The sequence below is a fragment of the Mastigoproctus giganteus genome, chromosome 2 (assembly GCF_048544385.1).
Source record: "Mastigoproctus giganteus isolate SK-2022 chromosome 2, ASM4854438v1, whole genome shotgun sequence".
Taxonomy (NCBI): Eukaryota; Metazoa; Arthropoda; class Arachnida; order Uropygi; family Thelyphonidae; genus Mastigoproctus; species Mastigoproctus giganteus.
The window spans coordinates 139,543,196-139,687,374 of record NC_143576.1 but is presented as its reverse complement, the minus strand read 5'-3'; the positions used below and the strand labels follow the sequence as shown (position 1 = coordinate 139,687,374).

Below are 144,179 nucleotides of genomic sequence, written 5' to 3'. Positions count from 1 at the left end.
CCATACAACCGAAGTTTTTACCACCATTATAAGTAATGATACAGTTTGTCAGCTGCATTACTCATGCCGGTAAAATCAACAGACTGGTCAAGGTGACTCACTTGACTTCCACCTCCACACTAACGCTACAGAAGAGGACTAGTGCCACCTATGGAAGAGAAGATGTTGAACCACCTGTGCTTTTTCTATTTGCTATATTGTATATATAATGAGGACAAAAACGAAACTTATCAATATTTGTTATTGCGCACGAAAAACTGAATATCTCCACAGTACGTCAATGTAATCAAAATATCATGTAAATTGATAAAGATTTCGCATATCCGTTTATAATATTCCTTAAGAAGGATGGTTATTATTTTTTTTTTTATCCTCCAGTGCGAAAATATTTTTTCTGTGAAGAATATTCATTGATATTCTCTCTGAAACTGTACAAGCAGAGGCCGAGGGTGCAAGGGGTGCACTGCACCCGGGCGCCAACGTTCAAGGGGCGCCTGAAAACCTGAAACTTACATACACATATTAAGAAAATTTTAAAGGGGGGGGCGCCAAATTTCAATTAGCACCCGAGCGCAAAATTGTAATTGGCACCCGGGCGCCACATTACCCTAGGAACGCCCCTGTGTACAAGGCATGCATTTAAAATCGGCAATACAGTACCTTTGCAATGACTATGTTTACTACCATTCGTTTACATTTAATAAATTGTGTATTTATATTTTTAATCACTTGTGCTATCTTTAAGTCATTGTAAACGTTTACAGACGTAAATAAATTCGGTTGTTATTGCTTAATATTCACTGAAATGTGAATTATTTTTTTTCAAAACTGCTCAACCATTAGGTAAATCGCTCTAAAATCCAGAAAATTTTAAAATCTGGTACTTCTCAGTCCCCGAACGTTTCAGACTCTAAAGGATTTACAATATTATAAATCGTCTGGACGAGTCGATGACATTATCTCTAAATCGATGAATCTGACCTTATTTCTGCTGTGGATCATTTAATAAGAGGACTACTCTTATGGGCCTCACGAAATTCTTCATATTCTCGGAAAAGGGCAATTCGAGGTCTCACTTTTTATATTCTCTACTTATTTAATCATTCATTAGATAATGAAATTTACTCCTCTACTACGATCAACTTTGGTTTTATCCTGCCGTTCATAAAAAACGGCTAGAGATTCTAAAAATAATTATCGCTTTACCACCATATTAAACTCATTTGAAACTCTGCGATCACATAAATCGAAGATTTCAGACTCCTGAACACGGGTTTCGTGTGGATCAAAGATTTCAAAGATCACAGATCAAATATTATAGATCACGGAACAAGGATCATAGATCACAAATCAGAGATCATAGACCATAGATCATTTTTCAAAGATTATAGATCAAAGATTTCAGACTCCTCAACACGGGTTTCAGTGGCTTACTGACATCTGATGATTTAATGATTTAGCAATCTGCTTTCTTGGAGCTTGACTCTACCTGTAGATTTGTTGTCATATACACAGACTTAATCTGAGTTTTTGATGCAGTGGCTCACAAAATGGAGGAAGATGTTTTGCCATGGGTTTAGAGATCATGTAGTCAATTGGACACATATTTTTCTTGATCGTCGGCAGTACAGAATTCTAATCAATAGCTCAGTCCCTGGTGGTCACTCTGAAAACTGCGTTGCCCAGGGTTTCTCTCCGGATCCATTACTCTTCGACCTCTACGTCAATGACTTAGCCCACGTTTTCAAGACTTATTTTTTAGATAATGCTGACAATTTAAAATCTTATAGAGTAGTCAGTAACTTTACTCATCATTAGTCTTCTCAAGTTTATTTAAATCTTTTTCCCACCTGAGCTCTTTAACAATACCTTTCAGCTATCATTATTTCAAAATTCTGTGTGATGTCTTCCTCAGATCCCCACACTTCACAGCATATATTTATTCTCTCAATGGCATAATTTTAGCTAAAGTGTATTCTTACAAATACCTTGGAGTTCTCTTCATATCTAGTGATATTTTCTCATTAAAAATGTAATTCATAGAGGATATCAGACGTTAGGAATGTTTGAAGGGACACATTCATTTTTTTCTTTTCTCTCTCTCTCTCTCTCTCTCTCTCTCTCTCTCTCTCTCTCTCTCTCTCTCTCTCTCTCTCTCTCGCTTTACAGGAACTTTGTTTATAGCGTTAGTGATAAGGACACCCGTCTTCGATTTCGTTCATTATTTGGTCTCTTCAGTCTAAACCTGTTACTATTTCTTTTAAAAAATCATGATTTTTTTAAAGAAAAAAACAAATTCTTAAAAAAAAAAAATTGCTGAAACAAATGCTTAGACAAGATGTTGAGATTCGCTTTTATAAAAATTGCTACGAAAAATATTTGAAGAGATGCCCCTTAAACCTCCCATCCCGAAAAAGTGCCATTGCTGGACTTCACTTTTTACATAACATTATTATTATTATTGGATGTCTAACGGATGTTAGAGTCGGGAAGCTATCCTACAAATTTGCTTTCTTTTAAGATAATTCCTATATATAAAAAGGGATCACCAGATGAATTTTGTAATTATAGACCAATACCAATACAGTCAGTTATTAATAAGATAATAGAAAATTATATATTTTCTCATATAAGCAAAAACTGACATCAATATGGGCTGTTAAACAACTCTCTATTTTCATATCAGAAAGGCAAGAGCACACAGACATTATTAGAGATCTTAGTAGACTCTTTTAACTTACATTTAAACAACAATAACTTCATAATGATTTTATTTATAGATTTGACCAAAGTATATGACTTAATTGATATCCCAATATTGCAACAGAAATTACAGAAATCAATCAACTCTTAGCAAGTTATTTAACCAATAGAAAAATAACAGTTGAAGTAGAAAATACAAAGGGAAAAATCATACAATGTAAAGAGAGGAGTACCGTAGGGCACTCATGCTGGGCCAATCATGTTCAACATCTATATAAATGACATATTCGAAGAAATAAAGAACTCCTTTTTAAAAATTTATGCGATGATATAATCTTATATACAATTGGAAAGAACCTAACAAAAATGGCTAAAGATTTACAGAAGGATGTAGTACATTTACAAACTTGGTTCCATGATAATACATTAGCTCAGCTTTGAAAAAACAAAATTTTTGTAATTAGACCTCCTCATCAAACCTTGGACATGCATCCCTCTATTAAATTACATAAACATGAATGCCTACGTGATCAGAATTTCCAGAATTGCAAATGTCTAACTGTGGAAGAAGTTTCAAATCATTGTTACCTTGGGTTAAGGATTGACTACAGTCTAAGTTGGGCAATGCATATAACAAATTTGCACAAAAAAATGAGATTTTGTGTATTTTTTTTACTACATTAAGAATAAGTTAAATCTTAGAACAAAAGTTACCTTATGTTATGCATTAGTGAACTCCCAACTCAATTATTTAGTAAATGTATGGGCACGAGCAAATATAACAGAAATAAGGGTAATAAACAACTTAATTAACAGGATTTTGAAACTTTTAATGGGGGCAAACTCTTGTAATGACCTGAATAAGAGAAGGCAATTTTTGTTAAAATACAAAATACTGTATCCAGTTCAAAAACTGAAGTTAAATTTAATCTTGAAAAATCTTAACACTATTTATGAAGAATCAAATCTGCAATCAAATGGCACACATAATTTAAGGAACCCAAAAGCAATTACTTTGCCTCACCCTAGGGTACTAAATAGATTTGGAGATAGGCACACAATGAATATAATAAACAACTTGCTGGCTAGTGTTGATTTCAGGCTCAGGAGGAGTTATCTCATCTCCAAATTAAAATTTCTAATAAGAAAATTCTTGATACTCAATGATACAGTGGATTAAAATTGCTATACAGATAAATTACTATCTCTGTTTACAGTGTGGAATGTACTATAAGTAGTGAATTCATTATCTTTACTGGTAGTAAAAGAATTTGTATACAAAACTGTTGTAAATGAAGAATTTCAACTTGTTATCAAGAAATTCACTTTTCTTAACAAGTTCATTTATTGTAAACATATTCTCTTGATAAATAAATTGTATTGTATTGTATTGTATTATTATTATTATTATTATTATTATTAATAGCCATATAGTGCAAGGAAGCCTGAGGCTTATGCTGCACCAGCCAAAAAAAAAAGAAAAAATTTCTCAATTACCCTGGAGACAGAGAGGGAGAGAGAGAGAGAGAGAGAGAGAGAGAGAGAGAGAGAGAGAGAGAGAGAGAGAGAGAGAGAGAGAGAGAGAGAATGAAAGTTAGAAGGGAAGGGAATCCCCAAGAAAGAGAAGAATGGTGATATCCAGCTCAGGACCCTGGGTGTGCCAAGCCCATAATCACCAGATGAGAGCCCCTAAAATTGTGTGATCTGTTCTGCACTCACTCATTTGTTGTTGTTGTTGTTGTTGTTATAGAGTTTTAGGAGCATCAGCAACTAAGGCCATACTGCTCCGCGCATATTGTCTGTAAATTGCATGTGTTCTGTGGTCGATTTTCTGTTTGCTGGACAAAAAAACTCGAGTTTCCGGGAGAAAAAACCGTGCTACCTCGCCTGAGACCGACTAACTCAGCCACGTTGTGAAAAAGGCCCATAAAATTTCCTCGCGTCATCGACGGGACTCGCACTGAGGTCTTTTCCATCCGACGGCGATCCTATCAACTGTGCTACCCACGAGGGCCCACTCACTCATAAATTTCAGTTCGCCTGCAGAACAACCGAACAAAACCGTTCATTTTATTTTCGTGTAGATAATTGCCATTGTATCAATTTTTTTTTTAATTATTAAATTTAAATTAATATTCTACACTGAGATCCCTTTATTGATTGTAATTCTTTCACTGAATCATGCTTATCATCATAGTTCTGTATTTTACTTCAACGTCTTAAATCTTAATTTTATAAAATTTGTAATTTCGTTTTATTTGGTGACTTCTTTCTTTTTATTTTTATCATTCTCTCTTTTTTTTTTAATTATTCATTTTTTAAAACACTCTTTGCGTTTATCTTAAATCATTGTATACTCTTTGTTTATCCAAGCGTTTAAACTGGAAATTAATTGTGTTTACTTAATTATTCGCTTTATTACTGCTCTTGTTCTTCAACTTGATTGCATAATAACTATTGATGTACTAAATCCAGCAATGCTTTTTACTGCTTATTTAATTTTAAAATGGAATGAATTTTTTATTATAACTTTACTTTTAAATCGAGTGTGTCCATTTTAATTTATTTTATATTTTATTAAATTTGTTTGAATTTTAGACATACATTATTAATTATATTAATCAGTTCGTAATTATTTTAATTTGTTTAATTATATTATTTAGTTCTTTGCGCATTGCAATGGATATCTTTGAACCTGTAATGTGTTATTTAAAAATAAAATAAAATAAAAGCTTGTTTTCTGAATGACTGATGAAAAATCTAATCATGAGTCAATCGGCATTTTGTTTTCTCTGTCTGATGTAAATCCTCAATCGGCATTTTGTTTTCGCTGTCTGCTGTAAATTCCCTAGCTGATTAGGCTGCAGTAATTAACTGTTTATTCTATTTTACCATACAATAAAGATTTATTTATTTATTTATTCAAACGTCACAAACCTTTGTCTCCACGTTTCCTATCTTTGTCAATGTGCTGCCATCTATCGAAAAAAGGAGGATTTATAAAATATTTTTAACTCTCTGCTGTTGTTTTCGATTTTGTGCCAAGGCCACTAAGGGCATGAGATATCAGCATATTATGTCTGCAAATTACATTCTACGGTAGGTGTGCCTGTTTGCCGAATGAACACCTCTATTTTCCTGGAGGTTGGTTGGTTTATTGTTGTAAGGTGCTTTGACTAATGCGCCATAAAATCCTTAAACAACCAACCAACCATCTAAGATGCATCAGAAACTAGGCAATATTGCGGCCTATATAAAATGTCTGTAAGTTGTGCGTGTTTTGTGGGAAATATGCTGTGTACTGAAAGAACAACCCGAATTTAAGGGAGAAAAAACCATGGTAACCTCGCCGACTAACTGAGCCACGCTCACGTTAAGTTAACAAAAGTGGAATTGTTATGCAATAACAGAACTGTTCGTGGATTTATGGGTGCTATGAACACTCATTCAGGAGTGCAACTAGTAACTCATGTAAGATTCTTGGAGTAGGTTGAAGATCAAAATTTTGACCCTTAAAGTGAGTATCATTTAGTTTTGAAACCTCGAAGACCGCTCTATTTCAGAAATATACTCATCTTGATGATTTTACCACCATCTGCTCTCACCTGGATTATTGTACTTTGGAATCCAGACCAACTTGATCTGTTTCCTCTTTCAAAGTTCATTTTAATGATTTCTAAAAATCCTTAGATGACTGACGTACGAATTTTGGTCTACAAAGAGAAAGGGGAGAAGTATGAAGTATCTTTTGTAGGGTGACTCCTGAACAAAAGCTCATTTCCGTTGTGTTCCTCTCTCTGTGTGGTTAATAGAACACTGTTAAAGGCCAGGGTGTGCGTAACGTGCATATTTGTGTACATTTGTGTGGATTTTATTGGTTTGTTGCATCTCGTCACTTAGCTTCCAGAAAGCAGTGATAACCGCAAAGCTGCTTCCCAGTACCCGTATCTGCCACGAGGAGGCGGGCTACGACCGGCGCGTACTGCCCAGTCCGAAGACAGACTGACAAAAGTAAATAAATAAATAAAAATAAAATAAAATTACATAAAAATAGAAAAAATAACGAAAAAAATTAATAATATAAAGGAAAAATAAAGCTCGCCAATCTTCGCTTTCTTTAGAGGTGGTCGAATTAATCCTAGATACTCTTCTCTTTCTAGCAGTGTACCTGCCTGCGCGGGCATTCTGCTCTTACCATATCTTTAAGAGATCTTTTATAGAACAAACTATTCATATTTTAACTTTTAAAAGGAAAATCTGAAGAATACAAAGATTTATTTTTTAATTACCTGTACCCTCATTTACAAAGAAAAGGTCACACAAACAATAAGTGGCGTTGGCGTGAAGTAAGGCTTCTCCTGTTTTTCGTATTGTATTTTTCTTAAAACCCCTTTAAATCTTACGAAAATTCTTATTTAATACACATATAAAACTTCAATCTGTATAATTTGTGCAATCTGCGTGGCGTCAGCTATATACAGTGCACAATCTATTTGTTCAAAAAACTAACCTATTCGCTGTTGCATTCAGATAGCTGCCAGTTTAAAGGTAGTAAAAAGTCTCCTAAAAAGTCTGACATATAATTCAAAAATTTCATAACTGCACCTCAACAATCTCAGCAGTCATAGCAACCACACTATCAAACCTACTATTACCACACTATTATACTTTTTAGTGGTTCTTTCCCCTTAAAAATATGGCTTGGTTTCAGTTCTCTCTCTCTCCAGACATACTCGTTTACTTTTTTTTTGTTTTGTTTTAGGTGCCGTCTCTAAACCTGAATACAATACACCGATGAGCCAAAACATTATGACCACCTACCTAATATGATGTTCGTCCTCCACATGCAGCCAAAACAGCTCGTACCCGGCGAAGCATGGAAGCTACGAGATTTCTAAATAGAATAGAATAGAATCTTTAATTGCAGCAATGATAGACATACAATTAGTTCCCGTCACGGCATGGTGGTACCAGGGGTTTACAGAACATATTTACAAAGGATACATAAGTTACATCAGATTATTAACAAAGCACAGTTTTACATTTTCAGTTCGACGAGGATACCCTTCCTGTATTTTTTATTGTTGACCACTTCTTGGAGGTCCCCGTCGATGGCTTGCAGTGAGGGCAGCATTTGCTTTGGCAGGAATCTGTCGGTTAGTACTAGTCGGTTACGGTTTGCTAGCAGCTGTGCTGAAGACCGGAGATAAGGGGGAGGAATGCGCCAAGAGCAGTGATCCCAGAAGTTCGGCTCTGTAATTTTACCGGTGGCCATCTTGATGGTGAACAGCAGCCTTCTTTCTCCGATGTAGGACCGGAGCCTGCGTAGTTGAAGAGCTTCTGCTAACTGCGTTTATCTGAGAGCTGGGGGAAGGTGGAGTTTGTTGTTGGCCCATTTTAGAAGCCAGAATTCGGCAGAGAATATTCTTTTAATGTTGGATTCGGCGGCCGAGGCCCATATCTCTGAAGCATACAGTATTGTCGGGTAAAGGATTGATACGATGTATCTTTTTACCAGTTCTGGGTCGGTGGTGTGGAGCAGCTGTTGTTTGGCGACCCAGCGTAGTGAATTCAGCCTCGACTGTATGAGGTTTATGTGATCATTAAAAGATAGTTTGGAGTCGAAAACGACCCCCAGATCTTTGTGTGTTTCAACACTTGGAACTGAGGAGCCGTTAAGCACAGGCTCCAACGTTGTTGGGCTGCCCTTTAGAGAATAAGTTATTTGTGCTGATTTTAGGGGGTTGATTTGGAGGTTGAAGGTATTGAGGTAGTCAGCCATGTCCTGCAGTTTGCTAGTGATTTGCTGAGTGATTTCGGCTGCCGAGTTGGATGGCGATATTCTAGTAAGGAGCTTGACATCGTCAGCATATGTGATCCAATTGCACTTATTGGTCACAAATGGCACCATGATTGCTGAGAAGAGAATGCCAGACAGGACCTCCCCTTGAGGTACACCGGCAGTTATGTGACGCGTGAAGGTCTTTGTTCCGATCTTTAGAACAAGGGTCCTCTTCGATAGGAGAGATTCTAGGAACCAGAGAACATCGCCGCGAAAATTGAAGTAGTTTTCTAAGAGACGTAGGAGATTAGTATTATCTTGTGGTTTCTGGTACCAACACGTAACCAGCAGATCCTTTAACTCCTGCAAGGTCCGTGGTTAAGCCTCCGCAGATCGGAGTTGCTGTTCCAACACAAACCACAGATGCTCGATGGAATTAATGTCTGAGGAATTTGGAGGCCAGGGCAATACCTGGAAGTCTTCCTCATGTTCCGCGAACCAGTCTTGAACAATCCGAGCGGTGTGGCATGGCGCATTATCCTGCTGAAAGACGCCACCGCCAGAGGTGAAGACCGTTGCCATGAAAGAGTGTACCTGGTCAGCAATGATGTTTAGTCAAAAGTGTAAAGTGTGTTCAGGGTATAACAGCACCAGGGGTTCCCCCCATCTCCGCGTAGTCTACATTGTCGTGTGTTACAGTACGCTATAAAGGCCAGAGATTTAAAAGTGTATGGATATTGTTGGGTGTAGTGTCGTGTACTGTTGTTCATCTGGTCATTTAGCCGCTGTACCCCTACTGAGGCCCAACGATGCCCATACTAAGCCCGTGGAGGCTGGCCAGGTATACCATTATGTTTAAATAAGTACTCTGGCAGGTCCTGCCACCTAATTTCCTGAGATTTCAGTGGCTATGACCTTTAAAAAATAGGGGGGAAGTAGCGCTAGAAGTGATTGAGTCAGTCCAAAGGAGTTTTAAGTTATACAGTGTGGAATTAAGAATTTTGGGTGTAGGGCTAGGATAATTTTAACATGGGACGAACGCTAGTTGGAAAGCTAGAGGGGGAGGGGAAACACAAGTATAGGTTCAATAGAGTAAATGACCCCAAAATCAGTGAGGCAAGCTCGTGCCCCACCAGAAGGAAAGAAGGGACGACGGAGGGGGGGAAGATAAGGGGACTGTCACCTCCCCCCGACAGTGGAAAAGGGGAGAAACAAGGCCGTGCAAAGGAGCATGGGTTCAGGATCGCCACATGTCTGCGTGGGTAGCACAGTGGTATTGTCACCGTCCTCTCCACACCGGGTGGAAAAGGCCCGGATTCGAATCCCGTCGATGACGCAAGGAACTTTAATGGGCTTTTTTCACTCCGCGGCTGAGTTAGTCGGTCTCAGGCGTAGATAGCAAGGTTTTCCTAGAGAAACTGGGGTTTTGCGTCCAGCAAAACAGACAAATTGACCATAGAACACGCAATTAACAGACATAAGACACACAGCAAGGCAGATGAATTTAATTATTCAGGTGGACTAAAAATAATAGTTTAGTTTTTTTTTAGGATCGCCACATGGCGTTGGCAGCAATGCTGCGTGAAGTCATAGTTGTTAGAGTCCAGTCAGAGTAGGTCAAATTCGAGTAGTGTCAATCCTGGGACAGACAGGTCCCATCCAGGTGGTGGTGTCATTTCGGTAGTAATCTGCATGAAGTTATATTTGGTAGCATCAATCCAAGAGGGTCAAATTCGAGTAGTGTCAATCCTGGGACAGACAGGTCCCATCCAGGTGGTGGTGTCATTTCGGTAGTAATCTGCATGAAGTTATATTTGGTAGCATCAATCCAAGAGGGTCAAATGAGGGTAGTGTCAATCCTGGGACAGACAAGTCCATTCCAGGTATTGGAGTCATTTCAGTGATAAGTCAACTTAGTGGAAGGCGAAGCCGGAGCGGCAGCCATGGTAAATGGAGGTGATGTTGAGACTGCATTGTAAAGGCACGATTATTGTGCAGATTGAAAGTCTTCACGGGGATTGCAGTACGCTGAAACAAGTAGTGGTCTTGACACATGGCTGGTTAGACCGTATCATTGTCTGTTTGAGTGATTCTGAGGTTGTGGCAGGATTTTCTGCCTCATGAAGAGGCCCTGAGCAAAGTTAGAAAAGGCTGTAATGGTGTGGTGGTCTTGCAGATGTTACTCCTGGTCTCTAGGGATGAAATGGATTTGTCTGATGAGAGTAGATCTAAAGTCATCATATAGTAGGCAGTCATGCATCAATTGGTCCCAGGTCTCCTGGGTGCCACAGGTGCAAAGGGAGCTGTCGGAGAGTCCAAGACGGTTCAGTTTGCTGCGAAAGGCACCATGCCCTGTTAGGAGGTACGTGATTAGAAGGCTTGGGGAGAACCAGGATGGTGATTTAGGATATACTTTGCATATGTCCGGTATAAATTTGCGGGTGATGGCCGCTTTGGTGGACTCAGACCATCTAGCTTGCCAGGTCTGTTGTAAGTAGGTTAGGAGTCGGCTGTTTTCCCTGGAATAGGTGTTAGCAGGATCCGTAGTAAAATCAATGAAGATTGTAGACTTTTCTCTGCTGAGCTGACACAGCATCCCCACATGGGCCACCTCAAGGTCCAGGGGCAGTACACCAGCGACGACCTGTAGAGCGTGCGTGCTGGAGGTGCAGCATGCTCTGGTTATGGTGAGGAGAATTGGCGGCTGAATGATGTTCAGCTTTCTTCGTCCTACCACAGTGAACGCTTTGGTGAACCATATTCCGGAAGCGTAGGTGATGGCCGGTATGAATACTGCTTTATAGAGCAATGTTAGGGTGCGCTTTTTGAGCCCCCTCGGCGGGTCACCCTGGCGACCAGTGCAGTGCAGTTTCTTATTTTCCTCTGTAGATAGTTAAGGTGTGGGAGAAGTGTTAGTTTGCTGTTGATGATAATGCGAAGGAGTTTCAGATGGCTAGCAAGCTTGATGGTTGTACCATGTATCTTGATCTGAGGTGGCCTCCGCGGATCAAGACAGCCCTTCAGGAGAATGGATTAGGTTTTTGTGGAGAAGATGCTGAGATGATTTTTCCGGACCCACTCTTGCAGGGTAGTAAGAGCTCTGTTGGCAGATACTTCAAGTTGAGCCCTGATGCAAAGTGTATTTAGGGTCAAATGGCACCAGGGGTTCCTCCCATCTTCGTATAGTTTACTTTGTGTGGTGATACAGTTCGCTGTAAAGGTACAATGTTTAGGTCGGTGGTAGACGTCAGAGTGCCCAGCACATGGATGACTGGACCCAGGCAGAATATCGCCCAAAGCATGACATCGCCACCACCAGCTTGTTTTCGTCCCACGGTGCATCCACGCGCTATCATTTCCCCAGGTAAACGATGTACACGTACCCGGCCGTCCACATGGTGCAACAGAAAACGTGATTCATTAGACCAGACGACCTTCTTCCAATCATACAAGCTTCAGTTTCGATGCTCGCGTGCCCACTGTAGGCGCTGCGCTGTCGCCGATGAACCGTGATTAGCATAAGCACTCGGAGCAGCCTGCGGCTATGCAGCCCCATTTTCAGCAGGGTTCGATGTACTGTGTTTTGTGACACATTACTCCCGTCACCAGCATTCCAGTTACCGGCGAGTTGCGCCACGGTCGCCCTTCTGTTGCCACGTACGAACTGGGATAGCCTTCGCTCACATCGAGCATCGATCAGCCGTGGTCTTCCAACACCTCGCCGGCGGTTCATGAGTTTTCCTTCCTCGGACCACTTTCAGTAGATACTGACCACTGCTGACCATGAGCATCCCACCAGCCGTGCCGTTTCGGATGTGCTCTGACCAGTCTGTGCAGTAGCACAGTGATATTGTCACCATCCTCTCCACACCGGATGGAAAAGGCCTGGGTTCGAATCCCGTCGATGACGCGAGGAATTTTAATGGGCTTTTTTCACTCCGTGGCTGAGTTAATCGGCCTCAGGCATAGATAGCATTTTTTTGCCCCAAGAAACTGGGATTTTTCGTCCAGAAAAACAGACAAATCGACCATAGAACACGCAATTAACAGACATAAGACACACACACACAGATGAATTTAATTATTCGGGTGGCCTAAAAATAATAGTTTGGTTTTTGGATATGCTCTGACCTAGTCGTCTGGCCATTACAATTTGGCCTTTGTCAAACTCACTTAAGTCCGCTGCCTTTCCTATCTGAAGAATAAGAGTAACACTGATTAACGGAGCTCAGTATCAGGTGTTTTTTGTACCATGTCGCGACCCGCGCATTCGCCATAGTTCATCTGCAGTTGCTTCGATTTGCATAACGACTCGCTGGTCATAATGTTTTGCTCATCGGTGTATTCCAAATGCGGTCTGACCATCGTCTTGTAAAGAGGGTGTAAGATCTGAAAATCTTACAAAAATAAAATATTTTTTTTGACTTCTGAAGTTAGTTTTCCTTTTTGGATTCTTGCCGTTGGGAGAAATGTTAATAGCGTCAATTTCAATAAACAAGAATTATCCAGTAAGGATTGTAAAACTTAAAAGGTAGGAAGAACGAAAAACAGGAAAATTAGCTTTGCATCCGTCAAAACAGAAAACTGACGGAGAATACTATGACAAACCCAGCAGGGGGTCCGGCGCTGCAAAAACAACTTAAGTTTTATGAGGGGTCACGCACCGGAAACGCATACGGCAAAACGCACACTAGTTTCTAAAAATAGATGCTATAGTAGCTAGTGTCACAATTTGTGGTTTTTCTGAAGTGCTATAGAGACAAGCTGTGATGACACAGGAGGAGGTGTTTTGATGCATTCGGCCTACATGAAAGAGCTCAACGGATGTTAACAGGTAGGAAATAAAAAAGGAGAGGGGTATTGTGAATCACGTGCTACTGGGCCGGCGGAATAAGGGGTTTTTTCAACAAATGAAATGAGATGAAAGCGAAAGTAAATGTTAGATTGGTGAAGTCACTAGGAAATGGGCGTGACGAAATCGGCACTAAGATGTAGGAAAAAGGCAGTGAAAGTGTGGCAAGAGACAAAAAGTTGAGATTTTTTTTGTGGGGTGAGAAAACATGGTTTAAGACACTAAGTTGAGTTTTGGCGGTGTGAACTAAAATGGTCTAAGAAAAAGTAAAAATTTTGTCGGTGTGAGGAAGAAGGGGAGAAATGTTTTAGTCGGTCAGAGTTGAGCAAGTGCTGACCAGTTGAAGATGAGATAGTGAGTCAGTGTGAGTAAGTTGAGGAGTTGTAGTAAAGATTAGTGTTGCGAAAAAGGGGAAGGACGAGGAGAGACCTGTGTGGAGCTATGTGGTTGTGTGGGTTGTTTTTGTGATGTTTTTTTTAGAAATGGAAATAGTCAGCGGACACAGCAGTTAAGATTTTGGTCAGGGTAAATAAAAGAAGTGAGCAACAGTTAAAAATTGAGGGTTACGTCGTCTTGGAAATTATGTGTAGCAGCACCTGAGTTTCTGAGTGTTAGGAAGAGTAAGGAGATAAAGCCATTCCGAAACAGGAGAGGAGCATCAAGCGGGCCGAATAAAATGGAGCTGGAACCACCTCGCAGCACAATTACCAGTGCCTAATTCTTCAAGAAAAGTAAGACGTCGCCCCTGATGGAAAAAGATAAGCAGAACCTGACGGGAAAGACGGAAAGACATAGGGCAACGTCACGCCGAGTTCAATAAGTAAGTGGCTAGATTATATTAGTACCCTCATACATATATAAAGGACTGTAAGGACACTGATAATGAATTAAAAGAAATTTAAGAAAGATAATGTGAGAAATATACAAAGTACATAATGTAAGGATAGGTTAGTGAAGAATTAGTGTTGGAAGACGTTAAACAAAAGGGAATAGATAGATATACAAATTTTGTATGATAATCGTATTGTTTTAGATGATGTATAATTAAAGAAATTTTGGAAGGGAAGAATAGGAGAGACATTAGGAATAATTATATTACTGTATGTAGGCCCTGTTGTAATGTAAGGGTCCAGTAAGAGTTTAATGACCTAACGTTGTTGTTGTCATGACCAAATGGACAAACGCTAGTTTGAAAGATAATTTCAATTGTATAAGTTAACTTTGATTAGAGAAAGTCTGTCAATTATATCTCTAGGCAAGAAGAAAGTATTATATAAATCAGAGGATACGAGTATAGACACTCAAATTGATCTTCAGAGTAAGAATGATTGGTATTGAAGGTGTAACATTAACAAAATTTCCTAAAAGAGTTATTAGTATATGAAAGGAGTGAATGGAATGGAATTGATATTTCTTGTTTAATTGATGCAGTATCAAATATAGGTAAGAAGGAATGGAATAGAATTGATATTTCTTGTTTAATTGATGCAGTATTAAATATATGTAGGATGAAAGGCAAATGGAATTGATAACCCTTGTTAATAGTGTTTAAAGAATGCAGTATTAAGTATATGTAGGAAGGAATGGAAAGGATTATGATATTTCTTGTTTAATTGAGGCAGCATTAAGTATTTCTAGAATGGAATGGGATTGATATTAGCTTGTAAATGATTTTTACTAATGTATGAACATGATATATATATATACACATGTAGGTGAGACCTAATCATGTTGTCATGTGTATAAATTCAATTAATATTTGGTTTTCATTATGCTCATGTAAATATGTTTAATAAACTGATTTGTATATACAACATTTGTGTGGTTTCTTTGTTGTTCTGAGTAAAAGTCTATCCAAAGGGAATTAAACACATTAAGGAGCTTTCCCCTTGAACTTGGAATTTTTTGTAAAATAATAGTCAGATGCGCAAGTGGGGAGGGGTTTATTACAAAAGATATAATAATATAAATAAGATAAAAAAATATAAGTATAAACATTTATTTCCCCCCCCCCACAATTGGCGAAAGCAAGCCAGGATATAATTCCCAAACGGAAGGCAGTGTACCAGAATAGCAAGGAAATAAGTTAAGCCCAGTTGCTGAAACTGAGAAAAAAAAATTCAGCTGGCGAGCCAGAATACATATCATATCGATTTAGAATTATTGTTTAATATAAAATTGATTATTGGTTGAAAAATATTAAGGTAAATAATGGTGGAGATAAAAAGTTAAGTATTGAGTTTGATTATTTATGTATTATTGGATTGATCATCAGATAAATTTGCTAAGATAAGAAATTTATAGATTTAAAGTGTTAAACTTTGAAACACGTTTAATTATGTATTAGTGAATTGATCACAGATTGAACTTGGATTGAGTAGATAAAGGTGAATATAAAGAAAGGAATATTGAAGCATTAGGAGTAATTAAGTGTATAGGAATTCATTATTAGGCTAAGAGATAAGCATTTAGGACAGATTAAACTTAAAAAGGGCAATTATATTACTGTTAATTAATTTGTCAATTAAATTAAAGATGGCTACAAGAAGGGCACATAGCAGTAGGGACAGGGAAAGAACAGAAAATAATGGAAGGGAAGAATCAGTGGAAACAAGTTCTAGCATAGTGAGTAACAATAATGGATCCCTTAGATTAAGTAAGTTCTTAAAAGTTTTTAGGGGCGAACCATCGGAAAGTGTAGACTATTTCCTGCGTAAACTGATAATGATAAAAGAAAAGGAAGGGCTAACAGAATTAGAGGTAGTCACTATGGCCGAGTTTAAATTAGAAGGCGCAGCACAGAGAAAATATTTAGAAACTACGCAGTCCACAGAAGTTGAAACTCTCGAACAATTCGAGAAAATATTAAGAAAGCTATTCTCTGAGAAAATTACCTTCCTGGAAGGAATCAATAGGCTAAGCAACATAACACAAACCAGTCGCGAAACCGTGGAAGAATATTATAAGAAGTTTAGAACAATTAAACTAAACACCGAAGTTTCCGAAAATGAAAATGGAGCCTTCGATAAAATTCTAATGGACCAGTTTTTATCGGGAATTAGAGAAAGATATAGGCGAGAGATACTAAGAAGAAAGCCAAAATCCTTAGCAGAAGCGGCAGAACTAGCCGTCGAAGAGGAGAAACTAGATTTTCACGGTAGGGGGGGGAACACTAGAAAGGACATTAACATATTAGTATCCGAAGGGGAAACAAAACCCGAAAACAGTAGGGATAAGAAATTAGACGGTTTAGAGAAACAGATCGCAGGGGTGGAAGCCAAATTAAACAAGTTATTAGAAGGATTTAATACCAAGAAACAAATAAAGGAAGGGAACAAGGAACAGTTAGGCGAGAATACGAGGACCTGGGGAAGGCACAATTACTTAGAGGAAAACGGAGATGGAAGAGAAGGATGGAAAACTGGAGAGGGTGGCAAGGGTAGAATTCGTAGGTGGTGCTATAGATGCCAGAATACAGATCACTGGACCCGTGACTGCAAGGGAGGCGAACTAGCAGAAGGATTCGAGAGGAGGAGAGAAAAACGGGGTTATAAAAATAACTGGGGAGATTATTGGGATCGAAATAGAGACTATCGATCAAGTAGGCCAAAAAACTCAGAACAGGTAAGGGAGGAAGCGCGCACTAATTATAGAAAGGGGAGCCATTGGCAGGAATACGGTAGGGAGTGCTGGTACAGAGATAGGCATCACGAGAGCAGAAATGAATACTGTCACAACAGGGGCACAAATCAAAGGCAGCATATAGGCATGAATGCTCTGCATCTTAAATGCTGGAAAAATAATTCATGTGAAAAAAGGAGCAATAAATCAGGCAGCACAAGGAGGAAGCCACACACACATAGAAGTGAGTTTATAAATAGAGAACCAATAGTTGTGGCCACCCTAGGACATAAATGGAATCATCCAAGTCAAGTCAAGTGTTATAGGTGTAACAGATATGGGCATATAGCTAGATTTTGCCCAGCAAGAAGAGTACATCACAGAGATGAATATAAAGCTGATGACCCAAGAAATGAATGGAAACTGAAGAGGGGTCGGTTCTATCCATGGCGACCAACAAACCTGAAATCCGGGCCAAGCGAAAACGAAAGTAGATCCCATAGGAGCGAAGTTGGTTATCAGATGAGAGAAAATGATGTTAAATGTAAGACACCGACTGCAGTGGTGGAAGCGAAAAGAAACATAAGGAAAGGCAATGAGAGGCAAGTGCAAAGAACGAGTCAAAAATTACCGCAAAAAAAAAAAGTTGTTGATAAAGTTCTGATTGCGCAGGAAGAATTAAGAAGATTAAGGAGAAAGAGAAGAATTATAGAAAATGACGGAACAAGGCAACAAGCAGAAAACAAAATAGTGAATGTGGAATTAGTAGAATCAACAGAGAAGGTTAGGCAAAATTCAGGGCAAATAATATCTCAAAGGGAAGAGAAACTAGAAAATAAAAATAGCAAACCTCGAACGGAAGTAGCAAACCGCGGTAGAATCAAAGAACAGTGGAAAGAAGGACTTGCGAATCAAAGTGGAGAAAGGGCAATTAAACTGAAAGAATCAAACAGACTCCAGCAATTATATTTAGTGGGAGGATTAATTGATGAGTACATGGGATGGGAATAGTTTTAGTGAAGCCCAAAATATATATTTAATTAATGTACATAATTGTAAATATTTGGCATCAGAAGGTAGTATAAAATAAGTGGTTGTATATTAGAGAGATGTAAATAGATGTAAGGTGTTGAATTCCAGGGAAAGTGATGGAGTATGGAAAAAAAAAAATTTTACACAGGTAATTTTTTTTGGGAGAGGAGCGGCAATTGTAAGATCTGAAAATCTTACAAAAATAAAATATTTTTTTTGACTTCTGAAGTTAGTTTTCCTTTTTGGATTCTTGCCGTTGGGAGAAATGTTAATAGCGTCAGTTTCAATAAACAAGAATTATCCAGTAAGGATTGTAAAACTTAAAAGGTAGGAAGAACGAAAAACAGGAAAATTAGCTTTGCATCCGTCAAAACAGAAAACTGACGGAGAATACTATGACAAACCCAGCAGGGGGTCCGGCGCTGCAAAAACAACTTAAGTTTTATGAGGGGTCACGCACCGGAAACGCATACGGCAAAACGCACACTAGTTTCTAAAAATAGATGCTATAGTAGCTAGTGTCACAATTTGTGGTTTTTCTGAAGTGCTATAGAGACAAGCTGTGATGACACAGGAGGAGGTGTTTTGATGCATTCGGCCTACATGAAAGAGCTCAACGGATGTTAACAGGTAGGAAATAAAAAAGGAGAGGGGTATTGTGAATCACGTGCCACTAGGCTGGCTGACCCGCCAACAAATGAAAGGATAAAAATGAATATAGGAAAGAGGTGATTGGAAGAAACCCACTGTGGGGAGGCGTGGAAAATTCAGGAGTAAGAGATTGTTTTTGGTCGGGTGAGTGGGAGAAGAAGTGCGGAGGGCAGGAAGAAGAGAGTGGGTCAGTGTCAGTGAGTTGGGCAGCAAGATGAGAGTGGGTGAGTGTCAGTGAGTTGGACAGTAAGAGGAGAGTGGGTCAGTGTCAGTGAGTTGGGCAGGAAGATGAGAGTGGGTCAGTGTCAGTGAGTTGGGCAGGAAGATGAGAGTGGGTCAGTGTCAGTGAGTTTGGCAGTAAGATGAGAGTGGGTCAGTGTCAGTGAGTGGGGCAGTAAGATGAGAGTTGGAGAAGAAAAGAAAGGAATGAGTTTTTTTAGATAGAGTAGCCGGTGGAGAAAAGTGGCTAAGTTTAATGTGTAGTCAGTATGAGGGGTAGATAAGCTTTAGGTGAACAGTTAAGTCGTTGATCTAATAAGTTAGTGAGAGAGGCAGTCGAGTAAGTGGAAAGATGAAGATGAGGTGCAGAAGTCGGTCAGACAGTCAGTCAAAAGTAGATTGAGTTTCGAAGTGAGAGATGAACACGTGCCATAGAAAAGAGGGAAAAGTTTTCAAGATCCTTAAAGTAGATGAGAAGGAGTCAACTCCATTATGAAGGAACGATATTGCCTGATATTCTGAGAGCAAGTACGCTGGAGCTGATGAAATCCGAAGCCGGACAAAAAGAGTACAGCCATTCTGATCAGATGAAATTAATGCGTCCATAAAGAAATACAAAGGTACCCAGGAAGGAATCCAGCATCTTATGTCGAACGCCCCCAGTGATTGTGAGATGCGACCCAGATAGAAAGGATCCCCTACTCGCTTAGAGAAGGATGTACCGTGAAGTCTGCCAAGTTATGTCAGTAAGTGATTAGTTTGTTTAAGTACTCTCACCATCACATCGATTATAGACACTTGATAACCAATTTATCAGAACTTTTGATTGAACACATATGTATAAGTAGTACTATATTATAATGAATAAGTTAGTGAATGTTATGAACTGAAGGACATTACCCAGGGCAAGTCAATATATATAGATAAATTTTGGAAGGGAATAGATATAAAATTTTTGAAGTGATTGATACTTGTTAATATTTGGTTAAATAAGTGAATGACTAAGTATGAATTTTGAAAGGGGATAGACGGATGTCAGTAACCCCCGAATGTGCAAGTAGTTAATTGTAGAAATTTGATAGTAATAATTACCTAGATTAGAGAAGGTTGTAGGCTATAATCTGTTAGAAAACAGAGTAATGATTTATACTGAAATTAAGAGTATCGGAGCTTATCAATTTGGAGTAGGAATTGTTTTGTAATGAAAGGAGGAGATAGTTGTTTATGATTTATGTAAAGGAAATAGCCCTCCTTGAGTTTGCTCAATAGGCAAATTACTTTGCTCATTTACATTCTGTTATAAGAAGATGAAATTAAATCTATTTGGTCATGAGTTTAATAAATTTCTTTTGTTTGATGTATCTATGTAAAAGTGTCCAATAAACTGTATTTTTATTATACAACATTTGTGTGTCTCTTTGTTATTCTGAGAAAAAGCCTATCCAAAGGGAATTAAACTCATCAAGGAGATTTTCCCCTAGAACTTGGAAATTTTCTGTGAAGTAAAATAGTCAGATTGCGCAAGTGGGGAGTTATTATAAAGGGGAGTTGTTAAAAGGGGAAATAAGAATAATATATAAAATAACATTATCATAAATACCCCCCCCCCCACAAGGGATAGTTTTTCTGTGTTCCGAATTTTTTTCAGAAATTACAGAAACTAACTTTTCAAAACACATTTCAAAAATGTATATATAGCCTAAGAAAACAAATTTAAAAATGCGCTTAAAACAGAAAGCATGCTTCCTTAAAAGTAGCACCAGAAAGTAGTGCGCCAGCACAAGTCAAAACTCATTACTGCACGTAGCACTGTGACAGCTTGCACGTCACCAGTTAAACAGCAACTTCGTTCACCAAACAATGGATAGCAATCACATGTTTAGAAATACAGTCTGACAGAAAAGTCCTACATTTTTCTCTAACCAATAGCCTACAATTAGGCGCTGTATGATCTGCTTCTACACAAAAGCAGTTCACTTCACAGGAGACTTCATAACATGTCTTTCTGTAAGTCACACACAACAGACAACTCTCATTTATCTCTTCTCTTCGCTTCCAGTAAGGCATGTAACGAATGATTGATGACTTCGAGCATAACGCGGACAATTCGATAGTAATAATGACCGGCGCATTCACCGCTCTGATGTCACTAACAATGACGAAGAGGTAAAGAATATAATAAATGTCACAAATAAATCTATAATTTGACTATAAAAATATATATATATATATTGGACAAAAACATATTCGAAGTGAGTTGAATCAAATAATATATAGTACTGTTCCCATTTTCGTAAACTTCTGAATTTCTGCATAAAACAAAAATTAATATATAAAAAATAGAAAGCAGAAGATGATAAATATTGCGAAATAAAGAAACTAATAAAATAAAGAAGCGACCCACAAGAGTGGGCTTGCGATTTTCCCTAGAAGTCACTAATCACAGTTTTCAGGACGCCTCAGCTCTAGAACAATAGAATTCAGTAGCCTTCTTGAATACCTTTCTGTGACAGTATAACGATTTTGCCATTTGAATTATAAGCCCAGAAATTCTTAAAGGCTTCTTTAATCAACCAACCTTAGACCAGGGAAATTGGGTTCCTCCCATAACTTATTATGGGTTTTTCATCAAGCGAAGCATCCAAATCAGCACATATGCTCCTCATACAGTAAACACACGCACACATACACACTACTACTATGATACAGAAAATAGTGAACTCTGCCATTGCAGTTGATACGCCAAAATGAGTCTAACCAATCAAAAAAGTCTTCTTGAGTGCATGCATTTACATTTTTGTTTTGTTTTTTATCTTCAGCTTCTCTCAAGACTCTGCTTCATTAATGTTCTCAAATAAAACTTTGTAAATTTATCCCCTTTCCAGATATAATTACTCCAGCATCCCCACTTTTCTTCAGCCTAGAATCATGAAATCTGAAACCTTTTGACACTTCGACTAATCTGCCTCCGTCCGTGTCTGCCGATGCCTCTTTTTCCATTAACAGATTAGCAAAGCACACAACCCAAGGAACTTAGTTAACCATAGTTATAGGAGCAGCTGTTTCTAATTCCTTTCTTTATAAAATAACCGTTGTTGTGCATAGTTCAAAGGGACGCTTACCTTCTCTGAGATTAATTAAATGGGTGAAAAATGTAAGGTTGTTATTAACATTAGCATTAGCATTAGTAGAGGCATTTGATGCAAGAAAGCAAGCTTATGCAGCATCAGCCAAAAAAAAAAAAAAACAAAAAAAAACCACTTCCACTTCACCCCTCTGTTCGTTCAAAATACCTGTCCAACTGAGCCTTAAACTTATTTAGGTTATCAACTTCCACGACAAGGGATGGAAGTCTGTTCCACCAACCAACCACCCGCTGGCTAAAGGCAAATTTCCGCACGTCTGTCCTACATCTGTCTTTCCTCAATTTGAATTTATGCCCTCTCAGGTGATTATTCTGAGCGAGAGGAAGAATCCCATCAGCATTGAGCATGCTCAAACCATTCAAGGCCTTATACACCTCTATCAGATCACCTCGCTGGTGCCTAGTCTCCAGACACTGTAATTTGCAAAACTTAAGCCTTTCTTCATAAGATCACCCCTTTGTTCCATTCACTAATCTTGTTGCCCTTCTCTGTACTCGTTCCAGCAGCTCTACATCCTTCTTGAAATGAGGCCTCCAGACCTGTATACAGTACTCTAGATGTGGCCTGACCATTGCCTTATACAAGGGAATAATCGCCTCCTTATCCCTGCTAGAAAAATTCCTATATATCATTGACAATACACCATGAGCTACTCTTGCAGCCCGTCTGCACTGCTCAGAGAACTTCATATCTGCCTGCACAACCACCCCCAGGTCCCTTTCATTCTCTACCACTGTCAGTGTAGTACCACAGAGTTGATACGTTGCTCTGGGGTTGCTGTTTCCCATATGTAGTACTTTACATTTGTCAATGTTCAACTTCATTTGCCACCTCTCAGCCCATCTGCTCAACCTTTCTAGATCCTGTTGCAGCAGCATAGTGTCAGTAGTGTCCTTGACAACCCTGCCTACCTTTGTATCGTCTGCAAACTTCGACATTAAGCTTGATATACCCTCATCAATATCATTTATGAATACAGAAAACAATAATGGACCCAACACTGAGCCCTGAGGGACTTCACTAATAACATTAGTCCACGACGAGCAGTGTCCATTGATTACCACTCTCAGTCTTCTCCCCCTCAACCACCCCTTTATCCACAGCAGCAATTTGCCTCCAATGCCACACTGCTCCAATTTGTGCAGCAGACTTCCATGTGCAACAGTATCAAAAGCCTTTCTAAGATCCAAGTATATAATATCAAAGTTATTCCCTTCATCCAGTTCCTTTGTGACTGCATCATAGTATCCAATCAAATTGGTTAGGCATGACTTCCCCTTAACAAAACCATGCTGTGTCCGAGCTATAGCTGAAGTCTTGTCTAAATGATCCTGCAGTGCTTCTTTAACTAGTGCCTCCATTAATTTTCCTGGAACAGAAGTTAAACTCACAGGTCTGTAATTACTTGTGTCAGCCTTTGATCGTCCATGGGAGAATCAGGGGAGATCCTCCAGGGTTATCCAGGGGAAAAAGTATGTAGGCACTGTTACGTAGGTTGAGTCATACGATACTATAACTAGTTTTCGGACACAGTGCCTTACATTTCAGGAGCATTAGGAAATAGTAGTATTTCGTGACTAATAACAAAAAAAAGAAACTACTTTTATGCGACCGTTTCGACTGAAAACATTTCGTTTCTCTGCATATGCTTTATTTCCCATTCATTCCTCCAATCAGCGCACACAATCAGCGCGCAGCCACTTTACACACACACACACACACACACATATATATATATATATATATATATATATATATATAATATTTTTAATAAATACTAGGGAGCTTCACCCCCTGCTCGCTTTGCTCGCCCACGCCGGTGCACCCTTTTCTATGTAAAATGTAGAGGTATACGGAGTAAGTCAAATCTTTTCTACGTAAAAGACACACCTGTCGAAACGCACTGGTCAATATCCAATCAGAAAATGACCTATGTAATTTTTTACCTGTAGTGCGCGGCATTCTCAAGGTTGAATAAATATCACGGTAAACGGTGTACACCCTCCAACATGGCGGCAAGCAAAACAGTGGGAAAGCAGTGATTGACAAGTTGTGACTCCCATGTTTCGACAAACGGACAGGAACAAAGCAGTGATTGGCAGATGCCATTGCTTTCCCTGCCCACTGTCCTCCTAGGTTGATATGCCTAGGGTGTTTCTAAATCGGGAATTCGTTTTCTCATTTAAAAACAGCAGGATGGAAGGATAAACACCCTACCTAAGCTAAGCCCCCCTCCCTCCTCGACAACACAAAACAATCAGAAAAGGGATGTGCCTTCACCTGTTTATTATCACCGTCTTCCTCGCTTTCATCTAAGTACCTGCCGGTATATACTATACTGGACTTCAGCCAATATCACTATGTAATTATTTACCTGCGTTTACATAGGTCACTTAGGAAAAGGCTTCCAAAATAAAAAAGGGTTCCATAATACATGAGGAATATTGTTGCATCCGAAAGAGCAGGACTAAAATATTTAACTGAAATATTTACAAACTATACAAATGTTTAAAATATTTATAAACTATACAAATTTAAAATATTTACAAACTATACAAATATTTAAAATATTTACAAAATACTAAACTAAAATATTTACAAATATACAATATCCATTAATATACAAAAAACGTTACAAAGGGACATCAAATATTAGACAGTGAATCGCGTGCACGAGGTTGGTGAACATTATGGAGGCAGTGTCAATAGTTAATTGCATTTGTGACGTAATTTCCTCGCCCTCTTCTCCCATTGGCTCGAATAAATATCACTAGGAGGAAAACTTTTTTAATGTAAAGATAAATATAATGATGGAAGTGTAAGTTACACAGAATGCCCAAAGCTAAAAGGAAAGGAATAGAAATAAGTAATTAAAAATTGACCTGTAATATAAAATAAAAAGTGACATGTAATAAAATTAGCGTTAGATAGCATCAGATAAGGGTGGGTAAATGTGGCTATAGATCAAAAGGGGGAACAAAGCAAATATGCAAATAAATCTGATATCAGCAAAATAAATGATATGTATCAAGGTATTTCATCAGGGGACTACACCTGAATATGCATCAAAGGACTGCGTTTCTATACTTGTCCATAAGTATGGAATATATATATATATGCTAATGCGCCCAAAAAAATTCACAGCCCATCGTTAACAGCATTAAATAATATTAAACTTCGAAAGACTTTGATATTTATAAAATCATATAGTTAGGGAAGAACTTTGGCAGTTCTTCCCTAACTATATTAAAATCATAATTTTTCAGTTCTGTAAATAGCAGCAAAGTTTCAGTATGTTAATAGTTGAGAATTATAAATCATGAGAGAAATTTGTCTTAAAATCTCAGCTCTAATCTATAAACATTACATTAATAATGGACTTATATTAATAGTTGGAAAGCGTTAAACAGTATGCAAACTAGGACTCTTGGTGTTAAATTAGATAAGCACAACGCACCACATAATGAAGTACATTGCACACAACGCAATAAACGGGAATTCCTAATGACGCGAAATTTAATGAAGCTCGCCCATTTTCTTTATTGAAAGTAATGCTTAAGACGGAATATCTCTCAGGTATTTATTCCGTACCTCGCAAGGAATGAGGTCAGTACGTGAAGATCCCGTGAAAAATCTTCAAAGATTCTTAAATTTAAATGAATTTGCGTATTTAGGAAATGCATCCAAGCGCATTATTACAAGGCCTACATCGAGTAGCGATTGCAGTCTCAAAATATTCTAGGTATTTCTGATTCCATTAATGTTCCATTCCATAGTGAACGGTAGCCTCAGCTAAGAATGCTTTAAGTTCTTCACATTATCACTATTGTTCAAAATTCTTGATTTTCGTGCAATTTAAAGTTGCTAAAAAAATCCTATTAAAAATGCAATGGAAAATTTAGTTGAAAACATAAATTTTCCATTTTATTTTCTGAAATAAACTAAACGAATGTGGAAAGTTTCGAACTGCGGAGAGCAGTTCATGGCTTTAAATTTTTCACAAGTGATCCCAAAATGGCCATATTTTCCAAAATTTATTGAGCATACAAGGTGAAATGATAAGCCATATCAATCAGTGGCATAGATACCATGTAGGTAGGCAAGGCAATTGCCTCCTGGCCCGGGCCCTTTAGGGGCCCTGCGTCTTTGGTTGTGTCCTCTTTTTGCAATTTTGATTAATTAAGTATGGGCCCGAACATGTTCTTTGCCTACGGGCCCGAAAAAGGATAGTTACGCTACTGATATCAATCATTCATTAGTGTAATACACTTATAGTAACAAGTTTCTTTGGAACTACGTGAAAAATAAATAAAAAAGTGATAACTGACATTTTAAACTACGATAACAGATTTATTGAAAAAAATTAGACCTTATAAGTAGCTTTGTTGTAAAAAAAAAAAAAAACTTCTGTACCATTCTTTAAAAAGTTTTTTTTTAATTAATGAGAAGTAAATAGTAAACAGCATATATAACTTTAGGGAATGTGTCAGTAGTATAGTAAACAATAAAAGAGTACTGTATACTTAATATGAACTATGCTTATAGTTCATATTAAGTATATCAGGAGTTGTCAACGATATATTTTTCGATGTTTTCCAATGTAAATTAGTATTAGCATTAGTAGAGGCATATGATATAAGAAAGCAAGCTTATACGGGGTCAGCCAAAAAAAAATTTCCATTTCACCTATCCATTCGCTCCAAGACGAGTTCTTCATTAAATTTATTTAAGCTATCAACTTCCATAACGACCGATAGATGTTTTTTTCCAGCGTAAGATGTAGATCTTACAAATATAACAGAAATATCTGCTTTGCTAAAATAAATCCAGGAAGGGCGATGGAAAGGGAGCATTAAGTTAAAGATAGTAAGTATTAAGATTGAATATTTAGTTTTAAGGTAAATAGGGTTAAAGTTTGAAGAAACACTGGATTTAGGGATGGGAAAGTTATAGATGTATATGTTGATTAGCGGCTGAATGGAAACAAGTAATTGCGAGTAATATAGAGAGAGCAAACAGGGACAGGACTAGGGTGCCATTTGAGAACAGGCGTGAAAGTGTCGCTGAGGGCAAGAACAATAGGATGGTGGAATGGGATTATGAAGCATCTCTTTTGATCTAAGCCACCATTATGAAGTAAAAGGGAAATGAGTGGACGTCCAGTGTTCGCATAAAAAGAAAACGTCATCAGAGTGACTAAATTTTGGGTGAAGTTCGATATATTTAGCAGAGAAAGGGTGAACACAAAAATGAGTGTTTTGGAGGTGACTGGCAACATGAAAAGGCCATACTGCCATGTGAAAAAAATAAGAAATTTCTAGAGAAGGGTTGGTTTGTGCGCTAGGGAGACAGCGGTGGTGAGTTGTTTCAGCAAATAGCAAGGAATGAAAAATTAAGTTGAGTATGTGGATTATTTACGAGTCCTTGGTGGGAAGCGTTTCGAACTTGAGGGAAAAACAAAGTTCGGAGGGAGTAATTGAGATTGTGTCGATTCTACATCTGACTTCTCTGGGGTCAAGGGGAGAAAGTCGTAAGTTTGTGCGTAGTAGTAGTAGAAGTAAAATTTTTTGGTGGTCGGAGTTCACATCTCATGGTAGCAAGATGAAGAAAGAAAAGAAAAAAAAACGTGAGAAAAAGAAAGCCTTGTCCGGCATCGGAGGGCAGTGCTAGGCAGTGGTTAAGTTTAAGGTAATTGAAACATAAAAAGAAAGCCTGGTCCGACATCGGAAGGCAGTGATAATGGCAAGTTTTCCAGATATGTGAGCCAAGAAATGAATGGAAGCCTGAACACAAGGAAATTGGAAGTAGCAGCCATTCCAGAATGCAAGTCTGTTCCTGTTTCAGGTCACCTTCAGGATTTAAACCGCTTCTCTATCAGAACCACGAACTGGACCGAATTTAAGCAGGTCTTGCAACAAGAATTTTCAGGTGATAAAATTGCACAATTGAACAGTTTATCTGCAATAGAATACGCATACATTGTGCAAAACACTCTTCACAGAGCTTTGACTGAATACACTAAAAGAAAACTTAGCAGACCTGGCTGCACCCCATGGTGGAATCCCCAGTTATCTGTTTTGAGAAGACAGGTTATAGATGCAAGGAAGAATTTCCAGAGGCACAGATACTTAACAGAACCAGACGTTAGACAACTAAAAGAAGTTTATTGTCAATTACGTAAGGAATATTTCAAAGCTATGGCAGAAGCCAAAAGATCCTCATGGCAGAAAGTAGTGTCCCATACAGGTAATTCTGATCCATGGGGATTAATATATAAATTTGTCGTGACAAACTTGTAACTCCTGAGATATACAGGATGTCTCAAAAATATTGGTACAAACGTTTAGGGGAGGAGGTAGGTAACGTCTAAAGGAATGTGAATCGCATAGGAATCCATAACCGGAAACGTCACCGTAAGTCAGTACACGGCGCTGTTCATCAGTTCGCGAGAGGGAAAATTTCTGGTTTACTCATTCAAGCAGTAGTCGCCGCACGAAGAGCATGCATCGATATACGAACTGTGAGCTGGCAGACATGCACCTAGTGTATGGATTAGCAGAGGGCAATGGACGAGCCGCGCAACGAATTTATGTAGAACGCTTCCCAGACAGACAGACATGTACCGAACCATCGTTTGTTTGCGCGTGTGCATCAAAATTTGTGCGATTATGGGTCATTTAGAGGTAACAGGAGTAGTGCGGGCAGACCACGTTCGACGCGAACTCCTACCATGGAAGAAAGTGTGTTGAGTGCCGTCCAGAATAATCCTACTACCAGCACACGTGCCATTGCCTCTGCCTTAGGAGTGTCTTGCTGCAGTGTACAGCATGTCTGACACGACAATTCCTCACACCCCTTTCAACTCCAAAGGGTTCAGTTATTGCTCCCCCAAGATCACCCTGCACGTGTGGCTTTTGCGCAGTGGTTTCTCCAAGAAAGTGTTCAAGACTTGAATTTTTCAGCCTATGTTTTGTTCACGGATGAGGCTTATTTCACTCGGGAAGGCTTATTCAATCAGCACAATGCTCATGTGTGGGCTCACAACAACCCACAAGGTTGTCGTGAGCCCACACATGAGCATTGTGGGGCACAACGTTATTGCGCCCCCATGTGGCAGAACATCACAACACCACACATGAGTATGGGGGCGCAACGTTGTTGCGCCCCCATGCGGCACAACATCGCTTCGCAATAAATGTGTGGGTAGGTATGGTTGGTGACTGCTTAGTCGGCCCATACCTGTTACCATCCCGCATGAACTCCGCTAAATATCAGATCTTTCTTGAACAAGTTCTACCAGGGTTACTTGACGATGTTCCAGCAAATGTGAGTCACAACATTTGGTTTCAACATGACGGGGCGCCTGCCCATTATGGAAGATGTGTTCGTGACCATTTGAACAGGCCGTGGAGAACCCGTTGCCTGGCCCTCACGCTCAACTGATTTATCGACCCTTGATTTCTTTCTGTGGGGGGGCCCTAAAATCTATCGTGTTCTATCGTGTATGAATCGCCTGTGGAGACGGAAATGGATCTCGTGGCGAGATCCGTCTGCGCTGCTGCTACTGTCAAAGAAACTCCAGGTGTGTTCGACCGTGTCCGCCAATCCATGCTGCGTCGGTGTCACGCATGCATCTGTTGTAACATGATGAAATGCATCCATCTCGTACTCCATTGTTAATATTATGTCATTATGTCAAATAAATGTTTGCCACTAATTACCGTCTTGTGTGATTTCTGCTTCTTGTGCCTCTGCTACTACTTTCCCGTGACGTTTCCAGTTATGGGTTCCTATGCTATTCACATTCCTTTAAATGTTACCTACCTCCCCTAAACGTTTGTACCAATATTTTTGAGAAACGCTGTATAGTTCTGTTTTCTCTAACGGAAGTCTGACTACTGATTGGCTCTCCACGGTTGAAGCTTTTATAGAGAAACTGTTCCCTGATAATCACCCAGCCCAACACACAACCAAACAAGCTCAGATAAGGTTCGTTAGCGGATCTTACAAGGGATCAAATGACACGGAACTATTTAGTCTAGATGAACTTGCACTTGCAATTTCTAAAATCAATCTGTCAAAATGTCCTGGAATGGACTTAGTTGAAAATGCGACAATCAAAAGATTCCACCAACATTTTCCACATATATTGTTGAATGTTTTCAAGAAATGTCTATTAGAGGGGACTTTTCCAAATTTTTGGAAGATTGCGTTAGTAAAGATGCTCAGGAAGCCTGGAAAATTGGCAACGGATCCCAAGGCATATCGCCCTATATCCCTTCTAGGAAATCTTGGAACGCTTTATGAGAGATTATTAGCGCCTAGGATGCATACGGGTTTGGCTGCAAGTAATATGATTTCTAATTCACAATTCGGCTTTCAGAAAGGCTCCTCTACTGAAGATGCCATCAGAAATTTGGTGAATCTATGTAAAACTACAGACAATAAATACATGATGGTTGTTTTTATCGACTTTGAGGGCGCTTTCGATACACTCTGGTGGGAGAGCATCCTCAGGTCATTTCAAGAGGCAGAATTTGATGATTTACTATATCAGGTTATTAGATCTATTTTTCAAATAGGCAGATAAAAGTCATCTCACAACATTTAGTATTTTCAAAATACATTTCCAGAGGACGCCCACAAGGCTCGGTCCTTGGGCTTCTCCTCTGGAATTCTGTTTTAGACCAATAGTTACTGAAAGAAAGTCAAATTTGCAATAAAATAGCATATGCCGACGATTTAGTGCTATGCATACCAGGCAAGTCAAGACTTTTGCTAGAAACACATGGGAAAGAAATCCTGGATGATTTGCTGGAATGGTCTAGAATAATCAAATTAAAAATTTCTGAGGCGAAACTAAAATGATGATCTGCAACAATTAACTGCATTATAACAGACCTCCTAAACTTCATAACAACAATGCCCAAATTCCTTATGTTTCTCAAAATAAATATCTTAGTCTCTTAATTGATGATAAATTTTCTTGTATCCCCCATGTAAAGAACTTACCTGAAAAGATTAAGACGTTTACTGCCAATGTGATTAGGCTCTCAAGAGTTGAATGAGGTATAAAGCACAACTTTGGCATTATGTTATAAGGCTATATTTTTGCCAATTGTAGTATATGCGGCTGCCATATGGTTTTCGAGGGTCACTCACGTCACAGTGAAGGCCAAACTTTTATCATTGCATAGAAAGATGATATTGGCAACACACAGATGCTCCAGAACGACATCAACCAATGCATTATAAGTGATCTCAGGTTGTATTCCGCTTTACCTTTGTGTGGCATACCAAGGCATGATTTCTAACTTAAAGAAAGGTTTGACAACTGAAATCCTCGACATTGCAAGTAATCTGGCCACGGACAGGAGAAAATTAATCTTTGGACAAAATTCACTGAGAAGTGAAAATACAGATGGCAATCCAGTGAAACAGGATTCACTACCAGGGAGTTCATTGAAGATGCAACGTTTTCTGTAAATAAGAAAGTTATGGGATGGTTTTATCCTTCAATGACAGCGTCGTATTTAATTACTGGACATGGTTCACTGCGGGATAAATTGTGTAAATTTGGACTTGAACCTGACCCTTTCTATTTTTGTGGGGAAGTAGAAGTTTGGAGGCATGTTCTGCTTTATTGCCTGGCTTATGACGCCTTCAGACAACAACTATTTAACAGCACTTAACCTATTAGGACTGATAACCTCGATATTTTGATTCAAGATGCCAAAAACTTTGCAGCATTCCAATCTTTTTCTGACAAGGTCTTTAAAAGAAGACGCTCCTTGTTTACTAATTCTAGAAGTGGACAGTAGACTGATGTATTCATGAACTTATATTTCCACCTTACTAGGTCAAACAGCTGTTAACTTAGAAACTGAATGTTATGTTCTTAAATTTTTAATAATATAGAATGTATATAATGAAATTAACTATACGTAGAATTTTTTTTTCATAAAATTTTTTATTATTATTTTTTTATTATTTTTTCTATTTATTTATTTATTTTCTTTTACTTATTTATTTTCGTTGGGCAGCCTGAGGCCTCCTGTTCTTTGGTATTGCACTCCATCCACTGGACAACAAATTGGTGCAGCAGCACTAGATAATAGAACTAGCCACAACTCCTCATGCTTAGAAATGGGCAGTGATTGACCGGGTGTTGATTGCTGTAGAGTGTAGAGACAGTTACTCTCTCTCAACACAGATTTTCCAAGGTGGAATTCGATTAAACGTCTAGGTGCCACCCAAAACAAGTACATAGCCATACATGCATATATAATAAATAGGCATACATGCATACACAGTACATAGGTATAGAATGATAAGGCACCCGGAGACAATCCCGAAGTTTCTCACCGAAGGAATCACATATCTGAAGCTTAAACAGGAAGATACAAAAAACCGGGCGAAATACAGGCCAATCACCTGCCTCTCAACGATGTACAAGAGCCTGACCAGCTGCATAACCAAGAAGATATCAGACCACTTAGAGAGTCAAAACATAATTGCCGAACAGCAGAAAGGATGCAAGCGGAGGAGCAAAGGATGCATAGATGTCGCAGTTTATGGAGTTAATTAACCGTAGATGCCGCAGTTATGGAGCAAGCCTACAAGAAGCACCGCAACCTATGCACGGCCTACATCGATTACCTCAAGGCCTTCGACTCTGTACCTCATAGCTGGCTAATTGGGACTCTGAAGATCTACAAGGTCAATCCGATAGTGACAAAATTGTTGGCAGCAACAATGGTGAAATGGAGTACCGCCATTAAGGTCGAGAACAGCACAACCAGGCCAATCACCACAATTAGAAGAGGAATCTTTCAGGGAGATGCTCTGAGCTCACTGTGGTTCTGTCTAGCACTCAACCCGCTATCCACCATGCTTAACGGCAGCAAGTATGGATATAACCTCAAAGAAGGAAGGAAGAAAGAACCTGTACACCCTCACCCACCTGATGTACATGGATGACATCAAGCTCTGCGCGGCAACCGAGAAGCAACTCCAGCAACTACTCCGGATCACCGAAAAATTCAGCAAGGACATCAGGATAGAATTTGGTCTAGACAAATGCAAGATCCACACACTGCACCAGGAAAATTAGTTGGTCGAAACTACCAGCTACTGACTGGTAAAGAAATCGAAGCTATGACAGAAGGAGAGACCTACAAATACCTAGGGATGATGCAGGCTCAGCAGTTAGAGCACGAGGAAATCAAGAATTGCTAGACCGAAAAATATTATCAGAGACTCAGAAGCCTGCTGAAAGCAAAATTGAACGGAGGAAACACAGTTAAAGCCATAAACACCTATGCAGCTCCAGTACTAACATACACCCTCATGGTCATATATTGGACTAACAACGAGCTAGTAGATATCATGAGAAAAACAAGGACAATGATAACCACCCGAAGTCAGCAGTGGAGAGACTAACAATAGCTCGGAAAGAGGGAGGAAGGGGCCTGATAGACCTCATAGAGCAACAGAAAAACAGCGATAGTTAACCTGAAGGATTACTTCGAGAACAACAAACACCACTCCACCAGGCCATAAGGAAGATAGATAAGTGGTATACCCCACTCAACCTTAGCGAGGAACCCCCCCCTCCTGCCCAGACAGTACAAGAAACGAAGTTAGAAAGATGGGCAAAGAAGACACTCCAGGGCAGACACTACAATGACCTCCATCAAGATCACATCGGTAACACTGCTTCCAATTCATGGCTCACAAGCGGGATGCTCTTCCCCGATACTGAAGGATTCATGCTGGCCATCCAAGACCAGGTAATCAACACCAGAAACTGTAGAAAATACATCGCAAAGGAGCCCGGAATGTCAGATGACACAGGTCGACGATGCCACCTGGCCTCAGAAACGATATACAACACATCACAGCCGTATGCAGGATGGTCACTCAGACTTAGTACGCTCATAGAGACGACTACGCTGCCAGAATAATACATCAGAAGCTAGCGAGGAAATACCAGTTGACCAAAGAAAGTGTACTATACTACTACAAGTATGAACAGCAGGCAGTATTGGGACCCCAACCCACAAACTGTACTGGGACCGCCACATAATAACGCATAAGACCATCCGGCACAACAGACCGCATATAACCCTTGTGGACAAGATGGAGAAAAGGTTACCTACCTGATTGGCATAGCGGTGCCAACACTAGCAATGTCCAGAAAACCCATCAGGAAAAAATTAGGAAGTACAGAACCAGAGACATGAGGTCAAGGAGATGTGGCATATGCAACAAGTAACGACCATCCCGATCATCGTGTCAACCACCAGTATGGTGCTAAAAACCCTACATAGCAGCCTAACAACAAGAGGTATCCCAGAGAACAACTACAAGGAACTCCAGAAAGTCGCAATCCTGAACATTGTAGGATAGTCAGAAAGTTCCTCGACTTACAGTAACACCAGAAATTACAACCACCCTGCGTACTTGGTAGCAGTACCTGTCACGAAGTGGAAACCCCCAATCAGGGAGAAATAATATAAGAGCAACAATAATAATAATTTTTTTATTATGAATATTATTATTATTTCTTCGTCTATGGGGTTTAAAAGTTAAAGCTCGAGAGACAACCAGAGGGAGTAATACTCTTGATCTGATTATCAGCAGCGATTATACATGCATTAAGAATTTGCAGATAAAGGAACCATGGGGGAAACAGTGATCACAATGTGTTAAAGATGTAACTACCATCAAATCTAAAGGGAAGGGCTATTGCTTTCGTAAAGGTGGCTCAGACAGTTTTTAAATTCTGTACAGTGGGATCAACTGATGATGTTACCAATGTTGAATTCGAAATCGGAAGCCTTCAGCGACTTAACATTGGGGAACACTAGGCTGTTCATTGCAACTAGAAAATACTGTTCAAAGTTTAGGCCAAAATGGACGTCAGATGAATTAATCAGACTCCTGGCAGGGAAGAAAAATGTATGGAATGCATAGAAATTATCAGTTGATATAGAAGTATATGGCAGAAATAAGCTTGTCTGTAATCTAGTCACAAAGGAGGTTAAGCAGGCGAAGGCAGATTACGAGAAATCTTTGGCAAAGGATGCAAAGAGTTCTTTACTTCTGTAAACACTGGAAGGAAAGGGATGAATCAGATTGGACCACTTAACATAGATTGATGATCTTGCTCAGGTAGCTGATAAACTGAATGACCATTTTGCATCTGCGTTCACACATGAGCAGTTATTAAAGGAGAGAATGCCAGACAAACTCTATCAGAGAGGTAAGTGATTTTGTAATAACTGAGAGCAAAGTGAAGGAGAAATTGCTGAAGTTAAACAAAAGGAAGGCACCTGGGGTGGACGGGATCTTTCCCGTTATATTAAAGGAGGCAGCAAAGGAAGTAAATAAACCCTTAGCCATAATTACGAGAGTTTTTCTTGGATTCAGTGGAGGTCCTCATGGACTGGAAGTTTCCAGAAGTATCACCAATTCACAAAGAGGGGTTCAAAAGCTGACACAAGTAACTACAGACTTGTTATTATAACTTGTGTTCCGGGGAAAATAATGGAGTCACTGGTTAAACATTCATTGCTGGATCATCTAGACAGGACTGCAGTAATAGTTAAGACACTGCATGGGTTTGTTAAAGGGAAGTCTTGTCTCACCAATTTGATTGGATACTACAATGTGGTCACAAAGGAACTGGATGCCAAAAATAGTTTTGATATTATATATTTGGATTTCAGGAAAGCTTTTAATACCGTTGCACATGGAAGACTGCCATTCAAATTGGAGAGGTATGGCATTAAGGGTAATTTGCTACAATGAATAAAGGGATGGTTGAGTTGGAGACGACAGAGAGTGGTAATCAATAGACACTGCTCTTCGTGGATATATGTTATTAGTAGAATTCGCCAGCGTTCGATCCTGGACCCATCGTTGTTTTGTGTATTCCTCAGTGAAATTAATGAAGGTATATCAGGATTAATGTCTAAGTTTTCAGATGATTCAAAAATTTGCAGTGTTGTTAACGACAGTAAAGACAGTATGCTACTCCAACTGGATATAGATAAGGTGGGCAAATGGGCTGAGAAGTGGCAACCGAAGTTTAACATTGACAAATGCAAATTACTGCGTATGGGTAGCAATAACCCAAGAAAACGTACCAACTGTGTGGCATGACACTCAGCAGTGGAAAGTGAGAAAGATCTAGGAGTAATTGTGTAGTCAAATACGAAGTTCACTGAGCAGTGCAGACACCTGCCAAGCCAGGTCATGGTGTCTTGTCAATGAGATATGTAATTTTTTTAGCAGGGACAGGGAGGTGATTATCCCGTTGTTCAAGGCAATGGTCAGGCCACACCTAGAGTACTGGGTACACGTCAGGACACCTCATTTTAGGAAGTGTAGTGTTTCTAGAACGAGTAAAAAGTAGGATAAACAAGATTGGTGAGGGGAACAAAGGGGTGCTCTTACAAGAAAGGCTTAAGTTCTGAAAATTGCAGTGCCTGGAGAGTAGGCGCCTGCGAGATGATCTGATTGAGGTCTATAAGGCCTTGAATTGGTTGATCAATCTGAATACTGATGGGTTTCTTCCTCCTGCTCAGATTAAGAACCTGAGGCGGCGTAGATTCTAATTGTGGAAAGACAGTTGTAGAATAGATGTGCGAAATTTGCCTTTAGTCAGCGGGTTGTCGATTGGTGCAACAGACTTCCATATTTTGTTGTGGAAGTTAATAGCCTAGGAGGGGTGAAAAGGGAGGTTTTCCTTTTTTTTTTTTTTTGTTGGCTGATCTGCATAAGCTTGCTTTCTTGCATTGTCATCACATATGTGAGTATGGGCTTAGCACACCGTGGGTCCTGAGCTGAATATCATCATTCTTCTCTTTCTTGTTAATTTCCTTCTACTTTTCTCTCTCTCAGGGTAACTAGGGAATTTTTTTTATATGGTGCAGCATAAGCCTGGCTTCCTTGCACCACAGAGCTAATACTAATAATGATAATGATAAAAGAATCATTATTTTGCAGTACGCCCTCTGACGAAAAGTTTGTGTGGTACATGTGCTCATGTGTATGAGAACTGGATTATTAAATAGGTACAGTATTAAGTTTTGTTATTGAACTTAATTTGCATTGTTTTTGTGTTCTAAATTTAAAACTTATCAATAGGTATCTGTAACTTTGAATATTGGCGATAGTAATGCGATATCAGAATGCTAAAATTTGTCAAGAGAATGTTCAAATTTTTGTCAAAGTTATGTAACATGTTAACAGTACCAAACAATTCTCATGGATTTTCATATTCAGAGATCATGAGAATCAGTGGCGTAGCTACCATGTAGGCAGGCAAGGCAATTGCCTTCCTCCCCGGGCCCTGGCGGCTTTGGCTGTCTCCTGTTTTTTGCAATTTTCATTAAATTTAGTAGGAGCCCGAACATGTTCTTATCCTCCGGTCCCGAAAAAGGGTAACTACGCTAGTGATGAGAATAGCACTTTTTGTAAGTGGGTGTGTAAGAATCGAAATGGTTTAAATTTACTTTTAAAAAAAATTTAAATAGGAAGGACGTTCCGGTAAGAATCGAGTAATCGGTTCTGATAGGCAATATTATAATTATTGGCCTTATTGATCTCTAAGCATGAAAAGGTAATAATAAACAAGCGTATTTAATGAAAAGTTAAACGAAGATTAACTCATCTTAATACTCTTTTTGTGTATTGTGACGGAATAAATCAGTGTATTATTTTTAGTGGTAGTAGTAGTACTGGCAAATGATCCAGGAAAGCAAGCTTATACACATCGACAAAAAAAAAAAAAAAAAAAAAAAAACCATACTACCCATTCCAGTACCCTCTAATAATATTTGTATCACATTTTGCCTCCACATTTTTGGCGACAAATAACATTCTTTAGTGATCGTTACCTGAATCCATTGCATATTTATGTGTGTTGAGGGATACATGAAACAAATTGTTTACACCACTGATATATAAACTAACACTTAGGGGCTGCCTTGCATAAGATAACACAACACACAACACCACCACAGAGATAAACAACTGAGATGACTTGTTGAATCGCATCCACGAAGCTGTTATTAAAAATGGTACAGTGCTACTTGCACGTATGCGGGATTCCTTCATCACAATGTGTTGAAGTCTGCCTATTGTCACGGGGCACTTATTTCATTTCGAACATCTTTTGTGCTATTTCTTTTGATCTGGCTTCAGCTTGATTGCATTACTAATAAAATTCTTTTACTGCTGGTGTGCATTAAAAGAATTGAGTTTCCTTGTCCATTCATAACTAAATTTTAATCAACAAACGTTTATTGTTTTGGATTTATTGATAACCGTGTACACTACAAGTAGCGTTATTCAGATAGTTAGTAATAATTAAAACATTTCTAATTAAAGTAAGCTTTTTCATAATGATTGCTTTTCATAAATTTACTCTTTATCCACAAAATGCTAGAAGCAGAAATGATTTCACTAATTTGTTTAATGCTCCAACTCAAAACCATTGCTATTTTCAAACTGAATGTAGACCCTTCTTGTATTTTAATAAATCATTCCCTCAATAAATAATGACTTCAATTTCAAGAGCACCCTGTATAATGGGATAATCATCTTGTGCCTTTGCTGGTAGAGTTCCTGTATATCATTTACCCCATGAGCTGTTCTAGCAGGCTATCCGCACTGCTCAGAGAATGTCATGTTGTACTGTATGATTACCTTTAGGTCTCTTTCATTCTCAACCACTCAGTATGGTGGAGAATGAACAAGACCTAGAGGTAATTGTATTGCTATGTTATTCTGGGATTCCTGCTGCCCATATGCAGTACCTTGCATTTACGAGTGTTAAACCTCAATTTGCCACTTCTCAGTCCAACTGTCTAATATATATGGGTCTTAATGAACTAGTGTGCCTTGATTCCTACCATTAACCATCCTGCCAATCTTTTTATCATCTGCAAACTTAGACAATTAGTGTGTTATTCCTTTATCAGTTTGACTTGGCGTATTATAGCCTTAGACACTAATGTGCCATAAAATCCGAAAACAACCAACGAACCTTTATCAGTATTGTTAATGATCATTGTAGATAGTAACGAGCCCAGAACTGAACCTTCATGGGCTCCACTAATAACATTAGTCCAAGAAAAGCAGTGCCAATTTATAACTGCCCTCACCTTCTGCTTCTCAGCTGTCCTTTTATCCATAGCAGTGACTTGCAAAATATTTATTTAGTTTGTCAGCAACCTGAACAGGATCATCAATAGATCACCAGTGTTATCTAGTGGGTCAGTTTTGTTCATCCCTTTCCTTCTAGTGTTAACATAAGCAAGGAATTCTTTGCATTCTTAGCCAAGGACCCCTCATGATCTCCCTTAACTTGCCTAAATTCTCCCTTAGTGACATCACTGCAGACTAGTTTGTGCTTTATGTAGGATTCCGTGTGGCCTTCTAATTTATAATCATTCTCTGCATTTTTCTTCTCTACCATTAGTTTCATCAATTCATCTGACATCTAGGTCCAAATCTTGACTAGTATCTCTTTTTTGGTATAAAAGGCTTAGTAACTTCTGCAAGTACTTCCCTGAATTCCCTCCATTTAGGATTTGAAGTTGGAAACATTATCAATTGGTCCCATTGGGAGGAATTTATAAACTAAGACTACAGTTTGTTAAAATGGTTGACAGTGCAACTGTTACTATTAAAAAGTTGTACGAGAATATAAGTGTATTATAAAGGAATTCGTTGTTATTGATCTTGTATGTGTGTGTGTTACTAAAAGCTGAAAATAATGTGAATCCTAGCCATTATCAAAGTAAATTCATTACAATGCATAGAAGTCTGAAATATCAAATAATTTTTCACATCAATTTTTCATTCACGTTTCCTGTTTTGCATTTTTTTTGTATATATTTGTATTTATTTATACAAATTTATATCATATTTATATAGTGTACATATATATATCACAAGAGTACAGGGGGTATACATCTTCTGTCCCTGCAATGTTGTCTGGGTGACATATTTGGAATGTAGTGAATAAGAAACAGTTAACTGTCAGGGATAAGGCATATATCCCCCATTTCATTGAAAACAACTTGTAAACAACACAACACAAAATTTTGTTTTTTCTCCAAAATTTTAATGAAAAATTTTGAAAAAAAATTTTTTATTAAAATATAAAGCATTGCATATTAATGTGATAAAATAATAATGTGATAAAAAAAAATCAGAAATTTGTTTCAGAAATAAAAAAGAAATTTAGGCACATATCAGGTGCCGCATGACCTTGCTTATTAGTTTTTTGGGGGGGACATAACCACTGATGCCTTAAAAAGTAAAAATGTAATAAATATTTGTGGAATATCTGTGATGACTTGAAAGTAATATCATTTCTTTTTTGGGATAATGTATAAGCTGTATGAAATATTTCCCTTTTTTTGTGTGAATGAGCAGCTAGAAATCAATACATTACATAGTTGATGAATGGCCATTATTGAACTACAGCAACTTGTCGCCGACCGGGCTAGCCGGGTGGTAAAGTGCCTGCCTGGCAACCCAAAGGTCGCGGGTTCGATTCCCGCCTCGGGCTTGGATCAAAGTACTGCAAAAACCTTGGGAGGTGCAATATGGCCACAGAAGCCGATGCGCCAACAACTACCAAATCAAAAAAAAAAAAAAAAAAAAGCAACTTGTAGGTCTTATTGCATTAGTGTATTATGTCTCTTACACACAATTTGTGTGAGCTGAACAACCTGGAATAACTCATGGGAGGGGTGACTACTCTCTCTACTCAAGACCAGCTGACTACAGCCATGATTTAAGAATCCTTTAAAAATTCTTCCATTCTCCTGTAGGGAGACCCAGATCTCCCTCTCCAAACAAGAGAAGTGACAAAGTCATTGTACTGTTACAGAGGACAAGTTAAGCTTATACAAAACTTTGTAAAAGCTTTGAATAAGTAAGCTGAGCATTGGTACCCGCTCCTTATTAAAAAAAATTGGGATGATCCACATAGCATTCTGCTATGTGGATCATCCTTTTACTTATAATGTTCCTATTGGCTTAGTCTGGTCTCTGTGTTGATAATCTTATACACAAACCAGACCAACCCATAGCATATGTAATTGTGGGCCTGGATATTATAGTAAGTGAGCTGTGGTCCATAGAAATCAAGAAAAGAATTCTGTTCTTGATTTATACTCAGCAGACTATTGCCAATTATAAAGTCCAATCACTAGTTTACAAAAATAATATTATGTGATATTGAAGTTTTAGAAGTTATATAGGTTGTCAAATAAAACTATTAAATATTATTTACACACATTACACTGTGCACACATCCATTATTTAAAATTATAATAATGGCATTTAATTACTGTAGCAGCTGTAATTCTGTAAATGGCTGTAGTACTGTATAGTGAGAACATGTGGATTTTTTTTTCTTCCCTTCAATACATTTGCTAGTTAATGTTGCTCTCCATTCTCCTTCAACCATAACTGTTTTTGTGTGTTAGCATTATTATTCAAATAGAGAGATCCTCTTTCTTCTTTCACTCAAAAACACATGATTTCTGATCTTTAGATATTGAAAAGAAAACCAGTACATTTTGTTGAACATTGAATCTATAAAGTTTGAAAAATGAATAGTGAAGCTGATATACAATCCGAAGAGAAGAAACACGGATTAAAAAGAGAGATTGAGAATGAAACAGTACCTGAAAAGAAATTAAAAATTTCAGATGAGGTAATCTTTAAATATAGATATATATATATTTATTTATAAGGCTAGAGGTATTATAGAATTGATTATTATGTACACCCAGTGATCACTGAATTGTGACCAACCCATTCATAATGGACTATGCTACTTAGCTTGCAGTATAAAAAACCAAATAGCTTCATACTCTAGAGCAGTGGTAATTTGCATCCAATTGTGTAAGTCAGAGTGATAATGTAGTAGTTATGGGACATAGTAGACATATCACAGTTTCAAAAGGCATGGTGTGTCAGGTGCTTCCATGTCGGAAATGGTACATCTTGTCAGTTACTCATGACCCACTGTGGTTAAGGTGTGCAAAGAATGGCGTTGAATGGGTCAAACCCATTCAAACCCATTCATGTGGATGTTCACCACGAACATCCACATTGCACAATGTGGATGTTCGTGGTGAGTGAAGGGTGCAGCACATTGTACGTTGCATGGTTAATGTGAAAATGTCAATGCTGCAATGCCAACTGTTGCACAGTTGACATCGCAATACAGTTTGGGGAATACAAGCATATCCCAAATTAAAATCTGTCTCGGTGTGTGGCAAATTATCATTTGGGATATTGTATGGGGTTTCACAGTGGACCTTCTCACTGTTGATCATCAATCAATGATGGCCAATGCTATGGTGCCAACAATATGCTGGTTGGACACTGGAGAACTGGAAACCGAGTGTGCTGATCAGATGAGTCCAAATACCTGGTGCAACTTGCTGACAGATGACTTTGTGTGGTGCAAGCAAAACTAGTCTGTGGACCCATCGTGCAAGGTGTCTGCTATCCAGGCAGGTGGCAGTGGTTGCTTAATATGAGGCATGTTTTGCTGTCAAGAACTAGGACCTCTGGTGCGTATTGACCAAGTTTTCGCTAGTGAGGTCTACCGGCTGAAATGAGATCTTCCAAGATGATAATGCTTCTTGTCATCAGGTACACATGTGGTCGAGGAACACAGTGAAGATATCACCTATTTTTGTTGACCTCCAAACTTGCCCGACTTATATCCAGTTGAACACCTGTGGGATGTTTTGGAATGGGGAAGTGTGGTATATGGACATGCAATCATTGTCTGTCCCAACACTAGAAAGTCTTGCAGGCAGCATGGCTTCAGATCTCTACATACATCTTCAAACAACTAGTTGAGTCAATGCATAGGCAAATAGTAGCTGTTATCTGTGAACATTGGCCTAACACGTATTAGGCAGGTGGTCATAATTCAGTGATCATTGAGAGTATATTGATTATTATAATAACATATATGCACAAACAGAGAGGTAGCAAAAAAGTTACAGGTCGGTTGTAAAGTAACTCAACGTAAAAATATGTAAATATTTGACATAAACATATTATTCTGCATACCAGAACATACAAAACAGTTTTATTATCAGGCTTCAAAGATAAAGGAAAATATGCAGTAAGGAACACGTCAGTGTTTACCTTTAGGTGTGCAAGTTGATCTCACCCAGTATACTGGGTTTACACAGTTTACAAGTCTCACCCATTATACTAGGTGATACTTGTAAAGTTGTGCAAGGCAATACTTTACATCTCACCCAAGTAAGATTTAAAGTGTATTGCTTTGCACATAAAAAGATTTTTTTTAAAAAAGAATGCAAACTGATGAATTTTATCCAACACTTTGGAAAGATTTAAAGTAACTGGAATGTCATGCTAATTGAAAGAGGGATTTGTCACTAGCTATGAGCAAATTTCCATGCCAAAAAAACAATGGAATAAGAGAGTGAAAAGGTTAAGCAAGAGATAACTCTAGAGCACAGGCTTTAAGGACAAGTATAAAAATGCCATAAGTACTTAGAGACTTTTGTACTAAAGACTTTTTTTTTTTTCATGTCAAAAACGACAGAAGAATTTTGTCGTAAACATCTCAGATTACTATTTAATACACTCAAGTGTCATTCATAATTTTATTATTATTATTGTGGTTATTATTTTAAATAACTAGAAAACCCAGCTTATTATGCTGGCAGTTTACTTATATCTAATTTAATTGATCCCCAGGTATGTTAGCAGACTGCTTTTCTGTTGACAGCTCAGTGACCACTTTGTTATGATTTGCCAGTAAATTAATGGATTGATGCATGATTTTATTTGTTCAGGCTATCCCTAGGACTGCATGGGAATATCTTAATCTAATTTGATATCATAAATAAGAAATTTACCTATTTCACCAACAAAAAATACATTGAAGTAATGTTATTCGTTTTCCATCTTATGCTTAGTATAGACTGAATAGTGTACATGCATACTGTCTCTATATGTATAAAATATACAGGCACTCCCTGACTTACACAAGGGAATTCTGCGTAAGTTGAATTTTACGTAAGTCGGAATTTCCCTAAATGCTTATGCAGCGCTCACAACTATGCTTGCTGAATTTTGTTGAAGCAAAAAAGAAATGTTCGACGAATATGTAAATAGAATTATTTATTCAATTTTTTTTATCTCATGCGTAAGAAAAATTACAAAAGTGTGCAATTACAAAAATTTCAAAATTATAAAATTACAAAAAAAACGGGAGGGGACAGCGTAACGTCACCAAGTTTTACTTTTCGAGAATCATTGCCAGAATCAACGTCTCCAGCTGATAAGTACACCGCTGCAGAGGTTGAGGGCTGTGAAAATTTATAAGGGGTTTTTTCGAACACATCACAAAATTTCTCTGCTGCTGCAGAATCGTCAATGGCGACTTCACTGCATACTTTAACATTGTGGAAACCAGCATGATGCTTGAACCTATTTGACCACCAGTTGTTTGCCATACTTATCCTGAATATCTCCATAAATGCTTGTTGCTTTTGCTTGAATGGCCATTAGACTCAGGGGCACTCGCTTCTGAATCTGGTTTTCCATCCATATTATTAATAGCTTTTCCTTCTTCGATATAGCACCTGAACGTTGCTTTGTGATCACTGTTAATCTTAAATACGTTGACCCTTTAACGTGTTCTTTTATATGCACACTGTCCTTTGAAAGAGCATTCACTGTTGAATCAGCAAGACCTAATTCCCATGCAGTAGATGACAAACTTTGTCCTGCTTCTTACTTCTTAATCATTAGCATTAGCAGAGGCATATGATGCAAGAAAACAAGCTTATGCAGCATCAGCCAAAAAAAACCCCTCCCATTTCACCCCCTCTATTTGTTCCAAATGCCTGTCCAGCTCAACCTTAAATTTATTTAGGCTATAAACTTCCACAAAAAAAGATGGAAGTCTTTTTTTGTGGAAGACTTTAGCTAGCGGATAGTTGATTGGTGGAACACCAATGAACTATCCGCTAGCTAAAGTCAAATCTCTGCACATCTATTCTACAATTGTCTTTCCTCAATTTGAATCTGTGCCCCCTCAGGTTCTTAATCTGAGCAAGAATCCCATCAGCATTCAGCTTGCTCAGTCCATTTAAGGTCTTATACACCTCAATCAGATCACCTCGCAGGTGCCTACTCTCCAGGCGCAACAATTTGCAGAACTTAAGCCTTTCTTCGTAAGAGCACCCCTTTGTTCCCCTCACCAATCCTGTTGCCTTTCTTCGTAAGAGCACCACTTTGTTCTCCTCACCAATCTTGTTGCCCTTTTTTGTACTCGTTCTAGCAACTCTACATCCTTCCAAAAATGAGGCCTCCAGACCTGTACACAGTATTCTAGGTGTGGCCTGACCATTGCCTTGTATAACAAGATAATCACATCCCTGTCCCTGCTTGCAAAATTCATATATATCATTGACAAGCCTACATGACCTGCCCTGGCAGCCCGTCTGCACTGCTCAGCAAACTTCATATTTCACTGCACAATTACCCCCAGGTTTTTTTTGCTTTCCATTTCCCTGAGTGTAATACCACACAGTTGGTAGGTTTTTTTTCGGTTATGGTAGGTTTCTCTTTGGTTATTGCTACCCATATGCAGTACTTTGCATTTGTCGATGTTAAACTTCAGTTGCCACTTCTCAGCCCATTTGCCCAAATTATCTAGATCCAGTTGGAGTAGCATACTGTCTTTACTATCATCAACAACCCTGCCAACCTTTGTATCATCTGAAAACTTAGACATTAAACTGATATACCTTCATCAATATCATTGATAAATATACAAAACAGCAATGGACCCAACACCGAACCCTGCGGAACTCCACGAAGAGCAGTGTCCATTGATTACCACTCTCTGTTGTCTTCCACTCAACCATCCCTTTATCCATTGTAGCAACTTACCCTTAATGCCATACTGCTCCAATTTGTACAGCAGTCTTCCATGTGCAACAGTATCAAAAGCATTCCTGAAATCCAAGTAGATAATATCAAAATTATTTTTGGCATTCAGTTCCTTTGTAACCACATCATAGTATCCAATCAAATTGGTCAGGCAAGACCTCCCTTTAACAAACCCATGCTGTGTCTTAACTATTACTGAAGTCTTGTCTAGATGATGCTGCAATGCTTCTTTAACAAGTGATTCCATTATTTTCTCCGGAACACAAGTTAAACTAACAGGTCTATAGTTAGTTGTGTCACCTTTTGAATGCCCTTTGTGAATTGGTGATACATTTGAACACCTCCAGTCCATGGGGACCTCCCCTGAGTCCAAGGAAGCTCTCATAATTATGTCTAAGGGTTTGCTTACTTCCTTTGTTGCCTTCCTGTAATATAACTGGATAGATCCCATCCACCCCAGGTGCCTTCCTTATTTTTAACTTCAAAAATTTCTCTTCCACTTTGCTCTCAGTTATTACAAAATCACTTAGCTCCGTGTTAGAGTTTGATAAAGTTCTGGCACTCCCCTCATTGAATAACTCCTCGTGTGTGAATGTAGATGCAAAATACTCATTCAGTTTATCATCTACCTGAGCATGATCAACTATAGTCAACCCGTCTATATTAAGTGGTCCAATCTGATTCATCCCTTTCCTTCTAGAGTTTACATAAAGTAAAGAACTCTTTATCGTTTTTCTTTGCATCCTTTGCCAAGGATTTCTCATAATCTGCCTTTGCCTGCCTAATCTCCTTTGTGACTTGATTACAGACTAGTTTATATCTGCCATAGGCTTCTGTGTCACCTGATACTTTATATGCATCCCATACATTTTCCTTCTCTGCCACAAGCCTCATTAGTTCATCTGACATCCATTTAGGCCTAAACCTTGAACAGTATTTCTTAGTTGGAATGAAAAGCCTAGTAGCCTCCAAAATTAAGTCCCTGAAGGCTTCCCATTTAGAATTCAACGTTGGTAACATCATCAGTTGATCCCACTGTACAGAATTTAAAAACTGTCTGAGACCACTGTAATTACCTTTACGAAAGCAATAGCCTTCCCTTTAGCCGGGCGCCTCTGTAGCCAGGTGAGAAGGAGCAGCAGTGCATAGCACACGCTTCTTGATTAGACCGGGGTTTGAGCCCGTCACCACCAAATACGGAGGAAGCGGAAAGGTCAGGGAATGACCACCGCATTTCCCGGAGCAATATGGCCTTAATTGCTAATGCTCCTAAAAACCAAATAACAAACAAACAAACCCTTTAGCCTTGATGGTAGTTACATCTTTAAGTAATTCCCACATCGATACATTGTGGTCACTGTCACCCAGTGGTTCTTTTATCTGCAAATTCTTAATGCATGAATAATCACTGCTGATAATCAGATCAAGAGTACTACTCCCTCTGGTTGCCTCTTGAACATGTTGCTGTAGAAAACAGTCATCCAATAAATCCACAAAAGTCTTGCTAGTGTGCGAATGACTAACCCACAATTTCCAGTCAATATCTGGAAAGTTAAAATCCTCCATTATAAGACATTCTGATTTACTGGCCTTCACAATTGCTCATTATACTCATCAGATTCATTACATCTATAACACACACCTACTCTCATTTATCTTTTCTCAGTGCTTATGTCACACCAAACAGACTCAACATTGCATTGTCCAACAACATCATTGTATGCACTTCCTTAGATTATGTGTTTCTTAACTAACAGCATAACCCCTCCTCTCTTCCTGTCCTGTTTGTCATTTCTGTACACATTGTCCTCCCCAAATTCCAATTCTGCACTGCTTATGTTTGTGTGACACCATGTCTCTGATATCCCAACAATATCTGCCTTTGATGTCTTGACTAGCACTTCAAGCTCATCAAATTTATTAACTATACTCATAGCATTGGTGTACATGCAAGTATATATGCTCCTGTTTCTACTCTTAGTTACTCTAACAGAGCCCATGTATTTATTTGTTCAACTATGACTCCCAGCAGTCCTTGGAAATCTCCATTGCCTTGCTTTCCAGGCTGCTGCTCAATCTAATAGAAGCAGTGAGTGCAAGAATCACTTTTGCCTCTGCCTGCAGCCACTGTTAACCTTTTAGTCTGTGTATCCCCCCGAAGCTAGCAGATTTCTGACCCCCCAACACTGCCTCAATAGCATCAGCAAATATTCTTTGCACCCTTTCTATTTAAGTGTACCCTATCCCTGTAGAAGCAGTCTCTCCTGTCAACAAGCACAGACCAGGCTGAAAAAAATTCTGCTCCTTGAGCTTTGCACAATCTCTCCAGGGCCGAATTGATCAAAAAGGCTCTCATCATATACTCCCTCCTATCGTGTCTGGGCACAATTGCAGACACTTTCCCATTCAACCCTAATTCGCGACTTTTTTCAACGTTGACCTGTACTTGTTGAGTAAATCTGCAGATCTCTTACTCTTAATGTCATTAGTTCTAATGTATACAACGGTATCACCTTTTGTGTCCTTAAAAGATGATATTTGCTCTACAACGTCATGAACTTTTGCCCCTGGCAGACATACCCTGGTCCTGTTCCACCTATCCTTCTTGCATAGTATATTCCCCCGTCTCCCTGACAATAGAGTCACCAACAATAACTAGTTTCTTTCAGACCAGCTCATTCTACTTTGGAGATTACCTTTGTGTTTCCTAATGCACTGGAGTGAGCTCAGCAGTTGAGCTGGGCAGCTGAGAGCCTGATGGGCCCCTCATATTAATTTCTTCGAGGGAAATTATTTTCATCTTCATTTATAAATCAAAGTTTGTTTTGTTTCCTAGCTCTGCCACCACTTGCACTTTCCTTTGGTCGCTTTCCCTTCATCACTGTAATAAGTAATTAGAAATGAAGAGAAGATTCTAAAAATTTATTAATGTTTCTTATATGATTGAAGATTTCAGCGAAGGGGAACACACGTCACCATAATAACGTAAAAACCCACACAATTCCGGTTATCGGGATTATCGCAAATGCAGTAAGATCAAGTTTACTACCCTTTTATAATAGATTGCACTAACAGAAAAACCCAATAAATTATAAAGTGCAAATTGTTTTTATTATTTTATGGTCGTCACCTCCAGAAATGTTCTGTAGAAAAATATCAACAAACCTATTCAAAATTGATTCTTATAAACCCCAGGGGCTCACATTTGGTGAGTATAGGCTTGGCAAACCCAGGGTCCTGAGGTGGATATCGTCATTCTTCTCTTTCTTGATGATTCCTTCCTTCCCCTCTCTCTCTCTCTCTCTCAGGATTGGCCCTCCATGGGCAGGAGCAGCAGTGCATAGCATATGCTTGATTAGACCGGGGTTCGAGCCTGTGACCACCAAATATGGAGGATGCGGAAAGGTCAGGGAATGACCACCGCATATTCCTGGAGCAGTATGGCCTTAGTTGTAAATGCTCCTAGAAACCAAATAACAAATATCTCTCAGGGTAACTTAAGAATTTTTTTTCTTTTGGCTTGAGCAGCATGAGCCTCAGGCTTCCTTGCATCATAAGGCCAATAATAATAATAATGGAACATATGATAACGATGCAAGGGTAGTCCTCCATTATAAAAATGATCTTTTAGAGAGATAAATAGTTATATAACAAAAATTTCAACTTCTGAGGTCTTGGAATGAATTACCAAAAAAACAATGTGTTATTGGGTTCCACATCGTGATGTTTTCACAATACCACCATTTATTCCTACGGGATGCAAAATGTGTTTCCATGATTTTTTTAAGTATGCACTGGCCAGCAAAAACTTGTGTAAAGACAAATTTATGGAAGTCAAGTATTGCGTAAGTCAGGGAGTGCCTCTATATAGAAACAGTATGCCTAGATGTATATAAAATCAGATGGATTTTATATATATATATATAGAGAGAGAGATGGTTTAATGTAAAAAAATTGTCATAGTGCTATTCATTAACCTTTTATTATTATTATTATTAATGTATAGTGACTCCAAACACAAGGAATTATAACTTTAGCACTGTGTCTGGTTTGAAGGTTGATGCTTGATGACAATGGACTTGAATGGAAACAGGCCTGTGTTCTCAGGATTCATATTAAATATATAATAATGTAGTATCGCTGAGAAAATGGATAATAATATAAAACAAGTTTGGAGTAAAAATTTTCTTTAATAAACTTGGGGACAACTTAAAATAAGATAAAAGTAACACATCACAATAGCTTTCAGACAGAGGATGCCCTTCTTCAGTTGTAAACATTACAAAAAGTACAGAATGTCATGCACTCAGCTATGGTGGTCATATGAGGTAAAAAATGCTTGATACAAGTTTATTGAAGTGTTATCACATCAATTTATGCTTAATACAGTTGACTGTATTTCAAGGTTCTGCTGAACCCCTCCTCAGGCCTATAAATAGAGCTGGACTACTGGTACAGGAACAGACTAAGCTGCAATGAAAGACTTGATATACAACAAAAATGCACCCATCTTTTTAATAAAACAGCCTTGGCAATGCGCTGTCTTCATACCCTCTATGACAACCTTCATTCACAGCTGTTGAGTAAGAGGCTGCAAGACTGACTTATCTGAATCCCTCCTAAAGTGTTACCAATATGTTCAGTTTGGTAGATTATATAGTGTCTTACCTGCAAAATTCATTTTAAAGCTGTACTCTCAAAACATAAGCACTGTTGAATCTCACAATGATGCCCACACATCTTCAGCAGACATGACCCATTCTTCATGATAGAAGAGATAGAGATAGGGGAGGTGCTAGAGCTTTGTTCTGGAGACCAAACATGTTTTTCACTACTGCAAGTCTCCAGTAAGCTCATTGGGTGGCTTAGGGGGCTGACCATTTGATGCCACACACACACCTTGACCTCTGCCTGTTGATACACATATGGGTTGTTGTTATTTGGTTTTTAGGAGCATTAGCAACTAAGGCCATATTGCTCCAGGGATATGTGGTGGTCATTCCCTGACCTTTCCTCATCCTCCGTATTTGGTGGTCACGGGTTCAAACCCTGGTCTAACCAAGAAGTGTGTGCTACGCACTGCTGCTCCTGTCCACCTGGCTGCGGAAGTACCCCACATATGGGTATTAACCTTGGTATATTAGGCACAGTTTTTAGACTTTGCACATGGAGATATAACAAGTTATACAAATAGGGATATCGAGATATCCAGATTATATCCATAGTGATATAACTGTAATCTTTAAAGGATGTTATGTCTTATCAACCCTGTTAATAAGATACCTTTTTCCAAGATAAATAAAATCCCTGTTAGACCCTGTTAGTGGTATCTGGGTCTTGAACAACAAAATTGTTCAACATCCAGTCACCACTCTCAGAAGTTGTCACCAATTAAAAATAGATCCTCTGGAACAGCCATGATGTAGTAAATTTAAGTACTGTGATGAGGTGTAATACCGCTTTACTGCACTTGTGAGCATTGAATTTATGTAATGCCAACTTCCTAACGCCACCAACATCAGAGGCGCCTCCGTAGCCAGGTGGGAAGGAGCAGCAGTGCGTAACATACGCTTCTTGATTAGACCGGGGTTCTAGCCCGTCACCACCAAATATGGAGGATGCGGAAAGGTCATTCAGGGAATGACCACTGCATATCCCGGAGCAATATGGCCTTAGTTGCTAATGCTCCTAAAAACCAAATAACAACAACAAATAACAACAACAACCAACATCAGTGAGACTCAAACTGGTATTGAATGGTCCATTCATTATTAAACCTGTGAAGATTAAAAATTACTCAAATTTATTTACTGATTAACTTTTATCTTTGTGTTATAATTTAACACAAAGATAAAAGTTAATCAGTAAATAAATTTGAGTAATTTTTAATCTTCACAGGTTTAATAAAAATTAATTACAAAATGATATATTAACTGTTAACGGCATATCAAATCAACATCAATCAAAATCACAAGAGATGATAATTGACCAGATCACTCCTTGAGTTACAAACACTCAACTTATGTCCATCATTCATGATAACAAAGCTCCATTAAGATGAACAGTATAAATTTTTTTCATGATGAATAATCTTTGAATGTTTATTATTTTTTATTGATGTTGAAAAAAAAAATTAATAAATGCTCTCCAATTTTGCATTATCGTAATGAAAACTGGGTATGATTGTTTGGGCCATTATTCTCCATCATGTTGCTTAAGCTAATAAGATTTATTCCTTAAAATAATTCTCTTGATAGTTTAGCATTCATACTAAGAATACATTGTACTGTATCTCTGTCAAAAATTGGGCCAGTCTTTCTGAGATACAGACCAGCAATCATAAAACAAAGGACCACAGCTCAACCTCTCAGCCACTAGACTCACTCAGGAAACATTAGTAACCAGACCACCATTGTGACTATTTGTCAAACCCTGTGTTAGACTTTTATTATTTGTTAAGTCCAAGGACAAACTTGTGTGCGAAAGTTTGTCCTTGTCTTACTGTGAAATTTCTGTGTGATTTCTGTCTTACTATGTGAAATTTTTCTAATAGTTTATATGAATTTTTATCATATCACTTGACAAAAAAGATAGTTTAGTAACTCATATAACATAGATATTTCTAGAATGATCCATGGAGCCTCCCACTTTATTTTACTTTGAAATTTTCCAGGTGTATAAAAAATAAATTTTAGGTTTTTCCAGAAATAATGTTGTAGCATATATGTATTAAACTGAAAATTTTGAAATAAATTTTAAAAATTTTCACTATATTTTATAATAACCATTTATATCTTTGTATAATCTTTAGTCTAAACCAGTATAAAAGTGTTTTTAAAAAAAAGTGTTCTTGTTTATACTCTGGCACAACCACTAAGTCAGAGTAGTTTACAATAAATCGTGAATAGAATCATTAATGGTAGATGACTTTCATCAACCGGTGAAATACCACCACTTTGCTTATTGGAGGCTTCAAGTGGTGAAACCCATGTTCAGTCTCTAGAGCAAAGTTTCCAGCATCCCCCCCCATACTTCTCCTTCAACCCATGCACGGTACTAAGTACTATAGGTTTTGATACCTTTCGTGTTTGGGGTTTTCATAAAAAAAAAAAAAAATTAATCATATTGTATTTAGCAGTCACAGACTTTGTGGTTCACTCAAAGAATTGGTGCTATTGCACTTTTTTCCTGACCTCTCATATTTGTATTTCTTGCATTTCTGTCAATAGTAACATTTTATGATACAATTGATTATTGATTGGTGATATTATTATACTTTTATAATTGTACATTTCACTTTTACTATAATATGTAAGAATATTATATTTTATATCATCTAGGGTGAATGTGAATCTGATAGAATAATTTGTGTTGTACATTCAAAAAGAAAGAAATTAAAAAAGATGGCTATGTTGCTCTGTTATTCAGGAAAAGGATATTTAGGGATGCAGAGGTAAATACTGCAATTTAATTACTACTACCACTCTGAATATATATAAATTTATTTTATATAAGGCAGTATTTCTCAACCTGTGTGCCACGAGTATGCTTTAAGTGTGTTGTGGAAAATGCAAATAAAAAAAAAATTACAAATCCAATTTTTATAACAAAAATTAATTCAAACAAAAAATTCATTTATTTACGCTAGGCTGATCTGAGCACCTCCCAGTGGTCAGTGTGGTGTCGATTTTTGATTCATAATACTAGATCTGTCACCTGTACTACACAAATAATAAGTGTATCATTAAATATACCCAACAGAAATAACTTCCTCTTTGTGAATATATGAGTATAAGTGAGTGTAGTGTGCTGCAAAACTTTAGCATCTTTAAAAGTGTGCCAAAGCAACAAAAAGGTTGAGAAACACTGATATAAAGTAGTAATGATTGATAATAAACTTCATTTAATTTCACTGCCTGAAATTAAATGAAATTAAGATTAACATAAAAATAAAAATAATAATAAAAATGGTACCTAATTCTGTAGTTCCTAGGACTTTAACTATGCCTTCTGGGATCAGCAGCCAAAACCGTAGGAGCCACAGCAATAAGCACGGTCTCTGTTTCTGTTATGATGTACATGTACGAAGCATATACATCATAGCCGACCCGACAGAGACCAAAAAGAAAACTAACTCAAAAATAAATAAATAAGGATAAAATGCATAATTATGCTAAAATAATAATAACAATTTTGTTTAAGAAAATTGAATAAAAGTTTGAGTGAAGGCAAGGCGTCCCATTTGAGAATTAAACAAAGTAAAGAATGTGTAATCTTAAGTTGCAAGAATAATGTCAGGTTTTGACGACTTACTGTTGGACTAGACAGGGCTGTATTGGAGACCAAAGAAGTGGCCTATAGTTCTCTGTATATTTATTGAAGTAACCCTGAATGGAGGGGGGGGTAAGATGTGAATTGGTCAAGGTGAACCGTGCTCATGTGACGGAGAAGTAAGCAATTAAACAAATACCTTCCCCCCACTCAGGATTACTTCAATAAATATACAGAGAACTATCAGCCACTTTGTCTACTTTTGTACCATTTTTATTATTATTTTTATTTTTATCTTAACTTCGTTTAATTTCAGATAGTCTGCTTTTACCTTACAGGCATTCTCAATTTATTCCATTGTAATTACACTTGACAGGTCAGCCCCACTACCCAATATACAATTGTCTATATTTCATTATGATTTCTGGGTATTTCTGCTCTAACTAGTAGTGCCCTGGATCCATAATCCAGTTTAATAAATTAATACCTTTTCTTTCTTCCTTAGACGTTCAGTTATATCATTATATCCTATTATTTTTATCAATAATATATATGAAATGTAATATATTGTCATGAGTTTAAACATGTAGTATCAGTTGATAGATAAAAATAAAATATAAATGAGTTGGATATGATATGACAGATGCACCAAAACGTGCAAAGCAGCAGTAAAAGATGCAAAAGTTTGATAGAGGTGCATAAAATATAAATGAGTTGGATATGATATGACAGATGCACCAAAGCATGCAAAGCAGCAGTAAAAGATGCAAAAGTTTGATAGAGGTGCATAGATGGATGGATGTGAAAAATACACAAAGTGCCAAAGACTAAAAGGGTGAGGATAGCAGAAAAATGAAGTATTGTAGGTTTGTAAAAAGAGAGAAAGAATGTGAATATCCTATATGTTATGATGAATTAAGATTCCTCATAACATATAACATAACATATTCTCAATTCATTATAACATATAGGATATTCATATAAGATTCCTCATAACATGAGATTATGTTATGAGGAATCTCATAACTCGTGTTATGAGATTCCTCATAACATATAACATAACATATTCTTAATTCATTATAACATATAGGATATTCACATTCTTTCTCTCTTTTTACAAACCTACAATACTTCATTTTTCTGCTATCCTCACCCTTTTAGTCTTTGGCACTTTGTGTATTTTTCACTTCCATCTATGCACCTCTATCAAACTTTATCAGATCTATCATTGCTACATACATACATATATATACATACACAGGGAGAGAATCGGATCTAACAGGCAGAAAATTGAGTTGGGATGCCACAAAATAAAATAAATTACTTAGGGGTGCCATTGTTAAAAGAGGGTCAAAAACCACTGGTTTAACATAAGGACCAAACACACAAAATGTAAATTTTGATGTCAACCAATGGTAAATTGACTAAACTGAAACAAATAAATAAATAAATGCAAATATGCAAAATAAAATTACTAAAGAAAATAATCAAACATATTAAATCAAAATAAACTATAAAACAATATTAATTAACATATTGTTAACTAATTTTAAAAAAAACTAACTGAAAAGAACGTAACATAACAAAAAGAAATGAAAGGGAGGGCCTAACTGCATTATGCAACAAGATTATATAAATAAAAAGAAGAAAAGAGGGAGAAGGAAATAAGAAGGTACAAATTGACTGTGATTATCTTTACTGATTAAATGATATCAAAATAGAAAAAGAATGAAAAGAGAACATGGTTATAAATTTGAAGTATTCAAATTAATCACTCTTCTAATGTGAAATTAATAATGCTGAAACTACATGTTTTTTTTTCTATGGTACTTACTACTACTACTACCACCACCACCATATGAAAAAATAAAATTAATAATTACATATAATTATTAGCCATATTGTGCAAGGAAGCCTGAAGCTTATGCTGCACCAGCCAAAAAAAATCCCCGAGTTACCCTGAGAGAGAGAGAGAGAGAGAGAGAGAGAGAGAGAGAGAGAGAGAGAGAGAGAGAGAGAGAGAGAGAGAAAAGTAAGTAAAGTAAGTAAAGAGGAATCATCAAAAAAGAGAAGAATGATGATATTGAATACAAAAGCCTACTTCATTGTGTAGTATTCCACTAATAACTTCATTGTTATTAGTGGAATACCACAAGTTTCAGTGCTGGCCCATTGTTGTCTTCTATATTTATTAATGATATCGATGAAGCATGTTAGACTTAATGTTTGAGTTTGATCATGCGAAGGTTGGCAGGGTGGTAAATCACAGTAATCAGGCAGATGGACTGAGAATTGGCAATTTAATATTGATAAATGCAATAATACTTCACATAGGTAGCATAATCCTGGGTTAACATACCAACTGTAGGGTACCACACTCAGGATAGTGGAGAATGAAAAAGACCTGGGGATAATTGTGCAGTCAGATATGAAGTTCTCTGAGCAGTGCAGACAGCTCATGGGATTTGGCTGTGATATACAGGAATTTTACAATAGGGAGAAGGAGGTGATTATCCCATTGTACAAGGCAGTGGCTGCATCTTTATTACTGCATACAGGTCTGGAAGCCTCATTTTAGGAAGAACATGGATCTGTTGGAATGGTGCAGAGAAGAGCAATGAAATAAATGAGGGAAGCAAAAGGGGGTGCCCTTACCAGGAAAGCTTCAGGTTTGCAAATTGCAGTGTTTGGAGACTAGACACCTGCAAAAAGATCTGATGAGGCATTTAGGCTCTGGATAGATTGGGTAAGCTGAATGCTGCTGGAATCCTTACCCTCTTGCTCAGACTATACTCGTGAAGGAGCATAAATTCAAATTGAGGTGGTATGGTTGCCGGATAGATGTGCAGAAATTTGCCTTCAGCTAGTGGATGGTTGTTTGCCAGAACAAATTGTAGAGGTGGATAGTTTGTATAAATTCAATGAAGAACTAAACAAGTTATTGTAAGGGATAGACTGGTGATGTGGGAAGGGTTCCCACCCCCTTGATACTGTGTTAGCTTGCTTTATTGCATTGTTTGCCACTAGTAATACTAACTTTTAGACTGGCATTTAATTATGGCATCTTTTTCTTATGTTCCGTGTGTATTTAATTTAACAATCTTAAAACACTTACCCTTTAATTCTTATCCCAAAGTGGGGATTCTTGCATTAAAAATACCGAAATCCAAATATCATTAAATAATTCACTTTGCCAGTTAACAAATTAATAAAATCTTAGCATGTATTAAATGAAGATTTTGTAAAATTGGTTTTATTTTAAATTGTTAATTTATTAATAGGGAATGTTGCAATATGTATTTTATAATATATTAGGAAAAATGTTATTTTAAGGAAATTTTTTTTTCAGGAACCCAGGAGTAAAGACTGTTGAAGAAGACTTATTGCAAGCAATGCTTAAAGCTGGTGTTATATCTCAAGATCAATATGAAAGTCCACAGCAAATTAATTTTCAAAGAGCTGCAAGGACAGATAAAGGAGTATCGGCTCTCAGACAGGTTGTGTCATTGAAAATGCCAGTGTTAAATTCCTTAAGTGATATGGTAGACAACATAAATAAACATCTTCCTCCAGAAATTCGAACAATTGGTAAACCCAGTTTTATGAATTTTTGGATGTTATTCATGTAATTATAGTACACGCATGCAAAAGATATTTTAATAATTATGGCCAAAACCCAAATATTGTATGAACAGAGTGCCACTTTGGTAATTTTATTTCAAGACTGTCAACTACATCTGAAAATCAATTTTTCAATATGGATATAGTACCATAAAAAGTCAAAAAGGAAATATTTTTTATATTTAATAAAAAGGAAATGATTTTTTGAAGATGAGGGAATAAAGGGGGAGGGTAAACTGCAACTCGTTTACGACTATTACCAGATCTAAACCAGATTTTCTGTTAGGTTTAGATCTGGTGACTGCGATGGCCATGGTATGTGAAGAAGGTTGAGTCTTATACCACTCAGTGACAACCTGTGCTCTGTGGATTGGAGCATTGTCACTCTGAAAGATAGCTCTCTTCATGAAAGAAATGCTTGCCCTTTGGATGAAGAAGATCACTCAGGACTGTTAAACAGTGATTGGCATGAACTTTTCCTTCTAATGGAATGAGTACACCCAAACCATGCCACAAGAAGCACCCCCACATGATTCCAGAACTGTCAGAAGCCTTCAAAGTAAAGAACAAGCAATCAGAATTGTAAGTAAGCTTTCTTCCAATTGGCATCACACATGCACTCGTCCATTTGCTGCAGACAAAGTGTAGGAGGATTTGTTAGACCATATACATTCCTCCACTGTTCAAGAGCTCACTGCTGTTCACTTTGCACTACTGGACACAACAACAACATGCATTGTCAGGTGCAATGAGTGGCTTGTGAAATGCAACTCAAACTGTAATATCCAGCTCTGTGAAGTTCTCGATGTAATGTTTTTGACGAAACTGACATTTCTATGTCTTTCATTGAAATCCATGCACAACTGATCAGCTGCTGCTCACCGGTTTTGCCCACTATTGCCTTTTGCAGATGATGTATTCCTTTTAGATTCCATTCAGACATAATTATGTAATGGATTATCTAATGGTGATCTCATTCTTTTGTTCAGGTGGAAATCTCAATCCTTCCCTAGCAAGCAATACTGAATGAGGAAGCAATGAAGCTATAGCAACATAAGACTGAAATTTAGCCCAAGTTAGAAGTAAATTAACAAATAAATTAAATCAGTTTCTAGCTTAATGCAGAGGGTTATGGTTTTATTCTGTCCTATTTGTATTGCATATTAATTGTGAAAAGTCAAATTGTGTGACTGTATAACAAAATCAACGCTAACCACCTAAACTTTTTGTTATGCAATGCAATTTTTATTGTTTGCCTGTGTATATAGAAAGTGTGATCAAAAATTTTGTGGAGTGAACTAATGTTTGGGAAATGGTGAAGCCTTACTAGCTATTAGGATGTATCTCCTTTTAAGTAATCTCCTTGACACTATGTATACCAATTGTGGTGCTTCTGTAACTTCTGGAAGCATTCCTGATAGGCTTCCTTGAGAATTGCTAATAGTTCCTGTGTTTTTTCCTCTCAATCTTAAAGGAGACTTACTTACAATTCTTTTCCACTTGTTTTCTCCAGTCAGTATCATGAAGTTGCTGTAGAATGTTTTTTGGTTTTTGTAGTATTTCTAGTTCACTTTTTCATCATGCATAATTCATAAGGATCAGTGCCCTGTGATTCAAAAAATATGACAGGCATAACCTTCACATTTTATCGAGATTGTCTTGTCTTTTTGGGACTTGGAGAAAACGTTCTTCCATTAACAGGACTGATCCTTTGTTTCCAGGTCAACACCCATGATTCATCACTAACGATGAAAAGAAAAAAATGAAATGCAAGCTAGCAGCAGCATCATGTTGGCAAAGATCCTGACATGTAAGCACTCTCTGCATTCCTGAATCTTCTGTTAAAATTGATTGACTGTCCCATAAGAAATAATTTTTTCTGGCAAGATTGTGGATAGTTAAGTTTAGATTACTCCTGATCAGATCAGGAGTAATCCAAATGTGAGCGATAGAAGCATTAGTTTTTGAAGTTGAAGGACAACCAGAGTGAGCATCATCTTCAACAGACAACTTACTTTAAGTTTTTCAAACCACTGAAATGTCTTTGAATGGCACATAGCAGCCTCTCTAAAAAGTTGTTTTTAATTTTGTGGATTTCTGATGCACTTTTCTCTAATTTGAACCAAACTTTGATGCAAATTCACCATTCAGTAAATTGCTCATTTTAAGATGCAATAAATCACATAAAACACCTTTTATTCAACATGTGCAAATTAGTATTAACATTAGTATTACTAGCAGCAAAAAATGTCACCTGTCTAGCCCCGCTAATAATTTGTCTTGGTTCTTTGAATTTATTAAACTACCGACTCCTACAACATCAGGTGGAAGTTTGTCCAGTAATGAACTACCTGGTGGTTGAAGGAAAATTTCGGCACATCTGTCTTGCAACCATCCTTCCTCAATTTGATTTTATGTCTCCTTGTATGTGTGCGTAGTCTGAGCAAGAGTAAGGAATCCATCACTCAATCCATTCAAGCCTTAAATATCTCAATTAGATGTCCTTGCAGATGCTGCAATTTGCAGAACTGAATCCTTTCTTGTTAAGAGCACCCATCTGTTCTCACTAATCTTATCAAGATATGGCCTTATCTTATACAATGAGTTAATCACCTCATTGTCAATGATAAATACGAATTATGCCCTGCTGGCATAATTCATATTTATCATTGACAAAATCTCATGCGCTATCCTAGCAGCCTGACTGCAGTACTCAGAGAACTTCATGTCTAACTGCACAACTAGCCCTCAGCTCTTTTTCATTCTCCACTGCTGTCAGTGTGGTACATAATATATAGTGAGATTTTTATAGTTAAGCCTTAAAGTACTATATATTTTCTCATAATCAGTTTATAACAAAAGCTTAATTCATCCAGTACTTACCTCTTGATCTGTATTTATAACTTTTTGAAGTTTATGAGAAGGTAAAAGTGAAAGGTTTAAAATTACATTAATAGTTAATAACTAAAATTATGCTCAGAGGAAGAAGAAGTGCACCTCTTTTTTACCCGGTTGTCATCCATAAATCACTGTATAAACAAGAACTAAACATTGGCTTTTAACCAATGATTTTTAGTGCTTCTTGTTTACACAGTGATTTATGGATGACAGCAGGGGAAAAAAAGAGGTGCACTTCTTCCTCTGAGCATTAGCTTAGTTATTAACTATTAATGTAATTTTAAACCTTTCACTTTTACCTTCTCATGAACTTCAAAAAGTTATAAATACTGGATGAATTAAGCTTTCACTATAAATTTATTATAGGTGACCCTCGCTTAACGTTGATAATTCATTCCGGAAAAACAGAGTGCTAAGGGAATCAGCGCTAAGCGAGCACCATATTCCCATAATGTAACATATGTATTTGTGAGTTGCAGTCTGTACCATCATGACTCACAAATAATAAATGGTAGTGAAAAGCCACCAAATGTAGGTCAAAATATTTAATATTAAAAATCTTTACATATAAAATATTCTCCGTTACATATGTATATAATTATGTGGTAAGTAACTACATTACATGTCAAAATTAAACTTCAAATGCCAATTAAAATCATGAATCTATTAATCCGATGGTCCTGGGCTATTGCGTTTTTGTATCTTTGGTCGATATTGGGTTGTACTTTGGCCCTTTCGTAGTAAAATAAAATGGGTCTTACTTTAAAATCTCCCACAGCATTACCACTCAACAATAAAGTCAACCGATCCTTTGCCACTTTGAAGCCTGGCATGTTTTTTCTTCTTTCGATATGAAACTTCTTTTAGGCATTTGTTTCCAAAATGTCCTGTTTCACCTATGCTAAAAACTTGTCGAGAAGTATAACACCTCTGTTCAATAATTTTAAGTTCTTTTTTGAAAGTTTCGGCTCTGTCTCAATCTGCACTTCAGCTTCTCCCTGAATTTTAAATCTGTTGAACCAGCCCTTACTAGCTTTAAATGGTTCCACTTTTTTTTTTTTTAAGGTGAGCTTTCTTCAGATCATCATATATTCTATTCGCTTTTTATTTAATAATATTTAACTTAACAGAATTGGGCATTGGATATTATCTTCAATAAAATTATTTAGAAGTCTCTCCATTTCAATTATAATAGCCTGCCTAGCCATAACCAATTTAGTTGCTTGCAGTGGAGCAGCTGTCTTTCCCACTGCTAAAATTAATTCTTTATTTTTTATAATTATTCTTACAGTTGAATCTGCCAGGCCTAAATGATTGCACACATCCACTTGTCATTGAACAGAATCGATTCGCTTCAAAACGTATAATTTAATTTTCAAATTCAGGCTTTTTCTTACCTTTGTAGGCTTCGTACCCTGTCCAGACATTGTTGCTTTTTAATTCTTATCCGTCATTATTCATCTTCAAAAAGGTAACTGCATTGCATTAATTATTATACAGTGTTCAAGTAAACTTTCCATTACCTAACACTGTATTGAGTGATGACTAGACTTCGCAAATATAACGCAAATATTACAAGCAGTATGCTTGATCATTTTTTAAAATATTGATGACAGAACTATGGCAACTGTACTGCAATTAAATTTACGTAGAAGAAAATTTCACTGAGCGTGGGAAAATTTTGCAAGTTGCTGTGGGAAACTTTTTAATGTTGTTTTGCTGTTCATATTCAAACTATCGACTACATCAGATGAAACGTTTTCGTTAAACATGCCAAAAATTTAATCTGTACACTGGTAAAAGAGTGTTATAGTGAGCTGTGGCAGCATTAGAGTGAGATAAGGGTTATAATGTAAGAACAGTGTTATAGCAAATCAGCATAGAGCGAACCGTGTTATAATGATGGCCTGCTGTATAGTGTTATTTGTAATGTGGCTGGGGGGGGGCTTGACATTCCTTGTCAAGCAATGTGATGAATACAAAACTCTAAAGGCCAGGTTTATCTAGGTTAGTATGGTTGTGTTGTTCATTCGGCCTCTTAGCCTAGGGGCTTGTGTTTTCACACAGAAACCTCTAGTTTACTGTCCAGCACCACAAGAAGGTGGGCCGGGCAGTGGGAAGTATGAAATGCTGGTGGAGCAAACCCTGTGGTAGCCAAGGCTACAAACAGGGAGAGCCCAGTAAAAAAAAAAAAAGTGAAAAGTTAGGTTAGTAGTGGGGGGATAAAGTGATAGAGAGAAAGAGGAAGGGCAACAGTGAAGGCACCCACCTGGTTGAAAACAGGGACCCCAAGTCAGGATGCTCATCCTGCTCTGAGGGTGGAAAGTGATCGTTGGCATTGGGGTGACCCAGCAGGCAAATGGGGGAAGTGCCACCCAGATTGGGGGGAAAAGAAAGAAAGAACATGTATATGTATAATTGTGGTTGAGTGGCTCCTAGATTAACATCCATCTCCACCTGTGGTACTGTCTTATTTACAAACTATGTAAAAGGGCCTGAATGTATGTTGTGTTATGTTTGTGTAGCAAGTGCATGTTCTATGTGCTTGTTCAGACCTCATAGCCACTGGGGAGCAGTCAACACTTGGGCAGCTGCTGTCTGGTGCCCGCCACAAGGTGGTGGGCCTTTATTCTACTAACTGTGTATGTGAAAACACTAATCCTGCATCCACCTGAGGTAGTGCAATACAGGTGGGTGTCAGCATCCCTCACTTGGGCTTCCCAGACCCAAGTGCCAGCAAAAAAAAAAATTAATAATAAAAAAATAATCCCGCACCAGGCCATACCAACAAGTAATATGCCTAGGTGCCAGAAAAAAGGGGGGGGGGGGAATATATATACACTGAGTGATCACTGAATTATGACCACTCCTGTGAAAACTGAATGTGACCCGTTGACCACGTGAGGTACGAGAGTGCGGAGTTAGTCGACCTACATAGCATAGGTGATGGCTAAAAGGAAGGTGATGGCTAAAAGAAAGGATTTATTAGACTTTGATAATGGACAGATTGTGGGTTCTCGATGAGCTGGTTCCTCGATTTCCCAAACAGCTGAACTGGTGGGGTGTTCGAGAGCCTCTGTAGTTAGTGTAGCAGGACTCGCGTCAAAATGGCCAAACAACGACCCGATGGCAAAATTGCAAAGGTCAGCAAAAGGGTGATGGTTAGAGGTGAGTGCTGGGATCCAACGACTCTTATAGGCAAACAGATGCAGCACTGTTGAAGAGTTGACTACCCAATACAACATGGGCCAACCTGTAACAATATCTGGCATGACCATGCATTGCACGTATGGGCTATACCAGCAGACAACCCCTACAGCATCCTCTCCTAACCAAGGTTCATCGACGTAAAAAAATTACCTGGTACAAAGAGCATGCAAGTTGGATGTTAGAAGACTGGAAGAAGGTGTGCTGGTCAGATGAGTCACGTTATTTACTCCACACCATGGATGGTCGTGTACAGATTTGGCATCAACAATATGAGGCTCTTGATCCATCATGCATGGTATCAAAAGTGCAGGCCTGTGGAGGTGGTTGTATGGTGTGGGGGCATGTTTCTCTGGCAGGAACTTGGACCCCTGGTGCATGTGGAACAATGTATCAGTGGTCTCCGCTGATACATTGTTCTGCTTGCTGACTGTGTACACCCCACTCTGTTACACTTTTTCCCGAATGTCGATAGTGTATTCCAAGATGACAATGCGCCGAGCCATCGGGCCCTTGTGCAGGAAACAGTTCTGATTTCCAGCATATTGATTGGCCTCCGAACTCCGATATCAATCCCATGGAGCACTTGTGGGACACTATGGAAAGGCATATCAGGTGTCTGGGTACACCAGTCACCTCAATACTTGCATTACTGACTGCATTATGCACAGCTTGGTTGGCCATACCTCCCGAACGCTTCTGACATCTTGTTGACTCAATGCCACATCGGATAGCTGCTGTACTGAGGGCAAAAGGAGGACCTACGAAGTATTATGTAGGTAGTCATAATTCAGTTATCACTCAGTGTATATAAAAAATAAAAAACAAATAAATAAAAATAATATTTTATATTATTTTAATTATTTATTTTATGTTGAAGCACCAGTGTGGTGCTTTGTTCTGCACTGGCCAGGGTTAATTCCTGCTGACCAGTATTCATCAGCATTCCACACCTTGCCAGCTAGGTAGCCACGGCATGGTGTCTGCTTGGATGTTGGATGGGCAGGGGCCAGACTGGTCCACATATCCACCAGTCAATCTGGCAGGGGTGGGGGGATAGGGAATTTTTTCCACTCATAATCCTCATTCTGATTTTATAATTTTTTCTTACATTTTATATTATCTATTTTATTAATTTATTATTATTATTTTTTGTTAGGTTATATATATATTTTTTTTTCCCCAACACATCCATCCTCTTTCTTGCACCAGAGGGAATTCAATGGTATATAGTGTAAATTAATATACTAAAACCTAATAACTAATTTTATTTAAAACCTATTAATTTTAAGTAAAGATAGATTGAGAGAAATAAGACTAGGGGTTAGTAATTACATTTAATATTATTTAGTTTAACATTATGTTCTTTCCCACTCCCATACACACTCTCAGTCATCCTTCTGGCATTTATTTCCGGGGGAGGGGGGGGGGGAGAGAGTGCAATTTCTGTTGGTATTGTTAGTATTGAGTTCAATTTTAGTTAGTAAGTTTAAACTAAATAACTTATTATTAACTATGTATTCATTCAGCCAATTACATTCATTCCTTCGCTCACTCCCTTTTACCATAACTCTCATTCACTCTCTCTGGCTCTCTTACTGCATCTCTCTCTTTCACCCAACCTTTGCACTTAACAGTAGTTACATGATTAAGCAAATCCCACATCGACACTGTGATCGCTGCCACCCAGCAAGTTTCTTCAGGCTGATTACAGATAAACAGCTGATTTATGCATTATGTCTAGATGAGTCACCCAAATATGATAAAGTTATAACTTGCTATGATGCCACAATTTCAAGATACACAGTCCCCAAAATATTTGGTTACGCCTCTTATAGTAGAACATCTCTTGGGACCAAAAATTGTCACTGGCCACACAATTTATTCATAATTAGCAAAAAAAAAAAAAAAAAGTGCAAACCAGGCAGTTTAAAATAAATATTTAATTTTAGAAAATTGACTTTGTATTAAAACAAATAATTAGTATTAGTATTGGCAAATTCAAGGAAGCAAAGCATGTAAGTACTAAGCAAAAAAAATGACCAGTTAATTTCTCCATCCTTTCCAGTAATGTTCAAACCTTCCCTAATTTTATTCAAACTACCCACCTCCACAACATTACAGTTGAAGTTTATTCCAGCATTCGATTACTCTTTTTCAGGTTGCAAGTTTCTACACATTTATTGTGCAATCTTCCTTTTCCAATTTAAATATATGTTCCCTTATATTTGTCACCTGAGAAAATGTGAAAATGCCATCAGCATTTAGTTTATTTAAACATTTTAAAACCTTATACACTTCATTTAGGTTACCACACAGATGCCTAGTTTCTAGAGACTGCAGTATACAGATCCCCAGTCTTCCTTTATAAGAATATCCTTTTGCACCCACAACTAATTGTGTTACACTTCTCTGCACCTTTTCCAACAGATTTGTGCCCATCCTGAAATGAGGTTTCTAAAACCTCTTTGCCATTTTCCAAATGTTGCCTAACCATTGTCTTCTACAATGGAACAATCTCCTCTTTCTCCCTCTGGGCAAAGTTCCTGTATATTTAAATACCTTGATGTGATTAAAACCCGTAAGCAAGACACATACTGAGAACGTCCAGTTGTGGCAAATACCTGGACATGACTAAACCGCTGAGGGGCCTTTGTGTCCCAACAAGTGTTTTGTTGTTGTTTTTTGTTATTTGGTTTTTAGAAGCATTAGCAACTAAGGCCATATTGTTCCGGGGATATGCGGTGGTCATTTCTTGACCTTTCCGCATCCTTCATATTTGGTGGTCATCACTGGCTCGAATCCCGGTCTAATCAAGAAGCGTGTGCTACGCACTGCTGCTCCTGCCCACCTGGCTATGGAGGTGCTCCCCCAACAAGTGTGACTGAAAACTGGACATGACTGACTAAACCATTGATGGGACTTGGTCTGTCAACTGTGACTTCCACATCTTCAACTGAAACAGTTACTTGAGCGTGACTAAACCACCTTGCCACTCCACCATGACAAATACCTGCCGACCGGGCTAGCCAGGTGGGTAAAGTGGCTGCCTGGCAACCCAAAGGTCGCGGTTCGAATCCCGCCTCGAGTTTGGATCAAAGTACTGCAAAAACCTTGGGAGGTGCACTATGGCCACAGAAGCCGATGCACAAACAACTACCAAAAAAAAAATGACAAATACCTGGATATGACTAAACCACAGAAACTTGGTCTCCCAACCATGACCTGCATATCTTCAATTGAAACAGTTAATTGGACATTATAAACCACAGGAAAGGACCTTGCCTCTGAACCATGACAAATACCTAGACATGACTAAGCCACTGAAGGGACATGGTCTCCCAATTGTTACAGTTATTTGGACATGACTAAACCACAGAAAAGGATCTTGCCTCTTGACCATGATTTGGGTTCCAAGTAGTGATCAATACCAGACTCTTTTGTCTGGTATCTTTTGACTCCCATTCCCTTCCTCCACCGAATAATTTTGAGGACGCCTTCATCTACGCCTCAATATTTCTTACTATTTCCCTCCCACTTGACTTTCATATTCTCCACTCTCTATCTGTTGTTGGTTTTTTTTTTTTTGATAGGTCCTGTCACTGAATGCTCAGGAAATTAGGTGGCAGTAAATGCCAGAGAATAATGGGCAGCCCAATTTACCTCCTTCCTAGTGGTGTGTGTGCGGGCAACGTGGGGTCCCATTAGGGGTCCTGCAGCCAAAAGCCAGACCGCAACAACAGAACCCAACATAATACTTCTCATATACAATACTTTTGTCTGGCTTTTACAGAGTAATGTATACTTGAGGTGTACAAGGGCTTGAATGGGTTGAGTACACTGAATTCTGATGGGATCCTTTCACTTGTTCAGATTACCAACCTAAGGGGGGCATAAATTCAAATTAAGAAAAGACAGATGTAGAATAGATGTGCAGAAATTTGCCTTTAGCCAGCGGGTGGTTAATTGCTGGAACAAACTTCCATCTGTCGTTGTGGAAGTTGATAGGTTAAATAAATTTAAGGAGGAACTGGACAGGCATTTGGAGGGAATGGTGTGAATTTTTTTTTTTTTGGCTGATGCTGCATAAGCTCATACACTTGCTTTCTTGCATCACATGACACCACTACTACTACTACTTATGGTGCAGTTGTGGGAAACCACTGGTGGTGCCCTCTCCCCAAACACTATGTATGCCCATAGGCTGTTCTAGAAGCTTGTTTGCAATATAAGAGATGGGTATCTCTCATATTGTGAAGTTATACTTCATAACTGGGCTGTCACTATTGCAACACCAGGGTACCTGCCCACCCACCAGAGAAGCCAACAAGCTTTGAAACGGTGCCGTCTGGGTATTAACAATAGTCATCTCCACTGGTGAAGTGTTATTTATTCGAGGTAGTACAATACCATGGCAACTCATTGTGAAGGCAGTCACGATATGAGATATAACCAAAACAATGCCAATTTAATTAATTAATTAATTAATTTAACTACTTTGGTAGATAGCTTGTTAAAATGATGCATTTGCACTAACCTACATGTTAGTCATTCTACCTCGTAGCATGAGGCCTTTGCCCCTAAATACTTTATATTTAGTGATATTTAAAACTGCATATAGTTTTCTTAACCATATTTTTATCTCCAGTTAAATTGTTTCTTGTTATAATTTATGAATATAATTGTTTTTATTATTTTTGTTTATTTAAAAGGCCATTTTTGCTGTATTACATTTTAATTTTAAATAAAACTGTTTTGCAACTCCATTTCTCTCCACTTCATCTCAAAATTGGTTAAATTTATCAAAAATATACGAGAAAAAGTTGCATACTCAGATTCTTTATATTTCCAACTTTCAAAAGTTGAAAATAGTTACATTACAAAATAGACAGATGATCACTTTACAAAGTTTCCCATATAGAGCCCCATCTTTTCTGTTGGGACTACCTTTTGACCACTTCACAGGGAAGGCGTCTCCGTAGCCAGGTGGGCAGGAGCAGCAGTGCGTAGCACACGCTTCTTGATTAGATCGAGGTTCGAGCCTGTGACCACCAAATACGGAGGATGTGGAAGGTCAGGGAATGACCACCGTATATCCCCGGAGCAATATGGCCTTAGTTACTAATGCTCCTAAAAACCAAACAACAACAACGGCTTCACAGGTGCTTGCTTTAGCAAGTGCCATCGTGTGTAAATGTTGAATCAGTTCACTGCATAATTTTCATTGAATATCATCCCTTATTCCATTTATTTTGTTCAGCAGATAAACTAGCGAGATACATTTAAAATCTCACATAACCAGCGAATTTATTCTGTGATATACAGTCATATAAATGAGATAACATGCTGTCCAATATTTAAAAATGGTGTGACCATTTCTCCACGTAATCCTCTTCATAAGGAATGTACCATGACTTTTAAGCTTTAAAACATTGAAGAACATCAGCTTTTATATGGATGTAATATATTGCTCTATTGTCATAATTGAAAGAAATATAAATTTTTGTTTTGATTGTTTCTTTATTTTATTTATTTTTATTTATATGGATGTAATATATTGCTCTATTGTCATAATTGAAAGAAATATAAATTTTTGTTTTGATTGTTTATTTATTATTATTTTGTTAGCTATAAAAAGAGTTACCAAGTGCTTTAATTCAAAAACTAATTGTGATGCAAGAACTTATTCGTATATGTTACCCACCTTTGCTTTTGCACCCTCTGATGAAACTTCTACAGAAGAATTTCGGATACCAAGTTAGTAAATTTATTTCTTTATTAATTTTAATTTGATGTCTACAAATATTGGCTTTAATTATTTAAATATGAGTTTTCAGTAAAAATTAATCATAATTCAATTTTTTTTTTTTTTTCTTGTAAAATTTTAGTTGAAATTTACACTGTTGATTTTTAAAATTTTGCTATGTAAAAACTTGACTTCCACTCCCATAAAGCTCATTATCTATCTTAAGTTTCTGTCAGTAGCAGTGAAATATTAAGCATAACTGTATCCATGGTCAAAACAACTTGGCGATTTCTGTTTTGGGTGCTTTTTTTGCTTACCTTAGTTAATTAGCGATAATTATGTGTTGCTCTAGCTCCGACAAATTGTAACGGATGGAAGCAATGATGGTTATAGCCTGATCCAAACTACATTTATGGTATGTGTGAGAGCACAGTGTTGGAAGAAGAAATCATTTCTTTCTTCCATCTTGAAACAAGACTTTTGTTGATAAAATTATAAGCATCATTCATTTATACTACTATTTGTATTTTACAAACCAAATTTACAGTATTCTTGAGGCAACATAATAGAGCATCCATATGGGAGTGTTTTTATATCAGTTTGTGGGTTTGAAACAAGATGAACACCACTCAAATTATTAACTCACCTATTTATAGCTATTGTATTTCAGCCCTGTCAAAAACAAATTTACACTATACATGAGGGTCTAAAGATATCTGATGAGAAATGTTTTTATTTCAATCCACCACCTTCAAACAGAATTACTGTACTCAGGTTATAAGCACCACTCATTCATAACATGTATCTATAATCTGATCGAAAACAAACATCCAGTACCTATGAGATGGAGGGAGGACATCCTAAGATATTCTGATAGATATGCTTCTATTTTGATTTGCCACCCAAACTCTACATGGTATGCCCATAACTTGATCTACCACTCAAGTTATGGACATACCATGTAGAACTTTTATATCTGCAATCTTACTATGATTGTAGACACATAGTATCTGCACATTTTTACTGGATGTCTTTTTCTTTTTGGATCAGATTATAGATACATGTTATGAATGAGTGGTGCTTATAACTTGAGTACAGTAATTCTGTTTCAGTGTGGTGGAAATCAAATAAAAACAGTTCTCATCAGGATACATGTAGACCCCCCAATGCCCTTCAAAGTAGACAGTTAATGTTATTTGTCCTCTAGGTGCTTCAATTCACAACTTGGTGATCGTTTCTTTTTCAGTATTGCCTACATCCTATGGCCATTCTCAGCCTTGTGTCATTTGGCTTTACAAGAATCTGAAGTGTGATGTTTCATGTCATTTAGATTGTTATTTTCCTTGGTTTAAATCTTCTGATTATGTTAGTACCATATGAGTAGCATAGTAGTTATATCCTCCCCATACCAGGTGGAAGAGACCTGGGTTCGAGTTCCTGCCAGTGATGTGGGGAACTTTTATGGGCTTTTTCACTCTGTGGCTCAGTTAGCCAATCTCAGGCTTTGACAACAAGATTTTCCTCCCCCAGAAATTCTGGTTTTCCATTCAGCAAAATGAGCAAATTGAAAACACATGCAATTTATGGACATGTTACACAGACAGATGAGTTGGTTCTTGTGTGGCCTTAATATGACTGGGTTTTTTTATTCATCATATTAGTGAAATTTTCTTAATGGGATAAAAAAAATTTTCCTTGTTCCACCCTCACTCATCCTTTATCGAAACCTTTGTTTTCTGATATACACTGTGCTGCCACTATATTCGGCACCTCCGTAGCCAGGTGGGAAGGAGCAGTAGTGCGCAGCACATGCTTCTCGATTAGACCAGGGTTCGAGCCCGTCACCACCAAATACGGAGGATGCGGAAAGGTCAAGGAATGACCACCGCATATCCCGGAGCAATATGGCCTTAGTTGCTAATGCTCCTAAAAAAAAAACCAACCAACCAAACCAGCCACTTTATTAGGTACACCTACCTAGTAGCATGTTGAGCCTCCTTTAGCCTTCAAAACAGCCTGGATTCACCTTGGCATGGGTTGAACAAGATGCTGAAAATGTTGTGCAGGAATAGAGTACTATGCAGATATGAGTGTGTCACACTTGAGATTCAATGGAGGTGTAGGCCTGCAGCGAACAGCCTTTTCCAGCTCATCTCAAAGATGTTCAATAGGATTGAGATCCAAGGACTGAGTGGGCCACTGCAGCAAAGAAAAGTCATTGTCATGTTCCTGAAACCATTCCATAGTGATTCGGGCTTTGTGCACGACACATTATCACACTGGAAGTAACCATCTGACTGAGGACAACTGTCAACATGAGTGGATGCACTTGGTCAGCAATAATGTTTAGGTACAATGTGGCATTTAGATGTGAATCTATGGGTATCAATGGACCCAGTGTGTGCCAAGAAAACATTCCCCACACCATAACACTGCTCCCACCACCTTGCATGGTAGTCGTCAGACATGACGGGTCCATGGATTCATGTTGTTTTTGCCAAATTCTAAGCCTTCCATCAACATGATGCACCACGAACTTCGAATTGTTAGACCAAGCAACTGTTTTCCAATCCTCGATAGTCCAGTGTTGCTGTGCCCACAGGAAGCGTGCTATCTTCATTGATAACAAAGGTGCATGATGTGGCCGTCAGCTGTTGTAGCCCATTCACAACAAAGTGCGACTAGTGGTCCGTTGCGATATTTTATTCTGCACACCAAGGTTGTATTCTGACGTGATGTGCTACATTGTGGCCCGTCTGTTTGCTTGCACAATTCTAGCCATCCTCCTCTGACCTCTCTCATCAACAAGCGATTTTCTTCCACAGGAGTGCCATTGAGAGGATGTTTTCTGTTTATTGCACCATTCTCGATACACCTTTGAAACTGTAGTGCATGAACAGTTCAGGAGAACTGCCATTTCAGAGATGCTTTGTCCAGCACGTTTTGCACCTACTACCATGCCACATTCGAAGTCCGTTAGATCACTCTTTTTCCCCATTCTTGCTACAGTTTGTATACTTAACTGATACTAGAAAGGTTGTTCTGCTGCATTTATATCCACAACTGTGGTCGTGTGACTTGCAACATTGTGGGACAAACCATTTGTGTGCACAGCAGGGGTGTACCTAATAAAGTGGCAGCACGGCATATGTACATATAAGGCGGTTCAAGCTAAGAATATTGTATAGCTTTGTTGGCTATGCAACCCAAAGTCTGCATCCCTAGCTTCATTTTCTCTCACACTAAGGCCCTCAACATTTATTAACAAATTATTAATAAATCCAGGCTATTTTATAATGCCAAAAAAGTAGGAATCTTGCTTCTGGTCTCTTGCCAATGCCACTGGCCACAATTTCTGTCCATCCACCTCTGCTATAACTCGATGATTTTATTGCATCTTCATCTAAAGATGAATTAACTTTTGCAAATAGAATTTAAAATAGCATTTTACTTTTCCTCCAACTCTTGCATTGATGACTGGCAATTTCCTCCTGTGACACCAAACATATTCCATTCAATGACTTCATTGGATTTCGGTAAAAACATTACCAAAACATTACCAAGCACAATAAATAATCGTAATAAAGTACTTGCATATTTTATTACTACATAATAAAATATTTCTAATGCTTTTGCTTCTGTCGTAAGCAAACTTGTTCTTTGTTTGATCTTCTATCCAAACAGATGACAGCCGTTCTATCTCTTCCAATTCTTTGCGTCTTGATCTAATGGATTTTGTTACACTTTGAGTTGTTCCTGCTATAAAAGTTGTTTTTATTTTCTCTGCATTCTTTCTAATTATGGGCGTTGCTTCATTTAGATTTCATATTTTTTCTCTATTGACAGAGGCGGACTGGCCATAAGCTTTACCGGGGAAACCCTGGTGGGCCGGAGACCAGTAGACGATGGAGGCCGGCGTGATTTTGGCCATAAACGCTAGTATGAGGCTGCTGCAGATTTTCCCTCGTAATAATTTTTGACCCAGTCTGCCTCTGTCTATCGATATTGCTTTTCTTTTTCTCTCTGAATCTGTAGTGTCTTCACCAGGATGCTCCCTTTTCACACCTTTTAAGTATTTTACTCATTTTTAGGGAATAAAGCACAATTACAAAATGAGGAGACATGCTTGATACACATAAACAAAGCTGTGCACGTTTAGCAACTGAATAAACAACACCGTAAAGGGAGAGACTATTAACACCTCACTAGCTCACATTTTACTAAAGCACATTTCTGGAGATCACTACCATAAAACAATAAAACAATTTCCAGTTGCGTTTCTGCTAGTGGAATCTGTTATAAACTTGTAGTAAACTTGATCTAATTGCATTTGTGATAATACCAATAACTACAATTGTGTGGGTTTTTACGTTATTAGGGTGAAATGTGTTTCCCCTTCACTGATATAAAAAACATAAATACTGTACATTTTCAGAATCTTCTCTTCATTCCTATCATTTTGCGTTCAGTTGGGGTGATTCCACATTCTACTGCCATTTCTTGTAAAAACAAAGGTGAATCGTGCATAAGCGAATTCAGTTCTTGTTATATACGATATCGTTCCCCTATTCATAAATCGTGTATGATCGAATTTGTGTAGTGTAAACACATGTTATACAAGGAATGACTGTATTCTGTTTATTTTCTGTGCAGACTGACCCCAAAATATGGATCATCTCATATACTTTATCTGACAATATATTGATAATTTTTTTGAAAATACTGTTAATTATTTATATAAATTTTGACTTAACTGGCAGCATTTTTCATCATCCTATAGTTATCCACCAGGTCATCAGTGTATATGCAGCTAATATTGCTAGCTGCAATGTGAATAATAATACTGTGTATCCTCCATGAAAACTGACAACCTGTTGGTAACAGCATCCAGTTTAGCCCCTGGAAGACATACACTGATTCTATTCCACCTGTTTTTATTACAAAAAAGTTATCTATTTCCCTAATGATAGAGTTCCTCAATAAAGCTAAATCCTACTTAACCAGAATAGTTCACATTTTGGCTATTTCTCTCCTGATGTCTGAATCAGAAGTATGTTACCAGGCAGGCCACTTGATACCTCAGTCCCTGACAGGTTTCCAGTCTTGTTTCTCTTTAGGGTATCAACTTGTTTCTTCAGTGATTCAGTTAAATCCAGCCCTGCACCAAGTTTTAATTTAAAATCAGAATACTCCTTATGTCTGGGATACAGTAGATAATCATCTGTTGTAATTGGAGAATCTACCAAATTAACCTTGGAATATATTCCAGTCTGTACAAGCAATAAATGTGTGACTCACAGGAGTATCATCCACTGGCGAATCTACGTTGTAATATCCTGTTTTAGGCATTCAGAGTTGACCTAGTTTATTAGTATCTAAACATGGGAAAATGTTTCCCACAAATAAAAATAAATATATAAGTAGTGATCTTATATATGTAAATCCATATCATACAAACTGATCAGTAAGATCTCCAATGTTGTATTTTCAAAAATTAGTGAATATTGAAGTGACATAATGCATAATTACATGCTTTCTTATCTCTGTATAATCGTCATGATTATTCAAACGTTTATCTCACCATTCAAGGAAATTTTCAATATTCTGTGGTGCAAAAGTGTCATACCACTGGGAGCACAATTGTTATCTTGCTGATGTAACCTCTCTGTTGTACAGGTAATGATCCTGTAAAATGCCCTCTTAAATGAGGAAATGGAAGGTGCTGAATCAAGGCTATATAGGAGGATACTATAAAATCTGCCATAAATCTGTGTTGTCAATTATTCAGTTACAGAATAATTGACAACACAGATTCATTAAGAAGTTTGGGTTATTTTCTTCTTGTGACATTTCACAGTGCCATAAGAAAAAACATATTTTGCAATATGTTTGAGCTTGCATTAACAATGTGGCCATGTTCAGTGAAAACAATCAAGAGGTTTTTTTTATTTTTTTATCTTCCTCCTCTAAGTAGCTTCTCCTTTCCTAATAAACATAATAATAAACATCCTCTGAACATTTTGTGCATACATTTTTGATTCACCCTACTGACCCATTATTTGCCTGTTGATTTTTGTTGGTTTCCTGGCAGTGGGTGGCTCCACTCACTACTTTTGTGCTTGCATTTGTCCACATTTAATACATCACTGTGCAGTCATCTGAAAGAAAGTCAGATCATTCTCACCTAATTTGCCACATAGTAGTCTATAAAGATTCAAAGTTACATATCTCTACACATCTAGTTTTTAAATTTGCAACATCAGAGAACTGCTTTCCAATTTACCCTCATAATGTTTGAATTGTAATGTTAAAAAAGATTTCTTTCTCAAAAAGCTATCCATAGTTTCATTAAAAGTAAAAAATACTCCTACAAAAATATCCACATTCCACAATCAATCTCTATATTCTGTTCAGTGTACACCTAGCAAAATTAATGGCCAATCAGTATGTATAAAATATATTAATACAATGTTAAAATATATTTTGTACAAAGTTTTCTTGTGAGCCAAGACCTAATCCCCCCCCCTTTTCCCATAGGTCTTTAACGGTGCTGTTCATGGATACCTTCAAGAATGTAATCCCTGCAAATGGTGACTTCTTGATGTATATCTAAGGTGATAATGCTGTATTGTATCTAGAGAATAGAGATCTAGAATCTGAAGAGAAAAAATATGTAATTTTTTACATTAGTCAGAAATAATGTCAGATTTTAATTTAAAATATGACAAAAAAAAAAAGGTTTTTTTTTATTAGCTAGTCATTAGGCACCAAAATTGCACCTCGTGGTCATATACAGCATATTGTAAATTCTCACATTGGTAACATAACTGAGAGGCAGTAATATCGGTAAAATAACATATGGTAGAGCCTCAAAAATTGAACGTAAATTAGTTCAGAATAAGTTGGATTGCTGGAAATTTTGATCATATGGAATGATAAAACAAAGTATATTTTTCTAAATTTTTTTTTACTAAAATTAATAAAAAAAAAAAACTAAACTAATGAATGAAAGTATAATATAATTAATCCAAAAAGTTCAAAACAAATGCATATAAGTGCATAATTTAGCCCTATAACAAATTATACTATTAAAAAAGTGCTTTTAAAATTTTTAAACCAATGTTATATATTGTATTGTTTTTCCTGCTAATAATTGTCACAGATTAACAAGACTTGGATTAACATCTTTAGCCCACAGAGCAACCTGAAGTTCTTGGGGTATGAATTCAACAAAGTGACTTTCTGCAGGGATTCTGGCCCATACGGTCTAAATCTTTTTCTGCATTTTCCTCAAATGAACTGCTCCATGCTGCAATTAGCTCATTCCAGCTCATCTCACAGAAGTCAGTGAAATATGGTAAAGTCACTGTTGCTCTCCCAGAACAATTCCTGAATAATATATCCTTTGTGACATGGCATGTTATCGACGGCCTCCGTAGCCGAGTGGTCAGGAGTGGGAGTGCAGTGACACACGCCCTTTGAGTAGACCGGGGTTCAAGCCCCTGACTGCTAAATACAGTCGATCTGCCAACCCGCACTGAACCAGCGTGGCAGATTATGGTCCATTTCCCTCAGCATGAATTGTTGAGGAGGCTTACATCCTGCAGTGGGTTGATAATGGCTGCAATTTACTTTTACTTTATGTTATCGTGATTTACCAGATAAATTAAATGTGAAAGTGCACCTGATCAGCAACAGTGTTCAAGTGGATATGATCTTCAGACATTGCTCTAATGGTATGGGGGAGGGGGAACCTAACATGTACCAAAAAACACTCCCCATACCATTGCTATTCCACCATCAACCTGCAATGTTAACACCTGGGTATGATAGGTCCATTCATTCGTGCTACTGTTGCCATTCCATGGTCTTGTTGTCAGCATGGAACAACTGGAACCAGAATTTGTCATACCAAGCATCCTTTTCACTCCACAAATGTTCGTTGTCAGCATTCTTTTGTCCACCATTATCCGGGTGCTTGTTTTTAGTTGTAAATGCAAAAGGAATATAGCAGCATTCTTGCAGAACTCAGTCATCTTCTGCTATATTCATTCTGTGATTGTCTGAAAAATTGTGTTATGATATAAACCCTTACATCTATTGAACCACTATTGAACTGCACTATCATTTAAACAATTATGGGTCTGTTAGACTGCACCATTCTTTTTTACCAATTGTGATTTATCTAAATCATTTGTTCTTTTTTTTTAATTAATTATTTTAAATTAGTTTGTTCATATAAATTGTTAAATGTAAAATTCATTTAGAATGAAACACCAGTCAGTAATTTTGCAGTATTGTGTGAAATTTAATAAATGTTACTGTGGATCTGTTAGAATGCACCACAGAATGAGTTGTAAAAATGTTAAAATTAATTTGGTAATATGGAAGACCACAGAGGAAGTACTGCCAGCAAACCAGGAATTTTATTACTCAGGCAAAAATTAACTTGTAATTATTATAAGGAACTGTTATTCAATAACACAGAAAATAACGATGAATAAAAACCATCCTTCAATTTAAAAAGAGTCAATAGACTTATTGTTATTACAGTAAGGATTTTGTTGCCTGTGATGAGAGAAATTATATAATTAATTTGAAAAATATCTGAGAATTTGAATTTTAAGTTTGTTTTTTTTTTTTTTTTTATGAAAACCACAAACATGAAAGGTATTAGAACCTGTAGTACTTAGTACCATGCATGGGCTGTAGGTTGAGAAGACAGAAAATAGTTGTCGACATTAGGTTTCAATTTCTGTAGATTGTAATTTTTGGAAAATAGATGTAAAGGAAAGTTGTTCCACGAAACAAGAATAGAATGTATAAGTGAGGAAAAGGAAAAGTTGGTTTTGTGAGTTTGGAGTTGGGCAGTGAATGGATGCTGACTAGTTGCATGTTAGGACTGGTTTGAAAGAGAGTTGGGCAATTACAGATGCCAATTCAGAAGAACAGTGCCCATGGAAATAGTTATAGAAAAGGCTTGCAGCAGAAATATCTATGAAACAGAGCAGAGAGATTTTGTAAGAGATTGGTCATCAATTAACCTGACTTCCCCCTTTTGAATGGAGTCTAGCAGCTTTAAAGAGGTTTTCGAGTTGTCACCCCAGATATGGGAACAGTATTCCATGGTAAAAGCAAATTTGAGGTTTGTACAGAGGGAAGAGTTTTGAAGAAAAGTAATGGTGAGAGCAAAAAAGAAACCCAAGTTTTTGTAACATGCAGAGGGAGCAATGTTTGTGATGTGCTTAAGCCATGAAATATTGGAAGTTAGGGTAATTCCTAGTAAAGATATGTGATCTTCTCTAGAAATCTGAGCATCATCAAAGATGAACAAAGAATTAGTAATCTCCTTTTTGCAAGAAATAAGACAGGACGGAGTTTTAGAGGGATTTGAGTTAACTACATTTTTTTTTTTTTTTTTTTTTTCTCTACTGAAGGATAACCTAGATTTTCATTTAAGGACTCAGCAGATATCTGAGAAGTTGATGCTGTTTGTGCAAAGCAAAATTTCTCAAATTGGAAAGTGGAATGTGGTGTGCTATCATCAGCAAACTCTGGATAGTATTTCCATTCAATGGAAGATTTAATATACAAGAGGAAAAGAGTGGGAGAAAAACTTTAGAAAAAGAGAATTGCTGGAGTTTCACCAAACTTTTCAATTGAATTTATCTAAAGATGTGTAACATAAGCCAGTATATCACCAGTTGATCATTACTGGTGGAATCCATATTGCAATCAGTGATCAGGCAGAAGATTTCGAAAAATAGTTTGAGTTGACATTTGCTGGATTTCTCCTTTACTTTGGAAAGAGTAGAGAAAACTGCACTAGGATGATAATTGAATGGGAGAGCTCAGTAACCCTTTTTTTATGGAATGGCTGCATGTGAGTGAATTTCAAAGCAGAAGGAAAAACACTAGTAGAATAAGAAAGTGTAAAAAAGTCAACACAAAACAGGAGCACAGGTTTTGAGAACAAGCGGAGAAATGCAATCAGGACCTAGAGGTTTGTTGTCATCAAGATTATTCAAACTTCTTCTGACTTCCTCCTCCTTCTAGAAGACTACCGGAGCTATCGAGGGAAGTATACTGGGTATGGTGAGGAGAAGGTTTACCAAGGTCATCAATTCAAGAGTTAGAAGAAAGGTAAGATGCTAGGAAGTCAACTTTATCTTTAGCTGAGGATTCAATAGAACCGTTAGGTTTTAACAGAGATGGGAGTATAGATGGACAGAAGTTGTCAATAGTAGCTTTGGCAAGAGACCAGAATGCTTGACTACCATTTGGACAAGACACAAGTTTGAATTGATTAATAATTGTTTTACAGTTGTTGCAAGTTTTAGTATAGACAGACAGATTTGAATGCAAGTCAGTTGTAATATGCAACATTTTTACCTTAAACAGCTTTAGCACATTTATTGGAAAACTAAAGTTTAGATAAAGGACGAGGATTTAAGATGGAATGTGAAAATAGTTGTTGACATTAGGAGATGAATTAAAGGATTTCATCCCCTAAAAGAATAGTTTCACTGACATGATCTGAGTTAACATTGGGATCAAAAGGTTTAAAACAGTAACCCTACCAGGGTAACCCAAACAGATTAAGAGTGTTTTGTGTGTAGTTAGGATTGTCTGGTATTCTGTTAGGTAAATGAACATCTCAACCAGTTGGGTCTATGCAACTAGAAAACTGAAACCATCTGGAGTTGTGAATGTTAAAATTACCTCACTGTTAGAAAAGTAAGTTTGGAGAAAGTAGACTTTGTAAAAAAAGGAAATCAAAGAGTAGGAAGTCTCTGACAAGGAATATTGGAGTGTACATATGCACAAGTACTACCTTTAAAGTGAAAAGATTCATAAAGAAAATAATTATGGGAAACTGCGATGAGTAGTGGTTGAAGCAAACGATAATTAAGATTCTGTCAGGAAAAAGCAAGCGGGGGTATGGCAAACTGTAGGCAGAAATGGACATTGAGGTTTTGAACTAAAATCACATATAACCACACATTTGTGAAATGAATGAGTAAGTTTAAGGTCTTTTCATAGATACATTTGTGCTATTGTTTCGAGTATTCATGATACATTCATTCAGTCAGGGAGGGGAGTGGGGGAAAACTTGTACAGATTAATGAAATTGTTGTATATGGTGTGCACATGAGAAGAGTACGTCCGTCCCCATTATTTGCACTCCCTCAGAGAAAATTGAGTGTGTATGAGAGGGAAGGTGTGTATAAATGAGTAAGGCTACATTTGTCCATTTACATATATTAATATGAGATAATGTTGTTTTTATGTTATAAAAGTAATATTATAGTACCATAATATGAGACATGTTTTCTTAATTGTAGCAATATTGTTAACATTTATGTAGTTTGTATGTGTGTGTGTGGTGCATGCTTATGGATGAATATATGAAAAAAATATTGAACATACGAAAAATTGATTATAAACTTAAATAATTTGCCAGGTTAAGATGTTTCAATAAGTGGTATGAATGGAAGGTTGTATGTAAACTATGCAGTCACTGCATAGTTTACACTGTATTATATATAATACAGTGTATTCTTGCATCTGAGGAAACAAATTTTCTTTGGTTTCATTATCTTTCCGATAATTCAAAATGTACACGTTGTGTGCCTTTTATATTTTCCCATTTTTCTGCACACCTAGGAAGAAATATCTTCAATTTGAGACCACTTCCAGCCCAATTAGTTAGGCCTATCGTTCACAATAGCCATATCAAGAAAACAGCTTCCATATTAATATATAGATCGGAATTTTTCTGCACACCTAGGAAGAAACATCTTTGCTTTGAGACCACTTCTAGCCCAATTGGCTAAACCTATTTCTAATATTTCTGATAAATATAGGTCTTGCCTTTGTTGCCACCAGGACCATCTATAAAAAAAAGCATTATTAACTGACATATCATTGCATTGTACTGCTGTCATTAGCTCCCTGATAATATTTAACTGGTCTTTATTAGCAGTCTGTATCATGGTTTCATAGAGTTGCTGAGCTGAAGGTAAAGTTTTGATGGTGCAAAGAGTAATGAAGATTTTCTAAAGATATCAGTACGTTCCTTTGAATGACCAAATCATCATTCACAATAAATCTTTATTTCCCTTCTGAAATTAACTCTTATTCATTATTTACCTTGATGACAGCACTTATTTTTAATATTAATTGTTTAAAAAAACACTTTTAAGACTTTAAAGATAAAGAAAAATAATAGTTTTGTACTGTATAACCATTAAGGAAACACTTTAACATTCGTGGTGATGCCATCTACTGGTGAGAAACTTAACTTCTTTTAATGATTGCTTACTTCAGTCCTCCGAAAACGACTTCGTATTAATATATAGATCAGAATTATTATACTTTCCATTTTTCTGTACACCTAGGAAGTAATACCCTCAATTTGAGACCACCTTCAGCCCAATCAGTTAAGCCTATCATTCATAATGGCCATCTCAAGAAAATGGCTTCCGTATTAATATATAGATATTGAATAGAATAACAAGCAAGTGGAAACAAGAAGGCAGAAAAATGTAAAAAAGAGGAAGTAGTCCAATACAGTCGAAGGCAGCAAATGCTAAACTTATCCAGAGCATGGACAGTAAAGTGAAAAAAAAATTGAGGCAGTAGAGAGGAGAATAAAAGGTAACAAAAAAAAATGTATAATAAGAGATAAATAATTACAAAATTGACAAAATAAGAATGTTGCTACACAACTTACAAAACCGGTTTATCGTCAGGTATCAGTGGCCAGGTTACAAGCAAAATAGCAACATGTCTTCATTTCTGATGTAAACCACAAACCAAAGGGTAAAAAGCATAAACATAAATAAAAATGAGAATAAAATTTTTTGAAATATAATCACCAAAATATAATTTTGTAAACAAAATAAATTATTTTTAAAAAATTTAAAAGGTTTTTTTTTTTTTAAATGTCTTGTGAACATTACAGTTGACACCATAGTGCCAATAACAAAAAATTTTATTCTCATTTTTATTTATGCTTAAACTTTTCACCCTTTGGCTTGTGGTTTACATCAAAAATGAAGAGGCATGTTGGTATTTTACTTGCAATCCTGGCCATTGCCACCTGACAAAGAGGCCAGCTTTGTAAGCTGTGTGGCAACATTCCCATATTTTGTGAATTTTATAATTATTTTATCAATTTTGTAATTATTTATCTATTATTATACTTTTTTTTTCTGTTACCTTATATCCCCCTTTTATCACTCTCTACTCCCTCTTTTTTTTTTCCTTTTTTTTATATATATTACTTTGTGTATAAAAAATACTATAATACTATATGTTTTTTTTTTTTTTTTTTTTTTTTTTTGTAGTTGTTGGCGCATAGGCTTCTGTGGCCATAATGCATCTCCCAAGGTTTTTGCAGTACTTTGATCCAAGCCCGAGGCGGGAATCGAACCCACGACCTTTGGGTTGCCAGACAGGCATTTTACCCGCCCGGCTAGCCCAGTCGGCAATACTATATGTATCATATAGTATTATAGTATAATACACTATCATATAGTATTATTGTATTGTTTATATTTAAGGGGAAACTGCCGTCTGTATGTAAGGTGATGAATTAAACAAGATAAACATGTGAAAAGTTATTGTTAATGTCAAATTGTTGTTTCTCCTAAATATAAGTTCGTAAAAAAATGTTTTCTGTGTATATGTTTGCATGACAGGTGAGTACATGGTACCAGCATATACATGAAGTGTGTATGTTTATTCTGACAGGTCTCCCCCCCCAACATGACTATTGCATGATGGGGGAACCAACTTAGGAAACTCTGCTGTTGCTGATATCATGCTTTCTCCCCTGTGGCTAGTAGCTTGGTGTGGGGTTTGCTGGTCTGGCCAGTATGGGATTTAAATAATGTACTGATAACCACAGCATTGATCTTCCCTCCCCACATGGGGTCCACTGGCCCTAAGACTTTGTTTCTGCTATACCCATGGCTTTGGCCAGCCCCTCCACCCACCTCCCAACCCAAACCTTTTGTCTGATGGACCCTACCGCCACAAACCTTAATTATTATTTCTTAAAATCACCATTAGAAAGACACAATATGGCCCTAGCAGCCTGTGTCGTTAAACTCAACAACAACAACTGCAAACCTTTTTCTGCACCTAATAGTCCCTCCCCCACCCTTGCCTATTTAACTTCCTATCGTCCACCATCTTTACCTTCACTTTTTCTCCGAACTCAAACTATCATCCCCATGCTCCTTTTCCAATAAAAACTTCCAGAGGTGGTTGTTTTTTTCTTTAACTAGGGACTCTCCCTAAAAAGTCAGGTGACATCCAGGGTTTGCCCCTATCAGAGACTTTTCGCTCCCTACTGCCTAGACCACCTCCCTGTGGTGCTGGATAGAAACAAGGGGGACTGTGGTGTCCACGGGCCCTAGGCCAAGCAGTCAGAGGAACAGCAGACCACACAATAAACATGCACACTCTCTGGCCTTTACAGAGTTTGTAGTGTGCCACAATGCTTACAAATATGAGGTTGGGGAAGGCCCATGGAGCTGCTTGACAAGAAACATTATACACTATGATCAAGGTGAGGATGTCAGTGCAATAATGATTAGTAATTTTAAAGACATTACTTGGAAATTGGTCTGCTCTAAGACTAGAACAGTTTAGATAACTACTTTATTAGTAGGCGCCTCCGTAGCCAGGTGGGAAGGAGCAGCAGTGCATAGCACACGCTTCTTGATTAAAGCGGGGTTCGAGCCCGTCACCACCAAATACAGAGGATGCGGAAAGGTCAGGGAATGACTACCGCATATCCCAGAGCAATATGGCCTTAGTTGCTAATGCTCCTAAATAACAAACAAACAAACAAACTTTATTAGTTCAATCACTACTTGCTTTGAGATATCAATCCTGCTAAGGCATGGCAAATTGATAGTCGTTACCCTATGGTGTATCCATTACTGTTTTGTGTAAGGAGAAAAATCTAAGGGTGTGGTTGACCCATTCCATTGGCTGCAATGTGATTGGGATGCTGTGTGGTGTGAGGAGTGCTGAAAATAATTTTTTTACCTTGCTTAGCATCCTTGTCTATAAGAACAGATTGAATTCTGCTTCAGCTCCTGGAACAGTTTCCTTTTGTCAACAAATTCACTGAAAGTATTTTATGGGTTCTGTTTGTAATTTCAATGACTGGATTGTTTTTCCTTAAAAGCAGCTGAGAGCTATTATATTATACCATGATTTGGTGTAATAAAAAGTTAAATGTCTAAGTAAACAAACCTTAGACATTTCAGTTTGGATAATGAAACTTGTCCGTTGCAGAAGCCACCTTGTGACAGCTTTCAGAGAGAGATTTATGAAAGAGTTCCAGTGATACATTTCAAATAGAAATTAACCCATTGTAAAGTTGATGAATTTTTGGTTTAAAATTTTTTTTTTTTTTTTTTTTTTTGACCCTCCTAGGCTATTTATTCGGGACAGGCACCCTATCAGTTTAGGCTTGGAATACAAATTCAAAGGAGTGCACTAAAGGCAGGTGGTCAGAGTTAAAATAGTTGGTATCTACTTTGCTTCACCAATAACATTTCCAGGGGAGTTTTAAAAAATTCTATCAAGTTGTTGTCTTTTTTTTTTTTTTTTTTTATGTGAACCCCAAACACGAGAGGTGTTAGAACCTATAGTACTTAGTACCGTGCTTGGGTTGCAGGTTGGGAAGATGAAAGAAGATAAGAAGATATTTGTTGACATTGGACTTGAACTTCTGTAGATTGTAATTTTCAGGAAATACATATGAAGGAAGGTTGTTCCAGAAATCGGCAGTTGAATGAATAAAGGAGGAAGATGAAAAGTTGGTTCTGTGGGTTTGAAGTTGGACAGTAAATGGATGTTGGCTGGTGGTGGCACGTGTTCGGACTGTTCTGAAGAGAGAGCAGGAATTATAGAAGGCAATTCAGAAGAACAGTGCCCATGGAAGTATCTGTAGAAGAGACATGCAGCAGAAACAGCACGTCTATGAGAAAGCGAGTGAAGAGACTCTGTTAGAGATGAATCATTAATCAACCTAACTGCTCTCTTCTGAATGGAATCAAGAAGCCTGAGAGAGGTTTTGGGGGCACCACCCCAGATACGGGAACAATATTCCATGGCAGGGCAGATTTGCGATTTATACAGAGTGAGCAGCTGTTTGGAAGAAAAGTAACGCCTAGAGCGAAAGAGAAAACCAAGTTTTTTAGATGCAGAGGAAGCAATATTTGTAATGTGCTTGTGCCAAGAGAGATTAGAAGTCAGGGTAATCCCCAAAAGAGATATATCATTTTGCCTAGAAATCGGAGTGTCACTAAAGATAAGCATAGGAGCAGAAGAATCCTTTTTGCGAGATATAAGACAAGACTGAGTTTTAGAATGGTTGAAATCAACTAAGTTGTCTTTGCCCCACTGGAGAATTACCTGAAGATCGGCATTTAAGGAATTGGTAGCAGATTTTCGAGAAGTTGAAGCTGATTGAGCAGGACAAGGTTTCTCAAAATGGAAAGTGGAATGCAATGTGCTATCATCGGCAAAACTATGGATAGGATTTCCAGTCAATGGAAGAAGGTCATTAATATACAAGAGGAAAAGAGTGGGGGAAAGAACTGAACCTTGGGGGACACTGGCATTAGTGGAGAAGTTAGAAGACAGAGAGCCATCTACCATCACCCTCAGTGAGCGATCGGAGAAAAAACTGGATAACCAATTACTAAAAACAGTTGGCAAACCATAAGATGGAAGCTTGTTTAGCAGACCTTTATGCCAAACACGATCAAAAGCCTTTGAGATGTCAAGAGCAACCAATTGTGTTTCACCGAACCTTTCCATTGAATTGGTCCATAAATGGTAACATAAGCCAGAATATCACCAGTGGATCGACACTGACGGAATCCATACTGGCGATCATTGATCAGTCGAAGGTTTCTAGGTAGTTTAAGAGTTGGTGGTTAATTGATTTCTCCATTACTTTAGAAAGAGTAGAAGTAATTGCAATGGGACGATAATTGGATGGGAGGGATTTGTCACCCTTTTTAAGAACTGGCTGGATATGAGCAAATTTCCAAGCAGAAGGAAAAACACCTTTGGAATAAGAAAGTGAAAAAAGGTGGCAAAGAATAGGAGTAAGTTCAGGAGCACAGGTTTTGAGAACAAGTGGAGAAATACCATCAGGACATGGAGCTTTCTTAGCATCAAGATTCATCAAAATCCTTCTGATATCATTTGACGGAAGACCACAGGAGGCATTGAATGGAGCGTGTTGGGAATCGTGGGAGGTGTTTTACCAAGCTCATTAATACATGAGCTAAATCAGCTTTATCCTTGGCTGAAGTGACAACAGAACCATCTAGTTTGGGCAAAAGTTGCGGCCAATAGCTTTTGGCAAGAGACCAGAATGCTCGGCTACCATTAGGGCAAGAAGCAAGTTTTCTACTCTTAGCCTGTTCAAACTTTAGTTTGGACTGATTAATAACTGCTTTACAATTGTTGCGAGCTTTGGTGTAGGCAGAAAATGAAACTGAACAATTAGAAACAAGCCAATTACGATATGCAACATTCTTCTCTTGAACAGCCTTAGCACATTTATTGGAAAACCAAGGTTTAGATAAAGGACGAGATTTTAAAGTGGAGTGTGGGATAAAGGATTCCATTCCTGCAAGAATAATTTCACTGACAAGATCTGAGCAAACATTGACATCAGAACTTTTGAAACAGTAATCCGACCAAGGAAAAGAAGAAAAGAAGGTCATCCCATTTTGCATTCTTGTAATGCCAAACAACACAAGGTTGGGAATAGCCATGAGATAAAGGTTCCATTGGAGAAGAGACAATCACCAAGTTGTGTCTGAAGTGCCTAAAGGACCTCTCACTTTAACCATGTACTTAAAAGGGTTGTTTGTGAGAAAAAGATCAAGCGTATTGGCTGTATGATTACGATCATCCGGTATTCTTGTAGGTAAATGAACAATCTGTGCAAGATCATTAGTAATTGCAAAAGCATCAGCATCTAGACCAGCTGGGTCAGTGTGACTAGAAAACGGAAGCCAGCTGGAGTTGTGAACATTAAAATCACCAAGGAGAATTACCTCACTGTTAGGAAAGTTGGACTGGAGAAAGTCAAGTTGAACAAGAGCTCCAAGTGATTAGTGGAGTTGGGAGAACGGTAGAGACAACAGATGAATTTGACACAATGAGGTAGAGAGATTTTATGCCAGAGAAGATCAAAGAGAGGAGATTCCAAATTGCCAAGTCTCTGACAGGGAATATCAGAACGGACATATGCACAAGTACCACCTTTGGGGGCGAAAGGAATCATACAGCGAATAATTTGGGCATCTGAGATGAGCAGTAGTTGAATCAACCGATAACTGAGATTCTGTCAGAAAAAGTACATGGGGTTTGGCAGACTGCAAGTGGAAATGAACATCGTTGAGATTAGAATTGAGACCACGTATATTTGTGAAATGAATTAGGAAGTGCTTGGGAGGTTTAGATCTTTTCGCAGATAAGCTTGCTCTATTATTTTGACAATTCATGATGTATTCAATAGTAAGAAAAAGTGGGTGGGACATGCTATATGAAGTAATGAAATTTTTGGATATGGCGTACACGTGGTAAGAATATACCCAGATCCTTGATATAACGTGGCCTCGGCAATGCTCCCTGCATACACACTGCTCGGACTCCCTCCAGTCACTATCTGGCAGAGTAGAGGTAGCAAGATTATACACTAGCTGATCCGGAAGCCTCCTAGAGAGTTACCAATAGGTTCGGTCCGGCGTACTAACTAGCGGCCGACCTGCGAACACCGTTTTAGAGCTGTACCCTTGAAATGTAAGGAATATTGGATCTCGCCACGACGTTCATCATAACCTCGAAAGTCATCAATCATACTGCATGATGGAAGAGATAGGGAAGGGTTGACCGGTTGATGAGAGTTATCTACCACTGCCTGGTAACATAGAGGGGCGGCGTTCCTCCATGTGGTGTGGGCGCCACACCTCGACCCCTGCTTACGTTGGTTCACACCTGGGTGGTCACCCCCATGTACTTGTGCATGGAGGTTATACCCAGGATTACTAACAGTCCCACCATCGTGAAGGTGCAAACAGAGGATTTGGCTGTCACAGACCGTCCGGACTTTGCCGAAATTGGGTCCACTTGACTTGAGTGTCACCGAATATCAGTTCCATCAGCATTTTAGACTCCCAGGTAGCAAGTACAGCTTGTCTGGCATATCTGAGAGAATGTCTGTGACAACCTCAAGGACCATGTCTGAGCCATGTATCAGGGAATGGCAGTATAGCAGTGGTCAGTAGAGGTTTATTTTTAAACCAACTTTTAAGAGGGCCCTTTAGAGATTTCTGGGACTTTGAGTAATCACATCATGTACATGTGGCATGTCTTCAGGCATTCTCAGACTTCTTTCTACCAAAAACTCCCTTATTATTGGATATACAATTTTAATCAACCTATTAATTTCTGATCTACTTGAACATTTACAACTATCAAATGTTATATGAAACTCACAAGTGTTTCCTTAGCAACACTATTGGTTTTAAATTTTTTTTTCACAAAAATATGTGCTGCTTGGTGGTGTACACTTGTTGTTCATAACTGCTTGTGGAATTTACTGCTAGAGAATGTGTCATGGACAAGTAATAAATTCCCAAGTTTTATGTGCACTGTAACACCATATTTATTATTAAATTAAATATTTAAATAAATAAATACATAAACCCCCGCTATTCGCGGGGGGTTGCGTTCCTGAGAAATTCCGCGAATACTGAGTTATGGCTCCCATAGTATTAAAGGGGTTCTGTTCCAAAGTATGAAATATATAAGAAAAACTAGTCTAAAATTTTGTCTATGTATGTATTATATGTACCTTCACAATATGACTATGCACATAGACAGTACGTAGTGAAATGCAAGCATAAGGCATCAAAATGGAAATAAGAAACAATTTAATATTAAATGTAATATTTATTAGAAATTTCAAACAAATCTTTCAAACCAGTGCCTTTGCTAAATAAATCTTTCAAACCAGTGCCTTTGCTAGCTAAAAAACCTATCCCGCCAATGCTATCAGCAGTTTCGCTAAAGTGTTGATAAAGGAGTTTTGCCTTTTCGCGAATGATGAGTGAACTTAACAGAATTTTATTTTGAGTTCGGTCTTCTATCCACAGATTTAAAGCCTTTTCCATTTTTTCTAATTTAACATCACGAGTTACAAAGCAAATTTTTGAAGCAATTAGCACGTTTTCACAGACACTACGGCGGATTTTTTCTTCCGATTTTTTGATTGATCATACCATTGACTCATTGATTTTATAATGTTTTGCCACTGTGGAGACACTTTCACAATTAGAAATTTTGTCTAATAACTCAATTTTATTCGCTAATGTCATCACCTTCTTTGATATTGTCACATTTCCCTTGTTATTCGTAGCCATATTTTTGTACAGGTTAGAAAGAACTTGTCCACAATAAAGTCACTTTCTTCCATTAACACGCTCGAAAAAGTCTGTTTTACACTGCAAAATGCTAGATTTGTCACTTTTGTAAGCATATCAATTTATAAATTGATAAATTTGTTCAATTTGTAAGCATATAAATTAAAAGCAAACAACAAAACCTTCCATGACAAGCGCATAACACATATTGAACAAGGATTAGCAAGAAACATCCACGCTCGCGATTTTATCACCCCTCTCCCCCCCACCCACTGAGCGCTGTTTTGACTGGGAAAGATAATTTTAGCCACGCCCATGTTTTTTTATGGCAGAAAATGTTCACGACGCTTTAAAATTCACATTTTTTTAGGTTTCATTTTAAATTAAATCAGTGACCGCGAATAGCGGGGGTTTACTGTATAGATAATTTAGACTAGATTATATTTTTTATGGTAAATTCAAAACTTACCCTAGTAATTTTGGAAAACTGCACTGTATGTATATATATATTTATATATAAACACATATATTTTCTTTTGTTTATTTAGCTGGCTGCATAGAAGAAGTTAATAGGATTCTTGAACTTTATAAAGGGTCACATAATTTTCATAACTTTACTTCTGGGAGGTAATTCTTTTGTATATTTTTAAGCTAAATTATGTTGGCATAATTAATCGATTACTAAAAGTTTCATTTATTTATAATATTTTCTGTTATGTATTTTTAGAAATATTTTTTAGCAGTTGTGGTTATGGTTATTTTTAACAATGGTTGCCCAATATCTTTCTGTCCATGACTTCCTTGAGAAATAACAGAATTTGGTTTTTCTGTAAATCCCTTTTATAGTTAATTTTAGTAAAAATTAATGAGACTCTGATCTTGCTTTGAAGAGCACAGTGCCTTAAAATTCATCTCGACAAAAGAGAGTTATGGTCTTAAACACTATATGCTTGTGGGGCATTTGGAACTGAAGCATAAGCTGAAATGTTCAAACATATATGTGGTCAAAAAGAGGATAGACAATTGGGGTATTTTTTCTTCAAACCCATGAAATATCAAGATTTTTCATTTTTAAATATTTTCATAAATTAGGGAGAAAGTAAAATAATGGTAAGGTCTGTAGAATCAGAAAAGTGAAAAAGACACCATTAACCAAGTTTTTTCTCGTGAACCCCCCCCCCCTTGAAGCTGTCAACCAGCTGAGGGTAAATGCAATGGTATGTAGCACCTTGAATACCATTGCATTTACCATGAGCCAAAAACATGTAGATAAAAGAGGGAGTGGATCTGCAGAATGATGCACAAGCTTAATCAAGGTCATCTGAAATGGACATTTATTAGCTTTCAAAAATAAAAAATATCCAGAGCTCACTGGGCACAGAGTATGAAGCAAGTGAAGAAAATAAATGTCGTAAAATTTTATGTTTTAATCAGTTATTGTATTTTAATCAATTAAATCAATATATAAGTGAAAGAAAATTGGAGTGAAAACTAAATCTGATGCCAAAATTTGGTGACACTCTTTTGGACATATGCAACATCCACTTTGAAAATCTTTACTCTAGAGCAGGGGTCCCCAACCTTTTTCATCGGAGGGCCACATAGAAAATTCATAACAAATGGCGGGCCGGAGTCGGTGCAATTTTGACGACTAAAAACACTGTAAACCAAAAAATACAATTTTAGCGACTTCACCAGGTCAAATGGAGTGTACAAGATAGAAAAACTATAAAAAATTATAAACAAGAGATATTTATTGTAAATAAAGACATAGTCACATTAAAAATCATAATTTTTATTATTATAATCACATTTGATATTACAGAAATAGCAAATCAATGAGATGTTTGTAGTTGTTTTGATTTAGCAATAATTGAAATGTTAGGTTTAATAGTAGACGTTCCCAATCTTAAAAAGTCTTGCAAATGTTCATCTGTCATTCTTGATCGATGTTTGGATTTTATATATTTCATTTTTGAATATGTTTCTTCGCATAGGTAAGTGCTACTAAAAATAGAAATTATTCTTCTTGCTAATTTTTTTAATACTGGAAATTCATTTTCTGTCAAAGTTTTATAAAAGTTAATTAATGTTTAATTTTTCAATAATGTTTTCAGGTTATCATTACTTTGAAGATCTATGATTTCTAATTGTAGATCTTTATCTATTTGTGAAACATTTACATCAAATGGATTCTGAAAAATGTAAATAATTTTCTATTGTTTTCGAAATCAACAAATGCTTCTATCAATAATTCAAGATTTCGGACAAAATTGCCAGTAGAAAAATCACTATTGGCCATATTATTATATAAACTTTCACAACACAAAAAATGGGAAAAATTATTTTGTCTGAAATGCTTTAATATTGTAGAACAAGTCATTTACAAGTAGATCGTGACTTTGAAGTTTTTTATTCAATGTATTCAAATGTTCACAAATATCTGTTAAAAATGCAAGTTTCCATAACCATTTAGAGTCTATTAATTCTGGGACTGGTTTTAATTTTTTGTTCATGAATATGTTTATTTCTGTTCTGAGTTGAAAAAAATCTTTTTAACACATTACTGTGACTCAACCATCGCATCTCCGTATGATACAACAAATCACCATATTCGCTTTCAATTTCCTCCAAAAAAATTTTAAACTGACGATGGTTCAGGCCATTTTTGCGTATAAAATTCACAATGCTAATTATAGTCAACATGATTGAGTTCGAAGACAAAAATTTACCGCACAACGATTGCTGGTGAATAACACAATGAAATTGCATAGATCTTTCAATGTTTTTGGAATCAAAATGTTTATTAACATGGCTGATGAAACCAATATTTTTTCCAACCATATTCTTTGCACCATCATTCGTAATTGCTGTCAACAATTCCCAATCAAGCTGCAGGTCTTCAAACACTTTTGATACGCTATAAAATATGTTTTTACCAGAGGTTCTATTCTTCAAGCTTTCAAGTGCAGCCAGTTCTGTGACTTCAAAATTTTGATTTATACTGCGTATGTAAATGAGTAACTGTGCTGTGTTGGTAATATCTTCACTTTCATCAATTGCAATCGAAAAATTTATAAAATCTGTAACTTTTTGTTTCAGCTGATCTTTAACATTAGCAGACAAGTCTTCGATTCTTCTTGCTAAAGTTGACGCTGATAAACTTATAGCAGCGAAGTGCTTAACTTGATTGGGGCATATTTCTTCTGCAATTGATAGGCACACCGTTTTCACAAACTTGCCATCAGTAAAAGCCCTCCCTTCTTCAGAAATGATTTGAGATGCTCACAAACTAGCTCTAATTAAATTTAAATTCTGATTAGTGAAACATGTCATCTGTTGTTGTTGCCTCTTGAAATCAAAGCTCAGCTCTTGTAATTTCTTGTTTCGCAACTCTCCTTGAAGTTTATCATAAGTTGAGGCATGTTTTGTCGTATAATGCCATTTCAAATTATATTCTTTCAACACAGAAACTGCTTCCTTACATATAAGGCAGGTACAGTAAACCCCCGCTATTTGCGGGGGTTATGTCCCTGAGAAATGCCGTGAATACTGAGTTATGGCTCCCATAGTAATAAAGGGGTTCCATTCCAAAGTATGAAAGATATAAGAAAAACTAATCTAAAATTTTGTCTATGTATGTATTATATGTACCTTCACAATATGACTATGTACATAGACAGTACATAGTGAAATGCAAGCATATAGCATCGAAATGAAAATAAGAAACAATTTAATATTAAATGTAATATTTATTAGAAATTTCAAACAAATCTTTCAAACCAGTGCCTTTGCTAGCTAAAAAAGTGTTGATAAAGGAGTTTTGCCTTTTCGCGAATGATGAGTGAACTTAAGAGATTTTATTTTGAGTTCAGTCTTCTATACACAGATTTAAAGCTTTTTCCATTTTTTCTAATAACTCAATTTTATTCGCTAATGTCATCACCTTTGATCTTTTCACATTTCCCTTGTTATTCGTAGCCATATTTTTGTACGGGTTAGAAAGAACTTGTCCACAATAAAGTCACTTTCTTCCGTTAACACACACTCGAAAAAGTCTGTTTTACACTGCAAAACAGTAATTTATCACTTTTGTAAGCATATCAATTTATAAGCATATAACTTAAAAGCAAACAACGAAACCTTCCATGACAAGCGCATAACACATACTGAACAGGGATTAGCGAGAAACATACACGCTCGCGATTTTGTCACCCCTCTCCCCCCACCCACTGAGTGCTGTTTTGACCGAGAAAGATAATTTTAGCCACGCCCATGTTTTTTTATGGCGGAAAATGTTATTTTTTTTAGATTTCGTTTTATATTAAATCAGTAACCGCGAATAGCGGGGGTTTACTGTACATCCATTATTGTCCCTTATAAAAAAATAATTAATCGACCAAAGTTCATTGAAGACACGACATTCGGAATCAATTTTTCTTTTCCTTGACATCTTGATTTGCAAAAATTAAAATTAAAAATTCAAAGTTAAATAAAATTTAAAATAATATGCATTTATACAAATAGCACTAATAAATTGTTGCGCATGATAATCAGTGCAGCGGCCCGACGACTACGGTCTGAATGAGAATAGCTGACCAGGAGAAAGATTAATACGCGTACATTGCAAACTGCAAAGAACGCATTGCATACAAGTCTTTCACTAATATTTACTTGATTAATATTTAGATTAGTGTTTAGTAATTGTTTTAACAGTCGCTTATTTTAACTTGACTATTTCACTTTTTGACAATTCGTGTTTGCCAGAAATACTCGAGGCTATAAACTGTCCCTGGCTTTTATAGCCTCGCACTGTTGAGATTTCCGACATTGCAAGAAACACTGCTGCCAAGTGGAAGTGCACAGAGTTGCAACAATGTTACAAAATTATATTTGGATGCATTTACATTATATTTTGATTAAAAATATCCTTATATACGATACGTAGCAACCAAAAAAGATTTCTATAGAATAAATTTCACGAGGTGGATGAAATCATCTGGCGAGCCGGATCTGGCCCGTGGGCCGTAGGTTGGGGATGCCTGCTCTAGAGGTTCACAAACTGCTAGTTGAGAATCACAGTTTTAAATCAAATGCTAAGGCTACTAGAAGTTACTATACTGTATCTATAAGTTGTGTCTGTATTCTTCCTGTTTTATGGAATGAAAAAAAATTGAGTTTCCAAGGAGAAAGATCATGTAACCCTCTCCTGAAAACAGCTAACTCAGTTGCAATATGAAAAAAGTCCATAAACGTTCTCCTATCCTGACAGGAAGTATTTCTTAACAGAACAAAGGTACTGCCTGTGAGAGCCATTTTCAGTAGAGTTATTTATAGTTTCATAGTATTACCATTTCATTATCAGAATTTTTCAGTGATTCTGTTTCAGTGGTTCACATCATTTTATGGTCTGCTTTCACAACTTTTCAAGTAGTGTGTAGAATCTTGAACATGGCAAGGATTATCAATACTATAGGAATCTCTTTATTGAATGGAATAAGTAGAACTCCTCATAAAACATACATCTGATAAACTTCTTCAGTACCCTGTTGTTTGAAAAGAATATAACTGAAATAATATTTCCCATCACAACAATTATGCCAGGGAATTAAAGCAGTAGCATTAGTAGAGGCATGCAATGCAAGAAAGCAAGCTTGTGCAGCATCAGCCCAAAAAAAAAAAGCCCTCCCATTTCATCCCTCCATTCGTTCCAAATGCCTGTCCAGCTCAGCCTTAAATTTATATATGCTATCAACTTCCACAACAAAAGATGGACGTCTGTTCCCCAATCAACTACCTGCTAGCTAAAGGCAAATTTCCACACAGCTATTCTACAACTGTCTTTCCTCAATTTAAAACTGTGCCCCCCCCCTCAGGTTCCTGAGCAAGAGGAAGAATCCCATCAGATTCAGATCACTGCAGTGCCTGGAGTTTGTAGAACTCCAGGCATTGACAAATGCAGTACTTTGCATTTGTCAATGTTGAACTTCAGTTAATGTTAAATTTCAATGTTAAAAGTACCTTCCTTCTGCACTCACACACACACACACTTGCTCCACAGTCTTCTCAAGCTTTGAAACATTCTTTAAAATCATGTTTTTTTAGCATGCATATGGCCACTTTGATGTCATCTACTGTACATTACAATCTAAGCCAAAAAGCTAAGAAGTGATGTCATCCACTGTAGTGAAACGACAACCCCGAAACCCTATTTTCAGTTTAGGGAAGAGCCAGAAGTCAGACAATGCAAGGATGCAACGTCAGAAGAGTAGGGAGACTGCCGCATGATTGCGATTTTTTTTTTTTTTTTTTTTCAAAGCCTTAGAACTGCTGAACTGCCTTCACCTTGTGACTGAGTGCATTGTCGTGGTGCGGGATCCCACCAGCCTTTCATTTTTGATGTGATCTTCATCTCCTGTTCTCACACAAACGTATCAGAACCTCAATATAGTAAGCAGCAGTAATGCTTCTCCCCCCAGTCACAAATTGGTTATGCACTATGCCCTTATCATTGAAAAAAATGAATATACAGTATCACTGATGATGGATTTTGTTTTACAAGACTTCTTGTGCCCTGGGGACATTTTGTGTGCCATTTGGATGATTCTACTGTGGTCTTGGGTCATAGCAAACACCTAACTCTCGTTGACCACTTTACTTAGTAGTGTTCTCCCCAGAAAATTTTGCCAGCTGGGTGGGGAAGTGTAATACTTTGCAATATTATAAAATTTTCTCTTATTTATAAATGTGACTTAAGCAGTCCAGGGCAAAAATTAATTGCATAATTTAACATTATATTGATTTAATGATAATTTGTGCAACAAACATTGAAAAAATTTAATATTGGCTGGTGTTATATTTTTTAACTGAAAAATGAAAATTCCAGCGCATATACATAAACACACTAAATTTAACAAATAAGGTACTTTTTATTTAAAAAGTAGAAGAAAATTTTAATAACAAATTAAAAAAAACGATTTTATTAGAATTCAATGTAAAAAAATAATAATGAAAAATGTTTAAATTTTTTCTGATTTAACTTCTTACTCATTATAGGTTCTTATTTTGTTTGATTTTATTGCAATATATATTATTATACTTGTGTTCTTGTATGGAGACAAAGACAAACAATGTATCTAACAGTTCACAGAATTTAACATGGTGTACTAGCTTGCGGAATTATAATACAGTAGACCCATGCTATTCATGATTTCGCATATTCATGGTCGCTAATTTAATATAAAATTAAATTTTAAAAAAATGTGAGTTTTAAAGCACCGTGAACATTTTCTGCCATAAAAAATATGGGCATAGCTAAAATCATCTTTCCCGGTCAAAACAGTGCTCAGTGGGTGGGAGGACAGGATGATACAATCGCAAGTGCTTCCCACTTATCCTTGTTCAGAGTGTGTTATGCGCTTGTAATGGAAGATTTTGTCTTTTGATTTTTAATTGATATGCTTACGAAAGTGAAAAATCTATCATTTCGCAGTTTGTTAGTGTAAACAGACTTTTTTGAGTGTGTTAACGGTTAAAAGAAAGTGACTTTATTGTGGACAAGTTCTTTTCTAACCTCTGCGAATAACGGGGAAATTGTGTGAGGACAAATGGGCCTGTTGTACTGGTGTCCATAGTGAGAGAAAATTTTAAGTGTTAACCAGTAAAACAATTTAATTGTAAATAGATACAGAATATATCTTACAAATAGATACTGTAGCTTTCGAGACAAATTGTGTCTCTTTTTCAACAGATTTGAACTTAATGGACACAGTTATGCGTGCAATGAGGTGCGTGAAGGCACGTCATTCAATCATTAAACTGGTGTTTATTGTTGCTGCACAGACATGTGCAGTTTTTCTCCAGTGTTTGTCTAGGCATAAAATGGTTGTCTCTAAGATGGGGTGTAGTCTCATGCCTTTGCATCGGTTCATGGCTCTCGGATTGCTCAATATATTGAGTGACTCTAACCAGAGGCAGTGGCGAAAGTGCCAGGAGTGGTCTATTATTTCATAGTCTCGTTTGGGATTGAGGTCGTGGTGTGTAGCCCAGAAGTGCTCTGCGATTGCGGACTGGTCGGTCTCAGCAAGGCGAATTGCTCTGTCGTGTTCTGCAAGGTGGTCTTGAAGACGTCTCGAAGTCTCTCCTATGTAGCAGCTGTTACAGTCTTTGCAGTTTATGCGGTATATTACACTGCTGTGTAAGAGAGGGGTGAAAGGTGTCTTTACACTGGAAACCAGAGAACTTAAGCTTCTACCAGGCAACTGCGCACATTTTATGCGGTATTCTCTGAGGATTTTCGAGATCCGGCCTGACATGCCTGGATAGTAGGGAATGTAGGTGGTAGGTATATTGGCCTGGGTTGGTGGTCTCAGGTGGACTGTGAGCTCCTGTGCTTGCAATAGGCACTTGTCTAGTACGTATGCTGGTTAGCCGCAATTGATTAAGTCCGTCCTCACACGAGAAATCTCGCTGCACCTAGCTTCATCTGTGCTGGAATGGCTCCAAGCTCTGGAGAATAGAGTGCGGGCAGTGCTGTTGAGATGACTGGGGGCATGGCCGGATCTGTAGTTTGTGAATTGTCTGCACCACATAGACGGTATACTGAGGTTTCCAGATATGGGCCCACGCGTTTTACTAGGACAATCAGGAATGGGAGAGATCCGTTAACCTCTAACTCAAGAATGAACTGGATGAACACAGACAGGGAATTGAGATATTCTAGCAATGCTGTTTCAGAGCCACGTGGGATGACGGTGAAAATCCTCAGAGAATACCACATAAAATGTGTGCAGCTACCTGGTAGAAGCTTACGTTCTCTGGTTTCCAGTGTAAAGACCCCTGTCACCCCTCTCTTACGCAGCAGTGTAATATACCGCATAACCTGCAAAGACTGTGACAGCTGCTGCATAGGAGAGACTTCGAGATGTCTTCAAGAACACCGTGCAGAACACGACAGAGCAATTTGCCTTGCCGAGACCGACCAGTCCGCAATCGCAGAGCACTTCTGGGCTACACACCACGACCTCAATCCCAAGCAAGACTATGAAATAATAGACCACTCTCGGCACTTTCGTCACCGCCTCTGGTTAGAGTCACTCAATATATTGAGCAATCCGAGAGCCATGAACTGCTGCAAAGACTAAATCCCATCTTAGAGACAACCATTTTATGCCTAGACAAACACTGGAGAAAAACTGCACGTCCTTGCAGCAACAATAAACACCAGTTTAATGATTGAATGACATGCCTTCACATGCCTCACTGCATGCATAACTGTGTCTATTAAGTTCAAATTCTGTTGAAAAAGAGACACAATTTGTCTCAAAAGCTATAGTATCTGTTTGTAAGATATATTCTGTATCTATTTACAATTAAATTGTTTTACTGGTTAACACTTAAAATTTTCTCTCACTATGGACACCAGTACAACAGGCCCATTTGTCCTCACACAATTTCCCTGTTATTCGCAGAGGTTAGAAAAGAACTTAATTTTCTCTCAGGGAAATTGTGACAAGATCGAAGGTGGTGATGACATTAGTGAGTAAAATTGAGTTATTAGACAAAATTTCTAATGGTGAAAGTGTCGCATCAGTGGCAAATCATTATAAAATCAATGAGTCAACGGTACGATCGATCAAGAAAGTGGAAGAAAAAATCCGCCGTAGTGTCCTTGAAAACACACTAATTGCTTCAAAAATTTGCTTTGTTACTTGTGATGTTAAATTAGAAAAAATGGAAAAGGTTTTAAATTTGTAGATAGAAGACTGAACTCAGAATAAAATTCCGTTAAGTTTACACATCATTCGTGAAAAGGCAAAATACCTTTATCAACACTTTAATGAAACTGGTGATTACACTAGCAGGAAAAATTTTTTTAGCTCGCAAAGGCTGATTTGAAAGGTTTAAAAATCAATATGCCCTGCATAATGTGAAACTTGTAGGCAAGCCTGCATAAGTGGATTTCATGGCTACAGAAAGTTTCTCGACTGAATTTAAAAAAATTAATTATGGACAAAGGATATGTTCCCAAACAGGTGTTCAATGCAGACGAAACTGGGTTGTTTTTGAAAGATTTGTTTGAAATTTCTAATAAATGTTACATTTATTAAATTGTTTCTTATTTTCAATTTGATACCTTATGCTTGTATTTCACTCTAATATTATGTAGGTACATATAATACATAGACAAAATTTAGACTAGTTTTTCTTATATATTTCATACTTTGAAATGGAACCCTTTTATTATTATGGGCACAATAACTCAGCATCCGTGCCATTTTTCAAGAATGTAACCTTTGCAAATAGTGGGTTTACTGTATTCAGCTTGCCACAGAGATGGCTGCAGAGTGAGTGAGTCGATACACTGAGTCAACTCAGAAAGTGTCCAAAAGATTTGAATAACAAAAGTGAATCTGAGGGACTCAGTGAATCGCAGAATTCAACCAACATATCAACGCCATCAATCAACTGGCATCTAATAGCTCAGCATAAAGCACACGACAGTATTCTCGGTAATCTGGATTCTGGATTTGCAGCGTTGAACTATGCGATAGCTGCTTTCCATTATGTAGGTTACATACTGGAAAGCTGAGTTCTACCGATATTTCAGTGTCCAATCACAATTCCAGCTGGATTGGTGTCCGCTCATGTCGCATTGACCTTGATCACATAGTATGTTCAAATTAATATTGATTGAGATCAGTACCATATGATATCGCGAGAATAACTTAAATTTTAGCAGGGCGATCAGTTAAATTCACTGGGCAGTACGCCCATTTGATAGGTTCCAAGGAGAACACTGCTTAGGAAGCTTGGTTCATGCATAGATTTTTTCAAACAAATCACCTACAGTTCATTTGATTGTCTGGCAGCAAGCATGGAACAAACTTTGCACACACACATAATGCAGCCCTAAACCTTGCATCAGGATTGTGTGCACTGAGCCTACAGATAGTCCAACTTCGTGTGCAATCTCAACAGCAATCATTCACCTATCATTTTGCATGAGTTTCTTCACTTTCGTGACATTTTCGTCATTTGCAGTTGAAGGGCATCCACTGCGAGGTTCATTTTCCAATGTTTCCTGTCCATTGTTAAACCTGGTTATGGACTGTTTTCTTCAAAACATCTCCATAAATCTTTTGTAATGCTTGCAACATCTCTGTAACACTTTTCCCAAGTTTAAAGAACTTGGGAAAAGTGAAGTGGAGTGGTTGAGCCAAGTTCCCACTCACACTGGCTCAACCACTTCACAAGTAAAGTGGTTGAGCCAGTTCCCACTTGGCATGCATGTGTACCAAGGTTACCACCAACACCCCACAAAACTTTATGGCTGTAGCACAAACTATTTAAATATCAGCATGCAATTCCATGAACTTTTTGAATGTACTACTTAGTATATTATGTTAGAATATACAAATTAGTATTAGTGAATAACTGATAGCTACTTAGTTAAATTTGTGGAGTACACATAGGTGAATTTGTGTTAAGTTGTTAAAGAATATTATACAAGATAACACAAAATACCTATTATTCATACCTACAATCTTGGTGACTTTTTCAGTGGTCAACCACCCAAATTAAAAGAAAAAACAACAATAATGGGTTCTCTATTTCTGTGATAATAAATATGCAGTATAGTGTTATATATAATAATCACGCTATTGTTATATTAATTATTAATGTAATAATATAAAATTTATATATATTATAAAATGTATGCATAGTGCACATTGATTATCATTGACCAGACAGAGGATGAATGAGGAAAAATCCATAGTTAAAAATCAAACTCTATTAGTTGACTTATCACGTCCAAGCTAAAAACCATGTGTGGACCTCACTATAGAAAAAAAAAACTAAATGGAAGAGTAGATCCGTGCAGGTGACCTCTCAGGAAGAATAAAGGCTTGGAAAGTGTCAACTCCTGTGCTAGTGTGTATTATTATGTGTGAATATAGTCTAATATGTGAAATATTGCATTCAGACATAAGGAAACTTAGTGATAGTAAATATGTAGTACAAAGGGCTGATGAAGTAGGAAAGAAAGAACCTGAAACCCCATAAAGGCAAAGATATAGTGGTGTGTTTAAAAATAGTTTCTCTATAATTTTGGAGAAATAAAAATGAAGAGTGTAGCATAGCAAAAGTATGACCTAAGTTATAAGATAACTACGGTATGCCATGGATCGCTAGCCCATTCCGGAGGGACCTTGAGCTGAAGTTGCAAGTTATTCTGTGTGAACTTAAATGAAACTATGTATCACCAAAGGTAACACATGTGAATGGGGGGGGGTATAAATTCAAATTGAGGAAGGATGGTTGCAAGACAGATGGGCAGAAGTTTGCCTTCGGCCAGCAGGTGGTTGATTATTGGAACAAACTTCCATCTGTTGTTTGGCAAGTGGGTAATTTTAATAAAGGCAACTGCAGGCACGCCTTGACTTATGTACGTAAGTCCGTTTTGTACACAAGTCCAACTTTGGTCTTGTAGATACAAAATACATGTACAGTACAGTACAATGCACCGAGATTATAACCCCCAACAAGCTTCATCATGCACAGCATTTTACGATTTGTAACCGAGTTAAATGAGGCTGAAAAAAACATATAATGAATAATAATGTATAGTACAGTATTTATTCAAAACTAATTTAATCTAAATGCGATACGTAATTTAATTTACAATCAAATCACTTTACAATGGACTCTCCAAAATAAAATACTGTTCACTATACAATATGTAGTAAGCGCCGGTCATTGTGATCACATTTGTGAACTGAATTTTAATTGTATTAAACGACTATTCTAATAAGTGAAAATAGGAAAAATATCCACAGGCTATAAAAGTAAAGATATAGAGCACAAATTTACACTTTACTTCTTCCAGTTAACAAAATTAAATGATGCGTGAAAATCGGAAGAATATTTCCCACAGATTAGCAAAATAAAAATAAATTTATGCTTACGTACATACCTTAATTAATAGTGTAACTAATCGATATTTCTGTTCACTGATATTTTTTTTTTGTTGTAAAATTTAAAACCGTAAGAAACTAAGCAATCAATAACAAAGAACACGGAATGCACAAATTGCAACTACTGCGATACGTGCAAGTGAGATACGGAGTAACAACTTTACGAAGCTCAAAAAATAGGAATGAAGAGAAGATTCTGAAAATTTATTTGTTTTTTATATGATTGAAGATTTCAATGAAAGGGAAGTGCATTTCACCATAATAACGTAAAATTCCACAGAATTCTAGCTATCGGTATCATCGCAAATGCAATAAGATCGAGTTTACTACCTGTTTATAATTACATTGCACTAACAGAAAAGTCCAATAAACAGGAAACTGCTAATTGTTTCTGTTTTATGTTAGTGACCTCCAGAAATCTGCTTTAGAAAAATATCACATAGGTGTTCAGAATTGATTCTTATAACCGAACATAGCAACAGTTTTGTGCTTTGTACATATCTGTGAGTTGTACATAAGTCATTTGTACATAAGTAGAGGAGTGCCTTTATAACTTTTTTAAAAAATTCAACTAGACAAACACTTGGAAGAAATGGGCGAGTGTCATGAGTTTTTTTTTTTTAATTTGCTGATGTTGTATAAGCTTGCCTTCTTTCATCATTTACCACTACTAGTACTAATAAAAAAAAAAAACTCAGTACACATTACTTCACTTAAGTTCACACAATGTTTAATTTACAGTTGGTTTGCTATATTTATTGATCGTGTTATCATAATGAGTTTCCATTCTTTATATTCACATAAATATATGGATTTACATATTCAGACTAGAAAGAATATGATCGTTTCAAAAAAAAAAGTTACTTTTGTTCAACATTACAGTTGTAGCAGTGCCAAACCTTTCTCAACCTGCATGCCAAAAATAGCTCAAGCAAAAAAAATACATATCACTCTACCTGAAATATATACAGGAAATAATGGACCCTTTCAGACAATCTACAGTGTGAGCCACCTCCAGCTGCCATTTTTTCCTGGTATACCTCAAGTGAAGTATATGGATGAAAGGTGATTATGTGAAAGGGCTGTTATGATTTTCACCACTAGTTGTGGCTGATACATTTTAAAACAAATTTATCTTCAAATATTTTTATAGTATAAACTATATATGAGTGGATGTGTGCAATTATATTTTCCTTTGCATGCCATTGCTTTGTCATTGCTGGTATAGAGCATTTCATTGTGTTTTATGGACAGTTCATTATATGAATATTTTAACTGGCTTACTGTAAATAACTAATGTATGCTCTATAACATGCATTAGCTATTTTGAACAAACCAAGACATTGGTTTATTAATTTATTATGGTGCATTGTGAACATTCCCCCACCCCAAGATATCATTCAGTATTTCTTTGACTGAGTGGGGAGGGTCACAGTTTGTTTGTTTGAGAACTGCTAAATTAAACAGCTGTGCTGATTGAATTTTGTCTATTTACTTTAGGAAAGCTGAAGATCCAAGTTGTAGAAGATACATTATATCCTGTAAGGTAAATTTACTTCTGTTACTAAATTTTGGTAATAATATTATAAATAAAACTGAATTTAGAAAAGTATTACATTTCCTAGCCCATAAGACACTTCCCCCCACCAAAAATGTTCTCCTGCATCTTTTGGTTGAAAAGTATACTAAGTGCATGCATGATATTTTTTATCTGTAGCTATGGTTGCAGAAAATATGATTAAAATATCCAACTTGCCTTCTGAAAAAACTAGCTCTTTTAGTGACCCATTCAGATTACAAGAAGTAACAGAAAGGAATTATTGAAATAAACATGGAATTATCTTATGATTCCAGGAGGCCTTAGACAGCAGTCACTGGACATCCCAATTAACAAACCATTTAAAGCATTCATGCATGAGGACCCAGACCAAGTGGTTTGACCACTTCATGATTTGACACCAAGAGGGCCAAAGCAATCAACAATTTCATACATGTGCAAATGGGCAAAAAATTTATAGGAATTAGTGAAATATGTTACAGTTGCTACGTCCAAAAAATGTAGAATCAGCAGTGCTCTTGATGGCACTGAAGATGAATGCACTCTTTGAAGAAAGTGAAAGTTAGTTGATGATTTTTTGATTCATTCTTCATTCATTCATTCACAAAGATTCATTCTTCATTGGCATTTTGCTTATTAAGCATTTGAATATGTAATAAAATATTTTTTCTCAAAATTTGCCTTTAAAATGTCAGTACATCTTATGGTCCAGCCTGTCTTAGTAATAATTTCATATATCATATTTCTTCATGTGCACTGTTCTCTTTACTGCTCTTATCTGCAGTTTATATTCTGTAAACTAATAAAACTAATGCGCAGAGATACTATTACAGGACTTTTAAAATAATTCAGCCCATTATACATTTGATATATATATATATACAGGAACACCCTGACTTACGTAAAGGTTGCGTTCCGCAGAACACTAATTAAATCGGAATTTCCCCCATGCTTGTGCAGCACTCGCTGAATCGATTGAATCAAAAAAGAAATGTTCGGCGAATATGTAAATAGAATTATTTATTGTATTTATTCAATTTTTTTATTTCATGTGCAGGAAAAATTACAAAAGTGTGAAATTTAAAAAAATTTCAAAATTATAAAATTACAAAGAAAGAGGAGACAGGCATAACATCAGTAAATTTTACCTCTTGAGCATCATTGCGAAAATCGATATCTTCACCTGATAAGTACGCCGCTGTGGGGATTTAGAAGGGGTCAGCTGCTCAACCTTATGAAAGAACATATTGATGGATGACTGGACGGTCAGTGGCTTGTTTCTTTTCATCGTAGATTTCTTTTAAGAATCGTTCGCTGCCAGAATCTGTCTTCCCAAACCTTGCCATTGCCATCTCTCTGGTGAATGAGGCATCTTGGCTCCTCATTTGGTTCATCTTGAGCTTCGTCAGCATTTTCTTCTTTCACTATCGCTGCCTGCAAATCAATAAGTTCTTTTTGTTAGATAATTCCTTCTCTTCTTCCTCTATTAACTCCTCCACGTCTTTGGCATCAACCTCCAACTGAAGTAGCTCTGCAACCTTTACAATCTTATCTGTAATCTCTTCATATGATTTGTCTTTTTTAAATCCTTTGAAGCCTTTTATGTGCCGTGTGCATATTTTCTTCCATGCACCATTTAAACAACTTTTAGTAATTTCCGCCTAGGCCTTATTAATGTTTAAGATGGTGCGGTAAATATTGTAAGATTTCCAAGTGTAAATGTAAAATTTTTCTCACCACCTACTGCAGACAATGCATGAGCAAATGTTGCACGTAAATAGTATAAATAAATACTATTTATTTTAGAAAATTAGAATTAATTTTCTTAAATTAATTAGAATTATTTTAAATTAGAAATAACACCCTGATCCATGGGTTGGATGAGTGAAGTCGTGTTTGGTGGTAGAAATACGACTCTCACATTCGAATTGAAATCATCTAGATGCGTAAGATGTCCAGGAGCATTATCTAATAGAAGCAAAATCTTGAAAGGGACGTCGTTGGCTTTACAATATTTTTCAACCTCTGGAGTGAAACAGCATTTAAACCAATCCTCAAAGAGAGATATTGTTATCCATGCTCTCTGGTTCAATCGGAAATGCACGGGTAGGGTGGCTTTATTGATGGCCTTAAATGCACGAGGATTTCCAGAATGGTACACAAGCAGGGGTTTCAATCTGTAATCTCCCACTGCATTAGCCCCAAGCAAGAGCGTGGCCCTATCTTTTGAAGCCTTGAAACCTGGCATTGTCTCTTTGGCAGTGTATGTTCGATGCGGCATTTTTTTCCAATACAGAGCAGTCTCATGAATGTTAAAAATTTGCTGCGTTGAATAGCCGCCTTCATCGATAATTTTTTCCAACACATCACAAAATTTCTTTGCAGCTGCAGAATCGGCACTGACAACTTCACCACATACTTTAACGTTGTGGAAACCAGTGCAATGCTTGAACCTATTAAACCACCCTTTGCTTGCCACAAACTTGGGTTGGGGTTCCCCGTACTTATCCTTAATATCTTTATAAATACTTAATGCTTTTTCTTGAATGGCCATTAGATTCAGGGGCACTCCCTTCTGAATCTGATGTTCCATCTTCGATATAGCACCTGAACGCTGTTTTGTGATCACTATTGATCTTAAGTGCATTGATCCTTTGACATGTACGTTTATACGTGCACTGTTCTTTAAAATAGTATTCACTATTGATGCAGCGAGACCTAATTCCCTTGCAATAGATGACAAACTTTGTCCTGCTTCATACTTCTTAATCATGTTCATCTTCATTTCGAAATCGATTTTGTTTTGTTTGTTGGCACTACTACCACTTTCAATTTCCGTTGGTCCCTTTCTCTTCATCGTTGTAATACATAAATAGGAATGAAAAGAAGTTTCTGGAAATTTGTTTTTTTATATGATTGAAGATTCAGTGAAGGGGAAACACATTTCACCATAATAACGTAAAAACACCGAATTTTAGCATCGGTGTTATCGCACTGCAATAAGATCGAGTTTACTAACCATTTATAATAGATTGTATAAACAAAAAAGGCCAATAAACTGAAAACTGCAATTTTTTTTTATTGTTTTATGGTTGTGATATCAAAATTATTTTGATATCATATACAAATTTTCCATTTATATATCCATTTTATTTGTTACTGTGTCATTGTAATTCATATGACTTTGAATCTATTTATAAGTTCTTGGCATAAGAGCTACTGTGGCTAAAAGTTGAATCTGTATATAATATAATATGTATATAGCAGATTTGCCAGTTTCTGGCTAGAGGCTGCATGTTAATAAAAATGTAAATGTAATGTGTCATAGTATCCAATCAGCTTGATCAGTCAAGCTCACCTCTTAACAAATCCGTGTCATAACTGATTATAACTGCATTCTTGTCTAGGTAGGCCTGCATTATTTCTTTAACCAGAGACTCCATTATTTTCCCTGGAACAGAAGTCAAGCTAAGAGGTCTGTGATTGCTCATGTCACCCTTTTATCCTTCCTTTGTGAAATGGGGAGGCATTCTAACATATTCTAAACAAAATTGTTTAGAATATGTTAGAATATGCTCTACTTCCAGTATCCCTAAAAAATTCCCTGTGTGAACATAAATGCCAAATGTAATATTTGGCATTTAATATAAAATATAATATTTCAGTTTGTCGGCAGTCCCTGAAAACAGGATAATCAACAATTATATCATTTGTATATAGTGGACCAGTGTGATGCATCCCTTTCCTTCTAGTTAACATAAGTAAAGAAGATTTGATTGCAAACCAGTTTATACTTACTGTGAGTTTCTGTGTCCCCTGTGAAGTTATAATTATCCCATGTTTTTTTTAGCACTAGTCTCATCAGTTCATCTGACTCATTTAGGTCTAAACCTTGAACAGTATAAGTTGGTATAAAAAGTTTAGAAGCTTCTATGATTACTTTCTGAGTGCTTCCATTTAGAATTTGCAGTTCGTAACATCATCAAGCCTCAATTAAAAATTGTCTAAGTCCATAGTAGTCACCTTTATGAAAGTAAAATTCCTTCCCTTTACACTTGACAGTAGTTATATGTTTAATAAATCCACATCAATAGCTGTTGATCACTGGCACCTTGTTGGTTCCTATATCTGGAAATTCGTAATGCATGAAGATCCTTGCAGATAACCAACCAAGAATATTGCCTTTTTGTGTTGCTTCTTCAACATGCATGTGTGGAATACAGTCATCTGGTAAATTCAGAAAAGTACTGTGCAAGTGAACCCACAAGTTTCAGTTGATACCTGGAAAGTTAAAATCCCCCATTATAAGACATTTTGATTTACTAGCCCATTCTGTTTGTCTGTATAGTTATTCATTATATCATCACAATCATTTTCCTGTAACATGCTCCTGCTCACATATTTGTTTTCCCAGATCTTAACTTACACCAAACTGAGTTAACATTATACTGGCTGCCCATCATCAGGGTGCACTGCTTGAGATCCTGTATGCTTCTTAACCAAGCACATAACCCCCCCCTTCCATTCCAATATTTTAAACTCATATAATATATTTACTATACTGTTAGCATTAATATTTGTAGAAGAATTTACCTCAATATGACATGTAGAACACTTCGTATGATACTCTCCAGAAATTAAAACGAATATAATATTAACACAAAATGATTACAGTAAAAAATAAATTGGAAACAATTCAAAAATCAGTTGAACATAACGAAAAATTAATTTAAAAAAGTTTAACGTAAATTTCGAAAATCAATTTTATTTCGTAAAGCTGACAGCGCTTTTTGATTGTATGTCGTGATCACAGGAATGAAAATTACAGTGTATGTGAGCATGCATCTTAAATAGACATAGTTTGTCTTCCACATGCACGTAAAAGACCACAAATCGGAGATTAAATGTGGACTGTGAACGTTAATAGAATTCTCGTGTAAATGTTTTGGCCTCATTCAATAAAAAAGTGTTTCTTTAATGGCACGAATGGCTAATTCTGATGCTGCTGAACAAGTAGCACGAACTGCAGACACGTGCTGTTTAACCTGAAAATTCAGCTGAAACCACATCAATCATTGATAAGATGAGTCGCAATTACCTCAAGAAATGTTGTATACCAGCTCGTTTATTTGTGTTGCAAAAGAGGAAAGGACTGAGCGATTGTTCAGTATAACATGTAATTTCCATATTGGTCTGGCCACAATCTTAAATTTGATATCTTTAAAGAATATGTTAAACTGTTTGTGCCACTGTTCAATGTATGTATTTTTTGATGTTACTATTATTGGTTGGGGTAATTTTTTGTATCATGTCCTTAGCGTGTACCCTAATTCAGTTTATGGTAGCAAGGCAATAACTCCTGTTTAAGAATCTGCTGGTTAATATCTGTATTTCTGAGTTTAAAGCAGATTCCATCATTTGTCCAGCTCCTCCTTGAATTTATTTAAGCAATCAACTTCCACAATGATAGATGGAAGTTTGTTCCGGTAATCAACTACTCACTGGCTAAAAGCATATTTCCACACATCTGTTCTATAACTGTCTTTCCTCAATTTGAATTTATGCCTCCTTGGGTTCATAATCTGAGCAAGCAAAAGAATCCCATAAGAATTCAGTGTGCTCAATCCATTCAAGGCCTTATACACCTCAATCAGATCACCTCCAGATGCTGAAATTTGCAGAACTTAAGCCTTTCGTGGTAAGACCACCCTTTCGTTCCCCTCGCCAATCTCCTTGCCCTTCTCTGTACTCACTCGAGCAACTCTACATCCTTCCTAAAATGAGCCTCCAGACCTGTATACAGTGCTCAACATGTGGCCTGACCATTGCCTTATATAAAGGGATAATCGCCTCCTCTTCCCTACTATCAGAATTCCTGTATATCATTGATATTACCCCATGACCTGCTCTAGCAGCCTCTCTGCACTGCTCAGAAAATTTCATATCTGACTGCACAATTATTAACAGTGCTTTTTCATTTTCTACTACCCTAAGTGTAGTACCCCCACAGTTGGTATGTTTCTTTTGGGTTACTTCTACCCGTATGCAGTACTTTGCATTTGTCAAAGTTAAACTTCAGTTGCCACTTCTCAGCCCATCTGCCCAAATTTTCTAGATCCTGTTGCAATAGCACACTGCCATTAACAACCCTGCCAACCTTTGTATCATCTGCAGACTTCAACATTAAGCCTGATATACCTTCATCAGTGTCATTGAAAAATATACAAAACAACAGTGGGCCCAACACCGAACCCTGTGGAACTCCACTTAGTCCATGAAGAGCAGCATCCATTGATTACCACTCTCTGTCTTCTCTCACTCAACCACCCTTTTATCCATTGTAGCATCTTCCTTGCTCCAATTTGTACATTAGTCTTCCATGCGCAGCAGTGTCAAAAGTTTCCTGAAATCCAAGTATATGATATCAAAATTATTTTTTGCATCCAGTTCCTTTGTAACCACATCATAGTATCCAATAAAATTTGTTAGACAAGACTTTCTCTTAACGAACCCATGCTGTTTTTGAATTAATACTGCAGTCTTGTCTAGATGATCCTGCAATGCATGTTTAACCAGTGACTCCATTATTCTCCCCGGAACAGAAGTTAAACTAACTGGTCTGTAATTACTCGTGTCCCCATTAGATCTCCCTTTGTGAATTGGGGATATATTTGCACATCTCCAGTATGTGGAGACTTCACCTGAGTCCAAGGAAGCTCTCATAATTATGGCTAAGGGTTTGCTTACTTACTTTGCCACCGCCTTTAATATAACTGGATAGATCCCATTCACCCTGGATTGCCTCTCTTATGTTTAACTTCATCCATTTATCCTGCACTTTGCTCTCAGTTATTACAAAATCATTAAGCACCCTGTTACAGTTTTATAAACTTCTGGCATTTTTCCTCCCTTAATAACTCTTCTTGTGTGAATGTAGATGGAAAATACTCATTCAGATTATCAGCTATCTGAGCAGAATCATCAACAGTCAAACCATCAATTTCAATGGACCAATCTGATTCATCCCCTTCCTTCTAGAGTTTATAACTAAAGAAGTCCTTGCTGTTTTTCTTAGCATCCTTTGCCAAAGATTTCTCATAATCTGCCTTCACTTGCCTAACTTCCTTTGTGACTTGATTACAGACTAGCTATAACTGTGTGTTTGAAATCATATGAACCTGTCTTGATACCTGCGATAATATATTCAATTTGTTAACGTGTCTGTTTTTTATTTCTGGGCCTGTGCTTCACATTGCAAATCTATGGAGGTCTTTAATACAGACCAGTCGTTTGGATGTGGATAATTTTGCCATTAACGAAAAACATACTTTTTTATTCAACGAGGCCAAAATACTTAAGTGTCCAATAATTATATGAGACTGTTAATTGCAGAACTCGTCAATTAAATTACACGAGAATTCTATTAACGTTCGTCATCCATATCTAATCTCTGATTCATGGTCTTTTACACGCATGTGCGAAGACACATAATCTCTATTTAAGATTCATGCTCACACATACTCCATAATTTTCATCCCTGTGATTACGACAAATGGTCGAAAAGCATTGTAAGCTTCAAGAAGGAAAATCGTTTTTCAGAATTTACATTTAACTTTTTAAAATTAATTTTTTAATTTATTTTTTACTGTAATCATTTTGTGTTAATGTTATTCATTTTAATTTCTGGAGAGTATCATATGGAAGTGTTCTACATATCATATTGAGGTAAATTTCTCTTATTCTGCTATAAATATTGGCGCCTCTGTAGCCATGTGGGAAGGAGCAGCAGTGCATAGCACACGCTTCTTGATTAGACCGGGGTTCGAGCCTGTCACCACCAAATACAGATGATGCGGAAAGGTCAGGGAATGACCACCGCATTTCCCGGAGCAATATGGCCTTAGTTGCTAATGCTCCTGAAAACCAAATAACAAACAAACAAACAGCTATAAATATTGAAATCAACGTAGAATGTATTGAGCACCATAGCTTTGGTTTATACTATCAAATGTTAGCATTAATATACAAGCATGTATATTAATGTCTGTTTTTGCTCCTGGTAACCCTAACATAGCCCATATATTTGCGTGTGCCATGAGGACACACAACACTCTCCCTCCCTTCACCTCTGTGTGCAGTTGCTGTTAAACTATTAATCTGTGTATCCTTCCCTCTCTGTGAGTAGCAATTTCCAAACCACTTAACAGTCTTGCTGGCATCAGTAAATATTCTTGTGCCCATAGTGTTTAAGTGTATCCCTTATCTGTGTAAAAACAGTCTCTCCTATTAACAAGCACAGATCATGCTGAGAAAAATTGGGAATGGTAGTGGTACTGGAAATGGTAGTTTCAGACACTTTAAGATTTAATCCTAACTCGGTTTTTTCTCACAATTGCCCTTATATCTATTAAGTAAATCCTCAGATTACCTGTTCATAATATAAGTAGCAGCAACATGTACAATGATATCACCTTTTGTGCTTTAGAATATACTATTTTACACTATCGAATTTTGGCCCTGATATACTGTGGTCCTTTCTGCCTATCCTTTTTACACAATATATTTCCTGTTTGCTGGACCCTTTTGAAAGCCAAGCTCATGTGATTTATTTTTTTAACTGTGTGTGTGTGGCAAGTCTTTAAGGAAGTTCTTAAAATTCAATTTATTCAGTTTGTTAAAATTAGTACATAGAGCAACATGTGGGTGAGCATTCTGTTCACAGTGGTGTTTTTACTTATATCTGAATATTTTTTATTTGCATCTAAAGACCTGCTTAATTTTGCAATCTCAGCAGAAATTAGATATAGAGGAAATTCAGGATCATCTCCTTCCTGACTCTTCCAGCAGTATGGTAGCTGGGAGAGTCAGGAAGGAGATGCCAAGAGAAAATGTTTTCAAGCTCAAGGGTTGCTGAAATATTAAGTAATTTAAGGGAGAAGGACCTTGTGCCCACAAATGAGAAAACTGGGCAGTGCAGATTAAAAGCTTCATGGAACAGTTTTAAAATGGTCATTGCAAAGTTTATAGAATAGAAAATTATGATGATATTGTTAAAGAATAAAATGCTTGAATGCCTTTTAAAAAAATAGTATAATCTACATATATTTGGCCACTATCACTTTTTTTTTAATCTGCACTGTCCATTTTTCCCATTTGTGTACAAGAGGTCCTTCTCCCTAAATTACTTAATATACCACCAGCAACTCTTGAGCTTGGGAACATTTTCTCTTAAGCTTGCTTTCTTGCATCATTTGTCACTATTAATGCTAATACTAATATTGATCAGAGAAACTCCAAATTCAAAAGAAGAAAAATGAGTAAGGAGGGGAAAAAATATTTGGTAGTTAATTATAATACGGTTTTATTTGTATATTAATATTTCCAATTTAATTCAATGATTAATTTATTAATAATTGAAAATAGTGGGTGATCAAAATTTTCAAGCTCGGATTTAAATTCAACACATATATGTTTACCAAAAAAAATCACCTATTTCTCTTTGACAGGGATAAAGAAATTATTTTCTTTTGTTCAGTGTTATTATTTTCAAAACTATTGAGACATATGTACTGGTTTGTTCCATTCTATTTTTCAGGTCAGAAAAAGGGGGGTAATGTTAAAACAGTGCATATTTAGGGGGGGGGGGATTATATTGCTAATTATATGAAGCTTGAAAAACGTGTTAAACAAACTACTTAATATTGATTTATTGATTTAATACTGTCAAAAAGAAAATGAGAGAAACAAATGGGGGGTGAAACTAAATATCGATGGGATGTTATAAATTCAGTGAATCTGAATTTATAACATCGGAAAGGCGAATCTGTATTAAAAACTTTATGGATTCCAATTTATAGAAGTTGGCAAGGAAGTACATAGCAAAATAAACTCTTAATTAACTGAAATTCAGGACAATCACTTGTTCTATTCCTTGTCTTAAGACACTTATTGGTCCTGAATTTCCTAAATCTGCTGATTATGAACAAAAAAAAAGTCTTTTAAACCAATCTAGAAAACATGGAAGGATATGTTTTGAATCGTGCAAGTAAATTTAATCACCAAGTGGACCTCTTTTGAAAACAGAATCCTTTTTGTGGGCTACATAAGGAAAGTGTAAAGTAACAAAGTTTATGTAATGAAATATTTGTATGTCTTTATGTTAAAATAATTTTTCAAATATCTACTACATTTTGTGTACTAATAACTCTCAATTAAAAATTGCTGAAGATCTGTAAGTAATTTCAGTGAACTTCACTGCTTATCCTTATCAATAATTTTGGAATGAAAAAGGTTTTGCCTTGCATAAAAATTTTCCAGGTTTGGAAATTTTATTTCTTCAGTGAATTTCTTGTAAAATTAATTAATTTTTACTCTGCATTACAATTTACAGTGATGCTACATTAAAAGTTTCTTTTAAATCTATTGCAAAGGAATTATTCTCTAGTTCTAAACTTCAGGTAATTAGTTTTTAATATCTACACTTTATAGCGATTGTAATCAGCGAGGTCTGTTAGCACACATTACTAGGTTACAGATGTGAGGTGGATCACCATGTGTAGTTCTGACAAAACAAATATAGTAATGTAATGCAGTGTGGAAACTACTCTGTATCCCAGGTTAGCAAATATTTCTTGAGTATGTTGGCTAACCAATGTACCTAAGATACATTGGCTCTTTTCTAACATTAGGGGTCATCATAACAAATTTGACAGTCTTAAATATATATAATGCTGTCATCTTTTTACCTAATGTGTTAAGGATTTATTTTATTATTTTATTTTTTTTCTATGACTATAATGTTAACTTTCATTTTCTAACCTCATTTTAAGTTAAACTTTTTTTTTTAACTTGTTTTCATTTCCATTTTAGTGTACAGAGCCATTTGTAAAAGGTGAAATAGAATTTGTTCTAATTAAAATGAAAGGTCAGAGTTTTATGCTCCACCAAATCAGAAAAATGATTGGCCTTGTCATTGCAATCATGAAGTCATTGGCAGATCTTAAAACGTTGGAAAAAGCATGGAAACTGGAAAGGGTTAGTATATCATTATTTTTATTGTGATATAAATTTGAATAAAAAGGAAGCTTTCTACCCTCCTGTAGGCTCTCAGTAATGAACTCCAATAATCTTCCATCAAAACATCAGTAGAAATAATGTCTTAATATTTTTGTGATTTGCAAATGTTACTGACAAATTCCAAGCAGAAGGTGGGCTAGCTGCATGTTAGTGGCATGTTCATTACATTAATTCACATGATGTTCATGCATTCTCTTTCTCACTGAATCACTTTGACAGAATCAGTAAGTCTGTAAGTTCTTACTGACTGTAAGAAATTACAGTCAGTAAGAGTGACATGATATATACATACAATAATTAAACTTGCTTAGAGTGAACTGTTTTTGCAATTTGAGTGCTATGTAAAGATCAAATTCCCAATACTATAATGCATGAGATGGTCGTGATTTTATCATGTGAATTAACACAATTACAGCCAGGATATTTTTCTGTTTAGGTTTCAGTTTTGTTTTTAGTCAATATACATTGCACTTTTATAAAAGGTTCAGCACTGTGAGGATGGCACCTAACAGAAAACTGAAGTCATTCAGTTTGACAAAAAGTTTGAAAAGGATGACAAAAAGAAGTCTGTAATAGCTGCTGAACTTATATGCTCTTATTCTTCTTAACAGACCATTAATTCAAATAAGGATGCAATATGGAAGCAGCTGAATATGCCCAGTCCCCTGGAAATAAGAAACCAATGAAAAATTCCAGTTATCCAAAATTCAAACGATTTTTTTTATTTATTTTTAATTAAAGTGATTTGTAGTGCCCTGCTTTCCTTTAAGTAGGATGCTAATTCCTGAAAAAGTTGGATTTAAAGAATAATAGTGAGTGGATCATACTATTACAAAAATAGTCACAATACAACAAAACTTCCATTAACAGATACATCTGAATAAAAGCCAAACTTATTTTCTCCCAGTCCTAATATAGGGTTTTGAAATGTGTACACCTCTATATGAAACAGACACTCTCAAATTTATTTTCCCCATTCCTAAGATATTGTTTTATAATATGTTTACCCGTATAGATAACAAACACTCAATTGTAGATGCATTTAGCTATGCTAATATAATATAAATCAGTCAACTACTGAATTCCGGGCACTCCAAATTAAGGGTCTGTAGTCACGAATGGTTGTTAGTGTAGTGTCTCAAATAGAGAGCTTTATGGTAACTGAAAAATGTTTCTAGTACCCCAGCTTGGCCTAAAACTGGGGAACTAACAAAAACGTTGTCTATTTGAGTCTTTTTTTTTTAGTTGTTGTGAATGACAAGGAAATGATCATAAAGTTAGCCAAGCAATTAGAATTTTATTTTTTGAATGCATATTCTTGAGTGAAAGGAGCCCAAAGTTCAAAGGGGAGCTTCAAAAATGCTTAGTTCCATATGATGAAATTCACAAACATTTATCAAGGAAAAGCAAACAAACCCAGATTACAGATTTTTTAAAGAGAGTAGAAGATACACGAAATCTAGAATGGTGTATTTTTGTTAGTTTTGTTAACATTTTGTTAACGAAATAGTGTATTTTTGTTAGCATTTGGAACGCAACCCCCCTTTTTGTACTTTTTCTTAGTCCCGTATAACTCGGTTTCGCACAACACATTTCATAGGAACTTAACTACTACAGGTAACCCTCGTTGTTCAAGGGTTACCTGTAGTATAGTATTAATTAATAATACATTATATATGCTTAGTATGTTAATAAGCATGTATTAGTGTAAAACATAGTACAGTAATAATCTAATATGTACGTTCAGTGATCACTGAATTATAACCTCCCCATCTATAATGAACTATGCTGCATAATGCAGATATAAAAAGCCAAACAGCTTTGTATGCTAGAGCAGTATTAATTTGCATCTGGTTGTGCAAGTCAAAGTGATAAAGTAGCAATTATGGGACAAAATAAAGATACAGAGTTTCAAAAGGGAATAATTGTAGGAATCTGTGTGTTGGGTGCTTCCATATCAGAAACAGTGCACCTTGTCTGTTGCTTATGGCCCACTATAGTTAAGTTGTACAAAAAATGGTGTTGAATGGATCAAACCACCTCTCACTGACAGAACTATAAAGGATTATGCAAAGTGGATATTGGTGAGCAAAGGGTGCAGCACATTGTATGGGCTGAATGGCAAGTCACTATGTGACACTTGACATTGCCGTACAATATGGAAAATATAAGAACAATACCAGTGGCTCACATCTGGTGAGTATGGGCTTGGCACACCCAGTGTCCTAAGCTAGATATCATCATTTTTCTCTTCCTTGGTGATTCCCTTCTACTTCTCTCTCTCTCTCTCTCTCTCTCTCTCTCTCTCTCTCTCTCTCTCTCTCTCTCTCTCTCTTTTAGGGTAACTTAGAATTTTTTTTTTTTTTTTTTGGCTGGTGCAGCAAAAGCTTCAGGCTTCCTTGCACCATATGGCTAATGATAATAATATCCCAGATGGCAATTTGGGATATTATTATAGCAATGGATGCTCAAATAAACATCATCGACAAAATTAGAATGGTATGGACCTGTTATGAGAATGGGGGAAGAAAGATTACCTAAAAAAAAGCAATGGAATGGACACCTCCCCCCTAGAAGGAAAAGGAGAAGAAGACCTAGAAGCACATGGATGGAGGGAGTGAGGGCAGTCATGGAAAAGAGGAAATTGAAGAATAGAGACTGGGAGGACAGAAAAGAGTGGAAGAACAAAATTAAATTATTAAAAAAAAAGTTAGGTTAAGTATAACTGTTGATACAACAGAGAAATCCAAGAAGAAGAAGAAGAATTAATGAAACAATAGATCTTAATGGCACACCCAGTTTGTAGATGGGTAGGTAACAATCTGTTGCATACAGCTTATGATATTTCGAGCCCGTCACTACCAAATACGGAGGATGCGGAAAGGTCAGAGAATGACCACCGCACATCCCGGAGCAATATGGCCTTAGTTGCTAATGCTCCTAAAAACCAAATAGCAAATAGCAATAGCTTATGATATTCACACATTCTGAAGTACTGGCTTTGTAAATCAATATATCCTCTAAAAGCCTTAGAAAGGAAGTTAACCACCTTTTAAAAACATGGTTGGGCCAAGACACGATTGAAAAATATCATAAGCTATATGCATCAAGTTACCATCTGCTCGTCTTTTACAGTTTACTATTGTTTTATTAACCATCTCTCCACTGATAGCCATGCCAAGTACTTTAGTGCTCTCTGAAATACTTTGATTTCATCTTCTGAACATTTAATGAAATCAGTACTGACTTTATCAATTTCATACATTACTAATATATATTCCTGAGGATTTTGGGGTCTTCCACTAAGGAACTGCCCCTCAGTTTCTTAGTGGAAGATTTAGTAACAAAATCTTGAAACTAAGATTTTATGTTGCCCCTCTGTGTATCTGTCCTCCTGGTGCCACTATATAGACAACACATTGCCCTTATTAAACCCGGCTACAAAGACTGGGCATTAGAAAGTATTAGTAAATTTGAACACAGCATTCAGTTTACATTGGAGAGGTAAATTCTTCTCCCCACCCTCCTTGGAGACATACTATTCAAGTGAGAGCAGGCTTTTGCATTGAAACTTTTATATATAGGAAACTGTTGTGTGCATATACAATATGCCTGGTTCCACTACAGTACAGCCACATATAGCCAAAAAGAGATCAGTTACATAAAACACTATCTCCACAAATATGCCTTTCCCAAGACAGTACGGAACAGGTATAGCTCCTCCCACTTGACCCACCCTTTTATCCCTTTCTACTCAGACCTTTCCTCTATCATTGCACATATTGTGCAAGTGGAATGTATCAAGCACATTCAGCTTCTGTCCTGTAATATTTTTTTCAGTGGTATTGCCCAGTGAAACCTCTTGCCACTTTTTGTGGAGAGCAGGATCTTTTATAATATAGACTTCCCTGACTGCAGTGAGCACTATGCAGTCAAACCAAGACAAGATTGCATAAATGAACATTTAATTTCTGTTTGAGAGTCAGGGGGGGGGGGGTGTTTGGGTGAACATTTTTGGAATACAGGACACAGGCTTGATCCCAATTGAAATTGAGTGATAGATCATGCCTGTCAGCTGTACCATTGTCAGTGGTTGGAATCATTATACATTTCCACTATCCCCACTTGCTTTAATCATAATTGAGTCTATGTATAAACCCAGTTTTTGACCAGGCAATAACCCAGATGGATAGCAGATGGGCTATAGAATGTTGCATTACTAATCACATGATCTTCCCATTCTGCTCTGTTACCATTTCATTAGTCTATTTATTTATCATAGCATTGATTTAAAACTTCATGGTTGATAAAGTCATCCTGGAAATTCAACAGCTACTGTTTGCTTTCTACCTTGTTTTTATCCTGCTATTATCCCACTTTCACTTTATTTTAATTGAACAATTTTTACCAGTTTTACAGGTTACTGTGAAAGTCTGAATATTTTCCTTTGGAACGAGTACAGAGAAGGGCAACAAGATTAGTGAATGGAACAAAGGGTTGCTCTTATGAAGAAAGGCTTAAGTTTTGCAAATTACAGTATCTGGAGACTAGGCACCTGCGAGGTGATCTGATTGAGGTGTATAAAGCCTTGAATGGTTTGAGCATGTTCAGTGCTGATGGGATTCTTCCTCTTGCTCAGAATAATCGCCTGAGAGGGCATAAATTCAAATTGAGGAAAGACGGTTGTAAGATAGATGTGCAGAAATTTGCCTTTAGCCAGCGGCTGGTTGATTGCTGGAACAAACTTCCATCTGTCATTGTAGAAGTTGATAGCTTTAATAGATTCAAGGCAGAACTAGACAAACATTTGGTGCGAGTGGATGGGTGAAATGAGAAGGGTGCGGTTTTTTTTTTTTTTTTTTGGCTGATGCTATACAAGCTTGCTTTCTTGCATATGTGCCTTTGCTATTGCTAAGTACTGTTATTAAGTGCTCCAAGTATCACAATTGTATGCCAAGTATCACTTGGCATATTTGTGGAGATAGGAAATATATCTCCTAAGCCCTTGTTTAAAAATCAAAAAAATGAAAAGCAGGAAATTGTTAATGCTTGCCTTTATGCACTATATGATTATCAATTTTTAAACAAGGACATGGAGAAGATATATTCCCTATATCTGAAAGATTTTTTGGTAATGGTGCAAAAAGCAAAACGGAAAATATCTACTATCCCGTTGCATGGTCATCTGTATTATATTTTCACTGTATGCTGAATATAATAAATATGTTATTCAGACAACTCTTTGGAGTTAGAAAGTTTTTTTTATTTATGCCTTTGTTTAAAAATAGGGGAAAAAATTGAATGAACCATTAATACTGAATGTGTTTTGTGATATTTCAGACTTGATGTTTTGGACTTTTGCCAAAGTCAATTGGTAAATCCTTGGAGTAACCAAATTTCAGGCTTTAACTGTAACATGTAGGGGGGGGGGGATAACTTTTAAAATCTGGCAGTCTTGGGGATTGAGAATTTGTGCTGAATTTTAAAAATTTTACATATATTAGAGAGGTATATCTAGTGGTTGAACAGTTTGTGAGAAGCATATTTCAATGAATATTAGGCACTAACATTATTACATCTGTAAACATTTATAATGACTAAATTATGGTTCTAGTGATTAAAAACTGGGTTGTAATTAACTATGTTAATTATAAACCAAAATCTCTACACAGAGTATCATTATGCAACATCTCATGTGAAATCTGTCATGAGTTGCCTCTCTCTTATATTCTGAATAAGTAGCACTTCACAGTACAGAAGCCTCTACTTATTTCCACTGTTATTACATCTGAGTGATGTTACACACTGAGAATAAGTAACAGACTTCTCTTTTGGGGAACCATTACTTATTCGAAGTGTAAGAGATGGGGGAACTCGTTGTGAAGGATTTTACTGTATGATAATGACCTTTATGCAGACTTTGGTTTGAAATTGACTACATATGGAAATCATGCAAAACATTAACTTTATATCAGTGAAATTCTTCCATGGTTTGAAGAAGCTTATGGCCCTAAATAGTTTAAATATACATCACTTGACATCTCTCATATTATGTAAATAACTCACAACTGAGTTGCCACCTCTTATGTCTTGGAGTACCCACCTTCCTGCCAATGAGGAATCAGCTAGTCCCAAAACAGTTATCTGGGTATTGGTACCCACGGCGAATAAGTAACAATGTATTTCTCTGTTTGGGAAGTGATACTTATTCGAAGTATATGAGACAAAGTGTAAAGTGTGTTAGTTGTCTGATGGCACCAGGGATTTTTCTCATCTCTGCATTGTATACTCTATTTGTGTAGCACAGAACTCTGTGAAGGCCAGAGATTTAAAGTATAAGAAACAGGCAACTTGTGATAGATTTCACATTGTGAGATGTATCATGAGTCAACATCCTGAGTTAACATATGAGGATGCAAATATGCACCGAGCCCATAGTTTTCCATTAAAAAAAATAAATAAATAAAATAAAATAAATGCATAGCCCGTTGATAACTTTGGCACTAGTATGTTCGCTCTCAACAGTTACAATGGCCATCTTAAGGCCAGCAGAGTTTACTGTATCAGAGTCTAGAAAGAAATTTTTATGTAAGGCATATTTCCATAATTGTGTGAGCAGAATCATTGAGAGGGTATTTGAAAGTTTGTAGTCCCACTCTGAAGCTACATCACTGGTTATGTATTATTTTTTGTGTAGTCTCCTTGAAGTTCAATGCACTTGTTCCAGTGATGCTGCAATGCAGTTGGCAAGAACTAAGATAAATGTAGAATTATTGTAGAATTATGTGTATAGGCCTGAAAAAATGCTTCCATGGCCAATGTAACCTCTTTGTTAGTTTGGAATTTTTGTCCAGCCATGTGAAATTTAAGTTTGTGAAACAAAACAAAACCTGATGGGGCCAGATTTGGTGAATACAGTGGGTGCAACAGCAGTCTGTACCCCACACTGATGTATTTCAGTCACTGTGATTGCTGAGTTATGAGTGGGAGCATTGTCTTGGTGAAATAAAATGCATTTCGGCATTACTTTTAGAATTGAATCACCTCATAATTAACATAATAGGTTAGTATAGTATGCCCCTCTTATAATTTAACCTGTTGGAAAATAATCTACCATTACTATTCCTTTAAAATCCACAAAAAAGATTGTCACCATCACCTTTCCAGCTGATGGAACTGTTTTTGCCTTCTTTGAAAACTGTGAAATCACATGTTTCATTGTTTAGGCTGCCGCTTTGACTTGGGCTGATAGTAGTAGATTCGTGTGTCATCCGCGGTTACAGATCTTGCCATAATTTTTCCACATCTGCTTTGTAACATGCCAACATTTTTTTTTTTTTTTTAATCGGTTATCAGAGACTATGGGACCCATCTTGCAGAAATATTTGATAAACCAAATTCCTTTGTCAGATGTTATGCATCCATTTGTATGAGATGTCAATAGCCTTGCCTTCACTATATTGTGGGATGATAATCACCAGTTTTTCATCACAATATCATGTATTGCATTGATGTTTAGTTTTCTTGGCACATAACTATTTGGCACTAGATGCTGCTTTGACTAAGGATGATGGTGGTAGATTTGTCTCATCTATGATTACAGATCTTGCCATAATTTTCCAGATCTGCTTTGTAACGTGCCAATGATGTTTTTGATCAGTTATCAGAAGCCATGGGATTCATCTTGCAAAAATCTTTAATAAACTCAATTCATTTTTTAGAATGTTATGCATTGATTTGTTTGAGATGACTATAGCCTTCACTGTGTTGTGGACTGATAATGCCAGTTTGCCATCACCATATCATGTATTGCATTGATGTTTAGTTTTATTGGCCTATAACTATTGTTGATCACCTACTGTGAGGGTCATCTTTAATGCTTCCCTTTCCTTTTCCCGATTTGAAACAGCATAAGTTTCTTTCAGCATTAAACCCGTCTTCTGCAGATATCTTTTGATGGAATGAAGTTCAAATATGTCCATTATCTGGAAAAATAATTAGTTCTTAAGCAAAACTAAGAAATGAACCTATATTTTTATATGCAAAATTTATTTATTATTGAATTTGTAGTCTCAGAGAATTGAATCAATTGTATTTTTATTAGCATTAGCAAAGGCACATAATGCAAGAAACCAAGCTTATATAGCATCAGCCAAAAAAAAACCCCTTGTTTCACCCATCCACTCACTCCAAATGTTTGTCAATTTCTGCCTTGAATCTATTTAAGCTATCAACTTCTAAAACGACAGATGGAAGTTTGTTCCAGCAATCAACCACCTGCTGACTAAAGGAAAACTTCCGCACATCTATCCTACAACCGTCTTTCCTCAATTTGAATTTATGCCCTCTCAGGCGATTATTCTGAGCCAGAGGAAGAATCCCATCAGCATTAAGCATGCTCAAATCATTCAAGGCTTTATACACCTCAATCAGATCACCTTGCAGGTGCCTAGTCTCCAGACACTGTAATTTGCAAAACTTAAGCCTTTCTTCATAAGAGCAACCCTTTGTTCCATTCACTAATCTTGTTGCCCTTCTCTGTACTCGTTCCAACAGCTCTACATCCTTTTTAAAATAAGGCCTCCAGACCTGTATACAGTACTCAAGGTGTGGCTTGACCATTGCCTTACACAAGATAATCACCTCCTTATCCCTGCTAGAAAAATTCCTGTATATCATTGACAAGACACCATGAGCTACTCTTGCAGACCTTCTGCACTGCTCAGAAAACTTCATATCTGCCTGCAAAATTACCCCCAGGTCCTTTTCATTCTCTACCACTGTCAGTGTGGTACCACAGAGTTGATACGTTACTCTGGGATTACTGCTTCCCATATGTAGTACTTTATATTTGTCAATGTTAAACTTCATTTGTCACCTCTCAGCCCATCTGCTTAACTTTTCTAGATCCTGTTGCAATGACACTAATGACAGTACAGCAGTGTACTGTCATTAGTGTCATTAACAACTCTGACAACCTTCATATCATCTGCAAACATGGACATTAAGCCTGATATACCATCATCAATATCATTTATAAATACAGAAAACAACAATGGACCAAACACTGAACCCTGAGGGACTCCACGAAGAGCATTGTTCATTGATTACTACCCTCTGTCTTCTCCCACTCAACCATCCCTTTATCCATAGCAGCAATTTGCCTCCAATGCCACACTGTCCAATTTGTGCAGCAGTTTTCGATGTGCAACAGTATCAAAGGCTTTTCTAAGATCCCGATATATGATGTAAAATTTATTCTTTACATCCAGTTCCTTTGTGACTACATCATAGTATCCAATCAAATTAGTCAGACAAGACTTCCCCTTAACAAATCCATGCTGTGTCCGAGCTATAACTGAAGTCTTGATGGTCCTGCAATGCTTCTTTAACCAGTACCTCCATTAATTTCACTGGAACAGAAGTTAAACCAACAAGTCTGTAATTACCTGTGTCTCCCTTTGATCTTCCTTTGTGGATTGGGGTGACATTTGCACATCTCCAGTCCATGGGTACCTCCCCTGGTCCAGAGAAGCTCTCATAATTATGACTAAGAGTTTGCTTACTTCCTTTGCCACCTCCTTTAATATAACTGGATAGATTCCATCCACCCCAGGTGCCTTTCTTGTGTTAATCTTCAACAATTTCTCCTCCACTTTACTCTCAGTTATTACAAGATTATCTAGCTTACTGCCAGAGTTAAATACACCTCTGGCATTCCCCTCCCTGAATAACTCCTCATGTGTGAATGTCGATGCAAAATATTCATTTAGTTTGTTAGCTACTTGAGCAGGATCATCAACAGTTGAACCATTGATATCAAGTGGACCAATCTGATTCATCCTCTTCCTTCTAAAGTTTACATAAGTAAAGAACTCTTTGCTGTTTTCTTTGCATCCTTTGCCAAAGATTTTTCATAATATGCCTTTGCCTGCCTAACCTCCTTTGTAACTTGGTTACAGACCAGTTTATATATCTATCATAGGCTTCTGTGTCACGTGTTAATTTATTTGTATCCCATGCATTTTTCTTCTCTGTCACATGTCTAATTAGTTCATCTGACATCCATTTAGTCCTAAAGCTTGAACAATATTTCTTAGTTGGTATGAAAAGCCTAGTAGCTTCCAAGATTAATTCTTTGTATGCTTCCCATTTTGAATTTGCTGTTGGTAACATCATCAGTTGGTTCCACTGTATAGAATTTAAATACTGTCTCAAACCACCGTAGTCACCTTTAAGAAAGCAAAACCTCTTCCCTTTACCCTTAATGGTAGCTACCTCTTTGAGTAAATCCCACTTCAGCACACTGTGATCACTGCCACCTAGTGGTTCCTTTATCTGCAGATTCTTGATGCATGAAGAATCACTACTGATAATCAGATCAAGAGTATTACTCCCCCTAGTTGCTTCCCGAGCATACTGCTGTAGAAAACAATCATCCAATAAATCCACAAAAGCCTTGCTAGTGTGTGAGTGACCAACCCACAAATTCCAAATCAATATCCGGGAAATTAAAATTCCCCATTATAAGACACTCTGATTTACTCGCCCACTCTATTTCTCTGCACAATTGCTCATTATACTCATCAGATTCATCAGGCCTATAACACACACCTACTCTCATTTTTCCTTTCCCAGTGCTTATGTCACACCAAACAGACTCAACTTTGCATCGTCCACCCACATCAATTGGATGCACTTCCTTAGATTTTGTGTTTCTTAACTAACAGCATAACTCCTCCTCCCTTCCTGTCCTGTCTATCCTTTCTGTACACATTATATTCCCCAAATTCCAGTTTTGCACTGCTTATGTCTGTGTGACACCATGTCTCTGATATCCCAGTAATTTCTGCCTTTGATGTCTTGACTAGCACTTGAAGCTCATCGAATTTATTAACTTTTTTTTTTTTTTATGTAAACCCCAAACACAAGAAGTGTAAGAACCTATAGTACTTAGTACCGTTGCTTGGGTTGGAGGTTGAGAAGACGAAAGAAGATATTTGTTGACATTGGACTTGAACTTCTGTAGACTGTAATTTTCAGGAAATATGTATGAAGGAAGGTTGTTCCAGAAAACAGCAGTTGAATGAATAAACGAGGAAGATGAAAAGTTGGTTCTGTGAATTTGAAGTTGGACAGTAAATGGATGTTGGCTGGTGGCGGCACGTGTTCGGACTGTTTTGAAAGAGAGAGCAGGATTTATAGAAGCTAATTCAGAAGAACAGTGCCCATGGAAGTATCTGTAGAAGAGGCATGCAGCAGAAACAGTACATCTATGAGACAGCGAGTGCAGAGACTCTGTTAGAGATGAGTCATTAATTAACCTAACTTCCCTCTTCTGAATGGAATCAAGAAGCCTGAGAGAGGTTTTGGGGGCACAACCCCAGATGTGGGAACAATATTCCATGGCAGTGCGGATTTGCGATTTATACAGAGTGAGCAGCTGTTTGGAAGAAACGTAATGCCGGAGCGAAAGAGAAAACCAAGTTTTTTAGATGCAGAAGAAGCAATATTTGTAATGTGCTTGTGCCAAGAGAGATTAGAAGTCAGGGTAATTCCTAAAAGAGATATATCATTTTGCCTAGAAATCGGAGTGTCACTAAAGATAAGCATAGGAGCAGAAGAATCCTTTTTGTGAGATATAAGACAAGACTGAGTTTTAGAAGGGTTGAAATCAACTAAGTTGTCTTTGCCCCACTGGAGAAGTACCTGAAGATCGGCATTTAAGGAATTGGTAGCAGATTTTCGAGAAGTTGAAGCTGATTGAGCAGGACAAGGTTTCTCAAAATGGAAAGTGGAATGCAATGTGCTATCATCGGCAAAACTATGGATAGGATTTCCAGTCAATGGAAGAAGGTCATTAATATACAAGAGGAAAAGAGTGGGGAAAAGAATTGAACCTTGGGGGACACCGGCATTAGTGGAGAAGTTAGAAGACAGAGAGCCATCTACCATCACCCTCAGTGAGCGATCGATCAGAGAGAAAACTGGATAACCAATTACTAAAAACAGTTGGCAAACCATAAGATGGAAGCTTGTTTAGAAGACCTTTATGCCAAACACGATCAAAAGCCTTTGAGATGTCAAGAGCAACTACTTGTGTTTCACCGAACCTTTCCATTGAATTAGTCCATAAATGGGTAACATAAGCCAGAATATCACCAGTGGATCGACACTGACGGAATCCACACTGGCAATCGTTGATCAGACGGAAGGTTTCTAGGTAGTTTAAAATTTGGCAGTTAATTGATTTCTCCATTACTTTAGAAAGAGTAGAAGTAATTGCAGTGGGACGATAATTGGATGGGAGGGATTTTTCACCCTTTTTAGGAACTGGCTGGATATGAGCAAATTTCCAAGCAGAAGGAAAAACACATTTGGAATAAGAAAGTGAAAAAAGGCGGCAAAGAATAGGAGTAAGTTCAGGAGCACAGGTTTTGAGAACAAGGTGAGAAATACCATCGGGACCTAGAGCTTTCTTAGCATCAAGATTCGTCAAAATCCTTCTGACATCCTTTTGAGGGAAGACCACAGGAGGCATTGAATGGAGCGTGTTGGGAATAGTGGGAGGTGTTTTACCAAGATCATTAATGCATGAGTTGAAAGAAAAATGCGATGCTAGCAGGTCAGCTTTATCCTTGACTGAAGTGACAACAGAACCATCTGGTTTGGACAGAGGTGGGAGCAGAGATGGGCAAAAGTTGCGGCCAATAGCTTTGGCAAGAGACCAGAATGCTCGGCTACCATTAGAGCAAGAAGCAAGTTTTCTACTCTTAGCCTGTTCAAACTTTAGTTTGGACTGATTAATAACTGCTTTACAATTGTTGCGAGCTTTGGTGTAGGCAGAAAATGAAACTGAAGAATTAGAAACAAGCCAATTACGATATGCAACATTCTTCTCTTGAACAGCCTTAGCACATTTATTGGAAAACCAAGGTTTAGATAAAGGACGAGATTTTAAAGTGGAGTGTGGGATAAAGGATTCCATTCCTGCAAGAATAATTTCACTGACAAGATCTGAGCAAACGTTGACATCAGAACTTTTGAAACAGTAATCCGACCAAGGAAAAGAAGAAAAGAAGGTCATCCCATTTTGCATTCTTGTAATGCCAAACAACACAAGGTTGGGAATAGCCATGAGATAAAGGTTCCATTGGAGAAGAGACAATCACCAAGTTGTGTCTGAAGTGCCTAAAGGACCTCTCACTTTAACCATGTACTTAAAAGGGTTGTTTGTGAGAAAACGATCAAGCATATTGGCTGTATGATTAGGATTGTCCGGTATTCTTGTAGGTAAATGAACAATCTGTGCAAGATCATTAGTAATTGCAAAAGCCTCAGCATTTTTCTAGTCACACCAGATGAGTCGGTGTGACTAGAAAACGGAAGCCAGCTGGAGTTGTGAACATTAAAATTACCTCACTGTTAGGAAAGTTTGACTGGAGAAAATCAAGTTGCAAAGAGAGGAAGTCAAAGAGCTCCAAGTGATTAGTGGAGTTGGGAGAACGGTAGAGACAACAGATGAATTTGACACAGTGAGGTAGAGAGATTTTAAGCCAAAGAAGATCAAAGAAAGCAGATTCCAAATTGCCAAGTCTCTGACAGGGAATATCAGAACGGACATATGCACAAGTACCACCTTTGAGGTGAAAAGAATCATACAGCGAATAATTTGGGCATCTGAGTTGAGTAGTAGTTGAATCAACCGATAACTGTGATTCTGTCAGAAAAAGTACATGGGGTTTGGCAGACTGCAAGTGGAAATGGACATCGTTGAGATTAGAATTCAGACCACGTATATTTGTGAAATGAATTAAGAAGTACTTGGGAGGTTTAGATCTTTTCGCAGATAAGCTTGCTCTATTAGTTTGACAATTCATGGTGTATTCAATTGCAAGAAAAAGTGGGTGGGACATGCTGTATGAAGTAATGAAATTTTTGGATATGGCGTACACATGGTAAGATATACCCAGATCCTTGACATAACGTGGCCTCGACAATGCTTCCCGCATACACACTACTCGGACTCCCTCCAATCACTATCTGACAGATTAGAGGTAGCAAGATTATACACTAGCTGATCCGGAAGCCTCCTAGAGAGTTACCAATAGGTTCGGTCTGGTGTACTAACTAGCGGCCGGCCTGCGAACACCGTTTTAGAGCTGTACCCTCGAAATGTAAGGAATATTGGATCTCACCACGATGTTCATCATAACCTCAAAAGTCATCAATCATACTGCATGATGGAAGAGATGGGGAGGGGTTGACCGGAACTTAGCTCTAGAGACTAAACATGGGTTCCACCACTTCAAGCCTCCAATAAGCAAAGTGGTGGTATTGCACCGGTTGATGAGAGTCGTCTACCACCTAGTACTGCCTGGTAACATAGAGGGGTGGCATTCCTCCATGTGGTGTGGGCGCCACACCTCGACCCTTGCTAACATTGGTTCACACCTGGATGGTCACCCACCATGTACTTGTGCATGGAGGCTATACCCAGGATTTCTAACAGTCCCACCATCGTGAAGGTGCAAGCAGAGGATTTGGCTGTCACAGACCGTCCGGACTTCGCCGAAATCGGGTCCACTTGACTTGAGCCGAATATCAGTTCCATCAGCGTTTTAGACTCACAGGTAGCAAGTACAGCTTGTCTGGCTTATCTGAGAGAATGTCTGTGACAACCTCAAGGACCATGCATGTACACCAGTGCTACTCCTAATTGGTGTACATGGAAGTATACTTGCACGTTTCTACTCTTAGTTATATTAACGCAGCCCATGTATTTACTTGTTCCACTACGACTTCCAGCAATTCTGGAAATTCCCATTGCCTTGTTTTCCAGGCTGTTGCTCAATTGCATTTCAATAGAAGTAATGCAAGAATCACTTTTACCTCTGCCAGCGGCTACTGTTAATATATTAGTCTGTGTATCCCATCCCTGTAGAAGCAGTCTCTCCTGTTAACAAGCACAGACCAGGCTGAGAAAAATTCTACCCCTTGAACCTTGCACAGTCTCTCCAGGGCCAAATTGATCGACAAGGCTCTCATCATATACTCCCTCCTATTGTGTCTGGGCAGAATTGCAGACACTTTCAAATTCAACCCTAACTCACGGCTTTTTTTTAGCATTGTCTTGTACTTGTTAAGTAATTCTGCCAGTCTCCTACTCTTAATATCATTAGTGCCAATTGTAGTAGCATTTTAATTTCTTTGCATTTGCCGTGCTAGTTTTAGAAATAAAACAGAAAATCTGCTTGTAGAAGTTCTGCCTATTAAATGAACTTGGTGACCTGAGTTCTTTTAAACTTTAAATTTATACTTCAGGTGGACCTACCCATAGCTCCAGGTCTTGGATTAATGCTTGAAGAAATTCATTATGAAAATTATAATCAGAGATATGGAGAAGATGGATTTCATGAACCTCTTTTATGGACAGGATACCAGGTATAAGTTTATTGTAAATGTTTTCTTAACTTTTATAAGTTTGACTATATTTTCAGTTTTAATAAACAAATGTGTGCAAAATAATTTTTCTAATTGGATTCAAATTTAGATACATTAACACTTAACTCATTGCTGCATGATTAAAATTAAATTAACCTATTAAACAGTTCAAGTGAAATTCAAGATGGTAATAACAAACTAAAATATTGTTTAATGCCATGCTACATTTTCTTTTGGTCCTAAGGAACTTTTAGCTATGGAGGTCTGAAGAACACAAGGAATGAGTGTTTTTAGTATTAGGACTCTTTGTTCGTAGTTTAATCTCTGATTGGATGAGCCCTGTGGGATATGGTCGTGTTGTTCTGTGACAGCTCCTAAATGTGCTTCTGTGTTGCTATTTGTTGAGGAGTGCCATTTGCTTTAGGTGTTCTGAATCCTAGTGCTTATAGTTGCTATATTCTGCTGCATTTCTGTTTGTTCTGGGCATCGCTTGCCACTCAGAAGTGTAGAAGAACTGCTCTTAGAGGGCTGGAATCTGTGAAGCTATTTGTATGCGAGGTAGCCTGCAATTTGGCAGATGTCTTGAGTTCTATCCAGTTCTTCTAAAGCCTATGGAGGCCCACAGGTGTTCAGGAAGCTCTTTCACAGATTGCAGTTTCCCTGGAAAATGAGTTTGGATTGGCTGAGAGCTTATCTAGCTTGCTAACAGTAGAAGGGAATAATCTGCCTACCCACTCCCTCTTAAAATTCCTAGAGGAACTGGATATCTAAGCCTTCAGGAAGTTACTTCTTATGTTGTGGACTATTGAAATGCTGCAAGAAGTACTGCAGTCTTGGTTTTCCACAATACTGTAGTATGCTGCATTGCCACTGGCCAAATTTCCCAACCTTAGATTATTCTTGGACTGTAGATTTGGCAATCATTATTATATAATGTTCAGATTAAATGAACATTCCTGAACCTGCAGTCCAAGAATATTCATTTAATCTGGTTTTCAGTCTCCAGTACGATTGTCAAATGTAGCATTTGCCACACTGGCAATCAAATGATAAGCTGTATTATGGACATCCAATTGTGAGGTAGGGCAGGGGAGGAAGTTATGAGAATCTGAACATTATATAGCATAATATACCTTGACACATTTCCCTTTGGCTATTCTCTCTCTCTCTCTCTCTCTCTCTCTCTCTCTCTCTCTCATGGCAGAGGAGGGTGAAAGAGGATTGCTGTGCTTTCCTGGGGAGAGGTTGGGGTATACTATTGGTGGCATCCAGTTCCTGGGAGCTACAGAACTGTGGGCCTTCAAGATCATCCCTTGGATCCTTTTAGGTGATTAGAACGGAAGTAGATTCCCTTCAACTGCCATATCAGATATGCCTTCATTTTAAGAAAGTTAAATGAAAACAAGATATTTTGTTAACTAAAAGTAAAATGCTACTACCATGGACTGTGGTTTTCTACTTGCTATAATGGGATTAGGTATGCTATCCTGTGTACATGAGCTGAGCTATTGTAAGAACTTTATAATACAAGGTGCAATTTACATTTAATTACATCCATCTGCTAGTTCCTATTTCTAGGAGAACTGTACTATTTTTAGATATAAAATAAAAGTTGATTTCTAATTTATAATTAATGCTCAAAACCATGTCAAATTGTTTTTTGTACGAAGGATAATTATTATGTCTTTTTTCAGATTGGTGGTAATATGAAATAAAAAATTAACAGCAAAACTCTTGAAACTTAATGTGAATGATATAAATAAAATTAAATATTTATAATTCCAAGACAACTCTTAAAGGAAAAACTACGATAGCAGTGTATCTCAACTGTATTGTGCTCATCCTTCACAATGAGTTACCACGTATTGCACTACCTCGAATAAGTAACACTTCACTAATAGAGAAGACTATTGTTACTTATTCTCGGTGGGCACCACCACCCAGACGGCACCGTTTCAAGGCTTTTTGGCCTTTCATCTGTGGGTGGGTGGGCAGGCACCCTGGTATTGCAAACATGACAACTCAGTTGTGAAGATAATCCCACAATATGAGAGATGCCAAAAGGTATAAACTTACAAAAAGATAAGTAACAGTAGTCTTCTCTATTAGTGAAGCGTTACTTATTTGAGATAGTGCAATACATGGTAACTTGTGAAGGATGGGCACAATATGAGATACAGTTTTTTTTTTTTTTTTATGTGAACCCCAAACACGAGAGGTATTAGAACCTATAGTACTTAGTACCGTGCTTGGGTTGGAGGTTGAAAAGACGAAAGAAGATATTTGTTGACATTGGACTACAGTTGAAATGATGATACAGTTGAAATGATGCCCTTTACACTACTATTATAGTTTTTCTTTAAGAGTTGTCTATAGTGATTTTACACCAATATTACAGCTGGCCCTCGTTATAGCGCGGTTCCCTTTACGCTGATTCGCTATAATGCTGTTCTTATTTTATAACCCATATCTGACTGTAACGCTGTCACAAATCCTGTAACGGATGCAGTACAAATCCTGTAACGCTCTTTTACCAGTGTACAGATTGCATTTTTGGCATATTTAATGAAAACGTATCGTCTGATAGAAACAGTTGATGTGTTTTCAAGTCGTATTAGATGAAATGCTTGAAAATGAATAGCAAAACAGCGTTAAAACGTTTCTCATGCTCAGTGAAATTTTCTCCACACTAATTGAATTGCAGTACAGTGACTTGTTACGTAGTTCTGAGATATGATAATTTTAAAAAATTATCAAGTATATTGCTTGTAATATTTGCATTATATTCACTTATCCGAAGTCTAGTCATCACTCAGTACAGTATTAGATATCGTGCATAATGGACAGTTTACTCGAACGTTATATCATGATTAATGCAACCAACACAGTTACATTTTCAAGGAGTTAATAATGGCGGATAAGAATGAAAAAAAAACAATGTCTGGATGCAGTACGAAGATGGCGCCTCCGTGCACAAGAGCAGCATTGCATAGCACACGCTTCTTGATTAGACCGGGGTTCGAACCAGTGACCACCAAATACGAGGATGCCGAAAGGTCAGGGAATGACCACCGCATATCCCCCTGAGCAATATTGCCTTAGTTGCTAATGCTTCTAAAAAAAAAAAAAAAACCCAGTATGAAGACTACAAATGTAAGAAAAAGACTGAATTTGAAAATTAAATTTTCAAATTCAGTCTTTTTGATGTCACCGTTTTGATTCAGTCACCGTTTTGATGCAAATCGATTCCGGTCAAAAACAAGCCATAATTTAGGACTGGCAAGTTTAACTGTAAGAACAGTTATAAAAAATAAAGAATTAATTTTAGCAGCAGGAAAGACAGTTGTTCCACTGCAAGCAACTAGGACGAGGCCGGCTATTAGGATTGAAATGGAGAGACTTTAACTAATTTTATTGAAGATTATATCCAATGCAGAATTCAGTTAACACGTTCGCTGCCGGTCATGAGGCAGCATGCTATCGTCAATAGCCCGGCACAGAAAGTGGAGACTGTAGCCAGAAGCCGACTGTGTTTCCATAACGAAAAAGCTTGAAAATTGGTAATAAGGGATTGTTCGGTATACCATATCAATATTTAAGTGTCGTATAAACAGTTTCCAAAAGATTTGGAGATTCACGCGCCAGCGCGTGATAGGCACTGGAGGTCAAATTTGGCTTTAAATGCTGCATCACGCGCTGGCGCGTGACACAAAAACATAATAATGTAGTTTGTAAATAATAAAACAAAAAACATGGTAACATTAAGAAATACGTTTTATTTCATACCGAACCACTACAGATTATAAATACTATGTGTAAGAATATTACTTATGAATAATTTTCGCACAATCTAAGCAATAGCTGGGTGATCCTTCACAAACACTGCAGATGTAGATTGTATCCTTATGTTTCCCTTCGGAATAGCAACGTTTACATTGCTTCCTCAATATCTTTCCACCTTTTCCTTTCTTCCCGTGGTTTGAGCACATGTCCTAGTTCAGGTACATCATGCACAGTATGAGGGAGATCAGATGGCTGTTTCAATAAAGATCTGATCACTGATAAACGGAAGTCATAAAGTTGCACCTTGTTATGTGAATATTTATTATAGATATGGTGTGCATTGATCATTATTAGTTGCAAAATATGCATAAATATTTTTGTAGGCCACCTAATGGTTTTCCTTTCGCAAGGATAATAGGCAAGCATTTGATCTTGCTTGTCAATGCCTGACATAAACCTATTATACTCAATTATAGGCAATGGTTTTGATTTCAGTTTGCCTCGTTTGTTCTGCATTTCCACCATATCATTTTGGTATTCTGTAGATATGTAATTGACATCTCTTCTGTCCTTCCACTTAGCAATCATTACACCACGGGCACACCTTGATCAGGTTTCCCCTTTCTTCAGCTTTTTTTCTCGAACCTCTTTCGGAAATGTTTTCCTATTACTTCTGATTGTCCCAGTTCAATGGGTTTGGCTGTCAGTGAGACACTTAGCGAGTTCATAGCTATTGTAATAATTGTCCATAAATATGCTATGCCCGACATCTAACATCCCATCAAGTAAGTTCATGATGACTTTTTGTGCATGTCCTTTTCCACCAGAATCATCCAACATACCGGTATACACTTGAAATTTGATAACCATGCCAGTAGGCGTTGTGATCATATATAACTTGATGCCGTACTTATGGCGTTTGTTTTGAATGTACTGTTGAAAAACAAGCCTTCCACGCCACAATATCATAGACTCATCTAAGCTAATCTCACGCCCTGGATAATATATTTCCTACATTCGTGCATTGAACAGATTCACCATTTTTCGAATTTTATATGGGCGATCCTGTGGACATACCTCTTTCTTTTCTGAATTTTTTGCAAAATGCAAGGCCAGCAGTAATAATAAGAAACGATTCCTGCTCATGTTGTCTGCGAACACATGTAATCCGAACAGCTTATCTGTTTTCCAATAATCTTGTATAGGGTTCAGTCGAATGGTTCCCATATGTAAAATTAATCCTAAAAATACTAGCATTTCATCTCTAGTGGTGTCCTTCCATGTATTTATTCGAGAATGTTCTTTATTTTCTCGGGGAAGAAGTATTTCATGAGCATAAACATTTGTTTGTGTAATTATTTCATCCAAGATATCGTCGGTAAATAAATGACGAAAGTAATCTGTTGGATTATCACCTGGCACGGGTTGCAGCAAAGACTCGGATTTTGTGAAACGAAACTGTTTCATCGATGTTATGTCGTTTTCCCACATGACGTTTTCCAACTTACCGGGATCCTGCAGTGGAAGTGTAGCCTCTTACACAATATCTTCTTCATCTACACTTTCCGAATCCGAAGCGTCCTTTGGAGGGATAAAATCTTCGTCATCGTCGTAACGTCATTTTCTCACATGACGTTTTCCAACTTACCAGGATCCTGCAGTGGAAGTGTAGCCTCTTCCACAATATCTTCTTCATCTACACTTTCCGAATCCGAAGCGCCCTTTGGAGGGATAAAATCTTCGTCATCGTCGTAACTGACGTCACTGGGATATACATCAGATAAATCCTCCAACATTTTTGCAATTTCTTCATCTGTAAGGGATTTTTTATATTGCACTTTTCTTCTTTTTGGGCACGACTGGCCTGCTAAACTGTCATCTGCACAACTCATATTACAAGGCTTTTCCGCACGTCACGTAACAAAATATTCAACACCACATACAACTACATATAGTTTACACCCTTAACTTGACGCCGAAACAAATATACACAGCAGAAACACAATGCCAACTGAAGTTGACAACTTTATACAAAAGTCTAATGAATCCCACGCCCGCACGTGATTTTCTCTTCAATACTGCTGCGACATCACGCGCTGGTACATGATCAGCAGCGAATGTGTTAAGTTAAATATTATAAAAAATAAATAAATAAAGAGAGAGAGATTAGCCTATATGATGATCTGGAGAAAACTCACCTAAAAAAAAATGTGGAACCATTTAAAACTAGTAAGGGCTGGCTGAATAGATTTAAAATCCAGGGAGAAGCTGCAAGTGCAGATCAAGGAACCGAACTTTCAAAAAATAACTTGTTAAAATTATTGAAGAAGATATTATGTGTTATACTTCTCAACAAGTTTTTAACAAAGATGAAGCAGGACTTTTTTGGAAACGAATGCCTAAAAGAAGTTCATATTGAAAGAAGAAAAAGCATGCCAGGTTTCACCTTGATTACAATTAAAATCATGAAAAATGTGTCAATTTTGGGTTGTACTTTGGCCCTCGTCCTTGATGGTAACACTGCAGGGGATTTTAAATTAAAACCCCTTTTAGTTTACCAGGACGAGGGCCAAAGTACAACCCAAAATTGACACATTTTTCATGATTTTAATTGTAATTTTAAGTTTAATTTTGATACATAAGTAGTTACAACATAATTATATACGTATGTAATGCAGAATATTTTATATGTACAAATATTTGAATATTAAATATTTTGACCGACATTTGTGCATCTTTTTACTACCATTTATTACTGATTAGGAAATATCCTATGGCACCGACCGCAACTCAAAATACATATGTTATTCACTTAGCACTCTGTTTTTCTGGAACGAATTATCAGCGTTAAGTGGGGGTCACCTGTATATAGATAATTATAACTCTTAAAAAATATTATGCCCAATTGCATTTAGTCTTACTTAAACATTATCAAGTACACCTTTTGGCATCTCTCATATTGTGGAATTATCTTCACAACTGGGTTGTCATGTTTGCAATACCAGAGTGCTGCCCACCCACCAATGAAAGGCCAACAAGCCAACAATGGTGCTGTCTGGGTGGTGGTGGTGCCCACCAAGAATAAGTAACAATAGTCTTCTTTATTAGTGAAGCATTACTTATTCGAGGTAGTGCAATACATGGTATCTCGTTGTGAAGGATGGGCACAATATGAGATACAGTTGAAATGATGCCCTTTACACTACCATCATAGTTTTTCCTTTAATAGTTGTCTATGGTGTTTTTACACTGATATTATATAGGTAATTATAACTCTTAAAAAATATTATGTCCAGTTGCATTAGTCTTACTTAAACATAATTCTAAGAAAAACTTCAGTGTTACCAGTTTCTCTATAAGAAACAATGATACTTTTTCATCATTAATTCTAAACAATACATTTTTCAAAAATTTTTTATTATGCAATAGCGAATAAGATAGCAATGAGAAGCAGCCTAGAAAGCAAGGTGCTGAGGATTTCAACGAGTGCTGGGAGTCATCATGGAACAAGTAAATACATGTGCTGTGTTAGGGTAACTAAAAGTACAAACAGGTACATGTATACTTGTGTGTACACCAGTGCTAGGAGTATAGTAAATAATGCCCTTTACACTACCATCATTTTATGATGGTAGTGTAAAACAGCCGATTTAATTGCAGTTAGTGTATAGTCATTTTTTTTTTTTTTCTTTTTATCTCCTTTCTGTTTGTGACAATAGGTTTCTAGGTGAGTTATTTGGACAAGCTTATTTTAGTATTGAATTTCTATATTTTTATTGCTCATATTTCCTTATTTATTTTGCTACACTTGACTTTCAGCTGGCATTGGTAGCTTTTTTTTTATGTCATTTTGGATTAGGACTCAACAGTTTGGTGAACTTTTCAGAAGTAATTGCCCATTTATAAGGTTACTGATAACTTCTGTCTACTCTTATGTATACTGGTTAGAGTTCACTAGAAATGTTCAGTTTAACATGTTTCTAATTTAATTGCAATTTCAAATGAAGATTCACACAATTTCTCAACAGCTATATACATAACAAGTATAACTGAATTGTTAAAATAAATGAAATTAATAATGAAATAAATGTAATATGGCCATTTATGAATTTTATTTATTAATATTTTTGTTCAGGATATCTTACACAACTTTCAAGAAGAATTCATATATTCTACTATATTCGATGTCGAGAAGAATGATAAATCGTATCCTTTGACAGTTTTAAAATATTTACATTAGCTGATATATATATCAAGACCTCACCATTCATGAGGATTCTGTTAATGAATATATCACAAACAGAAAATCTATGAATGGGAATTCTGGCTCACAAAATACTTCTGTACAAGAGTTCTTCAGTTAAAACAAAGTTAAGGATTTTAAACAAATTATTTTTGAAATATTTTTAAAAAGTCATCTTTAGCATTTAGACTTGCTTCTTAATCCATATTTTGCTTCAAAAAAATTCATTCAGCTCTTAATGAAACCATGCTTTGACAGCTGTTTTGACTTAAGCATCTGAATTATATTGCCATCCTTCTAAAGCTTTCTTCCCAAGGCCAGAATGAAAGTTACATAAGCTGTTCAAATGCCTCCCAGCACATCTTTGAATCGAAGTCTGGATTTCTTGGCAACCATCTAAACATAGACAGACACACTTTCTATGATACAGTAGTAGGATTATGTGTCGACACTGAAAACTGTGTCATATATTCCTGCAGAATATTTAATATATTAGATTTGTGATATCTAAGGGTAGATATGTGAAAATTTGCATTCATCCGGAGAGTGATCGATTGTTGGAATATACTTCCATCTGCTGCTGTGCAAGTGGGTAATTTGAATAAATTGAAAAAAATTTTAACAAAGTATTAGGATTTGCTTACTTCCTTTGCTGCCTCCTTTAATATAACTGGATAGATCCTAGCTACCCCAAGTAAGTGCCTTACTTATGTTTAACTTCAACAATTTTTACTCCACTTTGCTCTCAGTTATTACAAAATCATTTAATTCCTTGTTAGAGTTAAACATCTGGCCCTCTCCTCCTTGAATAACTCGTCACGTGTGAATGCAGATGCAAAATATTCATTCAGTTTAGCAGCTATCTGAGAATGATCTTCTACAGTCAAACCATTGATATCAATTGGACCAATCTGATTCATTCCCTTTCTTTTAGAGTTTATATAAGTAAAGAAGTTTTTGCTGTTTTTCTTTGCACCCTTTGTCAAAGATTTTTCATAATCTGTCTTCGCTTGCCTGACCTCCTTTGTGACTTGATTACAGACTAGCTTGTATCTACCATAGGCTTCTGTGTCGCCTGACAATTTATGTGCAGCCTATGCATTTTTCTTCTCTACCACAAGTTTCATTAGTTCATCAGACATCCATTTGGGCCTGAACATAGAGCAGTATTTCTTAGTTGGAACAAAAAACCTAGTAGCTTTCAAAATTACTTTCTTGAATACTTCCCATTTAGAATTTGCTGTTGGTAACATCATCAGTTGGTCCCACTGTACAGAACCTAAAAAGTCTCTGAGACCACTGTAGTCACCTTTACGAAAGCAAAGACTTCCCTTTACCCCTGATGGTAATTGCATCTTTGTGTAAATCCCACATCAGTACACTGTGATCACTGCCACCTAGTGGTTTCTTTATCTGTAAATTCATGAATAATCACTGCTGATAATCAGATCAAGAGTGTTACTCCCTCTTGTTGCCTCTCTTAACATGCTGCTGTAGTAAACAATCATCCAATAAATCCACAAAATCCTTGCGAGTGACCAATCCGCAAGTTCCAGTCTATATCTGGGAAGTTAAAATCCCCCATTATAAGACACTCTGGTTTACTGGCCCACTCAATTTCTCTGTATAATAGTTCATTGTACTCATCAGAGTCATTAGGCTTATAACAAACTCCTACTCTCATTTTTTTCTTTCTCAGTGCTTATGTCACACCAAACTGACTCAGCATTGCACTGTCCATCTATGTGAACTGGATGCACTTCCTTGGATTTTATGTGTTTTTTAACTAACAGCATAACCCCTCCTCCCTTCCTATCCTTTCTGTACACATTGTACTCCCCAAATTCCGATACTGCATTTCTTATATCTGAGTGGCACCACTTCTCTGCTATCCCAACAACACCTTGGATGTCTTAACCAGCACTTCAAATTCATCAAATTTATTTACTCTACTCCTAGCATTGTTATACATACAAGTATACATGCACCTGTTCTTACTCTTAGTTATTCTAACACAGCCCATGTATTTACTTGTTTCATGACCCCCAGCAGTTCCTGAAATCCTCAGGAACTGGCTTTCCAGGCTGCTGCTCATTCCAATAGAAGCAGAAAAGATGAATATTAGAAGATAATTAATTTATGACACTGAGAAAGCAGTTTTATTGTGAGTTGTGGTCTATGCCATATGATATTTCCTAATAAAAAATAAATAGTAGTGGAAAGATGCACAAATGTTGGTCAGAATATTTAATATTCAAAAATTTGTACATATAAATTATTCTATATTACTTGTATATAATTATGTGATAAGTAACTACATTATGGATCAAAATTAACTTAAATTGCCAATTAAAATCATGAATTTATTAATCTGATAGCCTTGGGCCTGCGAGTGTTCGTATCTTTGGACTGAAAAATGTGTCTCGTTTGGGTTGTGCTTTGTCCCTCTTCCTCTCATTGTACAAAATCATTAAGGATTCCTTTCTTTCTTTAAATTTCTTGTTACCTTAGAACTTCGTTCCATGTCAAGGTTGTTCACCCAGAAATCACAAAATTTCTCAGTGTTCAAAAGCTTCACTAGTCCTTTTGCAGTCAGCGACTTTATCGGTTCTTCATCTGTAGAATCTTAATCATCTTATTCCTCAATTGCATGCTCTTGTTCTTTTGTTATTTCTATCAGTTCTTCACTGGAGAGGGAATCCCTATCATTGATGATCACCTCTTGTATGTCGTAATTGTCAATCTCATCCAATCCTGCTTCTTTTCCGAGCTCAACAATTTGCACTTTAACATTCTCAACCGAATCATCGGGTTCTTAGGAATCCTTTAATGCAATCCTTCCAAACTTTCCTCCAAGCTCCACTCATGTTTTTCTGAGTCACTTCATCCCAGGCACTTGAAATGTTCTAGATGCCAGTTTTAACGTTGTAGGATTTCCAAAACTTCTTTATGTTCGGTACACTTTCACCAGTGTTTATGGCTTTAATAGCTTGGGAAAAGGAGTTCCTTATGTAGTAAGCTTTAAATGTGGCAATAACACCTTGGTCCATTGGATGGATCAGAGGTGTAGTGTTTGGAGGCATGTAAAAAAATTTTATATGATTGTTCAAGTCTTATAAGCTCTCTTTGCTTGGATGTGTTGGCGGTTTGTCCATTATCAGCATTGCTTTGTAATCAAGGTTATTTTTCGTATAATATCTTTCCACTGTAGAACAGAAGAATTCAGAATACCAATCAATCAAAAAGAGGCCTGGTTACCCAAGCCTTTTTTATTAGCCTTCCAAATGGTAAACTAAAAGGGGTTTTAATTTACCACTTTTTATTATTTTTTAAAATTGATGAATTATTTTCATTCGAAGATAAAGAATGCTGAAAATAAGATTTCCAGCAGTGTTTTTGTTCAAATTTGTGAGAAAGGTTGGGTGGATGAAAGAGACCTTAAAATAATTGATGCCTCATTATGCATATATTAACATAAGGTCTAAGTTTTGTACCTAGCATATAAGTTGACTACATGTGTAACATACAGTAGTTTTCTGCAATCTTTAAAAGATTATGTCATCATTTTTAGGTGATATTGATAAACACAAAATCTGTACTACATGGAAGCATAAATTCACCATAATTTCTGTTCTTTCTTTTAAAAGTTTTATGTTGACATTAAAAAAAAAAAAAAAAAAACCTATAGGCATAGCTGATATTGTAACATCACTGATTGAGTCAGTTTGGTGTGACATAAGCACTGGTAAAGCAAAAATAAGAGTAGGAGTGTGTTATAGGTCTAATGAGTACAACGAACAGTTGTACAGAGAAATAGAGTGGGCCAGTAAATCAGAATGTCTTATAATGGGGGATTTATACTTTCCAGATATTGACTGAAACTTGTGAAATTGTCACTTGCACACTAGCAAGACTTTTGTGTATTTATTGGATAATTGTTTACTGTGGCACGTTACAGAGGCAACCAGAGAGGGTAATACTCTTGATCTCGTTATCAGCAGTGATTATTCATGCATTAAGAATTTGCAGATAAAGGAACCACTAGGTGGCAGTGATCACAGTGTAGTGATGTGGGATTTACTTAAAGATATAATTACCATTAGGGGTAAAGGGAAGGGTTTTGCTTCTGTAAAGGTGACTACAGTGGTCTCAGACAGTTTTTAAATTCTGTACAGAGGGACCAACTGATGATGTTACCAACAGCAAATTCTAAGTGGGAAGCATTCAAGGAATTAATCATGGAAGCCAGTAGCCTTTTCATACTGATTAAGAAATATTGTTCAGGGTTTAGGTCTAAATGAATGTCAAATGAACTGATGAGACTCGTGGCAGAGAAGAAAAATGCATGGGATGCACATAAATTACGAAGCGCCACAGAAGCCTATGGCAGATATAAGCTGGTCTGTAATCAAGTCACAAAGGAGATCAGGCAAGTGAAGGCAGATTACGAGAAATCAGTCTCTTTTGACTCTCTTCCATCCCCAAGAGAATCAAAAGCATCCTTTGCTTTTGACTTTCTTGCGGATGGAAGATTACTGTACAAATTGGAGCAGCATGGTATTAAGGATAAGTTGCTACAATGCATAATAGGGTGGATGAGTAGAAGAAGACAGACAGTGGTAATCAATGGATGCTGCTCTTCATGGACTAATGTTATTAGTGGAGTCCCAGAGGGTTCAGTGTTAGGCACACTGTTGTTTTGTATGTTTATCAATGATATTGATGAAGGTGTGTCGAAGTTTGCAGATGATACAAAGGTTGGCAGGGTTGTTAATGACAGTGTCCTACTGCAACAGGATCTAAAAAATTTGGGCAGATGAGCTGAGAAGTGGCAACTGAAGTTTAATGTTGACAAATGCAAAGTACTGCATATGGGTAGAA

General features: G+C 37.1%; 1 protein-coding gene across 1 annotated transcript; it reads left to right on the top strand.

The window, feature by feature from the left end:
- Positions 1-37,039: 37,039 nt before the first annotated feature.
- LOC150089607 (pseudouridylate synthase 1 homolog) lies at positions 37,040-139,295 on the top strand. Its single transcript, XM_090390044.1, has 10 exons — positions 37,040-37,089; positions 41,592-41,753; positions 53,338-53,450; positions 57,618-57,856; positions 69,623-69,751; positions 90,766-90,844; positions 104,695-104,740; positions 115,622-115,786; positions 131,153-131,272; positions 139,191-139,295. The coding sequence occupies exons 2-10, from the start codon at positions 41,649-41,651 to the stop codon at positions 139,293-139,295; spliced, it is 1,101 nt and encodes a 366-aa protein (XP_090246170.1). The 5' UTR covers positions 37,040-37,089; positions 41,592-41,648.
- Positions 139,296-144,179: the final 4,884 nt, after the last annotated feature.

Coding starts and splice junctions, on each gene's coding strand:
- LOC150089607 (XM_090390044.1), top strand. CDS start 41,649: ATGAATAGTGAAGCTGATATACAATCCGAAGAGAAGAAACACGGATTA. Junction 53,451..57,617: donor GGATATTTAGGGATGCAGAG/GTAAATACTGCA, acceptor TTTTTTTTTCAG/GAACCCAGGAGTAAAGACTG. Junction 57,857..69,622: donor TCCAGAAATTCGAACAATTG/GTAAACCCAGTT, acceptor TTATTTTGTTAG/CTATAAAAAGAGTTACCAAG.